This window comes from Crotalus tigris, unplaced genomic scaffold (assembly GCF_016545835.1).
Source record: "Crotalus tigris isolate CLP2741 ecotype Arizona unplaced genomic scaffold, ASM1654583v1 scf7180000019563.1149672, whole genome shotgun sequence".
Lineage (NCBI taxonomy): Eukaryota > Metazoa > Chordata > Lepidosauria > Squamata > Viperidae > Crotalus > Crotalus tigris.
The window spans coordinates 703352-813417 of record NW_024097595.1 but is presented as its reverse complement, the minus strand read 5'-3'; the positions used below and the strand labels follow the sequence as shown (position 1 = coordinate 813417).

The following is a 110066-nucleotide window of genomic DNA, read 5'->3' as shown; positions in this document are numbered from 1 at the left end:
CTGGGTCCTCTGGTTGTAGAGACTCAGAGGAGTCATTTTTTCCCTAAATACTAAACACAAACTAGACCCAGCTGTTCCATGGCAGCTCCTGGGATTGGTGGAATTAGAGTTGTAATGTTTTCCATCTAATTTATTGTTCATTGTGTAAATTCAATATAGGAGTGAAGGTTGGGATGCAACCGAGTCAGTGTAAAATTCAAATGCACACAATGTAACTGCGTAGTCTTTAATAGTGGCTGATCTGATAGAAATTATTTGCAAGCCCTAGTTCTCCAGTTCATACCATGGACTTGCAGATACTGAAGCATGTACTTGTTTTGGATGTTCTTGGGATCTAGAACTGTGAGTGATTGTAACTCATAATCTTCTTACCACTGATTTATTATATGCCAGCAAGTCATTTTTGAGTCCTAGAAGTTACATAGATTTTTTCCATGATAATCTATCCCTAACCTGGTCTTTCAGGTTTTCCAACAATGCATTAATCACCACTGTAACTGAGTCCATCCACTTTGCTCCTGGTTGTCCTTTTGTTCTCTTTCCTTTCACCTTTCCTAGCATCAGAACCTTTTCCAGAGAGCTGGGTCTTTGCATATTGTTTTCAAAGTAGGATAATTTGAGTGTGGTCAATTGGGTCAGGCTGAATGAAAATTCTGAGTTGATTTGTTTGAGGATGCATTTGTTAGTTTTCTTGGCTGTCCATAGTATTCTTAGGCCTTCTCTAACACCAAAGTCAACGCTCCTGCTATTTTGCTTCTTCAAAGTCCAATTTTCACTTCCATAAAGTATCACGGAAATATTGTGGCTTGCACAATTCTGATCTTTGTGGGTATAGATACATCACAAATTTGACTGCTCTCTTATCATTGAGAGGCCCCACAGGTAGTCTTTGGTTAACAATGACAATTGGGACTGGAATTGCTGTCACTAAGCAACAAAGTCAGAAAGGACATCATATGATTGCATGTCTTAGCAACAGCAATTCCAGCACTCCAGGTTGCTGCTCTCATGAAGCAGATCAATCTAGGTGAGGATCTCACATGATTACCATTCGCAACTCATGTTGGCTTATCTATACTTTGTTTGTCAGAAGTCAGCAAAGGAAGTCACATATGAACACCATGATGGCAGGAACTCCAAGGACCAGTCAGAAGTATCATTCATTCAGCATCATTGCAGGCTTGAATGGTTGCTAATGAGTGGTAGTTAAACAAGAACCAATTCTTCTATTTTCTTTCTTTAGTATAGGGGTCAGAAATTTTTTCTGACTCTTAATAGGGTTGAACAATCCTAGGCAAAAGAAAAAAAAATCACACTCTTGCAGGAATTCATAAATATAGAGCCGAGGTGGTACAAGGGTTCGAATGCAGTATTGCAGGCTAGTTCTGCCAACTGCCAGCAGTTTGATTCTGATTGGCTCAAGGTTGATTCAGCCTTCCATCCATTCAAAGTTGGTATAATGAGAAACCAGATTATTGGGGGGCAATATGCTGAGTCTATAAACCGCTAAGAGAGGGCTGTAAAGCACAGTGAAGCGGTATATAAGTCCAAGTGCTATTGCTATTGCTAACAAATTTGGTCTAATCTAAAACCACTCCATTCAGGAGTGCAACGGGTACTCAGACGCCATGTTGCTAGCCACTGTTCTAATATCAATGAACTATAGTGGCCTTTTCCATTAATGCATTCTGCATCATTTTTATTGCTCTGCTTTACCCTACCTGGTCCTCTTGAGCAGGGCAGTTCACAACTATTGTCAAATATTTGTGGCCTGCTGTATCATTCTTTTAAATTAAAACTTTAATGAAAAAATTGGGCCGGTATTGTTCTAAAAAATTGCTCTTATTCCAATGTACACGCAAAGAAATATATATATATATATATATTGATTGCCAGGAATGCTAGGGAGAAAAAGTGTCCTAATTATTATTTCACCACTGCTAACATTGTAGCTGCTGTTGAGTTCTTTGAGAAATTCCATTAGGGCGAGACTCGGTAACTACAGATTTCTTGACACACAAACCAAGAGATAAGACCCTTCACTTTCTCAACCAACAGGAATTTATGTTCACAGAGTCCTTGAGGTTTGGAAGAGCTTCTGAAGGAATGGCTTCCTTGCAAGATCAAGCTTCCTGAGGGCAGAAAGCAACGAATTTTGGACTTGTGCAATGAGATTAATTTAATGGTTGCTGCCCTATTTAATGGTTTCAGCAATAATAGGATAATGCCACCATCCTATCTGCATTCCTCTTTTTGGAAAGATATTTTCATAACATTACAAAAATATATTTTAATGCTTATGATACTGTGAGATGATTTTTCCAAGTTTGACTTTCTTTTTTTACAAAACATTTTATTGCACAGTTTAATATATTAAACATGAATGTAAGAATCAGCATTTGTGGTGTAACATCTGTAAGCTGGAAAGAATCTGGGGGTCATGGATATCCACAGAGGCTATACAAAGGTTCTGCACTTAATCAAGAAGGTAACTTGAAAGAACAGAAGGAAGAATAGATGGGGAATGCCTATGAGAAAGAAGAATAAAGGAAGTGAGAAGGAATAAAGGACAAATAAGGAAATGGGATGGTTTGGGAGGAAAACAAACACAGGCACTAGTGGCAAGAGGACCACAGAAAGGATAGAAAGGGAGTTAGGAAAATAGTCCAAGGAGGCAAATTATTTTTTAAAAAAGCCCACACATCCACTTATATTTAAATAAATATACTTGAAAGGTGCAGCTGAGATGCACATGAATTCTCAAAAGAAGTGAGTTATGTGAAATAGCAGGATTAACTGTGGCCGCACAGCAATATCATCTACCTAGCAATGCCTAATCTCTCACAGAGAGAAGCATAAGAGACTCTTAGCCACAACCTGTGAGAAATCCAAGCATCAAACTCAATTTTGTGATCCTGAAATGCTGTGTTAGTATCAAAAAAAATGGTTGCTAAATAAAATACAGAGAACATTAACAAATTTAATACTAAAACTCAACAAAAAACCCAACAATGTGACAATATCCTTCAAAAAGCTTTGTTTTGCCCTTCAAAAAACAAATAATACAAACACGAATAAGAATCCATTGTCCCAGGATGGCAAACTGGAGCGGGGACACCACTCTGATCATTGGTCTTTTCTCCGCCAAGGAATTTTTCTGGAGGAAAGGATTATATGAGGGAGATGAAACTGACTTTCTGACATGCCTCAGTTTTGATACTTAGTGTAAAGGCAAGAGAGTTCATCTTTCATTGCCCTTTGAAATGAAATAAGATTATGAACAACTGCATTTAGAACAAGGATCAAGATGTAAAAATAAAATGGAATACATGGGGAGGGGTATGTGCGTGTGTAAACGTAAAGCAGAAATCCTGAAAAAAGTTCTCCAATGCTTAATCACAGTATTCATGTTCCAACGGGTACTAAAATAGATGATACTATATTATTTGATCTTCTTTCTTCTTCAGCTCAGTTGAAAATCCCTGGATCAACGTAAGGGTAGGCAAGGAACTCTCCCAACTTTTTCCCATCTGCATCATAATGGAGTGTTTGGAAGCAGACATCACAAAAGAACGAGGGCTCTTGTGGAGCAAGGCTGTCTTCATTCGTTACCCACCTGTAAGGTGCAATACAAAGAAGGTCACTTTGTGAAGATATGACTTCATTCATTCATTCGCTGCTTGAAGATGCATCATTTTCTGACTCTAATCAGCCTACAAATGTCATACGTGTAACAGCATTGTAATTTAAACAAAAACATCAAAAATTATTGATATCAAAAATACATGCAATCCACAATTATACTATTATAATCATAAACTCATAGAATCACAGATTGCCACAGAATGAAGATTCATCCCATGTTCAGGGGTACCTCTAACCATGCTTGCCTCAGTCCCCAAATGCACATTTAAACACTTCTGTTTGCAAAGGTTCCTAAATATTAAAATGAGTAGAGCTCACTAATTTATGGTTGGACAGTCAGCCAGACAGTCAGGATTTGGCAATTTTATCTATCTACCCAAGGACGTGGGATAGTTAGATGTTGGGTTGTCCCATACTGCACCCAGAATTGCACAGTTTCTTCTTTGTCGGGTATTGGCTAGCTCACTGTGTACTCTCTTCATTGATGGATTGATAGAAATGATTGTAAATGAACTGAAATCAGAAATACTGCATGTAACATGCAATTCGAACTTTGTATCTGCTGATCTTCTTGGCTACGGTTGTTATTCATAGTTTTATTATTTCCAAGATTTCCTTAATCTTCGTTTCTAAGTAATATTTCCTGGTCAAATATTCTTTGATACTCTTGTTCTTCAGCTTCTCTTCTTTAATTTGTTCTAGCCTGCTTACATCTGATCTGAATATGCTGATCTTATCTTGCAACCTGATCTACCATTTTGGTGGTGCACTGTTTAGCTTTTTTTTCTTTGTTGACTTTGCATCCAAGGTATTCAATTATAACTACAGCCCTGCTGTAGTTGATTTGTTTCTTGGAATGAACTGTTTTTTAATTATCTATCTATCTATCTATCTATCTATCTATCTATCTATCTATCTATCTATCTATCTATCTATCCATCCATCCACCTACCTACCTACGTCAAGGTATAGAACATACCTGATACTACAACTTTCTATTTTCTCCACAATAACCCTATGAAGTGGGTTTGGCTGAGAAAATACGACTGGCCCAAAGTCACCTAGCCTGCTTTCATGTATACAACTCACAACCTCCAGCTTTCTCACCCAGCACCTAACATTACATCAACCTGGCTTTAGTTTTGTTCCTTTGTGTTTATGTTTCTAACCAACTGTAAGTTGTCGAGGGTTACTTTTGTTAAGATAGGCAGCCACTTAAAATAACTATATGGTGGAAGGAGAGAAGATTATCTAGAATGAAGGTAATAGAAAGGGATTTTCTATGAATAGACATCTCCTTATGCTTTAAAGTGAGAAGCTCCTTTTTTACTAAAAATAGTAAATATGTAGAACTGTTTGCAACCCACACTATTTCAGGAAGACGAAGCATTTGGCCCCTTACAATAAATCAACATTGTTTTACTTTTAATCTTATCATTTCCTTTTATTTAGAAACATTACTTGGTTGGTGTTATGGGTCAGAGACCACACAAGATTCCAAAATAAATAAATAATATTGGCAGCATGGATTCCCATGCTAATTTTAGATAAATAATTAACTGCAAATTGATCTCATTTGTATTACCTGCCTGAAATGTTTGTTAATTATATCAAATCTTCAGATTGGAAATTCAGTTTCCCAGGGCACGAAGAAGAAAACAAGGAAAACAAAACAGTCGCTATAATAATCAACATGTTTAAGGTCGATTTATTTATGTTCTCGATGTGTTTCAAGCAGTAATGTTTTCTCAAGATATATTCTAAAATAGTGTTTTTTTTTAACTTTGGTAACTTTAAGGTAGAAAGCCACTTTGGTGAAGTGGTTAAGGCAGACATGTCAAACTTGCAACGTCACGTGACGTCGTGCAACGTATCGGGAGAGTTTTGCCATTGCCGGCAATAAGGTGGAAACGGCTTCCGCATGATGCGTCTGGCCCGCGGGTCGGCAGTTTGACATCCCTGGGTTAAGGCATCAGGCTAGAAACTGAGGGATTGGGCACTAGGAAGGAGTGCCTCTGAAAAATCTTGCCAATAAAACGGCAGGCAATTTCTGAAAAGTGGATATGAGTGAACAGAAGAGAAAAAAAATGTCAAGATATTTGGATGTCAACTCCCAGAATGCCTGAAGGAAACAGAGTTGAAATCCGCACAACTTACACTTAGCAATATTGAAGAACACTGCTCTAAAATGTAACAAATTGAACGGAAAGCCTATTTTATATGCTATCTCAGTGTCTTTCAAACTTGGCAACTTCGAGATTTCAAATCGCAGTAGTCGATGCAGTGATTTTGATTCTTATTGTGTCTTGTTCAGATTTACGTTCTGCAATGGAAATATCTGCATTATTACTCACCTGGCTGTGTACATTTTGCACACAAAACACTTTTTAGTCCATAGCCAATGTTTTTTGGTTAATAAGGGATAGAGGCTTCTGTCTAGGCAGTCGTCTCGATGAATAAGCCTTGCAAGATAAAAGATTGAGAAAGAAATTGATTAGTCTAAATTAGTACAATGAAAGAGAGTCAGGCGCCTTTATAATAATGGATACTATTTGTTTCAAGGCAACCAAGGCTGCAGATTAAGCACACAGCTATCATTTAGAGCAGCGGTTCTCAACTGTGGGTCGGGACCCCATTTGGGGTCGAACGACCATTTCACGGGGGTCGCCAAACAACGCAGTCCGCCATTTTTTCCCCCTTTTCCTTAGCTGTGCTACTCCCTTTTATTCTATTGGCTTTTGAAAGCCAATAGAATAGACTCTCTTGAATAGAGTCTAATTCTATTGGCTTTCAAAAGCCAATAGGAATTGTCCAGGCTGTCTCTGCCCTGCTGAGCCCGGCAAAAGTCCCATTCTGCAAATGGTGCTGCACCAGTTGAGTAGTCCTCGACTTACGACCGGTTGAGTAGTCCTCAACTTAAGACCGGTTGGGGGTCGCAGCATTAAAAAGGTTGAGAACCACAGATTTAGAGAAAGCCAATGCCCAAACAAAGGAGAAAGGGTGTGTAAGGAAGTGAAGCAGGAAAAAAGAATCTGCATTATTTTCAAGTATTTTCCCACACGCAAATCAGCCTGCACGAATCAAACATGGTTACTAAGCTCAGAATGGTGGTGTGGGTGGGGAGGAGATGAAAAGTTAATGGATTCCCCAGAACACCAGCAGACAAAGCATAATTATAGATAATAACCTCCTTTGCAATGCTAACACAGGAAGAACTGAAACAGAAAAATTCTCAAATTCCAAGTAGTATCCCTATTGGCAGAGACTCTGCAAGGAAACGGGTGCCTTACCTGATATCTGTGATAATAACAATGTGCTCGCAATCTCCTTGATGACAATACAGGTACGGGAAACCTATTTTTATGTCCAAATCATTAAAGGTGTAGTCTTCCATTTTAGTTGCCTGAAGTTTTCCATAACCTCGCTCACGGGATTCTGCCCACTCAGTAATTGTCCTGAAATTAGCAGAGACAACATTTTCATTCTTTAAACTGATTATACGTAGTCCTTGACTTACAAGCACAACTGAGCCCAAACTTTTCGTTGCTAAGCAAGGCAGTGTTAAGTGAGTTTTGTCCCCTGTGACTTTTTTGGCCACCGCTGTTAAGCAACTCACTGCAGTTGTTAAGTGGATCATTTGGTCATGAAGTGAATCTGACTTCCCTCGTTGATTTTGCTTGTTGGAAGCCGGTGGGGAAGGTTACACATAGTGATCACATGACCCCGGGACACTGCAAATGTCATAAATATTGTGTTTCCCTGAAAATAACACCTGGTCTTATATATTTTTTGCCTCCAAGAGAGGCACCAAGTCTTATTTTCGGGGCATGTCTTACCCTAACCCTAACCCTTACCTTAGGACTGCTGTAGTCAGGCCTCCAATGCCCCAATACATGTCACGCCGCTACCTGAGTTCTTCTGCAGCCACTTGCAGCTGCACGCCACGTGGCGCATTGCGCCGGTGTCGCCACTAGCACCAGGAGACCATGTGGCTTATCACGCCGATCACAAGTGGCGACACAATCGGTTTGATGAGCCATGTGACCTCCTGCTGCGAATAGCAGCATGGCGCGATGCGCCACATGGCATGCAGCCACAAGCGGCCACAAAAGAAAGTCAGCACAACAGGTGTTAAGGCATGGGAGACCTGGCTATGGCAGTCCTAAAGTAAGTGAATGCAGGGTGCATGGGGCAGCTTCATCCCCCCCCCCGTCCTGGCATCCCCCCCCCTGTCCTGGCTTGATTTTTTACCTGTGCACCTCACCCCCAAACTAGGGCTTATTTTGGGAGTAGGGCTTATATTAGACGCACACATAAAAATCAATCTAAGGCTTATTTTCAGCAGAACATGGTACATGCCAGTGCTAAGCGGCCAAATTTTGATCATGTGACTATGTGAATGCAGCAACACTCCTAAGTCTGAAAACCGATTATAAGTAAATTGTAACTTCATATTGGTCACTAAACGAACAGTTGTAATTTGAGGAGAACCTGTATTATTTTTGCTAGAGCAAAAATTAAAGAGAAAAAAAATTAGGAAACCAAGTGTCCAAGCTAGAATATGAACATGTTCCTCTCAGCCAAAGAAATGTTTTGTCTCAACATCTTGGGCAACATTCAAATTAAGCCCTAGGGCAGGGGTCTTCAAACTTGGCCCTTTTATGACTTGTGGACTTCAACTCCCAGAATTCCTCAGCCAGGCATGCTGGCTGATGAATTCTGGGAGTTGAAGTCCACAAGTCATAAAAGGGCCAAGTTTGAAGACCCCTGCCCTAGAGCGTGATCTATGGAAACTATAAACATGTCAGATAGAAAAAAAATGATACAATGACAGTGTTGATAGTGCTGCCTTAAGAGAAACGATCAGATAGAACCTGTACAAAGGATAGTGGGATCCCTACAATTTTACTAAGACACACACTGTTCAAAAGCCAGGAGGCAATTTCAATTGCATTTAGACATGCAGCAAATTCCAACTGGAAGACTGCAGATGTCAGATGATAATTCTCAATGCAGTGCACCAATATTTGAAAACCAAAGGCTGAGAACCAGAACTAGAAATTCTTTTGAAAAAAAAAAATAGCATGTACTGAAGAGTATTTGGACAATAAAATCAATGGGCCAATGAGCAATGCTTAATCATCTCTTCCAAATTTTGCTTGGTAATCCAAGTCCCATCATTTTAAAAGCCCTATTTCCAGGGATCAAGCTCCAAAATCAAGAGCTCTTGGTTGATAGAAGGCAAGAGTTTCCTGTCTACTCTCTAAGCCTTCCTAGCATCTATTAAGTTAGCATCAAGGTGCAAACTAACATGGAAATGTCCCATATATCTTCTTAAATCAGTAAATCCGACCACATGGTTGCAACTAACTTGATGGAAAGGCAGTCTAGGTTAGTGAGCCTGGGGTTCACAAATGTCAATTATTCTTTACCTGCTCAAATCTCTGCATTCAGCATACCTGCTGTCATTATAAAAAACACCTTCAAAGTAAAAGAAGGCAGACTTATAGAGATCCTGGGGGAAAGGAAGAAAAATGACAAAAAGCATTAGTCTGCCAATTAGGACACACAGAATACATATATGGGTGATATCACATCTCCATGCGCTCCAATTAAATTTTTGAAATGCCAACTAAACTCATTACTGCGTCATATTACTGAAGAGTCCAGTAGTTTAGTCCTTTCTTTAAAATGTATGATGATAATGTGGTTTGTACTACATGGGGCAGAAAAAGAGCTCATTCCTTTTGCTAAAGGGGGCTGCGAGACAAAACATGATGGGGTCTTTCTTGCTCTGAACCATTACTTGCCTTTTGGGAATCTTTGATCCAGTCTTGATTGAAAAAATATTTGCTTTTAATGGATGGTCTCCTTTTGACTGACCTTTATCTTACAACTGCCACATTCCCCAAGAACCAAGAAAGACATGTGGAGTTACTGCTGAGTAGTTTCCCGAGTGGTTTTCCCAGTTGCAATGTATGGCTGTGAAAGTTGGACCATAAGAAAGGCTGAGCGCAAAAGAATTGAGGCCTTTGAACTATGGTGCTGGAGAAGACTCCTGCAAATCCCTTGGACTGCAAGGCGATCAAACCGGTCAGTCCTAGAGGAGATCAACCCTGACTGCTATTTAGAAGGCCAGATCCTGACGTTGAAATACTTTGGCCACCTAATGAGAAGGAAGGACTCACTGGAGAAGAGCCTAATGCTGGGAAAGATTGAGGCCAATAGAAGATGGGGACCACAGAGAATGAGGTGGCTGGATGGAGTCACTGAAGCAGTAGGCGTGAGCTTAAATGGACTCCAGAAGATGGTAGAGGACAGGAAGGCCTGGAGGAACGTTGTCCATGGGATCACGATAGGTCAAACACGACTTTGCAACTAACAAGTTTCCTTTATTGTTCCTCACTCATTGACAGATCTTGCCAAACTAAAGCAACTACCTTTATAACTATAAATCAGACCTGGGCATTTTATAGCTGGTGGCCACCTCTGCTCAGTGGGCAGTCCCTGTCTAGCCTGCAACAGTGTCGAACATGAGGCATCAGTACAGTGTCGGGGCAGTGGGGCAATGTTGAAGAGCAGGACATCAGAGCAGCAGCAGCAGCAGGGGGTGGGGCAGCAGTAGTAGCGGTGGCAGAGTGGCGACAGCCATCCACAAGAGTCCCACTTGCTCATGTTGCCCCTTGGTAAAATTAACTGCCCACTCCTGCTTTAGATATACTCTGGGAATCCCTAGGGAGGAGACTTCATAACTCTTGTTCTTTCAACCAAACTTTCCAAACTTCGCTGCTTCTTTGCCCTCTTGAATGCAGCCCTTCCCTCCTGGAAATCCAGGCTACAATCCACCACAGCAAAAAAGAAGCAGCATGTTGTCCTGCTTTTATAGAAAACCAGGAGCTGGCACACAAACTCCTCAAAAACCACTTTCCAAGCAAGAGTACTCTATACATTTCAAATCTATTAGTATTGTTTTTAATTCAACAAAATTATGATTGATATTTTTCTGTAAAAATAGGTTTTATATTAAAGAAATATATATTTCAATGTTTAAATACCACCAAGATAAAAATATATCAAAGTAATGGATAGCTTTTTTTAAAGAAAAATTGTTCCTTTTCAAAAATTCCTCACAGATACATAACAAGGAACAAGTCGATCTGACCAATTAAAAACCTGACAGTAAATGACTCTCTTTCCCTCCCTCTCTCTCCTGCCTTATGCAGCAATCCTTTCACATGTCATTTTAATTTATTCACGATGGCTTAGGTTTCTTTTTTTACATTTTTAATTTCCTTGTGCACCTTCTTGACAGCTCTAGATATTGAGCAATCTAAAATTATAATTCATAAATAAATCAGAAAAATAAAAAATACTGACTTAAAAAATATAAAAAGTCCCACTTAGTTCCTGCTTACATTACATTCACCTGCTTATTACTTGCTCAAATGAAGAAAATACTGTAGAAACAACATTATTTGTTTTTCTCCCAGGAACAGATAAGCATATTTTCAAGGGATCAATAATTCAAACTTTAAGAAACTGTTTTGGAATTAAACTTCGGAAATGCCTTAGAAATCTGTATTATGATACCTTGCTGATATTTTCTGGGGCCTGAGCAGGATTATTGCTGAACTCCCCACCAATCTGAAGGTCGCTAACACAGGAAATGCAATCTCGGAGCTCAGTAAGTTTTTGGCTCCCTAGGACCAACAGTGTCTGATATGGCTTCCGGAGCTTATGCTGTAAAACAGAAAGGACAAAAGAAGATCAATGAAAACATTTCTGAATTTACACATCTGAATTTACACATCAGGTTAATTCAAAGTGTAGTTCCGGACTGGCAAGTTGAAACCAGCCAATCAACCTGTTGCAAGGAAGGTAACCAGCCAACTCTATCATCACTTCTCCGTATCTAGATGTTTGTATAATAGGCAGTAAGGCCTTTGCCTTAGGCTGTTCCTTCCAAGAAGCTAAGAGTAAAAACCATCCAAGTTGGAGAATTACAACATATGGGATTTATATCATGAAAGCTACCACATCTGAACTGCCCAAATCCAGGAGATCTCTTTGCGGCTGTTTAGCAATCATCAGGATTTTTGCAATGCAAATCTAGTAGCATTAATGAAAAATACATTTGGGTGCAAATGTCATAAATTTTATATAGGCTGGTTCCTGACATACTGTTCTTTATTTGGCTTTAGCTAAGCTTATTCTGTTCAACTACCCACATTATAGCTCAGTGTGATGTGTGATCTAGTCACAGAATCAGATCATTAGTGGAGATATTTCAACAGGGTCCCTATATTGATTGGCAACCGGGTTTTAAATAAGAGTCCCTCCTTCTCTATCTGAAAAGAGCAAAAACTGGACCTGGGTTTTTCTGAATACATAGAGAATACTGAGCTTTCCTGTACTCTGCAAGGATACAGAAGTCATATTCAGCTGCAGCTGTGAAAGGAGTCTGGAATTGTCTCAAAACAAAGTCATGGCTACAGCAAGCTTGGTATGAGGTCTGGAAGGAGATGTATTTCTGCTGGAGATGTATGCGTAGTCTTTGAGTGATGACCATTTGACAATGCTGAAAAACTGATTTACAGTCAGTCCTCACACTTATGACAGCTGCAAGTCAGGTACTTGGAAGTGAGCATGTATTTACGATAGTTGCAGGGGTTGCCATCTGCAACCAACCCAGCCAGTTTTCTGACAAAGAGTCAGTTGGGGGAAATTGGATTCACATGATTCACTTAATGACAGCATGATTCAGCATCAAAAAAATGGATGTGGTTGCATGATGACTGACTTAATAATCTCATTGCTTAGAAACACATACGTTCCCTATTGTGGTCATAAATCAAGGACTACCTGTAATCTGTCAACAATGTAACTAGACATGTCAGAGAAAAAGGAAGCCATGATGCTGGAGAGAGTTTTGGGCTCAGCCTCACAATGAAGTAGTTCACCTTCTAAAACAACTCTGGAAGGTTTAGGACATTCCCTAATTAAGAGGGATCTAGCCAAAGTTGGACTTACTTTTCTTTAAAATAAAGGGCACCTTGTGTCTTAAAATTTTTCTGCAGAAAAGTGAATTCTACTTGGTCATGTTGCAAAAGAACCACACATTAGCAGACTCACACAAGATTCCTCCAAATAAACTGATCTATTTTTTAAGAAGCCATTAAAACAGATCCGAAGCTCAATTACCAACCTTTTGAAATATAACTGGATAAAAAATGTTGAGAGTTAAAACAAGTTCAGCTTTGTCAACCATATTTACAGGATCTTTTGGCCTTTTTCCAAGTGCATGAGATTCCTAGGAAAAAAATACATTGGAACGTGAGTCGGAAGCTCCCAACAATAGAAATCAAGACATCCGCATAGATATCCTATCAGCCGTTCCCAGTTTTCCAGATGTGCTGGGAAAGCAGGACAAGTCTGTTTGAAGTAGAGCTCGATCAAGCAGTATGAATGGTAAAATACATCTGAAGATTCCAATGTTTTTTTACATGCTAGATAAACAAGCAGACGGGCATGGCCCACACAGTATGTCAAATTCCTAGACTATAGGCTGCCAATTAAATTGCCAAAATGTCACCCTTGGTTTAGAATAAGACACAAAGTTAAGATGTGCTATGCAACTTCCATCAAAATGCACCTTCTGACAGCTATTGTGGCAAGGCATTCTTGAGATTAGCATATAACATCTGGAATTCTATAATTGTAACTGGAATAACTACAGGTGAGAAAGGAGGCCTTACCATCTCATGAATAAATGTTTCTTGTCTACATGCACGATCAACAAGGATGGTTTCTTCTCGCCTCTCCAGAGCTTTCTGACGAATTCTACAAATGGGAAGAAGAAAAGAAGGTGTAAATGAAGACTCAATCATCCAGGCCAAAAGTATCTAAAAAAAAAAAAAAGGTTAAATCAGGGTAACTGGACCAAAGTTTTTTTAAAACTGAAACATTTCATTACTCATCCAAGTAAACGTCTCAGTTTTTACAAACTTTGGTCCAGTTGCCATGATTTAGATCTTTTTTAAAAAAAACTTCTGGCCTGGATTATTGAGTCTTCATTGACATGCTTTTCATTTTGGGGAGAAACCCCGTGCAGTTTATATGGCAAAAGTTGGTTCATTCCAACGCCTCTCTGACTCTCTGCCTATCCAAAATTTTCACTTGACTGAAGACGTTACTTGGATGAGTAATGAAACATCTCATTTGGTCCAGCTGCCATGATTTAACCTTTTTTTAGATAAGGAAAGAAGATGAAGGAATAAATTCCTAAAGCCAAACGGAGGGTGCCACACTCTTTTAAGTCAACTTTACAAAACCAAGAACTAAGCACCACAGTAGAACTCAACAACTTTTGATTCCAATGCAATACGAGCTTTTCTGCAGACTATGGTCAAAAAAAAGTCAACATCATGTTCACAATGATGCAAATTGAGCTCAGCCTGTTTTTCATGTGAGATCAAAAAAACCAAACAAACAGGTGGAGCGCCAATCACACCCCCACACTATACCACTAACTGCCATCTTGAGCTTTTTGACTACACCCTGGGAGAACCAATTACACAGAATGATTTCACAACTATGTACCTTCTGATGTGGGATGATTTTGGACACCTTTGCAAAGCATTTCACACAGAAGTTGTCCATCTGATCAGCCATTTGACATTTCGAGAACATGCAGAAAGACGTGCTCAGACAAGATCCGTTTACCAGAAAGTCAGGTCAGAAAACAGTTACCAGTCATTCCTTCTGACTCCTGATGCTTAACTTTTCCCCCTTCCCCCCCCCAACTTTGTCCATGGGCCTGTCGCTAATTAATAAATAAAAGCTGGTCAATGACCAAAAGTAGACTTTGGTAGTTTGACTTTAATTTGTAAATATACACAATGTTAAAAGCTGGTGCTTTATTTTTCAGCATAGTGGCTTGCCATCTGATGTTAAAGATTGTTGACACTGTGTGGGGGGGGGGGGGAAGAGAGAAATTTCCTGGGGCCCAGGAAGGCATATGTGTACTCTGCATTGCTTATCCCTGATCTAAGATGTTGAAAATAGAGGTAGTCCTCAACTAACAACCACAACTGAGCCCAACTTTTTTGTTGCTAAGTGAAAAATTTGTTAAGTGAATTTTGTCCCATGTTACGACCTTTCATACCACTGTTATTAAGTGAATCCCTGCGGTTGTTAAGTGAATCTGGCTTCCCCATTGACTTTGTTTTTCAGAAGGTTGCAAAAGATGATCGCGTGACCCTGGGACACTGCAACCGTCATAAATAGGAGTCAATTGCCAAGTGTCTGAATTTTGATCATGTGACTATAGGGATACAGCAATGGTGGTGAAGTGTGAAAAATGGTCTTAAGTCACTTTTTCCAGTACCGTTCTAACTGTGAACAATCACTAAATGAATTGTTGTAAGTTGAGGACTAGCTGTACACCATTTGAAGACGGCTAATCACAATTAAAGAGCAGTAGTAGCTTTTAATGATGTTAAGGTATTTTGGACATAGATAAGCCCATTCCTCGGATCAGCTAATAATCTAAAACGACTGGTTTAATTTGATAGGCCCAAGTGCCTCAGCCCCTCAGACAAAGTCATTGGGAACTTTATAGGAAACAATTAAGAAAAAAGTTAATAGGCAAGCAGAGATCATTTAAGGTTACATCTCTTCTCTATAATTACATTTTTATTTCCCTCCACTGAACAACGCAGAGCAACTGTGCAGCTCTTAACTTGACATTTATTTACCTATAAGATTGATAAATGGCTTCCTTCTAGAGCAAGGGTGTTCAACCTTGGCAACTTTTAATACTTATGGACTTCAATTCCCAGAATTCATGGAAGCTGGCCGGCTGGGGAATTCTGGAAGTTGAAGTCCACAAGTCTTAAAGTTGCTAAGATTGGACACCCCTGCTCTAGAGCAGTGGTTCTCAACCTGTGGGTTGGGACCCCATTTGGGGTCGAACGACCATTTCACGAGGGTCGGCAAACAACGCAGTCCGCCATTTTTTTCCCCCTTTTCCTTGGCTGTGCTACTCCCTTTTATTCTAGTGGCTTTTGAAAGCCAATAGAATAGACCCTCTTGAATAGAGTCTAATTCTATTGGCTTTCAAAAGCCAATAGGAATTGTCCAGGCTGTCTCTGCCCTGCTGAGCCTGCCAAAAGTCCCATTCTGCAAACGGTGCTGCACCGGTTGAGTAGTCCTCGACTTACGACCGGTTGGGGGTCGCGGCATTAAAAGGTTGAGAACCACGGCTCTAGAGGCTTTAGACAGTGTAAAGAATCAAATAACAATTTAAAGACAAAGTAATTAAAAAAACAATAAAACCGTAAACAATAACAAACTACAAGAGCACCCATCTTCCCATAGCTACCTAATCAACAAAGATACTTAATCAACAAACATATTTCCCCAAAGCCTGTAAGAGAAGATCACTCTTGCCTTGGAGCTACATAAGCTTTTCCAAGGGAAGGGAATAGCCAAGAACATCCATATCTATGCCTCCGCCCACTGTACCTCAATGGATGTTTAATAATTGGCCAAGGCTCCTATTTTGTGATTGGACAAGCCGATTTGAAAAAGCACCAATGGCATACGTTCAACATTCCAAAGATGTCCAGGGCCATGCTAACACAGCTGAACGAAGGCATAATAAATTACAAACTGCTTAAGAAACAAATTTAATCTGATAAGCAAGAATATAAAATAGCATTCCCAGATGCAGGCAAGCTTTGGGCTAGCAAAAAGCTCAACGATATAGTAAAGTGTAATGGAGACATTATAGGAATCATATATGTAGTCATAAAAGCATTGGGAAGGGTTGTAAACAGAATGTTTGGCATTATCCAAAAGGCCTGCCAACAGAGGACCACCCAAGGCCTTGCAAAGAAAAATACAGCATCTCTTTGCATGTTAGCATACAGTGGAATACAGTTATGACAGTTTGTTTAGATATCTCATAAATTTAGTACTTAAACAATGAACTAAAATATATTATAGCAATATGCAGTCAGGCAAACTAACTGAATTAAGCCGTCATAGTTTTCCAGCTTTGGCTTGGCATGTTATATCCATCTGCTCATTGCCTTAGTTAATAAACTGTTCTTAAAATTACTTATGGATTAGAACAAACTTCCAACTAATCAGAATTGCGACTGAAATGAAATTCAATATACTTAAGAGTTATTAAGTTGGTATCTTCAGGTATCACTTCTGGATCTTCTTTATCAGAGCTCTTCAGTGCAGCAATGCTAAAAACAATACAAAAAATTAATTCTATACTTGTAGAAAAAGTCAACTTGTAGAATATATAAAAACATAGAAACTTTCAGGTACATGTAGGAAGTAAACTTGAACAATTGCCAAGAAAATGTTTTTAGACTAGAGTCCAATGCTATTGTAGACTTTTGTCTTGCAACCATAAACAGTATGTCCTGGATTCACAGATTGCAGTAAAACACAGTATAATCAGTTTTTTTTTATGATTTAGTGTGTTCAATAGACTAGCTATTGTGGTTTATGAACAACATTTATGGCTTTGTGGGTTGTGTAAACCCATAGAGTTGAGGCTTGTTACCATGGTTCAGCAAATATAGACTATGAATCAAGTCTATCCTTAAGCCACTGCTAAAAAAATAGACTATTATTCATAATTGTAATGAAGAAACCATTACTCATTAATATCAGCTTCCAATTCTAAGTAGGAAGGGATGAAAGATAAATGGTCTTTTATGCTAAAAAAAAAAAAAAACCCCAGTAATACAGAAATACAGACAAAACATTTTTTGTCTACCAGACTAACTTTTAGAGACAGCGCTGATTTTGTTTAGAACAGCTTTTGTTAGTAAAACTAGTTAGTTATTTCCTGTTAGTAAAAAAAAAAAAAAAAATCAGGCATTCCTGTATTAAGAAACATGGAGTTGAGACAAAAATTAGCAGCTCCAAATCTGCCTCAGTCACAAAATGTCTTGAAGCTTTCCCATGACCCCAACATCATCTTAATGGTGTGCATTCTCTTTCCTCACATCTTTGGTTGCTATAAAAAATATATAAATGTACAAAATAAGACATCACGAGAAATGTCATGATATAAACAGAAACCAGATGTAGAGACTCTATTTTAAAAGACAAAAGTTGGCTTCCCTGAAAATAAAGTCCTCTCCTTTTACTTGCTTCACACTCTATCTGACCAGAGTCTTTCCTGAAAATAGCCAAAGTAGAAAGTGCCCTGCATTTCATGTTTGTACAGATTCCAATAGATTGCAGACTCTGGCTCGGTCAGTTGAACTATTCGCATTTTATTTTATAGCAAGGTGCTAAAGCAAATACTAACATATAGGCACACGTGTAGCACAACATTATTCTAAAGCAGGGGTTTCCAACCCCCAGTCCGTAGACTAGTACTGGGCCACGGCATACCAGCAACTGGTCCGCATAAACAAGATAAGCCCCATTTGTAGGGTGCAGGCAGTACACAAAACCACACACCCTCTGGTCTGCAGAAAAACCTCTCTCCACGGAAGCGGTCCCTGGTGCCCAAAAGGACCTCTGTTCTAAAGGACTCAGGAATTCTGGGAGTTGAAGTCCACAAGTCATAAAAGAGCCAAGATTGCCTACCCCTGGTATAGGTAGTCTTCGACTTACAATCACAAAATTTCCATTACTAAGCAAGACAGCTGTAAAATGAGTGGTGCCTTATTTTATGGCCTTTTTGCCATAGTTGTTAAACAAATCACTACACTTGTTAAGTGAATCATGTAGTTCTTAAGTGAATCTGGCTTCCCAATTGATTTTGCTTGTTGGAAGCCAGGTGGGAAGGTTACAAATGGTGGTTACATGACCCTGAGATAATGCAACTATCATAAATACATCATAGTTGTCAAGTGCCCAAATTTTGATGCTGCAATAGCTGTAAGTCACTTTTTTCGGTGCCAATGATCACTAAATGAATGGTTTCAAGTCAAGGATTACCCTGTTCATTCAGGCCTTCCCAGTTCATTCATCTGCCATCTCTTTGTTGTTGTTGTTAGTTGCAAAGTCGTGTCCGACCCATTGCAACCCCATGGACAACATTCCTCCAGGCCTTCCTGTCCTCTACCATCTTCTGTTATGTTCCAACTAATCAGTTATAGCAGTGTTTCTCAAACTTGGTAACTTTAAGATATGTGGACTTCAACTCCCAGAATTCCTGTGGGTTTTTTTCCAGATCAGACTTGGGGGGAAGCTTTTAAATAGTTCAAGGTCTATATTTTTCTACCACTGCCCCCAGGTTCTGCTACAAACAGCCTTTGCTTTGCTGGAGAAGCTACCCAGAGACTACTTGAAAACCCTTTGCAGCAATTCCCAGTTCACACGGACTCTAATCTTGTGACAGAGACTGAAATCACAAAGGGTTTTAAAAGTTCTTGCCATAAGAACTCTAACTTTTTGATGGTAGGATAGCCACAGCAATCCTGTGAAGATTTTACTTTAATAATCTACCTTCTGTAAGATCCACATTCTACAAGATCTATATTGCCAAATATGCAATGTACTACTAGGGAGTCTGGTTTCTTTGGTACCAAAGCACAAATAGTTACAGAGATGCAGAGCCTGCAGCCAGATATGAGGGGAGATCCCACAGCAAACCTGCCTGGGTCAATGTGCCCTAGAATCGGGTGATCTTCAGCTGCCATATGAGAGAAAGTGTTTTGGGGGCAGCTTTGACTATTTTGACCTTTGACTGTTCCTCAACCAGGCTTAGATGTGAGGTCATATCATCAAGAAAGAGTTAGTACCGGTAGGATGTTTTTGTCACCCACACCCATCTTGTGGAGCATCATCTCCCTTGAAGGAAGATTGACCCCACATCCTCCATGTCCTTCCAGAAGTTCCTCAAAACTTGGCTGTTTCAAAAGGCTTCGGGGTCTTAAGGAAATTGTGATTTAATGAGTTAGCTTCATTATTTATAACATCTAATGCTTTCTCTTAGCCTTTTAATAATGTTTTAATTGTGGAATGTTTTGTTATTTTATGTTTTTAGAGTCACATTTTGTGAGATAGTGGGCCATACAAATATGATGGATGGATGGATGGATGGACAGACGGATGGAGGACTCAAGCAAGCAACCAGGAACGTGTGTGGATGAGCTGGCACTGAGGATACAGCTTCACACACGCCCATTCTACCCAGGTTTGTTCGTAAATAAGCCATTCAAGTGATGAGATTTGAACCGTAGGTCGCAAAATTGCAACTCGACACAGTTAGCCAGGAAGCGAGATAAGCTACCTGCACACAGCCTTCAGCTCTGCCGCGATCTCCGGGGTGCAGAGAAAATCCTCCATCACCGCCGCCACGTCGTCCGCAGGTTCCGCCTGCTGGAGAGACACGTCTTCCTCGCGCAGCGCCTCCTTCCAAAGAGCCCCAAAAGCGCCCACGTGGAAAGCCCGAGTGTTCAGATCCGCGGTCTCATAATCGGGGATATTATCTCTGGACCCGGTGCTAGCTCCAGCCATTTTTGCATCAAGAGCTAACCGAGGAGACACAAGGTGTGAAACGGATGTGGGCTCCCAGTGGCTTCTGGAACTTGTAGTTTCCAAACGGTAGAGACTTGACGCAGTTCAACATGCCACTTCCGACATTGCTGAACTATAACTTCCGGTGAACTCAGCCAATAAGATCAATGATAAGGAATGTTGGGAGTTGTAGTTCAAATTCATCAGGTTTCCTCAGAAGCCGGTCGCTCGTTCAAGAGAGTGGAAACGTTTGCTCATTTTTTCAGCGAATTGTGGAAATAGCCAGGTGTCCCAGGTCCGTAGGTGCGGATTATTTTCCTATATCTAAATAACAATCATGCAATTAGACAACAATGAAGCCAGACCGGCAGCGATTGTACACCCACTAGATTGTGTTTAGCTTTAAATTCTGCTGTAATTTTATATAATTTAAAAATCGTGCTATTTAAGAATAGTTGACACACTGTGCACGTTTTATTAAAAAGGTAGGACACTGTATAGATAGATAGATAGATAGATAGATAGATAGATAGATAGATAGATAGATAGATAGATAGATAGATAGATAGATATAGAGAAGAAGACTAAACCTTGGGAAGGATTGGATAGATGAATAAAAATGCCAAATCCAGTCTAAACATCTAGCTGAATGTGCAAATAATAATAACAGATAACACCAATAACAACAACAACAATAATAAAAAACCACTTTTTAACTTTGCAAAAAACACTCTACTCGGAACTGCTTATATACCTTACCTTGACAGCGCTTAGGTTCTTGGTTAGGACCTGAACTTTAAATCTTTACCAGTCACAGACTGTGAATCGAATTGAAGATTAAATAATAATAACAAAAATAGGTATAACAACTCAAAAATCTGATTGAGAACACTGACAATTGCTGTCCTATTATAACTAGAAAACACCAGCTTGAGTGCTTGTTAATATTCTCAATTAAAAAGAAGTACCCCACTACACACTTCTCTCCATATAGATGCAGTTCCATTGAGGAGCACATGCTGAGTATGGCTGGTCAGCCAGCTATGAATCCATTTGGTGGTGATGTTGCCTAACCCACATTTTTCTATCTCATCAAGTAGTAGATTGTGGTCTACCTTATCAAATGCCTTACTGAAGTCCAAGTAAATTATATCCACAACATTCCTCTGGTCCACTAAATTTTGTCACTTGGTCAAAGAATGCGGTAAGATTTGTCTGGCATGATCTGTTTTTGACAAACCCATGTTGGCTTTTGGTAATGACTTTGTTTGCCTATAGGTCAGACATGTCAATCTTGCGACGTCATGTGACGTGCACTATATCGGACCGGTTTTGCCATTGCCGGCAATGGGGTGGGCACGGCTTCCATGTGATGCTTCCGGCCTATGCGCCGGCAGTTTGACACCTCTACTCTAGGTGTTCCGTGATTTGTTGCTTGATTATCTTTTCCAGAATCTTCCTAGGTATTGAGGTCAGGCTGATAGGTCTGTAGTTTCCTGGATCCATTTTTTTTCTTTTTTTGAAGATGGGAACTACATCAGCTCTTTTCCAGCCCTTTGGTAATTCCCCAGTGCTCCAGGATCTTTGAAAGATATAGTTCAGTGGTTCTGAAATCACACTGCCATTGAACCTGTCTATCAGTGTACAATGTTGAATTAGAGACTCATGATTCTAGTTTTGTTTAAGCTAATATTTTAACTGGCACAGCCTCAGAAAAACCTCCACAGATATTCAGCCAGGTTCTAGCTGAAGTGGGGCCGGAAATCAGAGCAAAAGTCTCAGGAATGTAACCTAGGTAGATTCTAAAGTAAGGAGATCATCGTGTGTCATATAACAAAGACTTTAGCTTTGGAAAGTTGAACTGCTGCAGGCATATAGTAACAACTTGTGTTTCTGGTTATTGCATTAGATGCTTCACGCACATGGTGCGTGAAGTTTGAAATTGAAGTTTCCAGGTGGATTACTGAAAATAGATTCCCTGTATGTTTACAGGCATTAAGCCACTCAATTTAAATCTGGTTGATTTTCCAAATAGAGGGGGAATGCAGCCACCTTTTTTGCATCAACTATTTTTTATGTGGTTTATTTCTACATTTCAACCTAGCAGTGTAGCGTTAACACATGGATGTTTTGTTGCACTCGCATGAGAAACAGAAAGAATAGCTGCATATTTATTTATTTACCTCTCACTAAGGAGCTACTCTAGGTGGCTTACAACAATAAAAAGGAGGAAATGAAAGCAGCGTAAACAAAACAGGAGTAGAATAGTAGAATAAAATAATGAAAAAGAACCATAAGAATACAACAGACATGCCAACCCGCAGTGTCATGTGATGTCGCACAACGTATCGGGACTGTTTTGCCATTGCCGCCAATGGGGTGGGCGTGGCTTCCGTGTGACCGTCCGGCCCGCAGGCCAGCAGTTTGACACCCCTGGAATACAATAATATATAAGAGTGATTTATGAGCTAGAGGATACCAGGTCCAATGAGAGCATGAAGCACCTAAAAACTTGATATGGTAAAATCTGTCATTATTTTGTTTATATTATATGGCATAGGTAAACAGATAGTCCTTGCTTAGCGACTACAATTGGGACCAGCAACTTTGACCTAGGCAACAGTCATTATGTGAAACATCACATGACAGTGACAAGCTTACAACTTCACTTCCCCAATCATTAAAGTAATCACCACGGTCGTTAAGCGAAACATCATGTGACCATGACTTTCTATTTTATTGCCAGCTCCACCATTAACTCTGCTTGTTGGAAAGCAGGCTGGGAAGCCTGTAAGTTGTGATCACGTGACTTGAGAACAGTGCAATAATCATAAATTCCCCCGACCCATTGCAAAGTGCTGGAATTTCAATCATGGGACTGCAGAGATGCTGCAATGGTTTTAAAGTTACTTTTCAATGTCATTGTAATTTAAAACTGTCACAAAATAATTGTTAAGTGATGATTACCTGTTTTATAGAAAAGACTCGGCAAATGGCAATCCCTATCTAGCCTTGGCCATTTTCCAGAGCTGAGCAGGGCTGGGTTTGATTAATATATGAATGAGGAATCAAGTGGGAATTCTGTTAGGTAGAGTGAGGAAACAGATATAAAATGGGCCTAAAAAGGATGTGGCATCCAATTTCTTTCTGCCAGGAAAACTACATGGATGTAGTGACGAGCAGTCGAATCCAATTGAAAAGTGTCTTTATCTTTTTCAATAATGTTTTTAATGTAGAACAGAAAGTTTGGCTCCTGTCATAATCCAGAATAACAACAGACGAAACGATGAGGTCTTTTTTGGATGCAGCACAGGTCGTCCATGTGATGTAAACATACTGAACTGTAGTAGTAGGCTGATGTGCACCCTTTATACTCTGGGTAGCTCTGAGTTGTTGCAGCACCTTAAGCTGTATTTGTCTAAATCAGCGGTTCTCAACCTATGGGTCGCGACCCCATTTGGGGTCGATCGACCATTTTTCGGGGGTCGCCAAAGGTGGCGATCCGCCATTTCTTCCTCTCCGGGGCCGGCGCCGCGCATGTGCGCCGTGCATGGGGGCGCCGCCACGCATGTGCGCCGTGCATGGGGGCGCCGCCGCGCATGTGCGCCGCGCGTGGGGGCGCCGCCACACATGTGCGCCGCGCATGGGGGGCGCCCCCATGCACGTCGCGCATGTGCATAACGTTTGTGTGACGGGGTCGCCGTCACACAAACATTGAGAACTGCTGGTCTACATAGATCTTTCTGAATAAGCCATAAATAAAACATGGCTCCATCCATACCAAGCACATCTATTAAGCCCTTATAAACTGTCAATATTCAGAATTTGTATCTGCAGGCAGAAATATTCTGAGGGAGTGCTATTAAATTGAGACTTAGGTAAGTCAGAGGAGCTTCAATTCAGGATTATGGAAGTGTTCATTTTGCAGCACCTTTCCAGGAACAGTTCAAAGTTCTGGTTTGAACAAGGATATGTTTGCACAAGACCCTTACTTCTGGTTACGTTAACCATGCTTTCCTCAATGAACAGATTTTTTTTTGAGGGAGGGGGATTTCCACGATACACTGAACTACCGAGTAGTAATCATGTGTTAGCCCAACAGATTGAATGAATTCAACCTGAAAACCCTACATGGCTGGCATCCAGGTTAACTGTGTTATCCTTCTACCTTCCTGAGGTAAGAAAGAGCCTTCTCTGTTCTTCACCTAGCATGATGTGTTGCGGTGAGTGTATGTGAACACATGCAAGTACCTTCAAGTCAGTTTTTGACTCCTGGCGACTGCCTGAATAAATCCCTCAATTTTCTTAGCAAGATTTCAGAAGTGCGCCACTGCTTGTTTCCTAGGGCTAAAAGAGAGTCATTGGCCAAGGTTACCCAACTGGCTTTGTGCCTAAGGCAGGACTACAACTCAATTTCTCAGTTTTTGGCCTCATGCCTTAACCACTACACCCAACTGCCTCTCCTATACCTAGTATGGAGGTGTGGTTAAGAGCAATAAGGGATCTTTAACTTTTCACTTTTGCTGAATTTGTGGAAAGTATTTTCTCAATTTGAATGCTCATAGAGCATCTTTGGATGTCATGCGAAGGTCAACAGTTGCATCAAAGTTATGAAGTATGTCTCTCCTGAAACAGGGGTAACATTTTTTCACTACAATTGCACCATACACTAAAATTAAAACGCTGTCAAGCACATTTCAAATTACAAACACGCCCACCACATGTGAGCAAGCTTGTGTGGCTAGTTTTGGGTTTAATGGGTGAAAAGAACATCAGCACTTGGTTGAATGAACTATGGATAAATTAACCCTAGGTTAAGGTGTTGCGGGAACCAGTTTGGTTGCAAATATCTGCTGTTGTGTCTAAAGGTTACGTTTTGCTTGTACTCTCTACTTTTGTTGCATTTTAATCTACAGTTTATAAGATACTAAGCAGCAGAACACTAGGCTGTTATATGAGCCCTTTTTGATGTTTTGAATATAAGTTGCTTCTAGTGTCGTGGGTTTTATTTATTTCTGTGGGGTTTTTTTACTGTTACTGTTTTATAACCCTACGATGGCCATCCAGATGGCAAGTGGGTGGCCATGAAAACTGAAGAATAAAAATACAAATAAAAATCAATAAAGGAGAATATTTGTAGCTCAGGGTTGAAATAAGGGGACCTTGGTATTCTCTGAGCTTGCTTGTTTTCTTGCAGAAGTTTCATTGCCCAAACTAGGTAACATCATCACTAGCAATGAAACATCTGCAAGAAAACAGGCAAGCTCAGACAGCACCAAGGACCTCACAAAAGAAAATATTTTAAAAAAATTGAGTTGGTAAGTGACACCTCAGATTTCAAAGTGTGAAATTCGGGGTTGGCCTGGACAGGTACAGGCTTATTTGATTATTTGGAAAGTATGTCCAGCCTACCTGACTGTAATTATTTTAGCATTTACTGTTCTCCCTATATTAATCTTTAACCTTTTGTTGTTGTTGTTAATTGCGAAGTCGTGTCCGACCCATCGCGACCCCATGGACAACATTCCTCCAGGTCTTCCTGTCCTCTACCATCTTCTGGAGTCCATTTAAATTCACACCTACTGCTTCAGTGACTCCATCCAGCCATCTCATTCTCTGTCGTCCCCTTCTTCTATTGCCCTCAATCTTTCCCAGCATTAGGCTCTTCTCCAGTGAATCCTTCCTTCTCATTAGGTGGCCAAAGTACTTGAGTTTCAACTTCAGGATCTGGCCTTCTAAAGAGCAGTCGGGGTTGATCTCTTCTAGGACTGACCGGTTTGAACGCCTTGCAGTCCAAGGGACTCGCAGGAGTCTTCTCCAGCACCATAGTTCAAAGGCCTCAATTCTTTTGCGCTCAGCCTTTCTTATGGTCCAACTTTCACAGCCATACATTGCAACTGGGAAAACCATGGCCTGGACTATACGCACTTTTGTTGGCAGGGTGATGTCTCTGCTTTTTAGAATGCTGTCTAGATTTGCCATAGCTTTCCTCCCCAGGAGCAAGCGTCTTTTAATTTCTTGGCTGCAGTCCCCATCTGAGGTGATCTTGGAGCCCAGAAAAATAAAATCTGTCACTACCTCCATTTCTTCCCCATCTATTTGCCAGGAATTGAGAGGGCCGGATGCCATGATTTTGGTTTTCTTAATGTTGAGTTTCAAGCCAACTTTTGCACTCTCCTTCTTCACCCGCATCAAGAGGCTCTTTAGTTCCTCTTCACTTTCTGCCATTAGAGTGGTATCATCTGCATATCTTAGGTTGTTGATATTTCTCCCGGCAATCTTAATTCCAACTTTTGATTCATCTAGCCCTGCCTTTCTCATGATGTGCTCTGCATATAAGTTAAATAGGCAGGGCGACAGTATACAGCCTTGCCGGACTCCTTTTCCAATTTTGAACCAATCAGTGGTTCCGTGTTCGGTTCTCACTGTTGCTTCTTGACCCGCATATAGGTTTCTCAAGAGACAAATGAGATGGTCTGGTACTCCCATCTCTTTAAGAACTTGCCACAATTTGTTGTGATCCACACAATCAAAGGCTTTTGCATAGTCAATGAAGCAGAAGTAGATGTTTTTCTGGAACTCCCTAGCTTTCTCCATGATCCAGCGTATGTTGGCAATTTGATCTCTAGTTCCTCTGCCTCTTCGAAATCCTGCCTGTACTTCTGGTAGTTCTCGATCCACATACTGCTGGAGTCTAGCTTGTAGGATTTTAAGCATAACTTTACTAGCATGTGAAATGAGTGCAATGGTGCGATAGTTTGAACATTCTTTGGCATTGCCTTTCTTTGGAATTGGAATGTAAACTGACCTTTTCCAATCCTGTGGCCACTGTTGAGTTTTCCAAATTTGCTGGCAAATTGAGTGTAGCACTTTTACTGCATCGTCTTTTAAGATTTTGAATAGCTCAGCTGGAATACTGTCACCTCCACTAGCTTTGTTGTTGCTCAGATTTTCTAAGGCCCATTTCACTTCACATTCTAGGATGTCTGGTTCGAGGTCAGTGACCATCTCATTGTGGTTATCTGGGATGTTAAGCTCATTCTTGTATAGTTCTTCTGTGTAGTTTTGCCATCTCTTCTTAATCTCTTCTGCCTCTGTTAGGTCTCTGCCATTTTGGTCCTTTATCATGCCCATCTTTGCATGAAACGTTCCCTTCATATCTCCAATTTTCTTGAAGAGATCTCTGGTCCTCCCTATTCTGTTGTTTTCTTCTATTTCTTTGCACTGTTCATTTAAGAAGGCATTCTTATCTCTTCTAGCTACTCTCTGGAATTCTGCATTCAATTGGGTGTATCTTTCTCTTTCTCCTTTGCCTTTCGCTTCCCTTCTTTCCTCAGCTATTTGCAAAGCTTCCTGAGACAGCCATTTTACTTTCTTGCATTTCTTTTTCTTTGGGATGGTTTTAGTTGCTACCTCTTGTACAATGTTGCGAACTTCCATCCATAGTTCTTCAGGCATTCTGTCTATCAGATCCAGTTCCTTAAATCTATTTGTCACCTCTACTGTATATTCATCAGGAATATGATTTAGTTCATACCTGAGTGGCCTAGTGCTTTTCCCTACTTTTTTCAATTTAAGCCTAAATTTTGCAACGAGAAGCTCATGATCTGAGCCACAGTCAGCTCCTGGTCTTGTTTTTACTGACTGTATAGAGCTTCTCCATCTTTGGCTGCAGAGTACATAGTCAATCTGATTTCTATGTTGACCGTCTGGTGATGTCCATGTGTAGAGCCGTCTCTTGGGTTGTTGGAAAAGAGTGTTTGTTATGACCATCGTATTCTCTTGACAAAATTCTATTAGCCTGTGCCCTGCTTCATTTTGTTCTCCAAGGCCAAACTTGCCTGTTATTCCGGTTATCTTTTGGCTTCCTACCTTAGCATTCCAATCCCCCATGATGATAAGGACATCATTTTTTGGTGTTAATTCTATAAGGTGCTGTAGGGCTTCATAGAACCGGTCAATTTCATCCTCTTCAGCACCAGTGGTTGGGGCATAGATTTGGACTATTGTGATATTGAATGGTTTGCCTTGGATTCGAATTGAGATCATTCTGTCATTTTGGGGATTGTATCCCAGTATTGCTTTTCCTATTCTTTTATTGACTATGAAGGCTACTCCATTTCTTCTGAGGGATTCTTGCCCACAGTAGTATACCTGATGGTCATCTGAGTTAAATTCACCCATTCCTGTCCATTTTAGTTCGCTGATTCCTAAGATGTCGATGTTCAGTCTTGTCATCTCTTTTTTGACTACGTCTAGCTTGCCTTGATTCATGGATCTTACATTCCAGGTTCCTATGGAGAAAAAATCTTTACAGCATCGGACTTTCCTTTCACCACCAGATATATCCACAGCTGAGCGTCCTTTCGGCTTTGGCCCAGTCGCTTCATTCTTTCTGGCGCTACTAGTACTAGCCCTCTGCTCTTCCCCAGTAGCATATTGGACACCTTCCGACCTGAGGGGCTCATCTTCCAGCGTCATATCTTTTTTCCTTTTAGTACTGTCCATGGGGTTTTCATGGCAAAGATACTGGAGTGGTTTGCCATTTCCTTCTCCAGTGGATCACATTTTGTCAGAACTCTCTGCTATAACCTGTCCGTCTTGGGTGGCCCTGCACGGCATAGCTTATAGCTTCATTGAGTTACGCAAGCCCCTTCGCCACGACAAGGCAGTAATCCAAAAAGGGGTAACCTTTTACTTCTGCTGAATTTTCAGAAAAGAGTAGAAACTTATCTCAAATCTTATTTCAGGGATAAACTAACAGTGTTGCAGCTTGATAGTTTGCCAGATATTTGCTTGGCTTGGGTGCTTAGTACTGCCCAAAGAACGCCACGAACCTGCAGTTGGATTAGGAACATCTTCAGATGTCATGCTAGGTCAGGGGCTTCATCAATATGAAGAGGTTGCCACAATGAAGAGGGAGTCAAGCTATTCTCCAAAGTGCCTGAAGGCAGGACAAGAATCAACAGATGGAAACTAATCGAGGAGAGAAGCAACCTATATCTAAGGAGAAATTTCCTGACAGTTACAATAATTAATCAGTGGAACAATTTTTAAGAAGAGATTGGACAACCATTTGTCTGAAATGGTGTAGAATTTCCTGCCTGAGCAGGGGGTTGGACTAGTAGATCTCCAAGATCCCTTCCAACTTGTTTTTCTGTTCTATTCTAATATTCATTTTGTGGCTCTCATGGCATTTCCACTGTTTCTTCCCTCTAGGTCAGGGGTGTCAAACTCGCAACGTCAGGTAACGTGTTGCAACATATCGCAACTTTTTTTTCATTGTTGGCAATGGGATGGGCGCAGTTTCGCCATGACGCATCCGGTCTGTGGGTCAACAGTTTGACACCTCTGCTCTAGGTTTTTTTTGGGAGGGGGCATAATGGATGGCTTCATGGGTGTGTTTAAAAAAAACTGGCAATGCACCCCCACTCATGTCTAGGGAAAGATAAGAGGCAGAGTGAATTACATATATTTAAATCACTGGGATTTTTTTTTTCACTTTAAACTCAATCCAAAGAAAATAGACTAATCTGATTGACCCCGATACCATCATTGCACCATTGGCAAAGCAGTTCTCAGGGACTAAAACATTTTGAAAAAGTTAAAAAAAAACTGCAGTCCTGGGCCACAAGTTGAGTGGTCTGCACCACTCACTTGAGGAGTGCCGTAAGTCAATCTTTTAACAAGACTTTGATTTTAAATTCCAATTAGCGCTAGCTAGCTAAAAAATGATAGCAGCATCAGGTATGAACGACATGCATAGCTTTAACCAAGGCCAGTCCTGTTTAAAGAGCCAGATGGGGAAAGGGTGCCAAAGATCTAGTTAACAGGACACTTGTTGTCTTGGCACAGTGGTTCTCAACCTTTTTAATGCCGCGACCCCCCAACCGGTCATAAGCCGAGGACTACTCAACCGGTCGTAAGTCGAGGACTACTCAACTGGTGCAGCACCATTTGCAGAATGGGACTTTTGGCGGACTCAGCAGGGCAGAGACAGCCTGGACAATTCCTATTGGCTTTTGAAAACCAATAGAATTAGACTGTATTCAAGAGAGTCTATTCTATTGGCTTTCAAAAGCCAATAGAATAAAAGGGAGTAGCACAACTAAGAAAAAGGGGAAAAAAATGGTGAACTGCGTTGTTTGGCGACCCCCATGAAATGGTTGTTCGACCCCAAATGGGGTCCTGACCCACAGGTTGAGAACACTGTCTTGGCATGTTATTTGCGCATGCCAATAATGCAGCGGGTTATATTTTTAGCTGGCAGTCAGTTCATCTTATTGAAAGTTAGGGAAATTGCCTGCTTGCATCATCTCTGGGAAGCTCTCTTGGGACCTATCCTGAGGGTGGAATCTCTACGGAACAGAAATAAAGACCGATATGAGGTATATGACTTATGGCGGCCTGTCGGAGCGATGGCACCAGATGGACAATGGAGGAAGCTCTCTGCCGATATAAAATCTCTGAAGGTGAGTTTGCATCTCACATCAGACTAAAATGGGAATAGCCGATTTGTGGCACTGCACGTTGGGCAGATTATTTAGCAATCCATAAATTAAAAGTTTAGGCAAGTATAATTTATGAGTGTGAAGAAGTAATGTTTCGGATAAAACAAAATCCAGGTGGGGCAAAGTACTGCAAAGTTTGTGGCTGTCTCCTATTTTTTCTTCATCTCCAGTGTAGCATCTTCCACTGTCCTGTCCATCTTCCCAGCACCTTCACTTTCCCCACTTCCTCTCAGTAACAGCTGCAGATATCCCAGCTTAATGTACTTCCACCCTAGAGCAACTTCCCAACACCATCACTGTATATGCCAATACTCCATAATCCCCCCGTCCTCCTCTCTCCCTCTCTCAACTGCTATTGCAAAATTCCAGAAAGCAGCAGTTACTTCATCCGTCCCTTCCAGCTTTCCAGCAGCTATTGTTGTCACTGCTGTTGTCATATTTTATTGTGTCATATCTCACTAATCTGCCCTGCTTTTTCTCTCCTATCTTATGCCAGTCTCTAATGTTCTTGGCTTTCTTTTTATACTCTTATTGACAACCGTCTCAGCTCAGAAGAAAACAACTTGATTTTTTTATCGTGCACAACTGAAAGCTCCCGTCCCAATTTTTTTTTTAGAAATCTGACCACCGTGACAATCTGCTACCTAAAACTAGATGTTCTGTACACAGAATACTTTCTACATGGATTATTTTCTGTGCCTTTATTGTTATGTGCCACCACGTTGTTGACTCTCAATGATCACAGATAGATCCATGAGCAAAGGTCTTATACTTTGTGTAAATTTTATAATATCTAAAAGGAACAGCTATTGTTTCCGAATCACTTTATTTAAGGATTTTTACCATTACATTTCAATTTAAATTCAGAAGTCACAAGGTGACTTGCAACAGGGTAAGTTCTTAATAGAGTCTTCTGATTTAAAAAAAAATGCATTAATTTATTTATTAGTCTTATATACTGCCTACCTCTGCAGATTCAAGACTATATGCCAGTGCTGGAGAACCTATGGCATAGGTGTCAGAGGCAGCACTCAGAGCCCTCTCTGTGGGCATGCGCGCTGTCGCCCCAGTCCTAGGCCTTCAGCTGAGTTTTATAAAATCTTTTCGCTTTAGGCCTCCACTGCTGTGTGCAAAAAAAAAAAAAAAGGTTCAATCAATCAGTCAATTTCAACTCGCGGGAAAAAAAAGATCTTGCAAAGTTGGAATTGACTGATTGAACTTTTTAGTTCTATCCAGTATGCCATTACCACAGCAGCCACGCCCACCCAATGGGCCACACTGACCCGGCACCCAATGCGGCATAAGTGGGTTTTGGGTTGCAGTTTGGGCACCCGGTCTCTAAAAGGTTTGCCATCACTGCTATATGAAAAAAAAAAACAGAACAAAAACCAGAGATAAATCATTCAGTCAAATCAGTATTAAGTTTCTATTGAAAAAGGAACCCGTGGACCACCAGATCTCATATGTTCAATGGGACAGGCAGGTTTTAATACGTTTTTGAACTATGAGGACATCCCAGTCCTCTGTACTTGGAAACCCAAAGTGTTCACAGCAGAGGAATAGATGCAGAGTAGTCATGTTGTCAGGACCCCATTCCAATCTTCCCCTCATTATACCTCCGTAAAAAAAGGCACAGCAGGTCAAATCTTGGCAGGAAATACTGTCCAGTAGATACTAGGAGCTCTGCCATATAGAGCTTTAAAGGTGATAACCTGTGCTTTGAATTAGGGCAGGAAACAATGGCCAACCAGCACAGCAAGTACAACATATGTGCTAGTCAGTGTACACAGCTAAGGGTTGCTGCTTCTGAATTATTTTCAAAGCCAGACTCATGTATTGCAGTAGCTTAAGCATGACGTGGCAAGCACTTCAATCAGGGATTCTTGATCCAAGGAGACTTGCAGTTGGCACACCAGCTAAAACTGGACAAAGTCTTAATGCAAGTCCTGTTTATGAAGGAATGTCAACTAATTGGACCCAAGAGGAGTGACGTTTCTACCGTGGCTCCTGCCCTTTGGAATATCTTGATGTCACGTTGGCCCTCAACCTTGCTGGCTTTCCAGAAGGACCTGAAAACATGACTTTGCCATCTGGCTAGGAATTCAGTAAGGTAGGTATGGAGCTTACAAAGTTGCTGTATTTCTAGAAAAATTGAGTACACTCCTGCAGATTGTTTTTTAAATAGTTTTTATGGTTTTTAATGATTTAGTTGGGTTTTTTGTTGTATTGTTTTGTGTTTTTTTAATTCTGTACGCTATTCAGAGTCATGTATGTGAGATGGGTGGCTAAATAAATGTATCAAAAAAGAGTCTCTGGCCACTGTATTCACTGCTCCAATAGGATCCATAACTCTAGAAGGAGCCCCATTGTATAGAGAGAGCCCCATTGCTCCTTTAGGGAAAGATAACCCAACCAGGTGCTCAGGACTCGAGCCAAGACAGAGCCAGTAATTCCATCTTGCTTGTTTGATGATCCAGGTTCTCACAGTCTTTGTGTCCTATCCAGTCTGAGGTGGTGATGCATCATACTGCTGATGCCTTTCCCAACCTGGAGATGAACTCTTCCCAAGGTTTCACTGTTGATGTTAAATAACATGCTATAGTAGAAACTCACACATGGAACACACAGCTAGAGGGATTTAAATTATTTAAAAGAAACAGACCAAATAAAAGAGGAGGTGGAGTTGCTCTCTATATAAGAAATAACTACATCTCCACAGAAATAGAGTACAACAATGATAAAAACTGTCTTGAATGCATTTGGGTCAATATAAAAGGGGGGGAAAATGACATTGCCATAGGTGTATACTACAGACCACCCAACCAAACAGAGGAAATAGATGAACTTTTTGCCAGTCAGCTAACTAAGGTATGTAGGAAGCACATCACAATAGTAATGGGGGACTTTAACTACCCTGACATCAACTGGGAGACAAACTCCGCACCAAGTGGAAGATCAAACAGGTTCCTGGCAAACCTAGCAGACAACTTTGTCTCCCAAAAAGTAGAGAAGGGAACTAGGGGATTAGCCATCTTGGATCTAATTCTCACTAACAGAGATGAAATGATAGACGGTGTTGAAGCCATAGGAACCCTGGGAGGAAGTGATCATGCAATATTAGAATTCAACATTATAGAAGCACAACCAATAGAACACAGTCAAACTAGAGTCTTGGACTTCAAGAGAGGTAATTTCAATAAACTTAGAGAGGGCTTGGGAAGGATTCCATGGATGAGAATCCTCAAGGGGAAAACAACTCAAGAAGCTTGGGAAATTTTGAAAAATGAGATAATAAAAGCACAGTCTAGCACAATACCAACAAAGAGGAAAAACAACAGCTCTCAAAAGAAACCAGCATGGCTGCATAAAGAACTCTCTGACAAATTGAAAGATAAAAAGGACAAGTATAGAAAGTGGAAGGAGGGGAACATAACTAAGTCAGAATATCAGCAAATAGCCCGAGCCTGCAAAGATGAAGTGAAGAAAGCCAAGGCTCAAAATGAACTAAGGCTTGCGACCAAAGTCAAAAATAACAAAAAAAGCTTCTTTCAACATGTAAAAAACAAGAAAAAAGTGAAGGAAACGATTGGTCCATTAGTGGGTGGAAGTGGCAAGAAGGTGACAAACAACAGGGAGAAAGCAGAACTATTTAACTCGTGTTTTGCATCTGTCTTTACACAAAGGGAAAAAACAGACCAACCTATCAAAAATAGTGCCATAAAAAACAAAACAGAAACACAAGTTAAGATAGGCAAGAAAATGGTTAGGGAGCACCTGTCCAGCCTAGATGAGTTCAAATCGCCAGGACCAGATGGATTACACCCCAGAGTTCTCAAGGAACTGGCAGATGTGATATCGGAGCCACTGAACTATATTTTTCAAAGATCCTGGAACACAGGGGAACTACCAGAGGACTGGAAAAGAGCTGATGTAGTTCCCATCCTCAAAAAAGGAAAAAAAATGGATCCAGGAAATTACAGACCTATCAGCCTGACCTCAATACCTGGGAAGATCCTGGAAAAGATAATCAAACAACGAATCAACGAACACCTAGAGGCAAACAAAGTCATTACTAAAAGCCAACATGGGTTTGTCAAAAATAGATCATGCCAGACAAATCTTATTGCATTCTTTGACCAAGTGACAAAATTAGTGGATCAGAGGAATGCTGTGGACATAATTTACTTGGACTTCAGTAAGGCATTTGATAAAGTAGATCACAACCTACTACTTGACAAGATAGAAAAATGTGGGGTAGACAGAACCACCACCAGATGGATCCGTAGCTGGCTGACCGGCCGTACTCAGCGAGTGGTCCTCAATGGAACTGCATCTATATGGAGGGAAGTGTGTAGTGGGGTGCCCCAGGGCTCTGTTCTGGGCCCAGTACTCTTCAACATCTTCATCAATGACTTGGATGAAGGGATAGATGGGGAACTCATCAAATTTGCAGACGACACCAAGCTGGCAGGAATAGCCAACACTCCAGAAGACAGGCTTAAGATACAGAAGGATCTGGACAGACTTGAACACTGGGCACTAACTAACAAAATGAAATTCAATGGTGAAAAAAGCAAGGTTCTACATTTAGGCAAGAAAAACCAAATGCACAAGTACAGCATAGGTGGCACCATGCTCAATAGTAGTAACTGTGAGAGGGACCTCGGAGTCCTAGTAGACAATCACTTAAATATGAGCCAGCAGTGTGCTGCAGCTGCCAAAAAGGCCAACACAGTGCTAGGCTGCATTAACAGAGGGATAGAATCAAGATCACGTGAAGTATTAATACCACTCTTCAATGCCTTGGTAAGGCCACACTTGGAATACTGCATCCAGTTTTGGTCACCACGATGTAAAAAAGATGTTGAGACTCTAGAAAGAGTACAGAGAAGAGCAACAAAGATGATTAGGGGACTGGAGGCTAAAACATATAAGGAACGGTTGCTAGAATTGGGTATGTCTAGTTTAACGAAGAGAAGGACAAGGGGGGACATGATAGCAGTATTCCAATATCTCAGGGGCTGCCATAAAGAAGAGGGAATTAAGCTATTTTCCAAAGCACCTGAAGGCAGGACAAGAAGCAACGGGTGGAAACTAATCAAGGAGAGAAGCAACCTAGAACTAAGGAGAAACTTCCTGACAGTGAGAACAATTAATCAGTGGAACAGCTTGCCTCCAGAAGCAGTAAATACTCCAACACTGGAAGTTTTTAAGAAGAGACTGGACAGCCACTTGTCCGAAATTGTGTAGGGTTTCCTGCCCGAGCAGGGGGTTGGACTAGATGACCTCCAAGGTCCCTTCCAACTTTACTACTATTATTAGTACTCACATTGGAGTAACCATAAATCTGAGCATTATTCCCGCAGCTTCTCTAACTGACATTGTTTTCCTAGGAAGGAGAATCTCTGCAAAATAGTCACTTCATTCCCCAGCCTACAAAGTTATTCCAGAAGACAACCATATCAATGGTATTGAACATTGCCAAGAATTCAAATAGGATCAGGAAGGACTCCTTCTAAATCCCGACCAAGGTCTCTAATCAGAGAGGCAACCCTTTTTTAAGGAATACTTTTTCATGGCAGTTTCAATGTTGTTGTAATTTGATAATGAAGGGTAAAAAAAATTAATGTGGACAATTTCATCATGAACAATAACCCGAGTACAACATGTACTTTTCCGCCTCTGCAAACTGGCTACCATAATTTTCTTGATATGTTGTTAGAAAAATTAGTGTCATGGTTCCGACAGATGAAACTCTTCAAAAGAACTTTGAGGCATTGTTTACCTTAAAGAATCTTTATTTTGAGTAGCATTAATATTGGCACTGCATAATCGAAGCCAAAAACTGAATTCCCCTCCCCTGAGCACGTAGAATCAAAGCACATTTGCCTCCTTCAATTAACAGTTATAAATCACGTTCCCCAATTTAGCTTGAAGCGCAGGCGTCCTCTCCAGTTCTCCAGCCTGTCAATTCCTTATCAGCTCTGGTTACAATAACCTTGTTTCTCACGTTTAGTGTTGTTATGACTAGTTGGACTCTTGTTCACATCCCCCTTCCCAGCATCATCTAACTCTAAAAGTAAAAGGTAAAAGATGGCTACATTTCCATCTGTTGTCAATGCAAAAACATCCAATGTTAGCAGTGTTGACAATTAGTTGGTGCAATGTCTTATTTTAACCTTCTTTTGAATAACAATAGTATATATATAGTTATTGGTCCAATGTTCATACTATTTAACATTAGCTTAATGACCTTGCAACATTCCCGTATGAAAAGTCTTTAATACCCCTTCATTACTGCAGATATTAGGGACTAAAAGAAATAAACCTATAGCTAAAACAAGGAGTCCTCATAGGTTCTAGCTGTTCATTTCTGGATCCAGAGCAAATTAATGCAATTTCTAAATGCTGCTTGACAATTGTCCAAATTTTTGCTTGAGAGAAATTTAGCTCTTTTTTCAAATACACATTTCCTTGAAATAGTGCAAATCTTATATAAAGGACAATTAAACCATCAATAAATATTACAGCCAAAATGGGACGTTTGTAACTTGTTGTAAACTGCCTTTCTAATCCTAAACCTCCTTTCTAATCAAAGCTTCTTGATTTATAGGGAAGGTAATGAAATAGGATAAGCATCTTTTTCTTGCTGTTTATTTTGTCCTCTTTAGTAAATAATCACATACACCAGTTTAAAGTATATATGGAGCTCACTGGAAATTGTTTTCTACCACAACCCGAACATTAAAATAGAAACCATATACTAATAATATCCTGTACAGAGCTGTTAAGGTTGACTGTTTTCATTAAGTGATGTCTATGAAGTCTCAACAAAGTGTTTTGGATTTTTTTTTTTTTTTGATGAAGTGTGTCTTAAGTAGATGAGACAACAGATATACTGAACTTGAAATTAGTTAATGCAGTGATGGAACCAATTATGGTTAATATGTGCACAATGGGGATAAAGAATAAATGCTTTTGCATCATAGCTATGCTAAAAATTACTATTATGTTGCTGCAGATTCAAGAAGCGTAATACAATAACAGGAAATATTAGAAAGACAACTCTTTGAATCAGCAAGGTGTAGGGCTGTCATAAATTGAATGAGTTCTTGTAGCATGAGTGGCCTTTTACAATTTTTTTTTTTTTACAAATTGTGAATATTAAAAATTTAGTCTGTTCGTCGATGCGGAGGGGCAAATGAAAGATCAAATCAGAAATACAATGAACATTTTTCATAATTTTTTATGTTCAGTCCAGATATGGAAATAAGTTTAATTGAAGGCATGGTACTACTATTCTCAAATATTGATTTTCATTTAAAACTAATCTGGTTGGGTGCAAGCTTGTTCTCCCATTACACTAAACCACAGTGTAGTTTTATTTGGGTGTATACAACCTATTCATCTGTCTGCAGGAATCCTGAGTGATTTACAAATATTAAAATAGCAATAAGAATATATGTACATTTAAAATCTTTATTAACAAAAATATAACAAGTAATATCTAATAAAAGGTTATCAAATACGCACAATATATTTACGTAGATAAATACATATTGTGTGCATGTCTATACAGGTAGTCCTTGGTTAACAGCTGCCATGTTTAGCAACTGTTTAAAGTTAGGACAGCACTAAAAAAGTAATCTTATGAATGTTCCTCACATTTATGACTGTCCCGTGACTGAGATTTGGGAATTTTGAAACCAATGGCTGTTTATGAACTTTGCAGCTTCCTGCAGTCACATGATCTCCATTTGTGCATTTCACAGCCAACATTTGACAAGAAGTCAGTGGAGAAGCCAGCAGTAACATTGCAAATTGCAGGTAAGTAACATCTCACTTAACATCCATGGCACTTAGCAATGGAATTGGCGATCCCAATTGTCGTTGCTAAGTGAAGACTACTTGTATACACATAGATCTGTAGCTCAAGTCCCCAAAGGTCTTCTTGGAAAAACAAGTTTTTATTAGCTTCTGGCTGTGCTCTGGTCATCCTTGGGGTGAACAGCTGCTCCATAAAAGGGGAACTGCCATCAGAATATCTCTCTTTAGCCCCTCCTTCTCGGCACACCTTTGACAGGTGGGGACTCTAGGAGGTGCTCTGCCACTAGGAAGAGATTATTTTGGATGATGGTCTTAAATGTCCAAGCCCTGAGCCATGTAAAGTTATAAAGGTAATGTTGAAGGAAAAGTCTTCATCATGGTTCAGTCCAAGCTGGGGATAAACAACATGGCGACTGCTTTAGAAAGAAGGTTATAGTTTATTGAAGAGGAGAGCCAGACAGAAAGATGGCTCTGGAAGAAAAAAAAAGAGCACATGTAGGGAGTGGGTTTTTATACCCTCTGGAGCCTTTTGTTTGGAGTTGTTTCCTGTTCCTGTTTGAGGCTTTGTATTTCCTGGGTCATGTATTCTGACCTGAGTCTGGGTGTGCCCTTTGGCATCTGTGAGTTAATCCTATTATGTCCTGTCTTAGTCTTTGGGTGAGGTATGTAGATTTTAGATCTCTTTGTCTTCTTAATCTTCCAGTTTCAACCATTCCTGAATGGTTTACATCTGCATTTCTATAGAGCTGATTTCTGCTTGGGGGAGGGAGACTTGGAGCTATTAAAAAAAACTGGGCATGGTTTTATGCCTCTTTAAGATTCTTTGAGGAAATATATTTTTCTGCCCTTTTAATATTTCCTTCTCTGGGGGGCTGACTTCCCACAGTAACAATCCACACATTGAACTACATTCAGAAATACACTGGCAACCGGTGCTGCTCCTGCTGTAGTGATGTAACGTGGCACTATAGGTAATTCCTTAATTTATAACCACTCATTTAGTGATGATTCAAAGTCCCAATGGCACTGAAAAAAAGTGACAAATGACCAATTTTCACACTTACAACCACTGCAGCAACCCTCTTGGTCATGTGATCCAACTTTGGATGCTTGGCAACTGTATGACAGCTATACTGTCCTAGGGTCATGTGATCTCCGCTTGTAATCTTCCTAGCCAGCCTCTGAGAAGCAAAGTCAGTGAGGGAAGCAGATTCACTTGACAACCACACGATTCACTTAGCAACTGAGGTAAAAAAAAACGGTCGCAAAGTGGGGCAGAACTCTTTAACACCTGCCTGAGCAAGAGAAATGTTGGCTCAAAAGCGGTCGTAAGCGAGGACTACCTGGGTAGTTAGAACTTGGTACGCTTAGACCCGCGCTTAGCGCCCAGAGGAGGAGTTTTCAAATCCTTTGAAGGAGAGAGGATCCAAGGAAACAGTACCTCACGCGGCTGTTCCTCCATCCCCCGAAGCGCTTAAAGGATTTGCGCAAACAATAACTCCCCCCGCCACTGCCGCAGCAGCACTTTCGCGATGGGTGCACCTTCGAATCCCAGACCGCTTTTTTGCCAAAGAAACAGCCGCGCGCTCTGCTTGCGAGCGGAGCGCGAGCCGTCACCGCCCCGAGAGCCGACAGGAAAGGGATGAAAGGCTTTGGAGTCCTCGGGGGCGGGTCCAGATATGCAGATGAGAAGGCTCGCACTTTGACGGCTAGAACGCCGTCAGGAGCCGGTTGTAAGTGGCTTCAGTCGAGGAGAAGCCGATCCGCCGACTGTTGTAACAGCCGGCTTCAGGGCGCGGGAAGCGAGCCCTCTGGATCGTTGGGGCGCCTCAGAAAGCCTTCGCGTTCCATCCGGATTGTGCGCGGACAATCCCTGGCGGGGAATATGGCGAGTGTCAGAAATGGAATCGGGGGATGGAGCGGCGGCGGCGGCGGCGAGGAGGTATGTCGCTAGGGCGGAAGGAAGGGTCGGTTGAGTTTGCCGGAGGGGAGAGGGAAGAAGTAGAAGTGGTAACCGGGAGTCGCGTGCTTACGCGCGTGAAGCGCTCCTCCAGCCCTGGGTGATACCCGCACGGCGGATGGTGGGGGGAGTGTTAAGTGCTCCGATTTCCTTATCGGGAGTAGCTTAGGCCCCTCTTCCCCGTCCCCAACGGGTCATCGCCGCCGATGGGCTCCTGTCTGATCTGAGGCCAGATGCGGATGGAGGGGCAGGCCTGACCTGGGAGCGCTTTCCTCCTCCCGGGATGCCTCGATGGTGGAGCAAGCGGCTAGCTTCCTGGTATCCAACAGGTGCTGCTGGCTTTCCAGGAAGAGGGAAAAGGGTCGTGTTTAAACCAATTTGATAGATTGTTGCTGTCAGGTTGGCATTTGAGAACTTGGTTTTTTTAACAGCACACCTATGCCCCTGGGTTAACCCCCCCCCCGTTCCGTGTGCGCGCGCGCGCGTGCGCGCGCGCGCGCACACACACACACACACACACACACACACACACACACACACACACACACACAGAGTATGTACTTGTATGAATTCTTGACAGGTCCTTTCAGATTATAGAGATAACTGATAAACACACACATCCTTTGTTCATATATTTTATGCAAGGCATTTCACTTTCTTATCCTGGCCCTGCTCCATCTGTTCAGCAAGCATAATAGTATTGGAACCAAGAAAAAAAAAAGAATCCTTGTTTACAATTAAGTTCTAACGTCTGTTGTATATTGAAAGCAGGTCACTATTTTTCATAGTGCAAAATATGTGGAAAACTGGAGCTAATGCTGTAATAATTGATGTGAAGAGGTACACTCCAAAGATAAACACAATATCTCTACTCTGTTGCAATTGCTGGTTCATTTAGTACTTTCTGTGCTTATGCAAGTGGTCCTTGACTTACCACCACAACTGAGCCCAAAATTTTTATTGCTAAGTAAGATAGTGAATTTTACCCCATTTGATGACCTTTCTTGCCATAGTTGCGAAGTGAATCACTGCAGTTATTTTACTAACACAGTTATTAAGTGAATCTGGCTTTTCCATTGACTTTGCTTGTCAGAAGTCACAAAAGATGATCACATGACCCCAGGACACTGCAACCGTCATAAACACATGCCAATTGCCAAGCATCCAAATTTGGATCATGTGACAATATGGATGTTGCTAAGGTTGTAAGTCACTTTTTTTTAATGCTGTTGTAACTTTGAACAGTCACTAAATGAATGGTTGTACGTCAAGGACTACCTGTACTGTTTTATACTGGTGTCATGTTGTTTGTAAACTACCTATAATGCCCTTCTTTAAGGGGCCACAATGTATTTATTTCCTCATATAAACAGGATTGGAACATTCACCATCGTGTAGAGAGGCTGTATATGTTTCAACCCAATTATGTATCCTGTAATAATGATTTACTGGTACATATGTGCATAATGATCTAAGAAAGAAATCTTCTGATATACATACACATAATGATCTGCATAGATGTTCAACATTTTGGTTTGCCTGGACCGCATTGAGTGAAGAAGAATTGTCTTCAGCTGCATATAAAATATATAATATAGTTAATGTATATAAATCACATAATGTTAAAAGTTTACAATCTTGTGGAGCTGTATTAGTAGCTGTCCAGGATTACATGTGGCCTGTCAATATGCCTGACCTACAACAAGATTCAACATGCCTGACCTACAACAAGAAAATCACAGGAAATTGAATAGCTCTTTCAGTCAAAGGTTATTATAGTAAAGCAGTTCAGATGTTTTGTTCATTTTAAGGGAAATTGGGTTAAACAGAGTATCAGTGGTATTTCAAACAGCCTTTACTCTGAGTAGAATTCAAGGGTGACTTTTTGTTTCAAATGCTGATGGCCATTTGATGGAGATGTTCAGGGTTCACTTTTATTATTACCAATTTTTTTGAAGATTGATGTTATTTTGACTGGTTTTGAGAATAACTTCACATAGAAAAAATTATGCCTAGAGGAAGTATATTATATTAGACAAAGATATTAGTGCCAATATGTCATTTGAGAATATAAAGAGTGTCAAACAGGACTGTTATTTTTAAATGTATTGGTTTTGCCAGAAAATGTAACTTGTTCTGTAGTATATTCATTCTCCCAGAAACAACATAAACCTCACTTCATCTGGTGTCATCTGTAGACAAATTTATGAGACTATAGCTTTGTGTATCTTAATAGAAGCTTTTTCCAACTTGCCTCTTAATTCTACTTCTATATCTCTGTGTGAGAACCAGTTTGATGTAATGTTTAAGAAATCAGGAGACTGTGAGTTCTAATTCTGCCTTAAGTATGAAAGCTGACGGGATGATTTTGGATTACTCACTCTCAGCCCAACCTACCTGACAGGATGATTGTTGTGGGGAAAACAGGAGGAACAAGGACTATTATGTATGTTCATCACCCTAAGCTATTTATAAAATAATAAAGATGTTATCAAAATCTAATAATTACAACTAGGATAACTAATAATGAAACTGGAATCTGTCTTAACTTAGTTTGTGGTGGGATGTAGTGAGTGTGTTCTAAAGCACAGCTTAAGCAGGATAATTCTCAACATTTTTTTTCCTGAAAGAATTGGCGAAGGGAGATTTTAATTAATATTTCCAACTATCTAAGCTATGTGCTAACTGAGGTACTATAATTTCAAAGTTTTTGCTTCATGTTTTTCTGTCTTTTGGGGATCCTTCAGTTCAAGGCTTCATGTAATCATACTTTCCTATTTTATATGAGCAAGGTAATGTGATTAACCCATGTATAAACATTTTTTCAAAGTTCCAACTGGTGTTGAACTAGACTTGTTCCAAACCTGTCAGTCATGACTTACTGCTTGATCCAAATCAAAAAATGTTGCATAAAACAAGTTTTATAGACTTTTGTGTTGATTTGAAGATTGACAGAAAACTGCTGAATAAACAAACAGAAGATTTATTTCAGATCACGGCCTTATTCTGAAATAGATCCATGCATAAAGCCATGTATAGTTATATCTCCTTAGTATCTAGTTTAGTTCCTGGTTCAGTGTTAAACTCTATATTAACATAAAAAGAAGACCAGTAGTGGGCTAAATGTACTAACTTAAGAGGTCCATCTAGCAGCTGCCAGAATTACTACAGATATACTGAACGGCATGGATCTGCTCTTCTTTGCAAGATTAATTTGTCTTTTGGTAAATGGGTGTTTTGTGAATGGCCACATCGATCATAATTAGCCAGTATTTGAATCTAGTGACCCATCCTTTCAAAATGCTAAATGTATACTAACCCCCTAAAAATTGTCTATCCTTGTTTTAAATGTTTAGGCCATATCTCTGATCTATGAATGTTACCTTAATAAATAGTTTTTTTAAAAACATATTTTAAATAGTAGTTGGGTTGAGAAATCATTTCCCCATCCTGAAGAACTGAATTACTGATGTAAGAATTGAGAAATCAGTTCTTCAAAAAGGCATTGAAATTAACATAAATTAAAGCAGCACTGCCATTTGGAAAGTTTAGTCTAGAGTTAAGGTATCAGGCTACAAAGCAGGAGACCAGGAGTTCATGTCTTGCTTTAGCCATGAAAGCCAGCTGGGTGACTTTGGGCCAGGCCAGTCACTCTCAGCCCAAATAGGAGGAAAGTGTGTTGGATATGTTTTCTGCCTTGAGTTATTTGTAACTCAAGGCAGCAAATATAAAAAACAAATAAAAAATGCATGCACAGAACAGATGATGCTTTATGAAAAAAGAGGGGTATTTTGTGTTGGATATAATTCTAGACAGGGAGTGCAACTCCCCAAATCTTGAAGTTCGCTTTTGCAAAATATTTCTTTTAGCACAAACTCTCTCACAGAGATAATATAACTGAAGTTGCACAATTCATTGAGCACTGCAGTGGTATTGGGTTACTTAGCATTTATTTTCAGGTTTATTTAAGGGTATTATGTAATCTTTTATTTTCCAGTATAAGGATACTACAGCATTGTTCATGACCTTATATAACTTTATATGCACCTGGAATCTAACTGAAAGAAAAGCGATTCAGGAATAGTTGTCTGATCAGGGAAAAACACGACCCTGCCTTTCTCATCTTCAGACAGCCTGTAACTCTTTTGGAGTATAGACGTATAGTTAAATGTATCCACTATATAAATAAATATCTTTGCATGGGCATAGGACTGAGGTATAATGTGTTCCTGTAATGCAGTGATGGCGAACCTTTTAGAGACCGAGTGCCCAAACTGCAACCCAAAACCCACTTATGCATCGTTGGTTGCCAGGTGGGTGTGGCTCATTGGGTGGGTGTGGCCCATTGGGTGGGTGTGGCTGCGGTGATAAAGGCAGACTGGGTGAGATCTTTTTTTTCCTGTGAGAAGTTGAAATTGACTGATTTTTTTTGCACACGGTGGCGGAGGCCACGCCCACCCAATGGGCCACACCCAGCTGACACCCGACAATGCATAAGTGGGTTTTGGGTTGCAGTTTGGGTACTCGGTCTCTAAAAGGTTCGCCATCACTGTTCTAGAGAGTCTCTGTTCTAAATCTCTTTCTGTCTCTGATCCATCTTTGGGTCTCCTGCTTGACCAGGGGGTGGACTAGAAGATCTTCAAGGTCTCTTCCAACTCTGTTATTCCATTATACTATGTCCCACCCCCCACCCTCGAATGTGCTCCCTCCTTCCTAAGAAACTGCCCCTTCATTGTAGTTCTTCACACCACCTCCCCCTTTGTAGATACAATCTATTATGATCACTGATGCAGACAAGGGGGTCTGAGTTTTGGGGTCAGGTTCACTCTGAAATGCCACATTTTGGAAGTTCTAAGGAGGAAGATGTAATGGGATATAAGAGAAATGAAGCAGAAAAATGACTTACAAATATCTGCCAATCCATAGAAATCAAATTGGCTATATTATTGCCAGAATGAAGTGGAAGAGTGTAATTGTAACAGCAAAAACATAACGAGAGACTGATTTTGGAACAGTTCACTAATTGCTCATATGCAAGTTCCAAGCCAAGCTAAAGCAGAACACAGCCAATTTACTTTACACAACATGCGCTTCAGTACATCTCAATCACTTTCAAGGAGAACCTCATTAATAGGGAACCTGATTGCCCCTTTTATCTTAAATATCAACTGTTTTGGTTCGCCCACTTATACTTTTAGGGAAGGCAGTGATAAATATTTGAAGGAGAAATGAAACTGAAGAAAGAAAAATGTGGCAAAAAATGCTACCTTAAAAGGAGTTGAATATTTTAGAATGATAGCAAGGAAACATTAGCTTTAATGAAATAATAATAATTTTCCTCTTCATTCAACTCATATTTTATTCTTACAACAGGCTTATGAAATGGATCAATCTAAAAAAATAATAGGCTCATATGTTCACTTCTTCAGATTTATTTATTTATTTAATTTATTTATCAATCAAGAATTTTGACACCAAATGGAATAAATCTTGTTTCCATATGCAAACGAAAAAAGTGCTTTGATACAGTAACATAATTTTGTCCAATTTGGTAGTCTCCTCATGTAGTGAGCAATAATTCCCAGAACTCCAAGATATTGACCTTGCTGTCTCTCAACTCTGGGAATGTAATTTAAAATATCTGTAAGGCACCATATTGGAGAAGATTGCTCCAAAAATATTTTAAAGGTGGAATCTGCATGCTAGAGATCAATTTGTCAATTGCATGCTATCTCATTGATACAAAGAAGCTTTCATGCTGATTTAATTGGCCATTAGGGGGTTCTCTTTGGTATACTGAAAGCAGCTTGATACAAAATAATTGGAAGCTATGGAGAACTGGCTGAAATTGGCTCTTTGTTGGTCTCTGTGGACAGCTCTTAAAGAATATTTTTAAACATAGGAAGATAGATAAATAGATATAAATGTCCAAAGAAAGTCCTATATAGTGCATCTTAAATACAATATATGAAATTTCAAATTTTCTAAGTAATATTTCAAAGAATAAAACTAGACCATAATTTTATTATTTTAGTAAAAATAAAAAAGTAGCGTAGCTGGCTGGTCTTGTAAGGGAGATGCTATTCGATCCTTATAGATCACAAATCCCAATAGAAATATCAGTGAAAAAATCCAAATACAATCCAATATTGTGTTGTACTGGTTTTAAGATTACTGTAAACAGAATTATAGGGTTTCTCAGTGATTTATCTGGCTCTTTTTCTGAGGACGTTTGGTTTTTCTGCAGGTTAAACTTTCTGCAGCTATTTAGTTTTGTCTGGATTGAACTTGTTTCTTCCTATCCAAGTCCACACAATCTCCAGACAGTGGGACACGACCTCAGCAGCATCATTTGGTTGGCCTAGGATTGAGTTCCTTTGTCGGATATCATCTACAGTACATGCTGATAAGCTGATCCAGCAGTTTCATGTAAAGGTTAAATGAAGTGAGACCACTGTGCCCTATAGCACTCCATAAATCAGGGGTCCCCAACCCACAATCCAGGGATCAGCAGCTGGACCGCACAAACAAGGAAAGTCTCACCCGCAGGATGCAGGCAGCATGCAAAACCACCCCCCCTCCAGTCTGCGGAAAAACTTCTCTCTATGGAACCGATCCCCGGTGCCCAAAAGGTTGGGGCCGCTGCCATAAGTGACACTGACTCCTTAAGTTGCTCCTGCTCCTGCTATTTTTTTCTTCCATGGAGCCTGGCTACCTGGGTATCTCTTACTCCTTACATCAGCAGCACCTCCTTGCCTGTGCTCTGTAGCACACACTTGTCCATAGCAACCTCCCCACACACTACATAGAGTACACCTGCCTGGCTGGTCACGCTAGCTACTTGCATGTTCTCCTGCACCTGTAAGCAGTCACCCCTGCTTGGCCATCAGCACACGGTTCTGTGCCTGCAGCTGCCATTTCCTGTCCATCCAAGTTTGTATTGTGGCAGCCACTTACCCACTCACTGGCCTGCTTATAAGCCACTCAAGACTTGTAACTTCCTGTTGGCTTTCCCATTGACTTTGTTTGTTAGAAACAGGCAAGAAGTCACAAGGAGGTCCTTGTGGGGGGGGGGGGGGGGTTGCTAGGATTGCCATCACTAGGTAATGCAGTCATGTGGCATTGTGCTTTATGACTGCATTATTTAACAATGTAAATTCTGATCCCAAATTATTGGTATTAAGCATAACATTTCAAGATTCAACCCACAATTTCCAACATAAATTTTGTTCCCAAATTTTAAAGTAGAGTTCTTCCATAAAGATAAATATTCATGGGCCTCAATATCAAAATCCAATATGTGATTCAACAGGGCTGAAACATGCCTAGCTGCGTGTAATCCTGGAAACAAAACACACATTCTACTATATGTCAATATGTCAACCTAGCAGTTCCCATAAGCTAAATGGAAATAAAACTTTCCAGCAAGGTTCACAAAGCCTGGTACTCTGCTAAATTATTCCAATTAGATATAGTCAATAAAATATTCCAGTGATATTTTTGAATATCTGGTAAGTTAACCCCTCCCTCCAAGATCACCTCATTTTACCTAATGAAATGGTAGGTGTTTATTTTTCCTTATAATTTCTTCAAAAACCTATCTGTCTGAACAAAAATATTTAGGATTAACAGTGGAATGTCTCTTAATGCATAAATCACTCATGAATTGATTTTTACTTATAACAAATAAAATAGGAATGAGGAGGAGGCCCAAACCCTGTCAGGACCTGGTAGGGGGCAAAAAGTCCTGCAGGGACCCAGTGGGGGAAAAGTCCTGCAGGGACCCGGGTGACTGGGTGGGAAACAGACCCAAGGATTATGGGGATCCCAAGAGGCAGGAAGCGGAGCATGGGGTATCTCAGGGTGTGGAGTTAAGTGTCCTGAGGCAGGTGGCCTCCGTCTGCGCTAGATCTCTTGGCCTTCCTCATCCCTGAGGTACACCATGCTTTGCTTAATGACCACATTAGGGAGGGAGGGAGGGAGGGAGGGAGAGAGAGAGAGAGAGAGAGAGAGAGAGAGAGAGAGAGAGAGAGAGAGAGATAATGGGCAGGCTGCATTATGGTCATAGGTCGAAGACTACCTTTATGTTAGTATAGAAACTTATTTAAACTGAAAATTGAGGTGTAGGTTGTTTTGTTATTGTGTTTTTTTCTTCTGTCTTTTCTTGTACTGTGGTGTGATACCTTAAGAGCTGTACTTCAGCAAGCCTGCTGACCTTGATGATTTGGTTGGAAGAGTCTAGTAGTTTTGGAAAACTTCTGAGGATAAAATTGTGAAGAAATAGTCTGCAAAAGATACTAACTGAATTGGTACTGATGGCAAACATATAGCCTACAGTAATCAGTCCATCATGCATGGCAACTGCTATAGGAGCAATATGAGTCCCTTCTGAGTTCCAATTCTGGACAGTTCTTCAATAAAGCCGTCCGGAATTAAAGTAGCAGCAGGGAGGAAGGCAGCAGCAGTTTTAGATTAGGTTAGGAACTGCTTGGCCATTTACTTCTCTACGTTCCCCGAAAGCGCTAAAAATTATCATCAGGTTGCCCAGAGGAGCAGAGAAATAATGCAGTTTGTCCAGCAGGCAGCTGGTGCCACATTTATTTATTTATGAAATTTATAAATGTCTCAGTATCAAGGACTCTGAAGCATATATGGGAACAATTTTAACAGAACCAACGTAGTAATACAATAAAAGCAAAATATTACCCGATTTTATATTACCCCAGCAGACTTTATATGAGAAAGCTTTTCCATTCCGGATGTTCCATACTCCACAGTGATGATCTACCTATGAAATCAGAGGACAGCAAAAATGATAGTAAGAAGAATATTTAATGGACAATAATCAATTACATAATCAGTAAATCAACATACAGGTTCCTTTTGTAACATAGTATATAACTTTGCATGTAAAATAGAATGATTATAGGCAAAAATACATTTTAAAAAATCATAAATTTTGGAAGGGTTGGCCATTGTGTCCAATGCTATGCTCAATGCAAGAATCCCGATTAAAATATCCAGGTAGTTATCTAGCATCTACAAATTTAATAAAAGGGAGTTTGCCATTTTCCTATGTACTTTGTTCATCTGATGCAATCTGTAAATATAATTTACCTCTCAGCATAAGGTAAGAGTTGAGTATCTATTTTACTACTATATAAATGCCAGAACAGTCATGACATTTGAATCTATAGCAATGCCTAATTTGGTAATGAAGAAAAAGAGTTTGTTAAATAAATTTTTAGGGGCAGGGATAAGAAACTGAAAACAACACACCGTGTGAACATGAACCTGTTAACATGGGAAATAACAAAGAATTGAGGTTCTGCATATAACATAAGTGAAGGTTATTGGATATAATAATCCTGCTAGACATAGTGAAAGAACAGAAGAAAAAGTCTCATTAATACAGAAGTAAATCTCCAAGAACATGTGTGCTATCTAAAGAAAGAAGTCTGGCAAAACAATATAGAATTGTTAATCATCATGAAGGGAATTATCCAAATGGACATAATCTAGAACAGCCAATGATTTGCAGAACACCATAAAATCCACTGCCAGCTGAGATGAATAAGATAATGAAGACAAAGAGTGCAGGAATCTATAAGACTAAGACAGAACAAAGCAACCGGAGTTAAAACTGAACTTCAAGGAAGCACAGGATGCAATCTATAAGTTTACATCAAATATTCCTGGGGTTAAAAATAATTTTGTTTATGAAAATACTCAAGAAATTTTAAATTTACTAGAACAAGACTAGAAGATGGTTCAAAAACTTCAAAGGAATAAAGGATGACAGGCCAACAGATATATCATATTCCAACACAACTTTGTGAAGAAGTAGAACAAAATAATCAACAGATTGAAATCTAAAATAGGTTCATCAACAAAAAACAAATTTGAAAACATTTTACAATTAAATGTTTATCTTTGAACATTGATGGTTGGATGGGTAAATGCATAGATGGAGAATGCCTTCATTTTCCAAAGATTATGATATGATTTTTCTTCAAGAAACTTGGTTGATGGAAAATAATGTGGTAGTATTTCTTGATTATAAGTGTTTTTCTAAATGAGCCAGAGGGGCCAAAAGATGAGAGGGCCAAAGGGGGCTTAATAAACCTAATTTCAGCACATCTTGATGTAAGAATAAAAGAAATATTATTTTATATTCATGTATATTCATATTACCTTCCTTGATTCCATTAGTATATTGTTTTGCTATTATAAATAGATCAGACAGTTGCCATTTACCATTTGGCTGGAGTTAATGAGGATATGTGGAAATAACATAGCATAAGAAAATCATGATATAGAAGGCATTATAAAGAATCAGAAACAATTAAAATGGACATCTCATTTGGCCAAAGCTATAAGATCATAACTGTACAGTCCAGCAATGCTACAGCAGAAGATTACACCTATTCAAAAACTGGAAAATGCAAATATCGTATATGAGGATGTGATTGACAATCCTAAATCTCTGATGTATAAATCGTGGCAATGGAAAGAGATTGAAACCAGCATTTCCTGGCTTAATTATGAATGTAGATGTGAAAGAAAGGAACTGGCTAGATTAGCCCAACACATTAGGAAGGATAAATCTTTAGTACTAAAGATTTTGTTAATGAACTATTGATTAACCCAATCACCACGTTGCTTTCTAAATATTCAAATGTAAAACTGGAAAACCAATAAAATATTATTAAAAAAGGAAGGATAAATCATTTGACAGGGTAGAAACAGGGATAAACAAAGAATATCTAGAACTGATAAGGAGGTGCAAACAAGAGTACTATAAAAGCCAGTTACAAGAATTGTCATTATACAAAATTCTGGGAACTAGTTTTCCAAGGCCAGGCAGAACTAACTAACTAAAAGCCCAGATTTCAACTGAAGTTTGAATAGTTTATTTTAAAAATTTGAGTATATCAGAATATCAAACTGACAGTTAATAGGTATAGCTATATTAAAATCATCATTAAAATGGCCCTCAGTAACTGCAGCAGAAGTTTAAAGAATACTTTCACAACAGATAGCTGGCAAAGCCCCAGAAAGGATATGTCATTAACAAAAAGTGTAAGCTATATACAAGACATATTGTGGTATGATTTAACCCAACACATTTTTTGCTTAATTATAGTTTATGGCAGGGGTCCTCAACCTCCAGTCCGTGGACCAGTACTGGGCCGTGGCATGCCAGCAACCATCCGCACAAACAAGCAAAGTCCCATCTGTGGGATGCAGGCAGCACACAAAACCACACACCCTCTGTTCCGCAGAAAAAGCTCTCTCCACGGAACCGGTCCCTTTTGGGTACCTCTTGTATATCGCATATGCCACAATTAATTGTGCTTATAATGATTGGGTAAGAGTAGCTAAATAAATGAGAATTATCTATAATATATTTCGCATGAGGTGTGAATTGAGACCTCTGGTTTGCCTTTCAAAAATAACTTGGTGACCAAAAGCTACAGAACAATCCATGACTCCCAAATCTGCCTTCTTAAGGAACAAGTAGAGGTCTTACTTTACATATTTTGCTAAGCAATTTGGAGAGGGGGCAGAATGGTGAGGAGGAGCAACATATCTAAACAGCTTCTTCTAAAGCTAATTTTTTACTTATCATTTTACTTCTCATGTTTTCAATGAGAAAGCCTTGTGCTGCTCTGTTGGAACCTTCAACAAATAGAAAGAATAGAGAAAAACTCTAAGATATCACTAATCATCATGAGAAAATGAAAGAAGAGCACCATGTATGTTCCACAACATAAGCTTCATCCAAGTTCATAAAACAGTTGACAATCAATAAGTTAACTTAGAATCAGGTAGTCATCTCCTTTAAGTAATCCCGTCCCCTCCAGTATCTCTGATAGATATGATAGGGTGAGATTTACAAGCAGAGATCAAAAGCCAGTCTTACAGATCTTATCTTTCCTGTGGAAGAGGATGGCCACCACAAACAGATTTCTATCTGCTCAGCAGTTGCATAGCTTTTGTCAGATGGGAGTATGAATACAAACTTGATAAGCTAAAGCAGCGGTTCTCAACCTATGGGTCGCGATCCCATTTGGGGTCGAACGACCATTTTACGGGGGTCGCCAAACAACGCGATCCGCCATTTTCCCCCCTCAGGGGGCAGCGCCTCGTATGCGCGCCACGCATGGGGGCGGCCCCGCGCATGCGCGGCGCGTCCGTGTAATGGGGGTCGCCGTCACACAAAGGTTGAGAACCGCTGAGCTAAAGAATAAAAATATAACTGACTTTCTAATCAGACAAGATCTATTGATGGCACAAACTTTTCTCTATTTTTAAGTGGTCCCCATTCAAAAACAAACGAGTCCTTAAGAGATCTTTATGACATTAACTGAAAAACAATCAAATGACAAACAGTTAAAACACACACATCTGTACAAAGTGTGCCATAAAAAGCAGCTAGCAGGGAAGTCATGGGCAACATTACCCTTATATTCAGGAAGAACGATAGTAATGGTTGACTCATGCAGAGAAGGGTGAGAAAAAGTGCTTAGGGTTCTTGCGACTAGGGGAGAGATGCATATAAATCACAAATATTACTTACAGCCTACACATATAAAATAGCAGAGCAAATAGACGGGGATAAAAAAAAAAGTAATTATCTTATCCTCAAGCCAGATGCTACCCTGCAAAAAGCAGCTGATTGATTTACAAAAGACTGAATGGCTCCCATCCAGCAGAGGCTGTGAGTGAATTTTATTTAACATTCAGGCAATCTACAATCTCTAGAACGCTGGATAAAGTGAGGCCCTTTCTGCACATTTTTTCAGTTTTCCAAAATGTGTGTTTCATTCAGAGGAACTCCTAATCCATTCTGGCCCAGTGAATACTGTCAATTTAAAAAGCAAATGTGACAACACAATTTTAGATAAACTCAAGGACATCTTTCCAATCCTTCCTCTGAGAGAGGGCTGCCCAGGTAAACAATCTGTGCTATCTACAGCAAGATAGTGCATATTTGCTCTCCTGGAAGGAAACCTGATTAACTCTTTCAGTGCCCTGTCAGACTTTGGTAGCAAAACAGCTAAACCATTAATTGATTTTGATTTACCAACTACCCAAGGGACTTGTAATTACTTTGAGAAAGAAGTCACTGGCATCTCGGTTCCTTCTCCTGTCTTATGAAACATAAACATGAAGAACACAAAGTCCTCTGGAGGAGATCTAAACCTCTCTACCCTAGCCCATTAAAACAGTACTCCAAACACTCCACACTTCAATAAACAAAAATTCTGTTGATAGAAAAGAAGAAGGTTTTGACTGCCTAAAACCCTGGGAACTACAATGAGAGCTGGGTGGCAGGTCACACCAGGAATATAAATGGAGCATTGCAGCTGTTTGTTGTTGTTGTTGTTAATTGCGAAGTCGTGTCTGACCCATCGCGACCCCATGGACAACGTTCCTCCAGGTCTTCCTGTCCTCTACCATCTTCTGGAGTCCATTTAAATTCACACCTACTGCTTCAGTGACTCCATCCAGCCATCTCATTCTCTGTCGTCCCCTTCTTCTATTGCCCTCAATCTTTCCCAGCATTAGGCCCTTCTCCAGTGAGTCCTTCCTTCTCATTAGGTGGCCAAAGTATTTGAGTTTCAACTTCAGGATCTGGCCTTCTAAAGAGCAGTCGGGGTTGATCTCTTCTAGGACTGACCGGTTTGAACGCCTTGCAGTCCAAGGGACTCGCAGGAGTCTTCTCCAGCACCATAGTTCAAAGGCCTCAATTCTTTTGCGCTCAGCCTTTCTTATGGTCCAACTTTCACAGCCATACATTGCAACTGGGAAAACCATGGCCTGGACTATACGCACTTTTGTTGGCAGGGTGATGTCTCTGCTTTTTAGTATGCTGTCTAGATTTGCCATAGCTTTCCTCCCCAGGAGCAAGCGTCTTTTAATTTCTTGGCTGCAGTCCCCATCTGAGGTGATCTTTGAGCCCAGAAAAATAAAATCTGTCACTACCTCCATTTCTTCCCCATCTATTTGCCAGGAATTGAGAGGGCCGGATGCCATGATTTTGGTTTTCTTAATGTTGAGTTTCAAGCCAACTTTTGCACTCTCCTTCTTCACCCGCATCAAGAGGCTCTTTAGTTCCTCTTCACTTTCTGCCATTAGAGTGGTATCATCTGCATATCTTAGGTTGTTGATATTTCTCCCGGCAATCTTAATTCCAACTTTTGATTCATCTAGCCCTGCCTTTCTCATGATGTGCTCTGCATATAAGGTAAATAGGCAGGGCGACAGTATACAGCCTTGCCGGACTCCTTTTCCAATTTTGAACCAATCAGTGGTTCCGTGTTCGGTTCTCACTGTTGCTTCTTGACCCGCATATAGGTTTCTCAAGAGACAAATGAGCTCTCCAGGCATACCTGAGCTCCAGGAACTAGAGGGAATTGTGTCAAAGGTAGCTTCTGGGTTAGGAAGAAGACCACCACACAGGACTGAGACAGCCTGTCCAGCGATTGACATAGAATGAAACAACCATTTGCTAATGTTGATGCTTCTTCCCCAACATCAGGGTACAATTAGAAAAGATAGTCCTAGAGATAAATGTAAAACATCCCCAGTCGTATTTTGGAACATCGTATCCAGTATGTTGAAGGAGCATAAGCTTCTCCTTGATATTGCCATCTCAGCTTCAGTTTTGGAGGATGTTTATATTTATATGTTTATATTAATTTATTTGCCAACTCCAAGTTGTATCAGTCTTCAAAAATGGGTATTGAATTTCTGACCACTGATAACCTCTCTCCTTGGCCACAAGTGTCAGTGACAGAAATTAAATGCATTATTCAGTCACTGAAACCCAATAAGGCTGAAGATTTCCTAGTGTTCTACTGAAGACATACTTTAATACTCATGTCTTTAAATTCAATTTTATCTTGCATTACTTTATGTCACTCTTTTATATTTACTTTACCTTACCTTTATCCTATTTTACTGAATATTAGTGTCTCATTTTATTGTAGCTTATTCTGACTGACGTCCATTGTTTTTATGTAGTAAATTGACTAATCAATAAAGTTATACTACTGCTGCTAAGCAAATCGTAGAAGGAACTTTACTAATTGACTAGAGGATTATACTTCGTGCAACTTTTCAGGCTTTGTTTGACAAGCATATGGAACTATATCACTGATCAGTACTTCCTACCTAAGTGAATAATCATGTTGGACATTCACAGCTTGAGATAATCCAAAGAGTTGCTAATACAACTTCTGAACTGGGTGGCTGTTCCTGCTGCTGCCAAGATGAGACAGTAGTGATAAGACCATATAGACAAATTGTTACATTGCTATTCTCCCAATACATTTCAAGAACTGAATGATGGATAATATTTGCCAAATTAAGCTGAATTCAGTGATGGCATTCCCAATGTTTTGATGCAAGCCACATTGAACTTTTTGTTGAAATGTAGCATATATTTAGAAAGTCTTGTGTTGGTATAAATATTTCCCATATTTTAAATACAAATATGTAGACTATTTCAGCCTGGCATAATATATAGGAACCACAGTCATGGGGATCATTTTTAGCTTCTAAGTCTGTATATGTAGATACATGTGGGTGGGTAGGTGGGCACATACATACATCCAGAGGCTCCTGTAGGAATGGTCGCTTGCATTAGTTCTTCCATTTTAAGTAAACTTTTAAAATATTTGAAATACTTCAGAATTTGTACAAATGCAACACTCCCTGGCACTCATTAAATATACTGATTTTTTCAGGTTTTCATACAAGCCTAAATAAGACACAAGTGATTTAATGAACCAATTCAGTGAAATACCCTTGCAATGAAAGCAAAACAACTTTTATATCAGGGCTGTGGAAAATTAGTTGAGTCAAGAATGAAATAGTTCAGTGAATTACATGATGTTCTGTTCACCCACAAGACTGTGATGAACCGACTCCAGAACATTATGAACTTCCCCTTGAATAACATGATTTGGAGGAGGAGCAGAATATTCCAAAAATTTTCAGGACGTTTAGAATTCAGACTTGACACATTTTCCCCATCCCATTCTGCATATTACTAGCTATTAATATATTATTAGAAATTAGTTCAATAGTCTGGTTTGGACTGATGTGAAAGAAATAAATCATCAGGCATTCAATGAGCTGGACTGTTCTAGATTGCTTATCTGACTTTTGAATAAGAAGGATGCTGAAATGACTCAGAATGGACAAAACCTAAGCCTCAAATATTAACTGATGTATGAGTGTATATATAAAGCTGGAACTTCTATTTTCAAGGAAAAATAATCCCACCAGCCTTGCTTTCCAATACCTTTCTGTCAACCTTACTAGGAAAACCAGATGGGCAACATGGCCTGATAAACTAATTCTGCTTTATTGAAAAACTACATGGATCTTGTAAGCTTAAAAGTACAGTTCTCCCGCTGTCACCTTTACAGCCTAATATCTTAGGGAGGGTCCCTCCTGGGCCTCTTGGTCTGCCCATTATATAGCTGCAATGCTATGTCCCTTATCTGACTATTCCCTAAGTTGCATATCCTCCCTGGTCTCCAAGATCATTCCCACATACCATTACACTTTTTTTTGTTAATTTTTAATTAGAATATAAAATTCAGAGGAAAATAAAAAAAATGAGAATGTAGAGGAGGGAAAAGGAAGAGAAGAAAATGTAGGGAAAAAGGGGGGGGGGAAGGAAAAGCATTGACATTGGACAATTTTTCATGTGGTAGAATAAAACAATATCATATGGCCTCAACTTTTTTACTTCTACATAATATTATAGTTCAATATTGTATGTCACAATAACTGAATTTAATCTGAATTTAATCTTTATTTATTTTGGGGGTTTGATTTTATAAAGATGTAAAAGTATAAATTTTGTAAAACATATTAACTGTATATTGCAGAATTATGTCAATAGGAGATTCAACTGAATTCACAAATTCGATGTGAGAATTTGTTTTTTAAGTGCATTGAATACTAGTACATCAAACTTTAATTGATTAGTATACTTTTTTAAAGTTTCTCATACTGTACCTTGCCATTTCCATTTTTCCTGGATCTGTTTCAGAGAAAGGAGTTTAGTTGACCCCTATAATTTATTAATAGTGAAGCCTTTTAAAAGTTTTGAGGCCTTTTAGGTTTTGAAGCCTTTTAGAAGTTTTGAGCATCTTAAACTGTATAAGCATAACATTTGAGAGGATGATTAATTTACAGAACGATAACTGCTTTTATTTGCAATCCTGTATTCTGAAAAAGACTGCACTGAAAATGATTTCTTCAAACAAGAAAAATATTCACTTCACTAGTTCTCAAACTTTCCTTCTCATTTGTATAACCTTCACTGTTCTGTTTCTCAGTTTTCATTACATATTTTGATTTTTCTGGTATTTGAATTGAATTTTTTATTTGACAAAAATATAATCTACCTTTCCCTAACCAAGAAGAAAAACTTATGTCCACCACAAGAAAATGCTTAATCTATCGAGTGCTCCTAAGATCAATGAAATTATTTTATTTATATTAGTTTAGGGAAGTGATGATTCAGGGATATGGATATTTTACTGTAACCCTCCAGTGTTCTCTGTTACTGCTTACATTTTTTTCATAGCATAGAAATTCTGTTAGAAAGCAAGTATCAAATAGCAGTACACAGCTACGCTGTATATTATTTAGTATTTATTTATTTAGTAAACCTTGTTGGATTTTTATAGGAAGATAATGAATTTTCTAATTATTTATTCTTATTTGATTTGCAGGAAAACTTTGAAGATGCCTTTGAACACATCCCAGTGTAAGTATACTTTATTACCTCTTTTTTTTTAGCAGAGATAAATAAAAAGAACAAAAAGTGAAAAATACTATCTAATTAACTATATTGCTGCCTTTTCTGTTCTTCCTGCTTCATTTCCTGCCAGTTCTGTTTCATCTTGGATCAGATTTCACTCTCTGCTTAGCAGTAAAACTCAGTTTTCCAGTTGTATTCAGGGATTTCCACAATGAAGAAACTCTTAGATATGATACAGCTGCATATTTTGCTTTATTGAGGATGAGATAGAAATCCTACCTACTGTACTTTCTGGCGTATAAGACGACTTTTGCAACTGGTAAAATCGGCGCTGAAGTCGGGGTCGTCTTATACGCTGAATTGTCTTATACACCGGAAATTACAGTAGTTTCCTGCGTATAAGACAACTTTCTAGGCATGCGACTCGGCGCCGAAGACGTCTTATACGCCGGAATATACGGTATGTAGAAGATCAGTTTCTGTAGAGCACAGAAATTAAACCTAATATATAAATGCCTGCTCTGGGTTTTAGATCCAATATTTTTTTTTCTCCAGAATTTTTGAGTGAATTGAAATTTGTTTGTTGTCTTCTTGTCCTCACGATTGGTGGCCATTTGCTTAAATAATGCTCTGTTTGGCCTGAGAATCACTTTGTCAAGTTGCAATAGACAAGACCAAATAAATCAGAACTCCAAGGCTTGAGATTTCCTCAAAGACTATATTTATTGATTACATAGTATCGGCACGGTCAAAAGTGAAACCAAATCTGAATTTCCCTTCAAAGAGAAACAATATTACAAAGTTAACTTCCCACCCCAATGCTATGCAATCAGCTACGTTCTCCAATAGAAGTGTTTGGCAGGTTTTCTAACCAAATCCTTATGCCCCCATCTAACTGACAGAAATGACCTTAGTTCCGGTTCCCACAGGACAGTAAAATGTTTAGACTAGTGGAAATTCTCCACACCCCCTCCCATTCTTGTGGCAACCTAGAATGAGCAAAAATCGCTGCAGCCAGATTCGTTGAAGAGTTGACATACTTATTATTCCTGCACTATCAACTTCAGCAGTTAACCAGTGAAATATATGACACTTGGTCTATCTGTATTCCCACCATACTAAATATTATTTTTTGTATCCCATATTATGCTACTTTTAATATATGAGCCAGGATAAAATGATTATATATAATTTAACTTTTACCAAGAGTCATGCCCAAAATATAACAACTATGTAATAGAACTTAAGCAATTGCTGATCTTATTTGCTGTTACAGTTTCTGTAACTCTTAGCCAAATTTGATTTACTATACAACAAAATGAAGATTAGTCAGCAAAACTGCAGGAGTAGAACACATTGCTTCTTCCTCACAATTTTGGTGACCAGACATTGCTTACCTGTTTTGCTGTTATACTGGTGACCAGACACTGTCAATCATAGTGCCATTGTGCCAGTAATAATCAAATCAAATGCTGTGCAGAACTCATTTATTCTATAGGAGCTAACATAGCATTACATTTGCCATAATGCTGCATTTAGGTAATATATATGAGAGCTATGCAGAGTATTCAGAAGAGAACACATGTGAATAATGCCTCTTTCCTTGGATCAATAAAGCAGAGTTTTAAGCTTTGCATCTTTTGAAAGGCTCATGCAGTTGCTGTAATAATAGCACTTAGCACTTTGACTTATATTCACAGTGCTTTACCACCCTCTCTAAGCAGTTTACAGAGTCATCATATTGCCCCCAACAATCTGGATCCTCATTTTACTGACTTTGGAAGGATGGAAGGCTGAATCAAGCTTGAGCCAGTCAGGATCAAATTCTTGACAGTGAGCAGAGTCAGCCTGCAATACTGCATTCGTAACCACTGCGCCACCACAGCTGTTTTGAATAAAATTTCAGCAGGGTTCACAAGAATAACACAAATAGTTTCTGGTGTAGGTGTCATATTGACTTTTTATCTACAGGCCAACATACCTAAGATTTGGCCCATTTTTTTAAAAAATATAATTTCTAATGGAATTATATACACCCCGGTTTTCAAAAATACCATATTGCTTGCCCCTAATTTAGTACTGGTTTTCAAAACATTTTGGTCTTGATGTAGTGGTTTGTATAAATGTAAAGATTGGGCTACTGATTTAAATCACGGAGAGAATCATTTCTATATTGTGGGCCACATTCCTTCAAGGAAAAGGTATTAGTTAGCAGGCACTTCTGCCTTCCCTACTCATACAGTATATATTCTCCCCAGCTCCACACTATATACATGTGCACGTGCACACGAACATATTAGTTAGGATGGAGAAAAGACTGTTATTGATATATTGTGGCACCCATTGGAATTATTTTTCTCACCTTAATTGCTACACAGAGGAGAATGATTTGGCTGAGATTAAAGCACACGGGAATTGCAATTCAGCCATCCAAGGAGACAGTGTTACCTGATGCACTTTCATTTTTCCTCACTACTATCCAAGACGCAGGAGAGATTAAAACTGAGAGCAGGAGAAAAAAATACAGACATCTAGGAGGTTGGACTCCCAATGAGAAATGGTGGTAAAGAATTTATCTGGATATGCTATTAAGCATCTAGAAATATGCATCAGTTACTCACTTATGCTCAGATGCCCAAATCCTTTTTCACTCTATGTGTAAGAATGGGTGGGTGTTCCCATGTGTTATATTTGTGAGAGACAGATTATATGAACCAGGAAATTGTCTAACAAGATTATAAGATTCTTTTAATGTAAGAGAAAAAGCAGAGCATTTATGAAATTATAGCATTTTGACTATTTATTTGAAATCCTGAGAGAGAAAGATATATATGTAATGTTACCAGCACAACTGTAAAAGAAATACATAAGAATTATGTTCCTTATGTAGTATATTTGAAGTAAAAACTTTAAAAGAATCCTTTAGCAGTGTATTTATAGACCTAAGAAAGCTTGAGTCGTGTTTTAGTTTACATTTTAATAGCTTAGGTCCTATATATAAGATGGAAAATACATGAACATATTTCTTTATTGGCTGAATGAACTGTAGAAGAACCTATGAGCTAATCCCATAGTTTAGGCTATATCTAAGCTAGAGGGTTTAGCAGAGTTGAAGCAAACGTTTCAGTGAATTAAAACCTCTCCCAGCAATTCATATGCAGTCAGGGAGCTGGGCTGAAAATATATTTTGCAAAGAGTGCGAAAGTCCATTTATAATCAGAGTTCCAGGATAGGAGGCCCAGGAAAACACAAAGCCAATTTAGAACCTTTGTCAGAGTTGAAGAAGCAGTCTGAATATTTAGGCCAGGATTTGAGCAGCTGTCAGAAGCTGGATAGGGTATGGATGTTGTTTCCTCTGCTAAGTTACTTCTAGATAAAGTATTTTATATAAAAAGCTTCTAGACTTTACTCACAATAAAAAGGTTGTTCTGAGAAATTTATGTCAGAATTTGGGGTCAGATGTGCTTGCTTACTAAGCTCTGGGTCAATAAATGTATTGGCTTCTACAGCCTTTCATGGCACCTTGTCCAAGGATCAGTCTTCTATGAGGGCTATGACAGTTTCTTGTCAATGTGTCCTTATGCATGCCAGTTTCTCCTATGCCTTGTCTTATACTTTCCTAGTATTCCTCATTAATTTATACGATTCATTATAATCCTTCATTTTACTGATTTTATAGTTTGGTGTTGTTGCCATTTGTTACTGTGGTGAATTAAAATAAACAGGCAGTACTACTCACAAAGAATGAATTACAGGCAGTCCTTGACTTATGACCATTTGAAGTTACAGCCTGCCTGAAAAAGGGGGTATGACTGGATCTGAAGTTCTAACAGTTGCCCCTTCCCCCCACATTCATATGACTGCACTTCAGGCCCTCGGCAACCTGGCTGCATTTAAACCTGTTTGCAGTATCCCACCATCATGCGACCACATTTTATAAAGTTTTTGCTGACAGCCACACCATAATGAACAGTGGACTCACTGAAGAACTATGGTGTTTGTTAACAACTGCTACAAAAACGTAAAACTGACTGTTACAATTTATGATCATAATAGCAGGCTCCATTACAGTCGTGACTTGAGGATTACCTGTAAGCTCCTTGCCGTGCCTGCCGAGAGAGTGCACACCCACTGTAATGACAGCACCAGTTGCAAAGCATAAGTACCCTGCCTCCTCACCAGTTTGCACAGTGGACAATCAGAGTAGGAGAGAACTGGATGCCAGGACACCCACTCAGTTGGCTGCTCCTCTGCTCACATGTAACATGTGTGTTTGAATATTCATATACATGGAGATCAGACAGCAGCCAAAGGGAGCAGTTTGAACCTCAACCCTAAGAAGCCCACTGCCATTGTGTAGCAGCCAGGCTCCTCATACTGCATAACTCTCGGTAAAGGCCAAGCAAGTCAATGTTTCTAAGTTGTTCCTAGCCACTTGGGAAAGACCTGCAGACTCACTTGTAAATAAATGAAAATACAGTTCAAATTTGTCAGAGGTTCAAATCTCAGTCTTGTTTTGAAACAGGATCCCTGTAGTTTTTCGGTGTAGCTTGGTGAAGTAGTTAGAACAAATTTAGGCAGTTTGATCTAGCGCAGGGATAGGCAACCTTGGCTCTTTTATGACTCGTGGACTTCAAGTCCCAGAATTCCTGAGCCAGCATAGCTCAGCATGGAAACCTCTCCCTTTCCCCTCAACGTGGCTGGCTCAGGAATTCTGGGAGTTGAAGTCCACGAGTCATAAAAGAGCCAAGGTTGCCTACCCCTGGTCTAGCGGTTAGGAAATCAGGCTAGAAAACAGGAGATTATGAGTTCTAATCCAAGTTTAGGCATGAAAGTTGGTTGGGTAACTTTTGGTCAGTCACTGTCTCTTGGCTTAAGACACTTCACAGGGTTGTTGTGGGGAAAATAGGAGGAAAAAGGAGTATTAGGTATGTCTGTCACCTTGAATTATTTATAAAAAGTAATAAAGGCAAGGTTAAAAAAATATGTAAATTTGGATTTACAGAGTTGAAGTATGTAGTAATCTTTTCTCAAAAAAGGGAAGTGGAAGAAAACAAAGGTGATGTTGAAACTGCTGTCTTGTGAATATATTGCTGTTCATCATTTTGAATAGAAAGCTGCTTTTTTTTCTGAAACCAGTCTCAAATTTTTAACTTTGTTTGAAATTGGCATTTGGAATCCAGCATAACAAAGTGTGTCTGTACTTGTGTCCCAAAGTCTGCTATATTGCTCCATTTGATTTTATTCATAACGTGTATATAACATAATTATCATGTACACAGTGCTTTTTTTTTGTAAAAAAAAAAAAAAGTGCCGGAACTTACACATGTCATACAACCCGCCTTGCCTACCCTACAAGGTTCCATCCAAAAAAGGTGCCGGAACTCCGTTCTGGGCATTCTACGACAAAAAAAGCCCTGCATGTACAGACCCAGGATATTTACATTGCAAAAGGATTTTTGAATGCCTTATGTTACAATAACTGTAGAAGCCATTTCCAAATCCAAAGGCAAACTATAAACTAATAGATGCACTGTAAAACTGCTATTGCTAAAGGGCACGAAGAAAAGAGTAAAATATATCTCTGGTGAAAATACTGTAATGAAAGATACTGTTAGGGATGTGTAAATATAAATATTATTGATTTTACTGTCCTGTATCATGAGAGCATGTGGATCTTTCATTTGGAGGTGAAGATGTTCTTTTTCAGACACATTGTTCTTACACAAACATTCTTTTTGCCTGAATTTTTTACAGAAAAGGATTAACCAATGGTCTTTTTCAATGCTATCGTAGATATCTCGGCAGACGGTGTATTGTTAGAGCTGACAAATGTCCTTACCCAGAAATCTATGAAACATTAATTTTACATTCTTACTATTATAAATTAAAGAACTGTTATATTGATTTATTTTTATTGAAAAAAATATTTCATATAGATTAATTCTTAAAAGTTGGCATGTTCTTGCTTCTTTATATTCCTGAATATTGGTGGTTTCATATTAAATCAATTTAATTTAAATGTCACAATTTCAGTTATATGAAAAGAAATCATACAGCAGGTTGAATCTCCACTTAATATTGCCTGTTCTGTTGATTGCAAGGTTATCTTAAGAATAGTGTTTGATTTTTAAATAGTGTTCGTTTATAGATTAAGTATAATAACTTTGTTTACAAATCTTTTCATTAGAGGTACATTTCCTAATTAGAACACAGAGTTCTAATCTAACTGCTTCCCCCCCCTTTCAAACATAGAAATCATTGAGTTGTTTTAAGATCCAGTTTCTTCCCTTTGCAGTCGGGCAGTGATGGATTAGAATTAGGCTGCATCATACATTGGGAAAATCTCCCAGCATCCTCTTTGCAGAGGCATCATCTGCCAGTGCTGCTGTAGCTGCAGTCCTATCAACGGATATTTCTTGTAAAATCGGGTGCAAAGGATTCCTGCTGCTGTGCGAAACTTTTGCCTCTTTTCTGTTTCATAACTAATAAGAAGCCCACTGGCAATGAGGAATAAGGAAATGAGACCTTCTTAAGGTGTTATTGGCTGGGTTTTTTTTTTTTCTGTCTGTGACAGAAATGAAACATCTCTGTGAGAGACTTATCTTCGCATAGCAATTTGCAGTTAAATCATCTAGAAGTTGTCTAATTTAATTCTGTGAGTATATTGGGTCTTGACTGCATAATTGACTGCATAAAACCTGCGTGTGTCATTTTCTGGGAAATCATTTTATAGGAGGATCTTATTTTGAAAATAGATAGTAAGCTTAATGATGATAGTAGAGGGAGTTCAGGATGTATTGTATTCTGATGATCCTGGGGAAAATTTCATTTCAGAGTTAATTTCATGAATGATTGTTTTTCCTTTTCTCTTGGTAAGTTTTATTGTTGTGCTTCTGATTGTATAAATGATCTTAAGCATGATCATTTGTCTATATAGAAATACTTCTTGAAACTGTTACAGAGGTAAGACTACATGTCTGTGAAATATGGCAGGTAGAAAAATTATCTTGTGACTCAATTGCTTATGTCACCTAATAATTTTCATATTTGGTTTAACTAGAGCTGTTATGTTGTAAGAGACTATAAGAGTCTCTAAAGCTAGCAAGCATGTAATAATATTCTTCCATCTCATTATATTTAGAAGTGCTCTACTACTGTAGTATATGATTCAGGAAAGATACTTTTTGCAACTTCATAGCAATTTATATGAAATCATAGAAAAAGGACCATTCATTCATAATCATGTGACTGGGTCTGAGCCATTATTTGAATGACGCAGTGGGAGCACTGTAGATATTTGCTTTGATTTGCTTGCCTTTTGTGCTAGCTAACCTATTATTAAGCTCTGGGAACCTTCATTTTATTATTAAGAGGTGGTATTATATAGTTAACTGTTCCCAGTTAATGTGCCCTTTTTGTGCGCATTTTCAGTTTTCTATTGGTGAATCATCATCACAATCACAATTTTGTCCTTTGCTACTTCAAAATAGTAAAACGGCTATTATCCCTAAGGATGCTAATAAGGAAGATCTAATCTGCCCCACCCAGGTCAGAGATTTTAGTAATCTTTTGTATTTCCTAAATATTCAAAGTAATTTTGATTTGAAATGTTGATTATAAATCTTCCAACAAATACTAATGGTTATTCAATTCTTGGCTCTAATATACTAAAATAAAATTAATACTTTGCAATAAAATATGCTATCTTTCAAGCATGCAATTATGCCTGTAGATTTTTTTTTAAAAATTCACAGATTAATACATAATTAGCATGGCTCAGTGATTTATGCCAGTGTAATTTAATGTAGTATGAATAAAACTGAAAGTAGTCTTGCTGTAGGATATTAGCTTTTTGTTAATTTCCCTTTTTATAAAAGGGACTATGACTCTCCAATAAATAGAGAACAGGAACATATTGGTCCAAAATGGATTAAAAGAAAAGAAAATGGTTTTTGTAGCACCATTCCTCATAGTATTTTTTTTAATAGACCAGAGAAATACTAGTTTTTAACAGACTTATTTCAAATAGCTTGAAGGGTCTATTTGTAACTTCAGAGATGCTAACCACCAATTGCCACAGCAGTAAAATTACATTGCATACACTGTATGGCTAGTGAATTACAGCGGTATTTCCTAGTAGGATCAAAATAAATTCAAAATATTACTTTCTCCACAAAGATAATTATGTAGTTCCTGAAAAAGAGTTCCTAGCATTATAAACCCATTTCATTATAATCTTATAATTTTCTTCCCAGTTAAAAATAAGGTAGAAGAAATAGAGAAAAGGTGAGGGAAGATTAACTGGGCCTCCCATAGAATTCTGTGGGTATACAAAGGAGAGAACTTTGTAGTAGTTCTGTAGTCTGAAATTATTACTTTTGCTTGGCTCCTATTTGTCCTGAAAAACTTCTTCAAGAGACCTCTACGTTTCCACGTTGGGAATTTTAAAATATAAAAAATATGGTAGTTCTAAAGTAATATCATGAGAAGAAAAAACAGCTCTACACTAAAGCATCAACCATATATTTTTCTAAATATTAAAAAAAAAATTCTCTGAAGCATCTTAATCCTATTATGGGAATTCACTTTATAAAAAAGTTTTTTTTAATCTCTTCATGTTGAAGAATGAACACAGTTTAGAAAGCAAGTTGACTATAAACTGAATGAAAACATTCTCAGGAGCTAAAGAATAATGGTGTTTTATATATTTGTCTATATCCTTCTAAATGAAATGAAATTAGGCACTCTAATCTAGCTGCGCTATAATCTGGAATAGGAACCTGAAGGAATATATTCCTTCTTTAGGGACATACCATTCCCGATAAGACTGATTTTTGCAGCATTGTATAGCAGTGAATAAATGGAGGCTGCAACAACTCTACTTCATACTTCCCCGAAATACAATCTCTGGCCCTGCTCAAAACTTGGGCAGAAACCAATTACACTTTCAATTACAAAAAGCTCATCATTCTAAATACTTATTTGACTTTGCTATACTTTCATATAAACATTTAAGAGGTGCTTATCTTATTTTTAAGATTATTTTTAAAGTATATGGGTTTCTGTACCTACGCTCTAAATGTTGGTTATTTGAGAATCACCCTATCTCGTCTAAAGTATATCTAGATTTATGCCAGGAAGTTTTTCCCTTTTTATAAAAAGGGGCTATTGAGAATGTAATTATGGGGGACTATTCTTTTGCCTAAATTTATTTCTTATTTATTTATTTATTTCTAAAATTTATATGCCGCCCAATCCCGAGGGACTCAGGGCGGCGTACAAAATTAAAACAATAAATATAACAATAGAACAGTAAAATAAGTACATTCATACAGCATGTCCAATCGTATCCTGCCCCCCCCCCGGGGACATCAGCCCCAGGCCTGCCGGAACAGGAGAGTTTTAATGGTTTTCTTAAAGGCCGGCAAGGTGGGAGTAGTTCGAATCTCGGGGGGAAGTTGATTCCACCAGGTCGGAGCCACCACAGAAAAGGCCCTTCCCCGAGGGCCCGCCAGCCGACATTGTCTGGCCAACGGGACCTGAAGGAGGCCCAATCTTTGGGATCTCACCGGTCTCTGGGAACTATGCGGCAGTATGCGGTCCTGTAAGTAACCTGGTCCTATGCCATGAAGGGCTTTAAAGGTGATAACCAACACCTTGAATTGCGTCCAGAGACCCACAGGAAGCCAGTGCAGCTTGCGGAGGATAGGTGACACATGGGTGTACCTTGGCGCACCCACAATCGCTCTCGTGGCTGCATTCTGAACCAACTGCAGCCTCCGAACACTCTTCAAGGGTAGCCCCATGTAGAGCGCATTACAGTAATCCAGTCTTGAGGTGACAAGGGCATGAGTGACCATGACTAAAGCCTCCCGGTCCAAATAAGGCTGCAACTGGTGCACCAGGCGAACCTGGGCAAAGATCCCACTGGCCACAGCCGATAGATGTTGTTCCAAATTTAGCTGTGAGTCCAGGAGGACACCCAAGTTGCGTGCCTGCACTGAAGGGGGTAAATTTACCCCCCCCCAGGACTAATGATGGACCATCAGGTTGACCCTTGGGAGGCAAAACCCAGAGCCACTCAGTCTTGTCAGGGTTGAGTCTAAGCCTGTTCATCCCCATCCAGACCCTCACATCTTCCAGGCACCGGCACATCACGTTGACTGCTTCATCGAAAGGACACGGGGTGGATATATACAATTGAGTATCATCCAGATACTGATGATACCTCATCCCGTGTCGCCGAATGATCTCACCCAGAGGTTTCATGTAGATGTTAAAAAGGAGGGGGGACAGGACCGAGCCCTCAGGCACCCCATGATCAAGGCGCCTAGGGGTCGATCTCTGTCAACCTGCCAACACCGACTGCGACCTGTCAGAGAGGTAGGAGGACAACCACCGCAATACGGTGCCACCCACCCCCACCTCTCTGAGACGACGCTGAAGGATACCATGGTCGATGGTATCGAAAGCTGCTGAGAGGTCAAGAAGTACCAAGATAGAGGAATGGCCCCTATCCCGGGCTCGCCAGAGATCATCAGTCACTGCGACCAAAGCAGTCTCAGTGCTGTAGCCGGGCCTGAAACCAGATTGAAAAGGGTCCAGATAATTGGTTTCATCCAAGGATCGCAAGAGTTGGGACGCCACCACCTTCCCTACAACCTTCCCCACAAAGGGGAGGTTGGAGACAGGATGAAAGTTCTTCAAAACAACTGGGTCCAGGGAAGGCTTCTTGAGGAGGGGCCTCACCACCGCTTCCTTCAAAGGTTGTGGGAAAGACCCCTCCATCAAGGAGGCGTTGATTATTGCCTGGAACCAGCCTCGTGTCACCTCCCTACTGGCAGAAACCAGCCAGGAGGGGCACAGGTCCAATAAGCAGGTGGCGGCATTCATTGCCCTCACGGCCTTGTCCACTTCATCAGGGGTCACAGGCTCAAACTCGCTCCAGATAACATGATTAAGACCAGCCCCCGGCATCTCGGCTGGCACTGCCCAGTCGGAGTCCAGGTCTCTCTGAATCTGAGCGATTTTGTCCAAGAGAAACTGAACAAACTCCTCAGCTCTCCCCTGCAAGGATTCCTCCGCCTCCTCCACTTTAAGAAGGGAGCAGGTCACCCTAAACAAGGCGGCCGGGCGAGATTCTGCGGACGCAATAAGTGCGGAAAAGTGAACAGGCTTTGCCGCCCTTATCGCCACTAAATAAGTCCTAAGATAGGCTCTTAATAGTGATCGGTCAGATTCAGAGTTACTGGCCCTCCAACGTCGCTCTAGATATCTCATCATTCCTAAAGAGGATTGTGACTTCATAATGCATTGGATCTTTTCCATTTCAACTATTTTTTGAAGCAAGGTTGTTTCAATATAATATCAATTTTCCACTTGAAGAAGGGGTTGTGGTTTCCATCTATAAATTTGCAGGGAGATTTGCAGGATGCACACTGTACATATCTGTAAAACCCTAATCTCATTGCTTCCTTAGCTCGAATGGATCTATTTACTGTAAGCTCTTATCATTTGTCTGTTTTGTAATCCATGAGTTTTTTTCTGAATGTATTTAAGTATTTACATGTAAGTAAGAGCACACCTGGAATACAGCATCCAGTTTTTGTCACCACATTACAAAAAAGATGTTGAGACTGGAAAAAGTGCAGAGAAGAGAAACTAGGGATGATTAAAGGCCTGGAGACTAGATAGTCTAGAGATTAGGAGTGACATTATAGCAGTATTCCAGTATTTGAGGGGCTGCTACAAAGAAGAGGGAGTCAACTTATTTTCCAAATCATCAGAAGGTAAGACAAGAAACAATGGATGGAAACTAATCAAGGAGAGAAGCAGCCTGGAATTAAGGAGAAACTTTCTAACAGTGAGGACAATTAATCAGTGGAACAGCTTGCCTTCTTGAAGTTTTGGGTGCTTCGTCACTGGAGGTTTTTAAGAAGATACTAGACAGTCACTTGTCTTAAATTGTAGGGTCTCCTGCTTGAGCAGGGGATTGGACTAGAAGGCGTCCAAGGTCCCTTCTAGCTCTATTCTTATTGATTGAAATGTTTATATTCTCCGTTGAGCGTAGTGGTTTTGTAAGAACAAACATAAGATAGTTCCATATTTGTTTCTGATTGCAATCATTTTGACCATTAATGCCCTACATGGCTTGGCACTAAAGTATTTTAGGACCACTTTCTGCACCTAATTTCAACTCATCCAATTCAAACATCTTAAAGAGAATTTGCTTGAAATTCCCCATTTTCATGATATAAGGAGAAGGCATATGAGAAGACTTATAGCAGGACCTTCTGTACTTTGAAATAATCTTCCCCAGGGATTTAGTGTACCCCCCCTCTTCTTTTTTCCACCCTATACTATTAAAAATAGAGTTACTGGTACATTGGAGAGTCTAAGGAAGATAAATTGGTTATGAGATTGAATAATGGTTTGATACTATTTGATTAATTGAATTTTATTTTATTTTATTTTACTGTGAATGTATATGAACCACTCTCTTTTCAATTGCGGTAGAAGAGAGATCAAGTAAATCGTTTTTCCTCTTGGTTCTACCCTACATTACAGGTTTCTTCTACTAATAGCTGTTTTCAGACAATTTCACTGGAAGTTTTTTTCATACATCCCTCCTCCACATATATGCATCTACATAAAGATGAAGAACTCATGTCCAGGCCCTTTGTATCTGAGATACATGGTCCAGCCATGAAGCATTCAGATATATGAACATATCTGAGCATCTCAATATAGAAAGCAATGTTATGGTCACCTTTCCAGTGCTATGCCATGACCAGAGTGGCCAGATGATATTAGACACTCCCACAATAGTCTGGTCTGTAAAGAAGTAGTAGTGGTAAACCATAAACCTGGCTATAGCAATGTCCTCCCTGATTGGCTCAGCTATATCTGAAACTTAACTTAAAAATAGCAATAAACACTGTCAAATCCCACTGGGGCAGCTACATTTAACCTATATGCACTGTAAGACAACATCTAACTTTTTGCAAGTGAGATGGGATAGACCCCCAATTTGTTAGTGATTTCTTCCTTTTAAAAAAAACAATAATTCTCTTTCTGCATGTTTTCACCCCTTTCACTGTAACAGTTCTGGTGAAGATCAACAAAGATTTAACCAACATCATTCTTATCTCACCTTAGTAGCCTCAGTAGCCATGGTTCACCCTGTTGCCTTGCCTTGTTGTACTATCTGATCCATTAGAACCATTTTTGTGTTCTGAGCCAAGGTCCCCTTTCTATCCATCAGGGACACATCTTCACATCTTGGAAGATTTAATTCTGTTACGTTTCTGGAACTTACACAGGCTACATTGGCTTTTTGGAGACCTCCGCCACAAGCTTTCCTATGCAGTAATTGCCACAGGAAAATCTTTTGAGGTCTTAAAGCTCTCTTAATCACATGGATTCCAAAGTCCAAAGAAATAAAGTGCCAGGAATCCCAGACTGAACATAATAGTGCAGATCAAAATTTTATGATTTCATTACCTACTTCTACTCATAGGATGAACTGAATAAGCAGTGTATATCAGCCTGTGTGGGAAGCATACAGGATACCAGCTTTGCCATTGCCAAAACAAGAACAGATGGAAATTCTCTCCCATTCCAGAAAGGATTGCTTTTTTAGCTCTTTATCTAGGACAAGCAGGAGAAAGAGGTGCAAGAATTGGAACACCAATTGCAGTATAAAAATAGAATGGCAGTTGCTGGAATTCTTTCATAATGGCATCTTAGCTTTTCTAAGCTTATGGGCACCAGTGATTCTGATTTCTTACCTATAATGAAGTGTCTAATTGTCCTTTTTTCTGGGGCTTCATTAGTCTGCTACAACATAAATGACAATTGTATAACATTCAGAAATTATATCATGCTGTACATATTTATAGATTACAATCTGCATCAATATATGAAATGTTATTTGGAATAATCAAATATATATCCATGATTTGAGGAGATGGGGCGAGGTAAGAAGTAGTACCACACGTACATTGCTCTCTCTGACCCTAAAATTTGAGAGGATAATACTCTATAAACTTGATAAAATGTTTACAAATCACAAATATTTTATGTTATAATAATTAGTCAATAGACTCTTCATTATTTCAATTTAATCTTGTCTATAGATCGGACACTGAGAAACTGATCATATTAAACAACAGAACAGTCTTAGTAATGATTTAAGTATAATGAATTTTTTTTCTGTTTGTGCATTTATTAGGGCTGCAAAAATGGACATAAAATGTGCTTTGGAAGAGTGCTCAATGGCAATAAATTTATTTCTTAATAATAAATTTTCAGAATCTCTGGAGTTACTTCGACCATGGTGAGTTTTGTTTGCTGGAGTTTTCATCTGGTAGCTAGAAATGTATTTAAGGCCTCTGAATAATACAACTTCAATTTCTGTTCTTGCCAAAAACATTTGTTTTGCAACTATTTAATCCGATTCTCAAACAGAATTTTTCAATCTGTCAGTGAGAGAAGGGTCCCTAAATTTTGCCTTAGGCATGATAATCAAATTTAGACCTTTGAATATCACTAAATACGGTTTTTCACCTGAGTCTGTTTCCCAGCAGAGGCACAAGGATTTCATGAAACAATATTGTATGATTTAAATTACTATTTTGTTATAAAATGTGATTTAAAAAATGAACTTTAATATACTCCTATTTGTATTTATTTTATAAAATATTTAAGATTTATTCATTTAGACTTGTCATTTTGTCAGAAAAACAAAATGTGTTTTGTTTTCAGCGTAAGTTTTTATTTTTCTTGATATAAAAAGGCTCAATTTTAATTATTAAAAATGGCATATTGATTTCTTGCCAGCACTAGCCTCGTGAGATAATTACTTTTATGGGAGGGAGGTCATCACAATATTGCAAGGTTTGGGAACCCCAGGCAAAAAGTGTTCCTGATTGTTTTCACTTAAAATTAATGACTATTTTAGCTCATATTTTGATGTATACTGGAATTCATATATTCTTTGAAAAGCAAATAACAAAAGTAATTGGACTCCAAAATAATTCCCAAATAAAGAAAATGCGTAATTTTAAGAATTTTATAGGGATAAATAGTCTTGGCTCAAAGCAGCATTTTACAAGTAAATTGTATTGTAAAGATTATGTAAAATTTCACTTTTGTTTTTGACAATCGTAATTGGCTTTCTTTTCACTGTCTTTATATTTTATTTTCAAAATAGGTCTAAAGATAGCATGTATCATGCCTTAGGTTTTAGTACTATATTAGTTTTTCAAGCAACAATGACATTTGAACAACAGGATATCCAGATGGGACTTTCTACATTGAAAGAAGCTTTACAAACTTGTCAAAAGTAAGATGGAACAATTTTTATGACATTCTTGCAGGACTGACATAATCAGGATTGGTATTATTTCATTACTAATGAAAAATATATGTTTGTTTGTTTGTATCCTGCCTTTATTATATGTACAAATAACTCAAGGCAGAGAATATATTCAACATCAGGTTCTCCTCCTATTTATTCCGCTACAAAAACCATATGAGATGAGTTGGGTGGAGAGAAAGTGACTGGCCCAAGGTCACCCTGCTGACTTTCATGGTAGAACTCTAGTTAATTTGGAAATAAAAAAGATATTTGTTATTTTAACGGAGAAGCTCAACATCTTTATTACTTATTGATGTTTATATAATTTTTTATAACAATGAAGTTGAATGAAAAAGAAATGGCAATTTTCAAATTTTAAATCTGCTCTTGACTCCATTGAAAAGTAAACCTAGATCTATTGTCTTTGCCTCTTCTTCTCAAAAGTAAGTAACGTCTTTGCTGCATTTTAAAACTTTACTGCAGATATTCCTCAGATGGTAACATTGCAGTAGCCAAGTAATTGAGATAGCTCTATCTAGAGCTTCTATTAGCTATCAAATCACATAGGGCTAATCTACATAACCTGCTTGTCCCAGAACAAGGAGGAAAAAATGCAGTGCATAGAGTAACTAGAACACTGTGTATGCCAATTCAAAGTAGCTTTTCAGGTTGCAGCTAATGGTGAGTGGGAGCGAAATTTCACCAAGGGAACCACCAGTCACAACCTTAAAACGTTGCAACTTAGAGGTATGGGGCACGCTATCCTGGAGGATATTAAGGGTGTACTGTGAGAATGATAAGATTTAGGGAAGCATTATTTATTCCTGGTGCCAAGATTGAAGGCAACACAGCAAAGCAGTTGTTAGAAGTGTCCATAATCTTTTGGCTCCGTTCCCTTATTCCCCTGACAGGTTGGCAGTTATGTTTGATTTGCATCATATTTTTGGAAATTATTTGGGCAATAGTACAATGTGTTTCCTGTACATTCAGTAGAGCACAACTTGTTTAGGGTTCTTTGTTTTTATGACAATTGCTTTAATTAAACAACAGGCTGAAAGTGTGTTTTTGTCATATATGTCACAGGTTTAGAAAAAGAAACACAGTGGTGGAATCATTATCCAATTTAGTTTCAAAACAGCCTGTAGATCAGCTGAGTGAAGGTAAGAAAAAATAGGGTGGGAGATTTTCTATTACAAGTTCTTTTTCTGATTTGATTGGATATATACGGGGTGTGAATGTGTGTGTGTGTTTGTATGTGTGTGTATATTCATACACACGCACACACAGGCAGACTTCCTATGATATGTGAGTTTTAGTCTATTTTGCAAAATGTACATCTTTTTCACTGTGAAAAATATGTACAACTTTTTGCAAAATAGTCTAAAGCTCAACTATCATGGGAGGTGTGCTTTATTTTTATTTAAAAGTATGTTTACCGTAACTTTTTTCACTTCTATAAAAAGAAAAAAAAAACTGCCCATATTATCAGCATACTTGAGTTCTGTTTTGATCTGCCTTTTGAAACATTGGTGTCAAAGGGTGAGAATCACACCTAAACTGATTCTGGATGGCAAGCAGTGTCAATGTTTATCCTTCAATATCCAAAAACCATGGGAACCTGAAAGTGAGTTACCAATAGTTAAATGTTTTAAAAAACTTAACATTTAATTTTAATGTTGGTTTAGGTGGTTTCAATATTTTCCATTCAATTAATAGGTCCCTTTCATTTCTTATATTGGCAATAATGTGTGGAGGGCATTTTAGGGCTTTATGTGCACAGGAAGACTTGCCTGAATATAATTTAGAGTTCAGTATTAATCAGCTCTCTAACTGACCAATGTTACAAGTTCTGAAATAACAGGTCTTATAAAACACCTATAAAATATTTAAGTCTGGCAATGATCCAAGTATTACTTTTATTACTCCCTTCACCAAAAACCCAGAACTGTCCCAATTAAGTCCAGCCACAAGCAGACCAATGCTAGTCCACAGAGCAATGGCCAATGAGTTCACAAGGCACCTGAAAGTTTTCCAGTCAAAATAAACCCACCAGGCAAAATTAAATCCACAGTACAAGAGGGTTCGCAAGGCAAGAAAAGTCCAGAGTTCACAGTCCAAATCTAAGTCAAGGCACAGTGTCAATCCAAAGCAAGGCAAGTATCACAACAGCCAGAAAACATACAGCTAGGAAATGAGCATGTTGTTCCCAGCATCATCTCCATTATTTGTGCCAAATAGTCATCTTCTGATACAGCCCATCAAGAAGTATGAGTATACTCACAAGCATACTCCTTGTGAGAAATCTGGCTGACCTTCTCTGCTCCTGCCTTTTCTCTGCCCTGTGAATTCTTAGATCAAGTGCAAAAGGCACCTGAAGCCTCATGGCTGTCCTGTTTCAGCTGTACTTCAGCCAATCCCTCTAAGATGGCTGTTGGAGCCATTGACCAACTCCCCTCCTAACATCTGGAGAGGTATCTGGAGAAGCATCCGGCGGAGTTATACACAGTAATTTGGAATGGTGCACTTCTGAATTTGCTTCCTTGTTCATCTATATCAGTGTTTCCCAAACTTGACAATTTTAAGGCATGTGGACTTCAACTCCCAGAATTCCACAGCCAGCGTTCTGGGAGTTGAAGTCCTCATGCCTTAAAATTGTCAAGTTTGGGAAACACTGATCTATATCAATCACACAATGTAACTATCAAAGAGCTGCAGTCTAGCTGCTACAATGAGTCTGCGACAGAGGTTACAAGAATGAGTGTTTTAACAGTATATAGACACTTTAAGTGGCCCCAAGTGTTCCAAACAAGCTATTAAGGATTAGGCAGGGTTGGAGAAATGATTAACACTTGTTGCATTTAAGCAATATCCTTCTGGATATAATAAGGGCCTATTAAATCCATACTTCAGGATTTACATTTTATTGTTTTATAAGGGTGCAATGGCCCATTTTATCATCCCTTATTCACCAAAGTACCCAGGCAATTCTGATCTATTTCATGTAAAATTAAATACACAAACAAGTATTCTGTTTCTCTGAAGATGGCCTAATTTGGTTATATGTTTGTAAAACTAAGTGCAATTTGATTGCTTTGATGATCTAGTTATAAAACTATTGTCACATTGGCTGTTGATTTGTTGCATTCTGATTAGTGACCATAGTACAGAACCAATATTGCTAAGTGTTGCCTTAAGTGTATATATGTTGTATACTCTATGTCTCCTTATAAGCCCTTCATGTGTATTCAACAAGTTTTTTTCTGAACAATTTGAATGGATTGCATGTATATCTATATTTTTATAACCAAACACAGTACACATTTTTATATTATTTCTTTAGATTTTCAGAACTTTAAGAACTGCCAAAAGAGTTAAAAGTCATCATTATTTCTGCAGGCTGAGTGCTAGATTTCCAAGTAAATATTAGTAGGTTCATCCTGTGATTAAACAAACAAACAAAAAAAAAACCACGCCAAACATCTTACACCACCCCAACATAAAAATCTTTCCAAAACCCTGGTTTAAATTTCAGGTACAAATTTTCCAGATGACTTAATAAGCCATGATTCCCTTGACCTCTATACCAGTAATGGCCTGGTTTATGAATTATTTTCAACTTTACTCAGAATTATTTTTATCTATGTAACATACTTCAAAAAATTATTTCGGATACCACATAATCTAAAAATGTTTGATTAAAAAATAATGTATATTATAGAAACAATAAAATAACATTGACATAAAACAAAATAGTTTGCAAAAATAGTAAAAGGACACATATATTCAGGGTTTGACTAAATAATAGGGAGAAAAGATCACTGGTTTAAAAAAATATCACAAAATTAAAGGTTAAAGTAAGAGAAATAACATTAGTCAATTTAAGAAACAATGTAAATATTTTGTGGAATATCTTTTGGTTTTTAGCATTTCTTGCTTCAATGCTAGATACTAAGATATATATATATATATACATATATTCATATATTTCTTTTTTAATAGACGAAATGCATGCAGAACTCTGTTATGCTGAATGTTTACTGCAGAAAGCAGTCTTGACATTTATACAGGTAATATTGTGTACAAGTAATATAGTTTGTGTATATATTGCCAATTTATTGGAATATGGGATATTATATAGGATATATAATATATATATATATGTTCAATGATGCAATCTTCGATCTCCGGGAAGAGTATACTCCAGTTATTTATTGTTAAAACAACATTTAAAACAATAAAAACAGTTATATACAAGAATTAAAACAACTTAGCTTTCGCTGGTCCTCTGCCAGTTCCTCAGAGTGGGGCTTAGGGGGTGGGGAAGTTCTTTTTATCCCCTTGCTGATCCAATTGCCTACTCATTGCCCTCGTGACAGGGCCACTCTTCCTGATTGCCTGTGACTGCCTTGACTGTTCCGCCCTCTCTTTTTTGCACTCTAACATTGTATTTTTCTGCTTTGTCATCCTTGTGCTGTCTCCCCCTCCCTGCGCTGTTATCACTGACACACTCCCCAATCCCTCCTCCTTACCCAATGCAAGGTGCCTCCTCCGATTCGGCACTACACGAATCCTGTTGGGCTGCTGATCTACCTGCCGTTTTTGCATACCATTGCCAGTTCCTATTTCAACTCCCTCCTCCAACCCCCCTCCTCTCCCAGCCTGCCGATTCATACACCCTTTGTTATCCATTCCTGTCATCCTTCCCCCCCTTCCTTCAACCCTCCCACCTGTTGATTAACATATTGCTCCTGCCTTTCATCGACCATTCTTATTGATGTTCTCTTCCTCAATATCTTTTCCTTCCTGATCCGCTGCTCTACCTGCTGTTCCTGTTTACCCTCCTCCCCCACTGTCCATCTTCCCCTCTCCAATGTCCTCCCCATCATCTGCTGACTTGCCTGTTGTTCATCCATTTCTGTCCATCCTCTCTTTTCTAACATTCCTCCTCCTCTGACCTGCCGTCCTACATGCTGTTCCCACATGCCAACATCCATTCCTGTTAAACCCTCCTTCTCAAGCTTTCCTCCCCCCCAATCTGCCGTCCTGCCTGCTATTCTCATCTGCCCTTCTCCTTTCCTATCAGTCCCCCCCTCTCCAATCCACTGCTCTGTTTGCTGTTTCTTCCAGCATTCTTCCTTCCCTTACCTGCTGTCCTACGTACTGTTCCCATCTACCGACCTGCGTTCCTGTTGGACTCTCCTTCCCAAACTTTCCCCCCCCAAAACTGCTGTCCTGCCTATTATTCCTGCCTGCCCTTCTCCATTCCTATCAACCCCACCCTCTCCTGTTTCCTCCCCCTCTCTAATCTGCAGCTCTACCTGCTGTTCCTGGCTATTCTCCTCCATTCGTACTCCCTTCTCAAATATCCCCTCTCCATCCGTGAATATGCTTCCAATCTTACGTGCCTCATCTTTTCTGTTCTTTTCTCTCTCCCCTTCTCTTTTGATCAGTCCCCTGGGGTCGGGCATACCCTTCCCCCGTATTCTGGGCCGTACGATCAATTCCGCTGTTCCCAAGAGTCTTCCCTGGTCCCCCTCTCCTTGCAGTCCCCCATCATATCCACCTTCTCTTCCTTTACTACCCTTACCTGTCTGTGACCCTAATATTCCCTCATCTGTCCCCACCTGTGATGTGTCTATGGGATCCTCCCTATGTCTAGTCATGTAGTGAATACCCCCCCCCCACCAGTCCTGGTTTCGCCTCTGACAATCGGCATCCGTCTCTTGACATGCTCTTCCTGTACTCTTAGTACCTGGTACGCCGAGGGCAGTTCTATACATCGGTTGATGGAGTCTGTGTTGGAGAACCAGGCCTCCTTTAGTAAACGTCCTCCTTTGGAGGCGTCCTGGGCAATGGCTTCTGCCTCCTTGAAATCAAAAGAATGTCCGGTATTAATCATGTGCGTCCATATTTGAGAGTATTGCTCCTGCCTTCTGACAGCCAATTTATGTTCATATATCCTAGTTTTTATTCGTTTGGCTGTCTCCCCCGTATAATTACATTGGCAGTCTTTGCAATGCACTCTGTATACGACCGCTGATCTTTCTTCCTTCGGCAATGGCTCTTTAGGGCGCATGACTTTCATCCGGAGTGTTTGATCAGGCCGGTGAGCAACTGTAATATTATAAGGTGCCAATATGCGCACTGTTGCTTCCGATACTCCCTGGACATACTGTATTGTTGTTCGGGCTATTGTCCCTGGATCATTCGGTGCCCTGCGGGGTTCTTGACGTTTGCTATACCTCCGAATGAAGCTAGTTGGGTAACCATTCCACTTACACACTTGATAAAGATGTGCACGCTCCCTCTGCTTAGACCTCCTGGTATTACAGTGCATGTCTATACGTGCAAATAGTGCCTAACGCATGAGATCTTATGGGCTGCTGGGTGATTGCTCATACAGTGCAACATCCTGTCGGTGTGAGTGGCTTTTCTATACACCGTCGTATGGAGGGCACCATTGATTTGACGTGTAACCAAAACGTCTAGGAAGGCCAAGCTACCATTGGCCTCCTCCTCCGCTGTGAATTGTATATCCGGGAATATTGAGTTGAGTTTCTCCATAAGGGCAGTTTTTCTTGCCCATTTGACGTTGACGAAAGTATCGTCCACATACCAGGCCCAAAACTCTGGTTGGTAGTCGGCCATGGCCCTGCTTTCCAAACACTGTAGGACTGCCTCCGCAATGACCCCCGAAATAGGGGATCCCATCGGCGTGCCCTTAATTTGTTCATATATTGTTCCTTGGAATATGAAGTACGTTTTCAAGCATAGCCGTAATAACCTGACAACATCTTCTATCCCAAGGGAACTTTGACTCCGTAGTCCTTTCAGTTGTAGTAGATCTTTTATAGTCATCATGGCCAATTCTTGCGGGATGGACGTGAATAGTGATGTTACGTCGAATGAGATCATAATCTCATCGTCCCGTATCCTCATCCTCTTTAGCCTCTGTAAGAATTCTTGTGAGGATTTCACAGTGGTTATATTGTCCTCCAGTAGGTGTTGTAACCTTCGACTTAGCCATTTAGCCAGACCAAACATGGGTGTGCCCCTAAGTGCCACAATGGGTCTCAATGGTGTCCCTTCCTTATGTATTTTGGGTAGGCCATAAAATCTCGCCATAGCCGAGTCCCTTGGCTGTATAGCTCTCAGATCTTCTTCATTTATTCCTCCACGTTTCTTAAGTCCATCTATGATCTTATTGAGTTGATTTTTCATGGACGTTGTGGGGTCAGTCCTAATTACTTTATAGGCACTGTTGTCATCTAGTAGGGTCTGGGCCTTGCCATTATACTCGGCTCTGTCCATGACAACCGTGGCCCTTCCCTTATCTGCTGGCAGGACCACGATGGAATTGTCCTTGCGCAGCTCTTCCAGGGCCTTTCTCTCCCCTGCCGGTAGTACATGGTGTTGTTTGTGGCCTGTAACTCGTTGTCTTATGGCATTCTTCTCTGTCTCACTAGTGGCCATACCTTGTATTGTTGGTTCTACGGCCGCAATAAAGTCAACGGGCTGGGCATCCCCCAAATTGAGGTCCGCACCCCATTGTAATAATCTGGTTTCTTCATCTGTGAGGTTTCTTGATGATAAATTGTGGACCAATCTGGAGTTCTGATTATGATTGTGCATTTGTCTCAGGGTCTCCATCTTCCTGTGGAGCGTTTCGGTCTTATTCCGACGTGCCCTATTCGTGCAGAGAAGAAATAGCATCCTGATGTTGAATATAAATCCTATTTCTACAGTTAATTAATATTCTGTCTTTGCTAGTGAACTTTGCTATCCTATATACGCAATTATATAAAAGCTTATGGTGAGTGCCAGGGGGCACTCTTTATCAGATTAGATATGGCTCTGATAAAGAACTGCAATAAGGAAGATACAATCAAGCAATAAAGCTAGGACAAGATCTTCTTTGCCTGTTATGTGCCAAAATATCACAGCTTGCTAAACAGGCTGGTTGGGGCTTGCTGAATCTGGCAACTTGATAGTTATTCAAATAATATTTATTTGTTAGGAGTGAGAAACATGCCCAGAAGCCAAATCTCTACAATTAAGCCCTCTCTCTTTATCTTCAGTAAATATATATACAGGATCATCCTTGTAAACTGTCAAAGAACTCAGTAAATAGTAAAATAACTTTACGATTATATTCTATTGAAGCTTTTGTATAGTCCTTGTACTGATGGAACTAAAGTATGTGTTCAGAGTCAGAATCTCTATCATTAAATATTTCTGTTTATCAAATTCATATTTAGGAATATCTTAAAATCAACAGTACAGTCTATTATAAATAAGTAGGACTGTACTTCATTGAAGCTTGATGTATTTCCTATATTTTCAAGATGAGCATATTTGATGTAAACTATTAAATAGTTATTACTAATTATGAATCATAATCAAAAGATTCTGGAAACACCAAGCTTTGTTGTCCATTATGTTATTATTGTAACTAATATTACAGTTCCTGTTGTTATTTCTATTATCATTTACTTTTAGCACTATCTAGTGTTATTATATGTTCTTTCAATTTGTTCCATAATGTTTTTGTTTCTCAGGGATTTCTTTAATGAATTCCCTTGGTTAAGAATAACTTTCACATTCTTCTATATATATTTAGGGTGTGTGCGTATATGAACATTTAATTTTTAAAGCTATTTTCAAAGTATACATTTTGTAGATATATTTATTCATTTTAAAAATCCATAAATGGGTATGATGTGTATACAACTGTACTATTTTATTCATTATTTAATTTAAAAAATATTTTTAAAAATATTCCAGGATGAAAATATGATCAGTTTCATCAAAGGTGGCTTGAAAATCAGAACAAGTTATCAAATATATAAGTACGTTTCTATAATACTTCACTTAGGCTGTGTATTATGTCTATTCATGTTTTATGTTTCAGTAAATTAATTCCCCATCATAGCTTGAAATAGTGGGGAAAAAAATTGCTGGATTAAAAAAATTATATCAGTTTGGCAGTGATTTTAGTCCTGCCCTTATTTACTCTCCTGTCCTTTAAAAATCATGCCAGATGGAAGAATGAAAACAAGAATAGAATATGACTATAAATTTACAAAGATAAGGCAGAACAAAACATAAATAATAATGATAAATCTATATATATTTGTATTGTTCTCTCTTGTTCTGATGCCAATGGTAATTGCTTGTGAATTACTTTCTATTGGCAAATCATTTCCATAACTTTATCAAGAAAACTGCAGGGATTAAGCTTGGCTCAGTGACATCCTTACTGCTAATTGCAAAGGTTATGACCAGTGCTTTTTTTGTAAAAAAAAAAAAAAAAGTGCTGGAAATCATACACGTCATACAGCCCGCCTTGCCTACCCTACAAGGTTCCATCCCAAAAAAGTGCCGTAACTCCGTTCTGGGCGTTCTATGACAAAAAAAAGCCCTGGTTATGGTTAAATCATATACTAAGCAGGGCCACAAGATAGCTAAGGTTACTTCCAATTGTGGTTCTGCCATTTAAAGTACAAAAGTTATTATATACAACATATAATATACAACATATATTCCTCCCTGATACAGCTGACAAAGTGAGAAACAGCCTGTGGCCTAGAGGTTAATACAGCTGCCTAATATGTACACAGCCCAGGTTCGAATTTCAGAAGGGTATGTCTGGCTGAAGAGAGTTAAGAATCTCGAACTAGCTATTTCAGTTCTCCCTTTATTCTTTGTTAGCAATCTAGGATTGCTAACTAGAAGCTCCTAGAATTGCTCCTAGAACAGTGGTTCTCAACCTTTTTAATGCTGCACCCCCAACCGGTCGTAAGTCGAGGACTACCCAACCAGTCGTAAATTGAGGACTTTCCCTGCCCGGGAGCGCTGTGCATGCGTGGTGCCGCCCCCTGCGCCAGCCGAGGTGTAGCTGGCAAGGGGCAGCGACGGCGCAGGGCGACCACCAGCTGGCTCAGCCCAAGGGGGGTAAGGCACCGGCCGGGCCCCACGCATGCCAGCAACCCTCCCTGCGCCCGCCGGCCTCCCACCTCCCACCCCTGGCCCTCTTTTACTTACATTTTTAGTAGTTGCTCAGCAGGGAGGGGTGGAAACTTCCAGACAGCTCGCCTTCGCTGCAGACAACTTGCAGCACTGTTTGCAGAATGGGACTTTTGGCAGGCTCAGCAGGGCAGAGACAGCCTTGACAATTCCTATTGGCTTTTGAAAGCCAATAGAATTAGACTCTATTCAAGAGAGTCTATTCTATTGGCTTTCAAAAGCCAATAGAATAAAAGGGAGTAGCACAGCTAAGGAAAAGGAGAGAAAAAAAAGGTGGACTGCGTTATATGATAATATCCGTAAAAATACGACTCCTGGGCATAATTATAATGAAAAATAAATAATATACGACCACCAGGAGGATCCAAGTAAGGAAATACTTTACTAAAACCAAGCTTTTGTTGGGAACTTCCAACATCGTCAGGGTTAAAGAGCCAGTTAACAAAGGTGACTTAAATAGGTTTAGCTAACATTTGCACTCGGCTCCTAGACCGCATCACCGGCCCTAGCCGGTCAATTTGTATTCCAGATGTTTCCTTTGTATTGCATTCTCTTCTGTCATTCTTTCAGATCTTCTTACCTGCTCTTTTATTGTCAATACTTAGGTTTGTCAACACCCTTATATCATCCTCCCTTCTGATAATATTTACTCTCATTTCATCTTTCCTTCTATTGCGGGTCTCAGGGGCATCTGATTTTCTCTTAGTACTGTCATCCATCCCACTGGGGCTCCAGGTACTTTTTCCCACCCCCTTTGATTGTGGATCGATGTTTTCTCCCTGTTCTGTGTTTCCCCTTCTCTCTTCCTTGCCCATACAGTAGTACTTGTCCGAGTGCTACGCACTTTGGCACTTATGCTCCCATCCCCCACCCTAACGGTCTCTGCATTAGCCATCTTCCGTTGTTCTATCTGTCGATGATCATTACTCCTGTCCAGAGCAGGCTTCCCACGCTCGCCCGGGAAGGGGTCTAGCTGCGAAATCCAGATTTCTTTTTTCTTGACAAAGAGTTAAAGAATTAAGTTGGGAGACTAATATGGCCATTTTGAGCTCATTCTGCTCTCATCAGTTAGCCACACCATTTATGGGATTCGAACCTGGGCAGTTTACATACTAGGCAGTGATTTAACCACCAAGCCACAGGCTCTCCTCCCCTCTTTGTCAGCTGAGTCAAGGGAGTATATACAGAAAGTTTTTCTGATTGATTACACCTTGGCATTTTAACTGCTATACTGCAGTTCTACTTTTTACAATCTCTTTTGCCTTGCAGCCCCCCAACTAGGGGCATTAAGCAGGCTCAAGTCGCTACTGCGAAATATTTTACAAATCCAGATTTCTTTTTTCTTGACAAAGAGTTAAAGAATTAAGTTGGGAGACTAATATGGCCATTTCGAGCTCATTCTGCTCTCATCAGTTAGCCACACCCTTTATGGGATTCGAACCTGGGCAGTTTACATACTAGGCAGTGATTTAACCACCAAGGCCCCCCCCCACACACATACATGTTGTTATAAATAACAAAAGTTATTATAGAAGACACACAATGTTTTGTTTCTATATAAAGAAGTAGGATCTTGGGTTAGATATGGGGGAAATTATACAGGTGTGCTATGGATATGAATGAGTCTACAAAACAGTATGAGAAATTATAAGCTCCTGACTGCCATTTTTCCTCATATCATCTACCCATTTAAATTAGCTAGGGATTGTAGCTAATATGAGATTATGCAGCCCAAAACAATTCATCTTCAGTCAGTGCAGCCCAGTCAAGTGACACCCATGATAGTAGGGTATAGTATGGTAAATTAAATCTCTGAAATAATAGTTGTTCATATTATCATTGCTGTTATCTAATTTAGCATGATTTGTTTTGTTAATCAAAAGGGAATGCCTTCAGGTTCTGCAGATGGCCCAAAGCAGCAAAATCAGGAATGAAATATTCCACCAGTTTGAAGGGGGTGTACAATTAGGAATAGGAGCTTTCAATCTGGTATGAGCATTCCTTCCAATGTGTAATCTAACTTTTGATGCATGAGCTATTTAAAATTATATTGTACCTTTCAAAACCTTATTGTGCTTTCATTATATCCTGTACAATTTTAAAAATATCTGTACATATACATCTTATGATTTGTGATTTTATTGTTTTACTTGAATGCAGAATTTCCTGAGGGTTTTTTTTTTGTGTGCTTTAATTGTTTTAGATTTATGTAGTTGTTCCTCTCACCATGATTCTGTGCAGAAAAGTTTAAACAAAATCTACACTATTAAACCATTAAATCATATAATTTGCTACATATACTTAAAAAAAAGAAATGCTGAATGTAAAAAATATAATATCAAGTCATTTGGACTTTACTAATGTTATCTGAAGGTTGTACTGAACATTTTTAAAGCTATAAAGCGATAACTTTTAAATATTTTTGTTTATCCTTTTGCATTAAAAACTGATGGAATCTTTGTTTTCCCTTTTTTGCAGATGCTGTCCCTTTTACCAGGAAGAATTCTCCGACTTCTTGAATTTATTGGGTTTTCAGGCAATAGGGTATTAAATTGAATTTCTATTGTTATATGAATTTTTAAAACACCTTACAAGCTCTGCTACTCAGGATAAGATTAAATAATTGATGCATCTGGATCATCTTCAGACCTCATTGACTATCTGACTATAGGGATATGATATGCAGATGTAAAACTTGACACAAAGTATTTAAATCTTTAGTTTTAAAATCTTCAATATTTTTCTTACTATGGCTTTTAATAAAGCAGATTTTTACAAATAATGGAATATAATTGCTGTCACTTGCCGTTAACAAAACTATTCTATTAACAGAGCTTACCCTTTGACTACTTTCTTTGTTTACTTTCTCTCCTTTCTCCAGTGAACAATGTATATATTTCCTCTCTGTCTCCTCTTTACTGTATAGCCCTGTGCCTGAAAGTGGAGGGAAAACAACAGTGTAGTCCATACTGACCCCACCTCTCTCTTGGGAGTGAGGTGTGAAGGCTTGAGAGGGGCCTTTATGTGCATTCACTTGAACACAAAAATAATTGCATTTTGATCCACGACCCTCTTTTTTTAGGTTGTGGCTCACAGAGAGATTTGTACTCACGCTTCAGCATGAGTACAAATCTTTACATGATCCACCACCTAAATAAAACAGGGTCATGAATCAAATAATATTCAGTACATTGAATAATCCATAGGACGTACATCACTTCACTTGCAAATGATACTGACAGTTAGAATCCTACCAACTGTGTCAAGTTCCTTTTTTGTATCTTTTCTTGAAATAATTGGCGTTCGTAAAAATGGCAGACTATTGTGATTTAACTTTGTACAATTTTGTGGCTGTTGACAGGAACTTGGTCTTCATCAGTTACGGGAAGGAGCTTCTGGTCCCACTTTACGAGCAGTAGTATCTACTTTTATCTTGTTGCTATATCACTGCTTTGTTTCATTAATCCTTGGTAAGAATTAAAAATGAATACCCAGTTGAAAAATAATTTAGCATATCACAAATTCTAATATAGTTCTTAATATGTATTTGTTTTATTTGTTTGTATTTTCAGCAACACCAGTGGCTATGTTTACAGTATGGAATGAATTTAAGTTAATAAATGAGTTAACGTTAGTGGCAGTTGGGCTGACCCAATTAACTATAATCTTGATTTAAAAAAAAAAAAGGGAACAAATTGTTCTACATAGGATGAAAAGTTCCTGCTCTCATGTTTTTTTGCTATTTTAACTTCATTTGATAGAAGCCTATCTGTAGCAGATCTTTGGAAGGAAATAAAGTAAGAATGACAAAGCAAAGAAATGTTTATTTATTTATAATTAAAAAGTAGAATTTTTTTTATAAACAATAGCATGATGGGGTTTGGAATTAGGCATGCCAATTTGAATCATTTTGATGCCTTTCAATTCAAAACATTTATATTATTAGGAATTCAAATAATATTCAGAGAATACAAATTAAATTAGCCCTGAACTTCCTTTATTAACTATATTCACAACAGTTTTTCTAATTGATCCTCTTTCTACATAAATGTTGATTCTTGATAGAAAAATAATACCTGTGCTCTGAGAGAATGAAACATTTTAATTTCCTTTTGGCTTTATTCCTATTTCGTCTTTCATTTTAACTGTGGCTCTAATAGTTTATTTCATTAAAAAAGCAAGAGGAAAAAAAATAAATCATATTTAAGCATTAAATCTGGAGGTTGGCTTTTTTTAAAAAAAAAACCACTAATGTTTGATTTCAACATAGTATCTTTCAGTGTTCTGCTTCAAGATGAATGTCTTCCTGTACTGTAATATTTTACTATACAAGTTGTCCTCGGCTCACAACCACAACTGAGCCCAAAGTTTCCATTGCTAAGTAAGACGCTTGTTAAGTGAGTTTTGCCCCATTTTACAGCCTTTTCTGACACCATTGTTAAGTGAATCATTGCAATTGTTCAGTTAGTAGTGGTTAGTTGACTTGTTAAGTGAGTCTGGCTTCCCCGTTGTCTTTGCTTGTCAGAAGATTGCAAAAACTGATCACATGATCCCGGGACACTGCAACCATCATAATACATGCTAGTTGCCAGGTATCCAAAGTTTGATCATGTGACCCTGGGGATGCTGCAACCATCATAAGTATGAAAAATGGCCATAAGTCACGTTTTTCGGTGCTGTTATAAATTTGAATGGTCACTAAAAGAACTGTTACAAGTCGAGGACTGCCTGTACTATGACAACTTTTATTACATTTCATTATAGTAAGCTTTCTTCTAATATTGTTTTCTAATAATACTATATATTACGTATTGTGTTCTAATAATACTATACATGAATTAACTTGTATGAACCTATAATATAGCCATCAATACTGAGAGAGGATGTTGATATTTCTATAGGAACAGGGGAAACCAACCTCGTTGAAGCAGAGACTCTTCTTCAACCTTTCCTTCAGAAGTTCCCAAAGGTTTTATTATTTCACATTGTTAAGTATTTTTTAAACTATGGTTAACATTTCTACCTCACTAACAAAGCTGCAATCTTTTTCAAGGGTGCCCTCGTTCTGTTTTACGATGCCAGAATCAACATACTAAAAGGAAATTTTGAAAAGGTAACGGCAGATTGCCCCCCTTTAAAATAAAGATTGAGGTTCTGTGTTAGTTATAAGAAAAATTTGCTCCCATGCTTAAAAAAAAAAATCAAGAGAAAAAATGGGAAGAGAAAAAGAAAACTTGAACACTGTTTGATAAAATGCTCATAAAGATCAATTTCAGTAATAACATTTCAGAATGGAATGAGCCAAAAAAAAAAAACCAAAACCCCTAGTTGTTACTCCACCAAGTTAGGGAATATCAGTATCAATAGCAATGTTAAGATTTACTTTTATAAGAAGCAAGTCCTCATATTTTCAGTTTTTCATGTGAGATGGCAAACCCTCATAAAAGTTTAACTTAGGTAAGAATCAAATATACCAATTCCTTGCTTGCTAAATCTGACCATTGTTGTAAAGCCCGTCTTAAAACTTGCATACAGACTTATTTAATCGTCAATTAATTAATATCCATTCCATCTATCCACACATAACACTAAACTGTAATTGTGTGCTTGAATATTTTGAAATTATGTACCATAAAGTTCATTATATTCTTTTTATCTATCTTTTATATCAAAAGAAAATAGAAGGACATGATTTGAGAAGTTTTCTTTCTGTGGTTTGATCTTTCTCTCCCTTTAAATTCCAGGCTGAGGTAACATTCCAGGACAGCATTGCAGCTCAGCAAGAGTGGAAACAGCTGCAGCATCTCTGCTACTGGGAACTGATGTGGTCTTACTCCTTCCAGCAGAATTGGCTTCAAGCATATCGGTATGCAGATCTGCTTTGCAAAGAAAGCAGGTGGTCAAAGGTAAACAAAGATGATTAGGGGACTGGAGGCTAAAATTATAAGGAACGGTTGCTGGAACTGGGTATGTCTAGTTTAATGAAGAGAAGGACGAGGGGGGACATGATAGCAGTGTTCCAATATCTCAGGGGTTGCCACAAAGAAGAGGGAGTCAAGCTATTCTCCAAGGCGCCTGAAGGCAGGACAAGAAGCAACGGATGAAAACTGATCAAGGAGAGAAGCAACCTAGAACTAAGGAGAAACTTCCTGACAGTTAGAACAATTAACCAATGGAACAACCTGCTTCCAGAAGCTGTGAATGTTCCAACACTGGAAGTTTTTAAGAAGAGACTGGACAGCCATTTGTCCGAAATGGTATAGGGTTTCCTGCCTGAGCAGGGGTTGGACTCGATGACCTCCAAGGTCCCTTCCAACATTATTATTATTATTATTATCATTCATCGCACAGTCAGCCAGATGTTCAGCCTGGATTTGGCATTTTGTCTACCTATCGAGTCCTTACCCAGGACCTGGGATAGGCAGATGTGGATGTTTGATGATATTACAGGTATCGTCGCAGGATGGAAGCAGTTCCTAATAAGGCCGCCTTTTGCAATTGACTAATAGCAAATTTGTCAATGCCAATGGTGTTCAAGTGGTGCTCCAGTTGTTTTGGGATTGCACCCAAGGAGCCTATGACTATTGGTACTACCCTTGCTTGCTTTTGCCACAGTCTTTCTATTTCTATTTGTAGGTCTTTGTATTTTGTTATCTTCTCCAGTTCTTTCTCTTCTATTCTGCTATCTCCAGGCACTGCCACGTCCACTATCCAGACTTTTTTGTCTTTCTTATCGACAATTGTTAAGTCTGGGGTGTTATGTTGCAGGTGCTTGTCTGTTTGAATTCTGAAGTCCCAGAGCAGTTTAATTTTATCATTTTCTATGACTTTCTCTATTTTATGATCCCACCAGTTTTTGCTTACAGGCATTATTATTATTATTATTATTATTATTATTATTATTATTATTATTATTATTATTACTACTATTATTATTATTATTATTATATGGGTAACCTGTTGTGAAGTGGTAAGAACACTTCATGCTTACACAGTATGCCATAATACAAGCCATCCTGTAGTAAATAATCAAATGCCATTCAGCTTGACATTGGTTTAAACAAAATGGTTAATTGTAACTAATTTTTAGCAACTGGGAAATTGACAAAGTGGAAATTACAGTAACAACCACTGAGAAAAAAATTGCTTTGCTAAACCACTATGCAACAAATTCCACATTTATGATTTTTTTTCCCAATAAGATGGCCCCTTGCTTTTCCTATGTCTTCATTCAGATTGCAAAACAGAGCATCTTAAGCATGGGCATTTCTAAAAAGTCAAAATTATGTCAAAATTATGTCAAAATTATAATGAAATACAAATAACACAACTGTGTACTGATGTCTGACACAAGTACATAATTAGAGATGCTAGTGGTGTCGTTAATCTGTCATCTATTGTCTCCCCTTTTGCTTATCACAGATACCTGTGCCTGGCATAAGGCAAAACCTTGATGGTAATTTTAACGAAACAATAATTTGGTTTAATAGGTCTGTAATTACACGTATGTACAAGGAAATGACTGTAATAAATCAGGCATGTTGTAAGAAACTATATATGTATATAAAGAGATTGAATATTTTTATTCTATTTTGTCTAGGCAATATATGTGTTCCAGAAAGCTGCTATTTTGTGCATGCTTCCTGATGCTGATGTGAAAACAACAGGAGAAGATATTGTAGCTTTGTTTCGGTAATACTTTTCAAAAGAAAGGAATTTATTTAAAGCTTGATCTTCAAAGCTATATATCTTGAAAATGCCATGTTTTTTTCTAATTATCATTGCCTCAAACCTGCTCATCTGAGAAAAATGTTTGCATTTATAACTTTCTGGTTTGTGAGGGGTGGGGGGAAATCCTTCCCTATGGGTTTGCTATAGAGTTTCTTCTGCCATGTGAATTTATGTTCTAGAGTGAGAGATGGCATATAAAATAAATTCTAGACAGACATGTCAAACACAAGGCCCGGGGGCCAGATGCAGCCCGCAAAGTAGTTTCATGTGGCCTGCGAAGCCATCCTGGAAACAGTGAGGGAACGGCCCCTGCTGCCTTGGCACTGGCCCAGGCTGGCCAGGAGCCAATGTACAATTTTGTGGTGGCCATCTATACTGAAACGCATTCAGTCTTGGCTCCACAAGGCCATCTAGAAACAGCAAGGAACCAGCCCCTGCCACGTCTCCCCCGCCCCCTGAGTGCATGCTGGAGAGGTGTCACCCTTTGTGAGGAATGAAGAAATGCACCATGCCTTGGCGCTTGCCCCGGTCCCACCACCTTCTGCCAGAGACCCTCAGATCTATCCACTCCTGCCCAGGCCCGCACAGGCACCCTTGACGCGAACGATGTAGAGCTGGTCATGCCCACCCAGTAGGCCACACCCACTCCATCCATGCCTATCCAGTAGGCTGCACCCTGGCCACACCCCCGCCCCCCCAAGGGCAACCACAATGCTGATGTGGCCCTCAATGAAATTGAGTTTGACACCCCTGTTCTAGACATAAGTCTATATTACACTTAGTTAAAAAGTGTTCTAACCACTCCTCTTCCAACCAGTAGCTTGTCTTCATTATATAGGGATAATTAGTTCATACTTTTCACACCCAAAGGGAGAAAACTGCTTCTGATCTGGCATGAACACACATTTGGGGAATCCATAGTGCACCTAAAGAATGCACATATCTGTTACTGAAATCAGATTTTTGCTCCGTTCTGCTAGAAAATTCCCAACTTAACTTTTAAGACTTGGCAGATTAGCTTCATTATAGTCAAATACTTGGACTTCCTTGCATGATTTTTTATATCAGCGATCAAATTCCATACTTTGGCCCTTACAAATTATACTGGGGATACAGTTGCATGTAATTCAATGGGATTTACCACATTTGAAAATAGATAGGCATGAGACATCTCTTCTGTTCTTTCCTTGTATAATATATGGTTTATTAGTAGGTATGCTTTAATAATAATCTTGATATCATTTTATTTTCCAAATATACAGAAAGAGTCTGAAAAAGGATTTTACATTTTTTACATTGTAACTTTAGAAATAAATTTTTAGAGTTGCTAGCATGGAAGCATTTTGTAAAGCATGCTTGGAAAGCTTTTTGTCTACAAGACAATAAGCTAAGCGCTGTTCACAAACCTGCTTTATTACTGGAATTTACATGAACGATTTCAGCTCACTGTTGGACAGCCTTCATCTAAACATCAGATTAGATTCATTTTTTGATCCTTTCTCCTTTCCCGTGATATTCTCTTTTGTTCTTGGTCTCCTGTCTCTTTCATTGCTTTCTTGCAGATTTTTGAGATGAAGTTCCCTTTAATGTTTAGCATTTTCATTTTCTGTACCTGTATATATAGCTAAATATTCCATAGTGAGGTCCTCCTAGCTGGTGATACCATGATTATGGAATTCTGCTAGGGTTGGCATTGATCCTTTAAAGCAGGGGTGTCAAACTGGCAGCTTGCAGGCTGGATATGTCATGTGCAGGCCACATCCACCCCGGCTCTACAAAGGCAAAAAACATTGCAATACGTCACAATAAGTCATGTGACACGATCAAATTTGACACCCATGCTTAACGTTGGCAATTTAAAGATGTATGGACTTCAACTCCCAGAATTTTCCAACTCTCAAGAATTTTTTCAGAATATGCTGGCTGGGGAATTCTGGGAGTTGATGTCTTAGAATAGCCAAGATTGAGAAACTCTGCTTTAGATTTTTCTGAACCATTTAAAGACTCATTTGTTCATCCAAAGTTTCATTTGATCTATGTTGTTATGTTTGTTGTACTTTTATAATTTTAATTTGCTATAATTTTCTATGATTCGCTTCCATTTTTATTTCTAAAAATACACAGCAGGCATTACCAATATTATACATTAAAACTAAAATACCCATCTAGGCTTTATTATACAGTAGAACTTGTTATAGGTTTGGGATTGCTGAAATAGAATTGGTAAAGCAAAAAGGCTCAAAAATCAACAATATGAGCTTTTCATGTCTAAAGAAAGTACTGTTTTTCCTCTTACAGGCAAGTAGAAGGCCTAAAGCAAAGAATTGCAGGAAAATCTCTCCCAACTGAAAAGTTTGCTGTGAGAAAATCACGACGCTATGGGACCTCTCCTCCTGTGAAACTAATAGTGCCTGCTCTGGTATTTACAGCAGACTTACTTCAATCATCTTTTGAGTGACAGAGTAAAATATGTGTGTGTATGTATTCTTGTACATAACCAAGGAAAATTAGATTCCCATTTGGCTTTAACATGGAAGCCCTAATTTATTTATTAGATAAAAGCACAGAAGAAACCTATCTATTGACATTCCCTAAATATTGCTAAGATAAATTTAGAAATATGTAATCTTACTGGAACCTATATACCAATGTACTGAAGTTTGCCATGTGAGTTATAATATTTCCAACTCTTGAGAGGCTAGATGCTGAACATAAATTATTAGCAAATTGTGCAGAATATATTTTCTAATTAATAATGTAATATGTCTGCCAAGATCATTCCATAAAACTTTGGAGATACATAGATACAGGATCTATCCAATTTCAGTCTTTGTTATGAACCAAGTTATATAATAAATATTAAAGGAATCATCTACAATTTACAGGCTGCTACAATTATAATCAATGAGATCATATTTATAAAATATTTTATCATTTAATATTTCATAAATATAGATTCATGCTGCAGGTAAATTATATGAGTATTTGTATACTTACATTTTTATTTCAATTACCAAACCGGAAGAGGGCAAATACAAAAATTAAAATCTGGCACTTTTACTGAAAAAGTATTAATTTTTAATTTGCAATTTTTCATGAAGTATATCATCTTAATAGCTGCTTCCTTTATATTAGTACTTGCTTTTCAGCTAGATTCAAATAATAAATTTGTTACATTTTAAAGTTCTACAGTTAATTTACACTGAAAGAAATGTTAATGCTAAATGCTAAACAACATCTAGCTTTATTCAGAATAAATAGATAACTTATTGTAAATAAGTACTTTTCATTCAATGGCTTCTTTTTCTCAGGAAATGATGTATGTCTGGAGTGGGTTTTCAATTCTTGGAAAGAGAACTGACTTCACTGAAAACATGTTAGTAACTATTGAAAAAGAAGAAACCCTTTTAAAAAATGAAACTCGTGAGTTTTACTTTGATTTATAAGATATAAATTACAAAACAAATGTAACTGAGTTAGAATATTTAAATATTCTATGAAGAAAAGACACATTTGCAGACCTTTGAATTCAATGAACCTATACTGAGTGCCATAATAGAAGCCTGTTCTTTTCATGTACTCTCAATTCTGATGAATCCATAGAAACTCACACTGATAAATCCTACTTTTACACATTGCTTGTGCTTTATAACATTAACAAGGGCCATATTTTTATACACACACATGTACACAAAATTTTATTTAGAAATATTAATAAGTGGAGTTTTCCATATTCTAGGGAAAAAAGCCTCTTGTTAACCATACTTTTCATTCTTTCATAGATTATATAGTCTTAATTTAGTTTACAATATATGAAACAAGAGAAAGGTTTGTTGTAACAATAGATGTTGGTTGATCCTGGGTGGTATGGATTTTAAAATTCTAAATAATGCAGCAACTTTATTATTGTTGTAAATAATAATAAAAAAGATTGTGAGTACAACAGGTGTATGGTTTTCAAAGCAAAACTGTTGATGCATTTTGCTTTGTAACTTTTTATTACAGGTAGCAAATGCAATAAAAATATTATTCAGGGAGACCCTGTATCAACTAAAGTGTCATATATCTCAAGGCTGTATAAATAAATGCAAAATAGTATTTCAAATATTAAATTCATTTTTTAAACATAGCAATTAATAGACCTATTTTCATGATTTCTCACATATTTAATACTGTGCCTGTTTCCAGAGCTATCATTTTGATCAATAATTGAATATGAATTAATGAAAGGAAGTGGGAGAATGGTAGATGACTTGCTTTATTTTGAAACAGTTATTTCCAGTAAAAAGATATACTTTATAGATATTCTGCTTTATACTCAAATAGAATATTACCAAACAACATTTTTATTAATTTTGTTACTTTATATAAAAGTTATTAAATATTAGATTTAAAAAAATTAAATATGAAAAAATAGTTAATTCATGATGGTATTCGACAATTGATTGTATTCACAACCCTCATTATAATGGCTGTAATTTGAAACTCACTTATGTTTCATTTTCAGATCACAATGAATATTACATGGATGATGTATGCTTGTTACAACTACTAAAAGGAATGTGTTTGAAGCATTTAGGAAGACTCTTGCAAGCAGAGCTCTGTTTCAGCCAAGTTATTCAAAGGTAAAAATTGGGAACAGAATTTTAAAATACAATAATATTCAGCAACACAGAGAAAATTCATTTGAATACTTTAGTTAAAACCATTAGAATATAGCTGACATTTTCTGTCCAGTTGAGCAATTGACAATTTTCCCTGGATAGACACCAGCCAAATGGATCATGAAACTTCTGCAGATGCAGAGATCCCTCTTTTCACCTGTTTATGTTGTTGCCTTCTATTGGAATGTAAAACTATCCTACCATAGTACATAAATAGGGTTTAAGGAAGGCATGGTAGCTAATTTTAACTGGTAATTTTTTATATAGATATATTCAAAGAAAAAGAGTTTCAACAAACCTTTTTAGTTGCCCTTAATAGTGATATAATGTCCATTTGCATTTTAGTGAGAAGCAATTAAAGTACGATACCTACTTAGCTCCATATTCAATGTACGAGTTGGGTCTTCTATATAAACAACAGGATGAAAGAGGAAAAGCTATAAGATGTATAGAAGCTGCAAAGTAAGTAGTAATAATTTTATACAACTATAATCAATAAATACACAAAATATATTGATTTCAGCTTACTTAATTAGCATAATTAATTCAAAATCTCTTGCTGATTGAAAAACATGAACAGGAAACATTTGTCTACTCCCTTCTTGACACAAGAGATCAAACTGTATTTCCAAATGATTTAGCTATTTCCACATTAGAGAGAAAGTTTAATTTGTTGCACAAATGCCAAAAGTACAAAAGCAGTGGGTTGGGGAAAACAATTGAAGAACACACTCTCTGAACTGAAAATGGGAGAATTGACATAAATTTGAAAGGTTTCTTCTAGAAGATCTTTTTTTTTTTTTTTTTTTTATTGAAATTTTTCAAAAGTTTTACAAATAAGAATCCACCCCCCCCTCCCCAACCACCCCACCCCACCCCCGACTTCCCAAAACTGAATATAGGATTATTTAACAAATATTTTAAAAATAACATTTGCAATTTATAAAATAATTAATAATAATAATAAAAATCACAGTAATAATATATATAATAATAATATACATAACATAAACTTTAAAATGAATAATATATACTAAAAAAGAAAAAAAAGAAATAAGAAAAGAAGAGAGAGAGAGAAAGAAAAAAGAAGAAAGTAGACAAAGAATAAAGCATATATATATAAAAAAAAAAAATATATGAATAATAATACGTAAAAAATGTATATATATAAAAAAGAAAAAGAAGAAAGAAAGAAAGAAAAAACAATCATTACAAATTATAAAAAGGCTAAATAATATTTTTCCATATCCAAATTATGTTGTATAAAATTTATCCATTTTTCCCATACCGCAAAAAATTTTTCTTGAGATTGCTCCTTTAAGAAAGCCGAAATCTTTGCCATTTCTGCCAAATACGAAACTTTATGAAACCATTCTTGTAAAGTAGGCAAAGATTCCTTCTTCCAATATTGTCCTATTAACAACCTAGCGGCTGTAATCAAATTTAACATCAATATAACCTCCTTAGCATCACAGTCAATAACAATACCTAGTAAAAATAATTGCGGAGTAAATTTTACCCTCCTTTTAAAAATTCTTTGAATATTCCACCATATCTTAATCCAAAAAGCTTTTATATGCTTACACGTCCACCAAATATGGTAATAGGTAGCATCCAAATATCCACATCTCCAGCATTTCGGCTGTAGATTAGGGTACATAATGGACATTTTCTTTGGGTCAAGGTGCCATCTATAAAACATCTTATAAAAATTCTCTCTTAAATTTTGCGCTTGTGTGAATTTAACATTTCTTATCCAAATAAGTTCCCAAGTATCCATTGAAATCGTTTCACCAATATTCTGTGCCCATTTAATCATACAATCTTTAACTAGTTCAAGTTCTGAATCTAATTCCACTAAAACCCCATAAACTCTCTTAATATGGGTTGGCCTTTGATCTCTTACTTGTTTTAAAAAAATTTCATCTTCTCTAAGCCAGCCCGTTTTACAATCCATCTTCCATCTATCCACTATTTGTCTATATTGGAACCATGAATAAGTTAAATTTTCATGTGTTAATTCTTCCAAAGATTTTAACTGCCAGTCTTGGCCATCCCATCTTAGTAACTGTACGTAAGAGACCTTGTCCATATTTACCCCTTTCCTTATACCTTCTATGGCATGCCGAGGTATAGCCCATAATGGTATTTTGAAGTCACTTTTATAATACTTTCTCCACACTCTTAGCAAAGAGTTTCTTATAATATGAGACTTAAAAACCCAATCCACTTTTTTATTAAATATTAAATAGGCATGCCATCCAAAAAAGTAGGTCCCAGCCTTCCAAATGAAGTATTTCTGTATTTGTTAAATTCACCCAGTCGCTAATCAATGTCAATACTACAGCATCATAATACAATTTCATATTTGGTACCTTGAGTCCACCTCTCTCACGAAAATCTTGCATTATTTTAAGTTTCACCCTTGGTTTTTTCCCTGCCCAAACAAATTTATTAATACCTTTTTGCCATTCATCTAAATTACGTTCGTTCTTTAAAATAGGTAACATTTGAAACAAAAAAATAAACTTTGGCAGGACATTCATTTTAATAACTGCAATTCTGCCCATAAGGGATAACTGTAAATTATTCCAGTTTTTTAAATCCTTCTGTACCTCCATCCACAGCTTTTCATAATTATTTTTATACAATTTTACATTAGAAGCAGATAATGTAACCCCCAAATATTTTACCTTATCAACGATTTCAAAGTCTGTTAAGTTAACTAAAGCCTGTTTATCACCATTAGTCATATTTTTAGCTAATATTTTGGTCTTATTATTATTAATTTTAAAGCCAGAAACACGTCCATATTGTTGAATCAATTGTAATAATTTCACCACCGAAGAAACAGGTTGAGACAAAGTAACAACCAAGTCATCTGCAAAGGCTCTTAATTTATATTCTTTTTTATTAATTTCTATTCCTTTTATTTCTTGAGACTCCCGAATTTTAATCAACAAAATTTCCAGTGTTAAAACAAACAATAACGGAGACAACGGGCATCCCTGTCTTGTTCCTTTTTCTATTACAAAAGCCTCTGACAAACCCCCATTTACAATAATTTGAGCAGTCTGTTTTTGATATATATTGGATAATACTTGTAATATATTTTGTCCAAAATTCATCTCCTTAATTAAACACAGCATAAACTGCCAATTCACTTGATCAAAGGCTTTTTCAGCATCCAAAAATATCAGGCCTGCAGAGACTTGGTTATTCTTTTCTAAATACTCTAATAAATTAATAATTTGTCTAACGTTATTCTTCATATACCTTCCAGTTATAAAACCCGATTGATCCCTATGTATAAACTGCTGCAAGATCCCCATAAGCCTGTTAGCTAAAATTTTTGCAAAAATTTTATAATCCACATTTAAAAGAGATATAGGCCTATAATTTTTAGGCAAAGTAAGATCTTGACTATCTTTTGGAATCAATGATATAAATGCATTACGCCAGGATGGAGGGATCTCTAACCCCTGTAATAAATTATTAAACAGTTCACACAACGGTTGAATCATCTCTTCTACTAAAGCTTTATAATAAATAGATGTCAACCCATCCGTACCCGGCGCTTTGCCCAATTTCAATTGTTTAATAGCTGTAACAATTTCTTCCTTAGTAATTAAACCATTAATCTTTTTTTCCTGATCTTCTGTTAATTTAGGAAAGTTAACTTTGCCTAAATAATTATTTATATCTGTAATTTGAATATTAGTACCCTTATATAATTTTTGATAGTATTCTAAAAAAGATTTCTTAATCAATTCTTTCTGATAAACCAATTTACCATTATAATTTATTTTATCTATATTCCTCTGTTTCTGTTTTTTTCTTAACTGATAAGCCAACCATCTCCCTGGTTTATTAGCATTACAAAATGTATTTTGTTTCATAAATAGCAAATTAGTTGCAGCTTGATCAGCCATCAGCATGTTAAATTGTGTTTTTAACAATTTTAAAGCTCCTTTAACCTTTTCATCTAAGGGATTTGAAATTAAAAGTTTCTCTTTTAATTTAATCTCCTCTTCCAAGTCTTTCCGTTTCTGAGTCTGTTTCTGTCTATGCAAATTATTCATTTTTATCAAAATACCACGCATAAAAGCTTTACTTGCATCCCAGACCATTGACATTGATGTTCCCTTGTTCATATTTAAAGTAAAATATTCCTTTAAACATTCCTTTAATTTATGAACATTTTTTTCTTGTTTAAATAAATTCTCATTCACCCTCCAGGATCTCCTATCTTCCTTCTCTACAAACAGTTCCATCCAAACTGGACTATGATCGGACAATGTCCTAGGAAAATTTTTACATTCTTCACCCTGTTGTATAAATCTGTTGTGATCAAAAAGAAATCAATTCTTGAGAAAGATTGGTGTCTATCTGAGAAAAACGTAAAATCCTTTTCTTCTTGATTACGTTCACGCCAATAGTCTCTCAATTCCCAATCTTCTTTCATATCAAAAAAGGCTTTAGGTAATTTAGCCTGTTTAAAAAAGGTAGAAGAGCCTTTTTTGTCCATTTGTATATCTAAGACACCATTCCAGTCTCCCATTAAAATCACAGATCTATAGTCCAACAAAGTTATTTTCTGATGTAGTAACCTATAAAATTGCTCCTGTTGCTGGTTTGGTGCATACAACCCCACAATAAGAATTTTCTTGCCATATAAACCAAGTTCAAGCATAACATATCTTCCGTAAGGATCTGATTCTAACAAGGTAGCAGATAAATTCTGTTTAACATAGATTACCACACCCCCTTTCTTCCCAGGGGCGCTAGAAGATCTTGTTAATCAAAAAATGACCATCTGATTACCAGGAAATTGAAACTTGGGTGTTTGAGAGTAAAAATTCCGGTGGGATTTATCTGTACTTGAGCAGGAACTAATAGCAAATGTTGGATAATGAGAGTGTCTGGATTAGGACAAGGCATAGTCTAGAACAGTGCTTGGCAATTTGGGCTACAATATGGGTGGACTTCAAGTCCCAGAATTCTCCAGCCAGCAGCCTGCTTAAAATTTAAAAGATACAGATAATCCTCAACTTACAACAGTTTGTTTAGTGGCCGCTCAAGCTTACAACAGCACTGGAAAAAGTGACTTATGACCATTTTTCACACTTATGACCACTGTAGCATCCCCATGATCATGTGATTTACATTCGGATGCTTGACAAGTGGTTCGTATTTATGGCAGTTACAGTGTCCTGGGGTCATGCTTTGTGACCTTCTGACAAAGTCAGTGAGAAAGCCAGGTTCACTTAAGAACTGCGTTACTAATTTAACAACTGCAGTGATTCACTTAACAAATGTGGCAAGACAAATTGTAAAATGGGGCAAAACTCACTTAGGAAATTTCTCACATAGCAACATAAATTTTGGGCTCAGTTGTGGCCATAAGTTGAGGACTATCTGTGAAATATTTCCACTGGAAAAATCTCATCCACAATTTTTTCTGTTTGATTTTATTGGAGTAGTGGGGGCTGACAAATGACCAAGTAACTGAATGTTCTTTTGTAGAAACAATTACAAGGACTATTCCATGGAATCCAGGCTACATTTCAGAATCCATGCAGCACTTAACAGTATGAAAGTGACTCCTGCTCCAACACCATGATGCCTTCTGAGGTTGATGTGTAACATGTCTGCACAAGTTAATGTTTGAAAGCCTACAAAAATCATGTAAATGATGTAACAAGAAATGTAGTTTATATTTTCTATCATTTGTGATAATTGAAAGTCTGCCTCATCATTGTGAATGCTTCTTTTTTCTATGGTTCACATCCATATTTCTGCTTAACATTTTAGAGGAAATGTTATTTTGTTTATAGAAAGATTAATGCTTGACAATAGGGGAATATTAAAAATTGCTGGTACAATAAAGAGTAATTCCAACAACTTATTTTTTTATGGAAATACTAATATTGTTTATGCATGAAACTGTACAATATGTTTGGTAATAATTTCAGCACTATGTAAAGGCTTGTATTTCTGCAATACCTTTATTATGTAATAGGATTAGCAAAAAAAATTGGCTGCTGGTAGCCCTAGACGATGCTGTATCTGGATTTGAGGTTTAGTTTTACATACCAAAGACTGAATTACCATATTGTAGCCAAAATAATGCTTCAAGTCATTTCATGAATGTTAACTTGCATTCAGTGCAATATCCTGACCCTCTCTCTAAAACAGTGGTTCTCAACCTTTTTAATGTCGCGACCCCCAACCGGTCGTAAGTCGAGGACTACTCAACTGGTCGTAAGTTGAGGACTACTCAACCGGTCGTAAGTCGAGGACTACTCAACTGGTGCAGCACCATTTGCAGAATGGGACTTTTGGCAGGCTCAGCAGGGCAGAGACAGCCTGGAAAATTCCTATTGGCTTTTGAAAGCCAGTAGAATTAGACTCTATTCAAGAGAGTCTATTCTATTGGCTTTCAAAAGCCAATAGAATAAAAGGGAGTAGCACAGCTAAGGAAAAGGGGGGAAAAATGGTGGACTGCGTTCTTTGGCGACCCCCGTGAAATGGTCGTTCGACCTCAAATGGAGTCCCGACCCACAGGTTGAGAACCACTGCTCTAAAGAAAGTAAGGAAAGGACTTTGAGCTTTCTTGGATAACCTATGAGTGTTTTTAAAATATAGGAAGAAAGTATTTCTAAGTGATAAGGGTTATAAGTAAAGCAAAAACTAAACAAAAGAAATGTTTCAGGGTTTGTTCCATTATATCTATTTAATTCAGCAACCTTACTGGGAATTCACTATAAAAATATGCAACTAACGTACTGAAGATTCTTATGCCCCTCATTAACATTGGAGGTCAGCAGGTTTGATTCTATTTTTTTCCATATATTGTAGCAAAATTCTTGAATTCTAATTTCATATTACTTATGGGATGGGTATTCGTAATGGTTATTTAGCATATTACCTTGATCAGATTTTTGAAAACATTTTGCAGTAACAAGTAATTAAATATTTTTATTGTGCATCTTAGTCTCTCATTAATATATACGTATTTTATGTTGCAGTATTTTATGTCACAGAGCCTGCAGCAAATGATCATGTTTGAAGGCTTATAAATGTTACCTGTCCAGGTTTAGTGTTTTTCCATAAGAATAGAAATGTGACTAATCAAGAATGTCTATTTAATTACCATAACTGTCTATGAAAGGTACTTATTGGTTTCATACATACTATAAGCTGTTTGAAATTAGTTTTTTCCTTGTCTTTCTCTTTCTGTATTTAAATTATCAGCTGCTAAATAAATGGAAAAGCTGGGCTTTTAATTGTCATGGACACACGCACAAAGTCCATGTTCATAAGCAGCCAATATAGGAATACAGGGATATTTTTTTCTAAATTTCTTAGCATGAGTTCTTATATGAATGGTTTTTTTCCCCATTAGCTCATTGCAATTGACATTTTACTTCTTAATATACTTTATTCTGCAACATCTTTTCTCCAGCTATTCTTTTACTCAGTTTTTATACCTTCCAGTTTGAAGAAAATCACACTTTATATATAATTTTCCAACATGCTTATACTCAGTGCTTGTTTTCTAAAAAAAAAAAAAAAAAAAAGGTGCCGGAACTCACACACGTCATACAACCCGCCTTGCCTATCCTACAAGCTTCCATCCAAAAAAGGTGCCGGAACTCCGTTCAGGGCGTTCCATGAGAAAAAAAGCCCTGCTTATACTCAAGCTAAGAAAAGAACTAGCGGTAAAACCAATTTTTTTATAGCACATGTGGCTTTTATACTTTTAGTCTGTGTGACACAATGCATGGTTAATATCTTATTTCAACTTGTTCCAAATTTTAAGTGTTTAAAAAGAGATTTAATTATTTCTTGCCTAGGGACCTCTCATATATCTAGATCAAAAGTATTCTTCATTTATCATTCCAAATTGGCATTCTTGTGTGTGTTTCTTTGTCTAGAGTTTCCCATCCAGGACTCCATGAATGTCACCAGGTTACTTATTAAATTCTGTTAGACAAGAACATTGTAAAAAATGTAATTTCTAGATTTAAAGAATTGAATGTTAAACATAAGGATACAGTTAGGCTTAAATCTGTTTTATTCCAACTTATAGTTTTGCGTTAAAATATTACAACTATTCTATGGTTATAATCTCTGTATTAACACTGATTCTTTTAGCGTCATATTGCTTAGATATCCATATTCTGCATTAGTCCTTTAGTAAGAGCTAATTGTTTCCACCTTCTGATAGAACCATTAGAGACACATATGTTTTTATAAAAGAAGTTACAAAAGGATTTCACTGGTGGTAGTGGTTCCTATTTGATTTGCACTTTTATCGAGGCCAGGAAATAATACACCAAATAGATTTAGAAATTTTGCTATTTGCAGCAAAACAGTCCAGCTTCTATCAAAACAACAATCCATGCCAGGGGTAGTCAACCTTGGCTCTTTTATGACTCGTGGACTTCAACTCCCAGAATTCCTGAGCCAGCTAAGCTGGCTCAGGAATTCTGGGAATTGAAGTCCACGAGTCATAAAAGAGCCAAGGTTGACTACCCCTGATCCATGCTCTGGGACTGATTTTAATATTGGACTACTGTGGATGTAATTGACTGCTATTTTTCTTGTCTTGTTTGCACTGTATTTTGTAAAGCTGTCTGAAATTAGTTTTAAAAATGGAATAAACTAAAATGTAAACTATGTACGTTTACTTGGAAACAAAGCTATTTTGGTTAAGCAGAGCTTAGTTTAAGTATAAATAGGATTTAATGTTGATTGCAGTATAGCACAAAAATGACAGTAGTGTAACTGAGCAGAATTTGAAGAGAAATTATATCTAATCCTTCATGTGAGTTGTCAAAGTTTTGTTATCCTACCTTTCTGTGATAGGCAACAAAATAAACATATGTATTTAAATAATTCTGCAGAGATAAGTCTTTCCTTGACTAAATAGGTTGCACATTCAATTGCAAGAAAATTGCCAAAGTATTTTTAGGAATGTGATGGTATATTGAAACTATAAATAAATAAATGAATATTTTCAACAAGAGCTTTCACACATTGCTTTGCTTTTCTCTCCTGAATACCTGCATATGGAGTCCGTAGAACATCTGATAACAAACAAGAACTGTTCAAACTGTTGTTGTTTTCTCTCACAGTGTTTAGCATTTTAACCATATTCAGAAAGCAGCAACATTGCTAAAACTTAGTGTCAGGCATGATGCATGTTAAAGCTGTCCTCCTTAATGACAGGATAAAACCTGAACCAAACAGAGCTACTAGTCTTGGGCAGCCAAAACCACATGGGCTAAGCGCCCGTGTTGCAGTTGCAATTGTAATGATAGTTTCTTGAATATTCCCTGAAACGTTCAGGATATATACACATATATAAGGGTGCTTTTTTTTTTTTTGCTGAATTGATCTAATCTTAAAATTGTAAGAAACTGATTTCATACAATCAGTCCTCGACTTATGACCACAATTGAGGCCAAAATTTATGTTGCTAAGAGAGACATTTGTTAAGTGAGTTCTGCCTCGTTTGAAGACCTTTCTTGCCACAGTTGTTAAGTGAATCACTGCATTTGTTAAATTAGCAACATGGTTTTTAAGCGAATCGGGCTTCCCCATTGACTTTCCTTGTCAAAAGATTGAAAAAGGTAATCTCTGTCTTGCTCACTGACTTGGACTCCGATATCCATTTAAACATTTTATTATTCATCAAGAACATAAACTTCCTTTCATAACTGAAAATAAATCCCAAACTGAACTTGGATCTTTCCCTGTGGTATTAGTCTAACATTTCTATCAAAGATTGGTGGGGAAAAACTGGGATGAAATGGGAAAACATGTTTGCTAATTTAAGCACCTTGAAGACAGGAGGATTAGAGACACCTTTTAAATGTGTTCACCCATTAATATACCATATATCAGAATATACCTAAAGCAACATTTTTGTTGTAAACTAATCAATCAATAAGAATAGAGCTGGAAGGGACCTTGGAGGTCTTCTAGTCTAGGGGTCTCCAACCTTTAAGCCGCGGAAATGGCTGGTTGGTGTGCGCATGCATGTGCGTGCACTTCCCCCCCACTTACTCTAGCACCTGCAGCCCTGTTTGGGTGTGAACGGGGCTACTAGTGCTGGGCGGATGTGCGTGGCCCGCTTATTCATGCGTAAACAAAGCTGCTAGCGCGGGATGGGTTGCGCAGCCCATTTGTGCATGCATGAATGGGGCCATGAGCCAATGCAGGGGTGCACGGCTGTTCTTGCATCTGCACGGCATCGGCGCATGCGTGAATGGGGCTGCTAGTGCCCGCCAATGTGCATGGCTGTTTGCATGCACATGAATGCATGCACCAATTTGGTGCGTGCACCAATTCTAGTCCAACCCCCTGCTCAACAGGAGACCCTACACTAGAGGTCTCCAACCTTTTTGGGTTCACGGCCTGGAGGGAAGGAGAGCAGCTTCCAAATTGATGCGCAAACAGAGCCACACGCATTGGCGCAGCACTAGCAACCCTGTTCGTTCATGCGGCATGCACTGGTGCCATGTGATAGTTAGTGGCCCCATTCACACATGCACAAATGGGCTACGCAACCCACCTGGCCTGTTCACGCATGTGCAAACAAGCCACGCACACCTGCCCAGTGCTAGCGGCCCCGTTCACACCCACGCAAACGGGGCTGCAGGCGCTAGTGCAAGTAGAAGTGTGCATGCACGCGTGTGGGCACCAGCCAGCCATTTCATGGGCCACGGCCCATAGGTTGGGGACCCCTGCCTTCCACCACTTCAGAGAAGTGACTGTCAGTCTGTTAAAAACTTCCAATGATGAAGTACCTACAACTTCAGAAAGCAAGCTATTCCACAGGTTAATTGTCCTCACTGTTACAATTCCAGGTTGCTTCTCTCCTTGATTAGTTTCCGTCAATTGTTTCTTGTCCTGCTCCCTAGTGCTTTGGAAAAATAAGTTGACCTCCTTTTTGTGGCAACCTCTCAAATACTGGAATATTGCTTTCATGTCCCGAGTCTTTCTTTTCTTTAGACTAGTCAAACCCAAATCCTGCAACCGTTCTTCATATGTTTTAGTCTCCAGGCCTTTAATCATCTTAGTTGCTTTTCTTTGCACTTTTTCCAAAGTCTCAACATTTTGTTTTGTAATGTGGTGACCAAAACTGGATGCTGTATTCCAGGTCTGGACTTACTAAGGCTTTATAAAGCAGTAGCAATACGTCATGTGATTTTGATCCTATGCCTCTGTTTATACAACCAAGGATTGTATTAGCCTTTTTGGCTGCTGCCACACACTACTGGCTCATATTTCAGAGATTGTCCGCTAATTTACCTAATTTTTGATACCCAGACATGTTTAGAGCAACACATTTGTTGTTTTACACTAGCAGACTTGAAGAGCTGTGGCTAAATGTATGATTATAGTACTGCATTGGCATTCCAAATACTTCATTAGGTCTGATTCAATTTTTTACCTACTTCTGGAATTTTGAGTAATTTCTATGCTCCTATTTGGAGGTGGCTTCATTCTTAAGCAAAAACAATTAGGGTTTTGTTAGTTTCTACAGCTTTTCTATCAAAGACTTTGGCTCCTTTTGGTAAGTCCAATGCTGCGTTAAGGTTGCCTCAGGTCTAATTTACTGATCTCAGTGGAAATTATAGAACTGAGGCAGATCTTATTTCCGTTATCATTTTCATTTTATTGATAATGAAAGGCCAGAGTTTTACAGATGATGAAATAATCTAAGGAATGTAACTGAATTAAAAACATTCCTTCTCAGTTTCTTTATGATTGTTAACTTTGAGTAATGCTGTGCTTGATTTTCCTCAGCAGGTGGCAATCTTAACAAAGCCAAATGAGGATTTTTTTTTTTTTTGCTTTCTGTTAATATTCTTATGTCCTTAATGTGTAATTTCATAAATTCTGTTTAACAGCTATGCCACTTTTCTAATTGGTGTATAGAACAGCAAGTAACTTGATCTGATGTGTTCATCTATATCAGTTTTTTTCAAAGTTGGCAACTTTAAGATGTGTGGACATCAATTCCTATTCTGACGGGGGAATTTTGGAAGTGGAATTCCATGCATCTTGAAGTTGCCTGGTCAAGGACTACCTGTACCAAATTTCATTCTGGAATTTCAGACGACCATTCAATATATATTGAATGGATCCAGTTTCAAGAGCAACATAGCTGTTATGAATATGAATTTTTTGCAATAGGAATGATCCAAGAGCATTTTTTTTCTCATTCTCCTTTCTCTTGCTCACTAAGCAGCAGAAGGACTTTGCTATGATTTAAGAAATTCATCTAATCTAAAATTGTAAAACATAATTATGATTGTCAAATGAAGATAGAAAACCTTGTTTTCAGTCATGTGAAGATTCTTATGGAGCCCAATCTGCCTTATGTTGCCGATAACAAAACTATTATATGGGAAAATACTTTTATTTCTTGAAAGTTACAAAACCCAGGAACCATTGCACAGAATGCAAGATGCTTAATCTGTAAACTCTTTGGAGAGCTGGGTTAGGCTAGCTAAGAATTCCTCTTTGCTTCTGTCTTCCGGTCCACCAGATAAAATGTTTTCTCCCACCACAACTTCTGAGAAATCATAGGAATGTTTTCCTTTCATTAGAGTATGTTGATATTGTGGAGTGAAACCTTAATCTTATTATTTTGGATATCCTAATATTCTGTGACATATATGCTGTGCAAGGATTTCATCCAACCATATATTTAAACCTAATGTGCCTAGGTCCTAGGACAATGTCTTGACTAGCGAATATTTTTTTCTAACCTTTATTTAAAGGAAAGATTAATTTCATTCGCATAGAAGATTAAAGTGCTTATGACCACAAAGGGCATCCAAAATATCAGCACAATAATTCAACACTTTTATATGTAACTTACTTTTTTATGTTGTATTATCACCATTATATATTGTTATTGTAATACATGTCTGTTATATCCAGTGGTGGGATTCAAATATGTGAACAGCCGGTTCTCTGTGTGGATGCCGCTTCCGGAAGTCCATTCTGGGACTGGGCAACAAAAAATTAGCTACTGGTTCTGCCGAACTGGTGCGAACCGGCTGAATCCCACCATTGGTTATATCTTATTTGAGGGAGGGGGGGAAGCATAACAGTTCAACCAAACTTGAGGACTTAGCAATTCAATGCTATTCATAGCTATTTGGCTCAGTGGTATCACCATTATTTTTGTTAGTCTTCCAACACAAATGATAAAAGATTGCATGCTTAGTATAAGGGAAAGTGAAATGCTATGCTGGCATGAGGAAAAAGAGTTGGAGTCTCTTTGGATGAAGTCAGTCTGAATCTGGTTCTGCCTCCAGATGATTCCATTTCACAACCTTTCACTGGTAACATGGTTTGTTGGGATTTTACCCTCCAACTCCCAGCAGGTCAACTCAACCAGCTTGCCTTTGTCAGCAGAACTGGTGATGGGAATAGCAGCCTCCCTGTTCCTGCTGGTATAGCTCTTCTCTAGAACTGGGTTAAGGGATGGTTTAGTTTTGCTTTTCCATTTGCTTAGTTCATTAAACATCTAGTCAAACTCCTGTTCAATCCAATTAGGACTTTTCTTGCAAAGACTCTGTAGGTTGTCCTCACTTAGGACCACAGTTGGGATTCGAATTTCTGATGGTTGTTAAGTGAGTTATGCTCAGTTTTACAATCTCTTATGTTGTGGTGGTTAAGCAAATCATTAAGTGAATCGTGTGGTCATTAAGCAAATCTGGCTTCCCCCGTTGACTTTATTTCTCGGAGCCCTCCTGCGAAGATTGCAAATGGTGATCCTGTGACCCTGGGATGTGGCAGCTCTCATAAATGCATGCCAGTTGGCAAGCACCCAAAGTTTGATCATGTGACCATGGAGATACTGTAACAGCTATAGGTACAAAGTCTTGTGATAAGTCACTTTTTTTCAGCATTGCCATAACTTTGAACATTTGGTGAACATTCATTCCACAGCTGGCTTGATTACAAATCTGGTGTACTTAAGTCCCAGAAATCTCATATCCCTTATATA

General features: G+C 38.5%; 2 protein-coding genes across 3 annotated transcripts; one reads left to right on the top strand and one right to left on the bottom strand.

The window, feature by feature from the left end:
- Positions 1-2332: 2332 nt before the first annotated feature.
- SNAPC3 (small nuclear RNA activating complex polypeptide 3) lies at positions 2333-20241 on the bottom strand. Its single transcript, XM_039363674.1, has 9 exons — positions 19922-20241; positions 16830-16904; positions 13401-13485; positions 12851-12955; positions 11236-11385; positions 9078-9160; positions 6936-7100; positions 6000-6107; positions 2333-3616 (listed from the first exon to the last, which is right to left on the bottom strand). Exons 1-9 carry the CDS (start codon positions 20146-20148, stop codon positions 3469-3471), a joined length of 1146 nt encoding a protein of 381 aa, XP_039219608.1. The 5' UTR covers positions 20149-20241; the 3' UTR covers positions 2333-3468.
- A 19732-nt stretch (positions 20242-39973) lies between these two features.
- On the top strand, positions 39974-102337 carry TTC39B (tetratricopeptide repeat domain 39B). Of its 2 annotated transcripts, XM_039363672.1 has the most exons (19): positions 39974-40428; positions 58212-58246; positions 72477-72581; positions 73458-73589; positions 74688-74764; positions 77604-77671; positions 82389-82453; positions 85514-85619; positions 86109-86174; positions 86992-87100; positions 88532-88599; positions 88684-88743; positions 89375-89536; positions 91231-91322; positions 93660-93780; positions 94673-94784; positions 95869-95986; positions 96371-96487; positions 101552-102337. In XM_039363672.1, exons 1-19 carry the CDS (start codon positions 40129-40131, stop codon positions 101646-101648), a joined length of 2010 nt encoding a protein of 669 aa, XP_039219606.1. In that variant the 5' UTR covers positions 39974-40128; the 3' UTR covers positions 101649-102337. The 2 variants fall into 2 exon arrangements, with proteins under 2 accessions (XP_039219606.1, XP_039219607.1); XM_039363673.1 differs by lacking the exons at positions 39974-40428; positions 58212-58246 and adding an exon at positions 64607-64898.
- Positions 102338-110066: the final 7729 nt, after the last annotated feature.

Coding starts and splice junctions, on each gene's coding strand:
- SNAPC3 (XM_039363674.1), bottom strand. CDS start 20,148: ATGGCTGGAGCTAGCACCGGGTCCAGAGATAATATCCCCGATTATGAG. Junction 16,905..19,921: donor GAGCTGAAGGCTGTGTGCAG/GTAGCTTATCTC, acceptor TATTGTTTTTAG/CATTGCTGCACTGAAGAGCT. Junction 13,486..16,829: donor ACCAACTTAATAACTCTTAA/GTATATTGAATT, acceptor TCCCATTTGTAG/AATTCGTCAGAAAGCTCTGG.
- TTC39B (XM_039363672.1), top strand. CDS start 40,129: ATGAAAGGCTTTGGAGTCCTCGGGGGCGGGTCCAGATATGCAGATGAG. Junction 40,429..58,211: donor GCGGCGGCGGCGGCGAGGAG/GTATGTCGCTAG, acceptor TTTGATTTGCAG/GAAAACTTTGAAGATGCCTT. Junction 87,101..88,531: donor CTTTGTTTCATTAATCCTTG/GTAAGAATTAAA, acceptor ATATTTCTATAG/GAACAGGGGAAACCAACCTC.